Raw genomic sequence first — 144,179 nt, 5'->3', positions numbered from 1 at the left:
TCCTGCGACAGTCCACCAAAGATACTCACCTATCCCAAAAGAAGCAAGTACCATAGCACACCTTGTATCTCTTCCTTCTTCTACTCCCCCACTCCTTTTGTGTGGTGTTGTCATCATTTTCCTTTTGTGGTCCTTGCTTTCTTTATGGAACAGTAGATTATTTAATCATCCTTTACAACCAATATACATTCTTGCATTCTTGAGAGTGCCACTTGTTATTGTTGGATTGCTTCATCAAAGGGTGTTTTCAGCTGGTCTTCCTGTTAGGACCTTCTAAAGCTTTATATACCTAGAGAGATCTTTACTGTGCTTGTTCCTTGAAATGTTCTCATAATGGCTACAAAATTATAGAATTAAATTTGTTTTCCTTAATACCTCAAAAACTTCATTATCTCCTGGTATCCAGTTGAATGTCTGTTTCCAGCTGTCTCCCTTTATCTTTAGTTTTCCCTCTCAGAATCTATTCAATTTTCTTTATTGTCATGGATGTCCTTACATTTTAGCAAAATATTTCTAGATGCTTTCTATTCTCCTTTTTGGCATTTACTCTGGTAATTTATATCACCTTCAGTTGGTTCTTTTTTCTTTTTCTTTTTTTAAAAAGATTTATCGACCCTTGTTGAGAAGGCAAAAGGCAAGGTGAGGGCAAAACTCAACCTGACACCCCACAAACCACCCCCTTAAGGCGGGATATGTGTAACCTTCCTCAGGCACTAGTGACTGCCTAAGAGCAATGGCGGGGGAGAAACAAATGTTCAACTGATAAAGATCACAGTCATGCAGGACATGAAACTCCACTATAGTTTGTAACTGTCTTAATGTTTTACAAGAAAAACACAATCTTAGTAATAATCAGATTTCCAGGAACCTACAGACCCAATTTCCTGGAGCCCTATCATCATCTTCACCTCCATAGGATAGGAACCCCTATATGATCCATCACTGCTCACAATCACAATGCAGCTCTTTCTGGGTCCTATCCCTGTGCTTTCATAAAACTACCTTTTTGCATCAAAATCATCTTAAGAATTCTTTCTCGGCTATTGGCTCCAAACGCAACATCTTTCCTATATCCCTGAGCTAGTCAACCTAAGAGTTGACCACAGGAGAATACATTCTGTCCTTTAATACAAGGCCAATTTATACTACACAGTAACACACATGAAATATGCAGCATTTAATTTCTATGTTGCAGAGAAGATTAATGAGCTTATTCCCAGATTTGCATTTTGTTTCAGTTGATTAACTTCTAATATCAGATAGTTAGATAAAGTATTACTCTAGATAAATACCTGCATCTCAATTGCTTTAAATAGATAAAAATATCTATGACATGAGTAAATTAAACTTAAATAAAAGTCATAATTTGTATTTTAAGGAATAGTCAATTTATTATTTACTAGAACTGCTTAGTATGTCTGATATGTTTTAATCCTTAAATAATTGATGGCAATTGTGTTATCTTTCCAATAATCATTATTGCTGATAGGTGTTAGTGGGTATGGTTCGAAGTACAAAGAGTGTGGTAAAATATATACTCAGTGTAAAACAAAATATAGTATCATTTTCTCTCTAGTTATATTTTGAGTTATGTGATTATGAATATCCAGGGTGGGATGGTACACACGTGAAATATTAAAGCCAAATATCATGAAACTAATATATTTTCGTCCCTGTGATAAATCTGTAGTTTGTACACATAAAAACTGAAATTCTTGATTTATTCTCTATGACAAAGATAACCATTTTCTTTGGAATTGTTGTAAGCATAAACAGAAATGTACTAAAAATGAAGAAAAAATACATCTATGAGGCCCCATGTGCAGACATAGTAACATCTCCAAAATAATGTATTATAATGAAGAAAATACTGGAATAGTAAATTAGTAGCATGAGAACAGCATGAATAATTCAACACATTTTAAATGATAATTCTGGATATTCTGAATGAAAATTAAAAGTAAAGGTTGACACTTCATCCTTAATCCACATTCTTCTCCTTCAGTCATTTTATAAGACTGTATTGTCTTATTTATTTTCTACTGTATGCTAGCACCATGGGTTTACATTTGATAATGAAAACAGTTGAGATTAACATATGTGGTTTTGAAACAAAATTTAGGGAGTAAAATTTAAAATAAAATAATCTTTTCAGGATGGTACAGAGAGGATTCTGTTAGACACACACACACACACACACACACACACACACAATGTTTTTAGGGCAGACTAGGAAAATGCTGCTGCCAGTCTGCACCCTCACTCTGTGAGTTGACATGAGTTTTGAGGTACTCACTGAATCTCAGGATGATAATAGTATTGTCTTCAGAATCTAATGGGCAGTAGCCTTCACTTCTTGGGCTCCCAAAGAAGCTTCTAAAATCGAATAGAAATGGATTTGCAGCTCTACTCACTGGAAAAGTATGTTACTGTACCCATGTATTCAGAAGACTCCTGGATTGAAATGGTGATGTATATGCAGCCTATATTTCCCTATCCCTAGCCCTTTGTATTTTAGGGATCATTTCATTTAAAAAAATATATCTCAGTGACATTCTTTCCTGTATACAACTTTCTCTTTTCTACTCCGTGTTATTACTATGAGAATCAGTCATCCAACACTACTCAAAAACCTCTGGGGATAGAGTTGAAAAAGATCCTTAATTCTTAGAATTTCAATACTGCAAAGACATACTTAGATGTAAAGAAGTTGCATCTGAATTATTATGATTGCAACACCCTCCTGATGAATCTTCTTTCAGCTTTTCAGATTCCTAGAGCTATCTGTGTGATGATTGGTGGGGCCATCTTTTTCATAGATTAATCCCTTTGATGAACCAAAAGATACTCTAGAAAACACCTGGTTTTGCTTTATGTTATCCAAATTTTCCTGGATTGCCAGAAAAAAAAAATCAAACAAATGTAGTTAATCTAAGGCCAGTACTTCCCCAGAGACATCATCATGAATTTGAGCTAAAACTGTCAGTATCAACTTTGGAAGATTTGTGAAAAATAGTCACACATTTAGAGCATATATATGTACATTGAACAACAACAACAAAAAGCAACTTAAAAAGGTAAGGGAGCTTAATGGTGTGTTTATTTGTCCCTGCCCCACACTCTCCTAGGCTTTGCAATGATACTGAAGAATTCAGCCTATATACCCAGGGTGGGACCCAGGTCCCTATTCTGGAAGAGGCAGAACAGACCTTATTCTCAAATAATTGTGTTTGTCTGTTTTAACCTGTCTGTGGGTTACTATTTGCAGGCAACATTCTAAAGAAACCAACAAACATCAGAGCTAAAACTAGTTTAGTAAAGTAGCAGGACAAAAAGATTAATATAGAAAAGCCTGTTGTGTTTCAATGCACTAACAATAAATTATCTGAAAAGAAAACTAAGAAAACAATTCCATTTCCAGTAACATCCAAAAGGTAATACACTTAGGAATAAACTCCACCAAGGAGGTAAAGGATTTTTACATTGAAACCTACAAAACATTGAGGAAAGAGATTTAAAAATATTCAAATAAGTGGAAGGACATCCCATGTTCATGAATTGAAAGACTTAATATTACTAAGATGATGGTCTACCTAGAATGATCCTGCCTCAGTGAAATCCCTATCAAAATTCCTGTGACCATGGGGTGCCTGGGTGGCACAGTCAGTTGAGCATCTGACTCTTGGTTTCTGCTCAGGTCATGATCTCAGGGTTGTGAGACTGAGCCCCACATCGGGCTCTGCTCTCAGCACGGAGTCTGCTTGCAACTCTCTCTTTCCCTCTATCCCTCCCCCAACACTCACTGTCTCTCTCTCTCTCTCTCAAATAAATAAATGAATCCTTTTAAAAAATTCTAGTGACCTTGTGTAGAAAAGAAAAAGTCAATCCCTAATTCATATGATATTTCAAGGAGCCCTAAATAACCAATCTTGAAAAAGAAGAACAAATTTGGGGGACTCACATCTTCTCATTTCAAAACTTGCTACAAAGCTATCATAGTCAAAATAAAATGGTTCTAGCATAAGGATAGACAAATAAACTAATGGAATAGAATTTATAGTCCAGAAATAAACTCATATGTATATGGCCAATTCATTTTCAAAAGGGATCCAAGACTATTCAATGAATAAAAAAATGGTCTCATCATCATATGTACTGAATCAATTGGAGTTTGACCTGCCAATGAATGAAGTTGGACCCATACCTCATACAATAAACAAAAATTACCTCAAAATGGATTAAAAACCTAAATGAAAGAGCTGAAACCATGCAATTCTTAGAAGAAAACATAGGAGTAAATCCTTGTGACCTTAGCTTTAACAATGGAGTTTAGAGATTATTATATATATATATATATATATATATATATATGCCATAAAAGGAAACATAGACAAACTATGCCTTATTAAAAATAATGAAATAAATAAAAGGTTCACATATCAAAGGATATTATTAAGAAAGTGAAAGGACAATCTATAAAATGGGAGAAAATGTTTGCCACATGGATATCTGATAAGGGTCTAGTATCTAGAATATATAAAGAACACATAAAACTCAACATCCAAAAGACAAACAATCCAATTAAAAACTAGGCAAGGGACTTGAGTGGACATTTCTCCAAAGAAAGATATACAAATGATCACACAGCACATGCATTGAAAACAGGTGCTCAAACAAATACTTTGTACGTAAGTGCTCATTATAGCACTACTGACTGTAACCGAAAGGTGGAAAAAACCCAAAGACTTATCCACAGATGAGCAGATAAACACATTGCTATATCCATGCAATGGAATATTATTTAGCCATAAAATGAATTAAATACTGATATATGCTACAACATGGATGGACCTCAAAAGCATTATACTAGGTGAAATAAAGTAGACACAAAATGTCACATATTATATCATTCTATTTATATGAAATATTAAGAACAGGTAAAGCAACAGAGACAGAAAGTAGACAGGTGATTGTCTGGGCTCGGAGAAGCATGAAACATAGAATGACTGCTTAGTGGTTACGAGGATTTTAGGGGTTGATGAAAATGTTTTGAAACCTGATCTAGGTGGCTTGCACAATACAGTGAATGTTCTGTCACTCAAATTTACACTTTGAAATGGTTATTTTAAAGTGTAAGATATTTATTGACATAAATCAGTGTCAGTAAAAAAAAAAATATCAAACTAATATATTTGTCCTTCAAAATTAACTAACCCGTTTGGAACCAACCAGACTCTTCAGACTGGCTATGAGTGATAACAAGCAACATATTTTCCGAGGTGGTCATCGTGCACCCATAGTTTTAAACTGAGTAGGTTTCTAGGTCGGTATACTGACAAAAGCCCATCTTAGCTTGATTTCTCCTGCATGCATTTTTATTCAACCATGCGGCTACCCACAGCTACCTTCCCTATCATAATGTCACTGCTATATACTAGCAGAAATAGAAAAAGAGAGAAATTATTTTCACTGAATTTTCCCCACCAGGGCCCATTTGCCTCATTGAGCCAGAAACGTTAGAAAATAAATCATTTATGTGTAGAGTATATGCATTAGCTAAATTGAATCCATTCTGAGATGTTTTTTGACTTGTGTGTTTTTAAAGCTAAAAGATACTTCTAATGACTTCCCCATCTCTCCTCTCTCTCGAGCACTCTCTCTCTAAATACACACAAACACACACGTATCTTTATTCCATTCTACTGATTAACATTAGTTTGGTGTAGTGAAAACATAATTTATATTCAAAATCAGGAGTTGTTTGCGAAAGAAAAGCATATCCTAAAATGTTTTAGAACATTTGGAATGAAAGTCAAAGGTGATGGAGGCATAGAGAAAAAGGTTTTACTGTTGTCGTATTGCTGCATTCATCTATGAATGAAATACAATGGTTCTCTGAGAAGTGGGAAGGAAGGGTATTCAATGTATGTGAGAATTACAAAGGGTAGGGTAGGTAAGGTTAACTCCCGGCATCCAGTAGGATTAATGTTATAAAGATAATACTGATTATGAAATACATAGCTGGTAACTTAAACCCAAATAAAACTTATACGGATTTTTTAAAAGTATATGTAAAATGAAACATTGATTTAGTATTATCATTCAACACATATTAAATGATATAGACAATGATGTCCGAATGGTGAAATTAAAATTGCTGCCGAATATAATGTCATTTCCTGAGGCTTCCTGTCTTTGCTAAATTTAATGGCAGTGGTCATTGTGCTTACGCCAGACATTTGGCAGCTGATTGGAAATCAACCTTTGCCTTTGCATCACAATTTCAGATCTCTGACAAGAGTTTAAGTGTATCATTGCCTTAAAACATAGAAAGCATCCACCAACGGCCTTCCTGCTGACGTGGAGACAATAGATTCTGCTGTTTTAACCTCGAAGTTACACTACCACCATGCCCTTTTTTAAATGATCTTTTAGGGGGGAAAATGGCACAAAAGCTCAACTTCAGCAAAAAGCTGCTGTCAGAATTTTATTCACACGAAATGGCCTCAGCATGTCACTGCTTTCCTGTGGGAACCGCAATGGCTCCCTGTCAAATACCAAATTGATTTTAAAATTGCTTGATGGCTTCAGAAGCAAAGCAGTTGGGAGCTGTGTATTGTATTTATCCCAGTCAGTGTCGGTGCACGAGCCGGGGTCTCTTCCAGCGGCTGTGAAGCCTGTTTATGCCACGTGCCAAGCACAGAGACGTGAAGCCTCAGGTCCCCCACTTGTAATTCGGACGCAGGCTGATCCCAGCGCTGCCGTCGGATCCGCGCTTGGAACATTCAGCATCCGTGCGGCCAAAGCGAGTGCATTTAGAGTATTTACGTTCTTAGGTAAGGTACACCAACATTCAAACAATCGTATTAAGATATGTGACCTTTTGTACTTCGATTGAGACATAGAAACATGCCATATCCCCAAGATAGGATTGGGGAAAAATAGAAGTTTTCAAATATGGCCAGGCTCTTTTACGTTCTGAACTTAAGAAAGAGCACAAGGATAAATGAACAGGACTCATGAATTCTCCGAAGATTCAGTAAGTTTTAAGATAATTAATCTTTATTTTCATTGTACCTATTAACATTCATTTGTTCAAAACTCGCAGAATGAAAAAAAAAAAAAAAAGCCCTCACAGAATGAAAAATTGCGCCCAGTAAGCCCCAAGAGCACAGATGAGGACAATCTAGTTTGTCATTTAGCTTGTTTGTACTGTGTCTGTTTTTGAAAGAATATAAATGCATTGATTTTGTAAGAAAAAAAAGTTGATGATTCGGAAATTTAAGAAATCAGGAATATAGAAAAAGACAAAAGAAAGTCTTTTAAAAAGCAAGTCAATTTCCACCACACAAAATTACCATCTTTGATAACAGCAAACATCATCCTTCCTGGGAGGGGTAGCAGATGGCACAGACATGTGTGTGTCTGTGCGTGTGTGAGAGAGAGAGAGCAGGGGATACATGGGGTCACCTGGAACAGCACAGAAGAACAAGGAGGACATTTACCCCATGCCCTGCAGTACACGGTGCATAGGATATAACAAAGAGGAAAATAAAAAGGCGTTTTTTAGGGCTATGAGAAAGAAGTAATATTCACAGGGAGTAGCTAATTTTGCAAATGAGAGACTGTGACTGTGAGAGTGAACAGTGGATGATTTTGGAAGGTCAGAGAGGCACTGGGGATGGGGTCCTATTGATGTATTGCCTAACAACATGGGCATACAAATTCGTCCAACGATGGCAGCCCAGAGATGCTTACGCTTCTGCCATGACTGAGTAGGATGATTTGGAAGGCATGCTGGGATCAATGTGATGACGTCTCGGGGAGACTATGTGGGTGGATTCAATTTTAACTTCATGAATTCTCTCCTTCCCCCATTTTATTTTTAGATAGTTAAAATAAAGAGGCAGGTGGTGTGTTAAAAAGAGAGGCAGTTGTGACAGGGACGAGTGCTGCTGTGGTGGGCTTCCCTGAAGGCTCCCTGAAGCAGGGTTCTGGCCAGAGAAAAGACCATCTAGCCAAGTTCGTGAGATCCTAGGCATCTATTTATTTAGTTAGTTAGTTAGTCAAGATTTTATTTATTTATTTATTTATTTGAGAGAGAGAGAGAGAGAGAGAGAAAGCTTGAGTGGGAGAGGTGGGAGGAGGGGCAAGCAAGCAGTCTCCTGCTGAGCAGGAAGCCCGATGTGGGGCTCGATCCCAGGACCCTGAGACCATGACCTGAGCTGAAGGCAGAAGCTTAACCGAGTGAGCCACCCAGGCACTTCCCCCCACCAAGGTATCTTTTATATATTATTACCAGGGCACCCTCCAATACTATAGTGGCTTCAATATTGATCTTAAAAAACACTTCAAAGCAAGATGTTTTGTCGTAACTTATAAAACAACAGGTTATTGAGGGTGAATGTTTGTATGGCTTTGGTAATGGGCAGAGGGGATACTTGACTGTGCTAAAAACAACAACAAACAACAACAACATTAACAATCCTACATCCTAAACAGAGCTGCAAATAGTTAAAATGTCTTTCAAGAGTTATTAACTGGCAGGCCAATTACCTCTCCTACTCCAACCATAACCTCAGCCAGATGCCCATTATGGAGTCCGTCCCCCGGACCCATGCATATGAGCAGTTAGTCTGCAGAGGCGAGTGACTGGACAAATATACAGACAGAATCAGAGATGTACATTTTGGAAAAGTTGAGAATATTGCAACTTTTCCAACCTGTTCACCTGTTGAATGGAAGTGGAATGTTCCAACAAGCCAGGTTAAAATAGAATCATGTGTAGCTAGTGAGGGGCTTTCAAGGGAATGATTGTCTGCTCCTCTCCAGCAAGATGTCTGTTTAGGCATTGGACAGATGTCTCCTGCACGTCCGGGGTAGGAAAAGAGATATTGAGAGGGAAATATTCTATCCACGCCAAGAAATGTCATATATTTTGTTGCGGAAATAATATTTTTTGCTTGTTTCTATCAAAGTCTTGAGTTGGTCATTTATAAGTGAAGACCCTGAGCAACAGACAAACATGCACAACTCTGGACACGATGTAGTGCCTGGTCATTGACGATGTGGAATGCAGTCTCAGCCATGACGCCTTTCCTATGGACCCACTGTGTGAAATGGGAATTGCTAGATAACATTTTTTAAAATCCCTTTAACTTATGACACACCTCACTACATGTTTTATGGTAAACCACATGTTCTGTAGTGCAAATATTGCTATTACATCCTATTTATACTTCAATCCCATCTCTCATACTGCATTTCACTAGAAAAATGTTAACGAGTATTTTGTTTACATTATTATTAAAATACTTTGTTAAATAAAGGGATATTGAATTTTAAAATTATATTATGGGATCCTGAGACCTCTTGAAATGCCCTGAGAAGGAAAGAAACTGTTGTTTAATTGTTGCTTATTCTTAGCTAAGTCATATTTCTTTTTTGAGTCTTAATTTCCTTTTGTGTAAAATGATCGCCCTCGCACTAGATCAGTATGGTTTGTTTAAAACTAGGGGCTCGGGAGTCAAATTTCTTGGTCCTGAATTCTGACTTTGCCTTTTATTAACTGTGTAAAGTTCGGTAAGTTTTTTAAACTTTCTGTCACATTTATGACAGGGACGATTGAGTGTTAAGTGCTAAATGCCTACGAGTGTACCTGGAATGAATGTATATCCTTATTATTATCAATGTTCAAATAATTGAACATGAATAGTTAATAACTAGCCTTAAAATTTTAGAAGAAATTACCTGAAGGGTCACCTACCAGATAAAATATTTATAAAATAGTTCACTTCGGCATATAACATAGGAAATGACATAATCTAGAACATAAAATAAACTTATTTATTCAACTACCTGACTGACAAAGTTTCTTTAGAGTGATATAAAAGCACTGCAGTTAAAAAATTGTTACGAACATCTTCAGCTTTTTGAATTTTTTTTTCCTTAATAAATGGATTGTATCCTGCAAAACTATCCATTTGGTGAAGTCGATTTCCGTGCATTTTTTAGAAGATCAGAATATATTTTTCTATTTAACAACAGGAAATTGAGGAAGCAGATGAAACATGAAATTGAATCTTACAAGAGATAAAGGGAACAATTACAGTAAAATCACTTTAAGGTGGTTCCAGGAGCCAGTCCCTCAAACAGCATTAACAGGAAAATCTTCTTAGAACTATGAAAAAAAAATGTCTTGAAAAGTAGCAGATGAAAAACGTGTTGTAATCAGAAACTCCTTAAGAAAGTTTTTTGTATTTGGATTTCCTAGTGTGAACTTTAATAATATTCATGTGTTACATTTCTTTTCCCACTGAGGACTACGAGGACTGCTATTTTTAGTTTATTTACAAGTGTAATGCTATATATTTTCACTTCGGTTGCCATATCAAATTCTGGCTTTCATTGTTCACTCCAGGCTAAATGGGACTCTCACGTGTTTTAATCCATAGTGTTCTGATAGAATATTTTTGGCACACATCCAAAATCAAAATGTGTGTATATGATCAAGTTTGCATTAAAAAATGTGGTGCTGTGTTGGAGAAACTGTATTCGGTGCATCCTTATGATTAATCAGTTCTTTCATCTAATGCTAACTTCACCCACTGATCTTGGAATCCAGCTATGAAACTACTGTTTGACATATAATCATATCATATAACTTACTATTTGTTTATCCTATACTATGCTGTTTTTCTGTTACATTAGTGTAAGGAGTGCTAACTTACTTTGACATGAGATACTCAAGCAAGTTAGTGGCTTAATAGCAGTTCATTTTTCTTACACATAATGCTTCAGGGTGAATGTTCTATGTCTGTGGGCAATTCCCTTTCATTTGTGGATGAAGACTCAGGACCCATCCATCTGGTTATTCCATACTCTCCTAGGGCTTACTCACTATTTACATGGTGGAGACCTGGTTGCCATGTCTAGGCTGTAGGAGACAAAATGGAAAGGGTTGAGTGAAGGTAGCATGCTGCTGACATAAAAGTCCTCAGTCAGAAACAAACACTTCTGCCCACACTCTATTTCCTTCTCAAATAGTCACACCTGTATGAAAGGTCTGAGGAATGAAGTCCAATTCTGTGCCCATTACGAAGGGGTGGGTGAAGAATTTTGACAGACAGCCAACAGTTTCTGCCACTTCATTAATTTTCTTAATTTTTACTGTGACAAATGTTCTCATTTGGTATTTCACATATTATTAGAAGTTCTTAGAAAGGGAAAATACCATCCCAACAATATCCCATTGCATTAATTACTTAATAACATTCATGTCAAAATGAAGTGATAGAGATGTTATTCATTCATGTATGCATTCTGTTCTCACCTAACAGTGACTCCCCGAGGACAGATTGTGCCTTGTGACCTCAGTATGTAGCATGGGTCTGGAGTAGACTATGAATACATTCAACATCTTGGTTATGGTATGAAGAAATGTGGCTAGCCAAGATCATTGACATGATCTTACTACTTAAAAACATGGAAATATTACTATGAATTAATTGCCTTGATCATGAAACTGGTCACGCATCATAAACTTGTGACATGATAAACTTAAACAAAAAATGTATGCAAACAAGAGTATCTGCAAACTAAAAGCAAGTTAGTAAAGACTGACCCAGATAAAGTGGTAATTCACTACCAGGTCATAGGAAGAATGATAGCTGAACCATGACCAAGTAAGTTACGGGGGGAAAATAAAGGATTATGTGAGAATATGAAAGCTGTTTCAAAGAGACATGTATTGCTGTTTCTGGGCCTCCAAAGAAAATATACACTTTTAAATTAGAAGTTCTTAGTTCAGTGTAGGGGCGCCTGGGTGGCTCAGTCGTTAAGCATCTGCCTTCGGCTCAGGGCGTAATCCCGGTGGTGTGGGATCGAGCCCCACATCAGGCTCCTCTGCTGGGAGCCTGCTTCTTCCTCTCCCACTCCCCCTGCTTATGTTCGCTCTCTCGCTGGCTGTCTCTATCTCTGTCAAATAAATAAATAAAACCTTTAAAAAAAAAAAGAAGTTCTTAGTTCAGTGTAAATAAGTACACTCAGATATAACATGAAGAAACAACCAAGATGGTGACAGAAGACTCTGTGTTTCCTTCCTCCCAGGAACATACCAAACGTATAGCCACATGAAAAGCCACATGAAAAGCAATTTCCTCTGAAAGGGAGCCAATCCTATAAACCCTCATCTGCAAGAGTAGGAAAAGCTGAGACACACACTTTCCATAAACCCCAGTGCTGCCTCAGCACTGTGCCATTAGGAGGGGCCCCCCAGCTCCCAGCTTCTCCCTGAGGAGCAGAGGGTGATCCCCACATGGGTTCAACTTTTCAGAGTCCCACTGAAGGGACAGGCTTCCAAAACACCTAGTTCAACATCACTAATCATCAGGAAAACACAAATCAAAATCTACAGTAAGACATCACTTCATACTGGTTGAGAATGGCTATTATCAAAAAGACAAGAGTTAATAAATGCTGGTGAGGTGGTGGAAAAAGAGAACACTTTTGTACTGTTGGTGGGAATGCAAACTGACACAGCCACGATGAAGAACAGTATGGGCATTCCTCAGGAAATTAAAAATAGAGCTACCAGATGATTCCATAAGCTCACTTCTGGGTTATCAAAGGAAATGAAATCAGTACCTTCAAGAAATTTCAGCATTCCTATATACACTGCAGCACTATTCACAGTAGCCAAGATATGGAAGCAACCTAAGTGCCATCTACGGATAAAGAGATAAAGAATACATGGTATATACATACAATGGAACATTATTCACCCATAAAAAATAAGTAAGTCCTGCCATTTGCAACAATATGGATAGAACTTGAACACATGTTGCTAAATTATGCTAAGTGAAATATGACAGAGAAGAACAAATACCACACACACCACATAGCATCATTTATATGTAGAATCTAAAAATAAAATAAAATAAATTAAAATAAATAAAGTTCAACTTATAGAAAGAGAGAGTAGGCCAGAGTTTGGGAGGTAGGGGGAATAAAGAGAAGTTGGTAAAAGGGTACAAACTTTCAGTTATAAAATGAATTAAGTCTGAGGATCTAAAGTATAACATAACAACTATAGTTGATAACATTGCATGATTGAAATTTGCTAAGAGAGTAGAGCTTCAATGTTCTCACAAAAAATGATCAATCAACAAATCAATCCCCAAACACTTGAAGGTGTCATAGAATAAATTTTGAGTGTCTCATAGACAGCATCTCTGCATTCTATTTGTTGTAGGATAATGACACCTATAGCACAGGTGGAAATCTTAAAATTCCAGATCAAAGGATCAAAGCCAATGTAAATATTTAAATACTTTTACTATAAAGGTGAACCTCAGCCTATAGTCTGTATCAACCCAAATGTTAGCTTCCTAGACAATTTTTCAAAAGAAATGATATTTAAATAATTTCAAAAATATTTCTACTAATTAATAAAAAGAATACATTGCTGTTTAAAAGAAAAAATAAGTTTAACTTAGTATATTAATTTTAGATGAACCAATAGCATTGTTTTTTGTTAAATATACACATATATATTTCTTCCTGAATTTATTCATGTATATTCTGACTCCCGAAAAACATTTCATACTATGGAGACTGTAAGGACAACTCATGATTCCAGAGATCAAGAGATTTATAATCACAAAATTATAGAAAAAGTTGCTACAACTCTGGTTTTACTATGCATAATCATTTTTATAGTTTAATTTCAATTAGTCAAAAACACAATTATATAACATAACACTTGGGGAATAAAAATAACATTGTCAACAAATTTATGTAGGGAATGTGACACATAAAATTGTATTTTAATGTACATGTACACATTGTCAACTACATAATATGGGAATTATTATTATTATTATTATTAATGAAATCTTTATTAAAAGAACTGCATGATGTCTGTCTTCAAGATGCCCGAGAAGAACAGTGGCTGTGTGTCTGTCATAACCAGGCACTGAAGTACACTTGGAATACTCCATGTAATGTCTCTAGTGTTGGAGATAATTTTTCTTTATAAAATCACATTATTCCTCAAAACAAAGATATCTTCAATTTTCTCTCTTTGTCCAGTTTGCAGCTACTTAATTTTTATGACATATTCCTTAATTTTTATGACATGTATTTTTAGCTCAGAGAATTGGATACTAATTGACTTCCCTTAAACATTGTAGTATAGAAAAATATTTCAACATTAAGCCAAAATGAAGGCGTTCTTTCTCAAATTAGGTGGCACTCAACAAATAGTGTTTGTCTGCTTCATGAAAGGCAAAGTAAAATCAAACAAAAATCATACTGCAAATACTCCTGTAATCACCCTCCATCATTAAATTTAATATCACAGTTCAACAGGCAGTTCAACTGACAAGCCATTTTTATCTTATTTACTCTTGCCTTAACTTTCAATTCTCCAACTTAGAACTAAAGACAATACTAAGGAAATCAAAATAAGTGGAGATGCATCACCGTGTTGCACCCTTACTTCGAGAGCATCCATTCTCCAATGCAATGGTGGGAATAATGCCCTTTTCAAGTGCATCAGATGATCTCCACATTTAAAGGCAAGCATCTGTTCACCACACAAATAAAAGGCAAATGAAAGCATGAAATATGTAAGCATATGGGAACAACTATAAAAAGCTTTTCTCTTGATTTTCAATAAATTGTCCATGGCTCAGCTGCAAACAGAAAGAGTCTACACTGACTCTTTCTGGAAATAAACACAGTTCATTACATATCTGAAAAATATTTGGAAATGCACTAAATATAAAAATAGATAAAATATTTCTATCATTATTTTACCTGGTATGAAATATTTCATTTTAGTTATCATTTATGTGTTGATTGATTGTTTGAAGGAGGAGAAATCGGTGATCTCGTATCCATCACTATCATCAATATTTGTCTTGAATTAACTTCATAACCCATAGTGCATTGTGTCACCACTCATCCTTTCCAAATACTTCCTTGTTATTATACAACAACAACCAGCATCTTTGATCTCCAAATAACTAGAAAGATAAGTTCCTTCAAAAGTGACTGAAATAAAAAAATATGACACTATCTTCTCGTAAATAAGTCTGATGCAGTTGCTGACTAAGTTTCTGGCATTTGTCTCTTTTTTAGGGCTGGAGTTGAGAAGACAATGGTTTGCAATCAAAGTCTTACCTGTCCATTTTTCTAGTCCTATTGCCTAGTTCTGCTGGATGTTTCGTGGGATTATATCTTACAATTAATCACTTCAAATTGAAGTTCATGAAAATTTCCCCCAGATTTTGGTCAATGTTTTTGTGTTTTGTCAATTTCCAGTGTTCATTCTAGTATTTTAGGTAGCTTTCTGTATCTTCATGAAAATGTATTAAGAAATTAGGAGAGATGGTTGCAGAAACATCTAGAGAATCATGATATTAACTTTTGTCTTGGTTGGGTTCCCTGGAAAAAAAGATCTGGAGATGGGGTGTATGGAAAACTGGGAAGTTCCTTTGCAATGAAGTTCTGTAGTGAAGTAAAGGAAGTAGGAGGGGAGAAATTGTTGAAAACCCAGGAGATAACAGCAAAGACTTCAGATGATCTACAAAATGGTATAGCTTTTCAGAATTGTCCCACCTAAAGGCAAGGTGGGTGAGACTTTATATGCTCTACATTGACTCATCATTGGATGCAGACTATTCTAAGAAGGAGACATGAGCTTGAACAAGGCTGAGAAAAATTCCCACAAAATGATTTGCCTAAGAGCCTTGATATGCCACTGCTTCTAGCACCTAGAGAAACAAATGCCTTAGTCTTCTTTTCTCAAAGATTTATTTATTTATTTGAGAGAGAGAGAGAGAGACAGAGAGCACAAGCAGGGGGAGAGGCAGAACGAGAGGGAGAAGCAGACTCCCTGCTGAGCTGGGAGCCCAACGTGGGGCTCGATCCCAGGACCTGGAGATCATGACCTGAGCCAAGGGCAGATGCTTAACCATCTGAGCCACCCAGGTGTCCACAAATGTCTTAGTCTTAAAGGAGAAATCTTCACAGTGTAGCATGGCATCCATAATTTCCATAAGTATGAAATCACTATCAATATGAAGGTTATCTGTCCCTGTCAAAACCACTTATATTGTCTCAAGTACAAATTCTTGAGATGGAAAGGTGTAAACAACATACATTTGTTGAGTTATAAAACTGTATACAACATATATGCGTTTATATCTAAATAATTCGGTAACTGTATCTGTTAATATCTGAAATAACAATTGAAGCTATGCTTGAATTACGATGACTATTTTTGTATATCCAATATGTACATGGATGTGTTTATGCATATGTATGTATATTTGTGTGTTATATGTGTATGTGTATATTATCTGTGTATGCGTATATACTACATAGCAGCATATACATTGGATTACTCACTATGCACAAGTATGTCTCTATTAGTTCACGTGGTAACTTAAAAATCCCATATTTATTATTAATATGATATAGATATTTAAATCTAAAATTTAAAATAAGAAGCAAACATAAGTTAGGTGTAATAATGATCACTTTTTACTTAAAGACATAGCATGAGGAATACAGTCAATGATAATGTAATAGCCATGTATTGGGACAGCTGGTAGCTATGCTAGGGTGATCATAGCATAATGTATAAATATGTCAATTCACTATGTTGTTGTACATCTGAAACTAATGTCACAGTATGTGTCAACTATACTAAAAAATAAAATAAAATTATGATTAAGTATGCATAACATTAAAGATACCATAGACCCTTTATAAATGTGCAGTTAGTTTGTGGCATTAAGCACATTCACATTGCTGGGCTATCAGCACCATGATCTACACACAGAAGTCTTGTCATCTTGTAAAACTGAATCTCTGTGCCTATTACAAAACCCTTTCAATTCCCCCCAACACCCAGTCCCTAGCAACTATTATCTACTTTCTGTCTCTATGAATTTGATTACCCTAGGTACTTTAGATGAGTGGATTCATACAGTATTTGTTATTTTGTGACTGGCATATTTCATTCGCCATAATGTCCTCAAAGTTAATCCATGCTGTAGTACATGTCAGAATATTCTCCTCTTTTAACATTGACTACTATTCATTGTATGTATATGGTACATTTTGTTTATCCATTTAATCCGTCAATAGATCCTTGAATTAATTCATTCTAGCAATTGCAAATGATGCTGTAACAACATGGGTTTACGGATATCTCTTTAATAATATTCTGGTTTCAGTTATCTTGAGGATATACCCAGAAGTGAAATCATATGGCTTTTCAATGTTTAATTTTTTTTGAGGAACTGCCATACTATTTTCCGTAACAGCTCCATCGTTTTGTATTCCCATCAACAGTACACAAAGGTTCCAATTTCTCCACATCTTTGCCAATGTTTCTTATTTCCTGTTTTTTGATAATAAGCATACTTACAAATGTGAAATGGTAGCTCATTGTGGTTTTGATTTGCATTTCCCAAATTACTAGCGATGCAAAGCATCTTTTCATGTGTTTCTTGTATATCTTCTTTGACGAAATGGCTATTCATGTCCTTTCTACTTTTTTTTTTTTTTTTTTACATTGGTCTCTTCTTTTGCATGCGCTATTGGGATATAGGAGTTTTTTATATGTTCTTGATATTAATTTTTACACATTCATGATTTGTAAATATTTTCTCCCATTTTGTGGGTTGCCTTTTCCCTCTATAGTGTCCTTTCATGCACAAAATTTTTAATTTCAATATAGTCAAATTTGTTTATTTTTTTTCTTGTGGCCCGTGCTTTTGGTATCATATCCAGAAAGCCATTGCCAAATAGAATGTCATGAAGTTTCCTCACTTAAAAAATAGTGTACATTACTAGTACTCTGGAGAAACGGTCATGCCAATGCAGTTTTCCATCTGTCTTTGACTTCCTTCATGTTCCTGCTACGCAGTTGACCTGCGTACCCCATGTATGCTTTGTTATTATTTATTTATTCCTTATTATTATTATGCATTGTTAAATTCCTTCAGACAATTTCTCATAAACTGCACAATTACAATCACACTTTATCTTAGCAAGTAGTGATCTATACTCTTATAATAATGCAAAGCAATTTCATCAAGTGTGTTTACTTTCTGTATTGGATTTACTCCTCTGTCTTCATTGTAGATTTCATTTTAATACTTGAATGGCAGTAACTCTGTTACGCCTCAGTAGGCAATCAAAACAGGTATAAGCTTTTCAAGCAAGTGAAACATTATGTAGTGGTTCTCAAGACAAAAATTTTTAATTCTTTTCTAAATTCTAAATATTTTCATCTATTTTACCTCTTGGGACATCATGATTTATTAACTTCTGATAGCCATTCCATCTTTATAGTATTTATATCCACTTTGCATCTAAAGTTTAAGTGATACAACTGGACATCCTCTATTTAAGAATTTTATCATCCCCATTGAAAATAGGAAGCCCAGTTTCACAACGGTATTCCCTACTATCAGCTGTGGCTTAACAGAGATGAGCGACAGCAGACCTAAACAACAAAGTCAGCATGCATTTCGCCAGCAACATTCTTATAAGCTCAGTGAACAGAGGGCCATTTGGTTTTCTCTAGGAACAGAGTCATCTTGTGGGTTCTCGTACACAACAGATCCTTTCTTGCATGCCCACATTCTAAGTTATTCGGTCATTTTCTCCACACTCTGCCAAGGGAGCTCTTGTATTTTTATTCTTATTTAAGGTGAGCCGTTACATTTCCACGCTTCTAGGGTCATCTAGTAGTGTATTATGATTGGTTACTGGTGTTATAGAAAGGAAGTAAAATCCCCTACTTGTATCAACGAATTTTACTTTATGCACATTTAAGTCCTCGTTCCCTGTTATTCCATAACCCGTAATGTCCACTCACAAGCATGCTGGACAAGTCATCAACGATTAATATGAGGGACTTACAACAGTCGTTTTGGCGCACATGCCATGCGCATTTGGCTTCTCCAGTTGTGACAGCAGAGACTTGAGGTCATCTTTGGACTGTGGCCAGGAGAGGGTATAAGTGTCCAATCTTGAGAGCAATCTATTGTCTTGCAAACCATGTGTCTCACAATTTTAAAGTATAAGTGATGGGGCAGTGAACAAAACTTAGATAAGAATCAATAGTGTTATGTGTCAAACCATAATTTTCTCTGAGGCCCAAGTCTACCACTCAGTAAGCATGTGAACTTTGATCACATTACAGATCCTCTCCATGCCTCAGCTTCTGGATATGAACTGTGGGAATCATTTTTTAAAATATATATAGAGAGAGTATATACTATATACACTATATCCTAATATATGTATATATAGTAGATATCTATGTGCACATATATTCATATACATATATACAGTTGACCTTTGACTAACACAGGTTTGAATTGCATGAGTCTGCTCATATGCAGATTTTTTTCATTATAGTATAGTACTATAAATGATTTTCTCTTCCTTATTATTTTCTCAATGACACTTTCTTCTCTCTAGATTACTTTATTGTAAGAACATGGTATATAATACATATAGCATACAAAATGTGTATTACTAGACAATGGCTTACAGTCAAAAGTAGACTATTAGTAGTTGAGTTTGCAGGGAGTCAAAATTTTTATGTGGCTCCGCAACTCCACAGGGGGTTGGCAGCCCTAGTTCCTGCATTGCTCAATGGTACAAGAGAGACAGAACAGAATGGAGAATTAGTTCATTCCTGGAATTTTAGGTTGCATCGCGAGTGTTAGTTAGGCTAACATAGAATGTGCCTCAAAAAATATGAACAGGATCATGAGGAAAAGTTTATGTATGAGAAATGAATTTCGCCTGTTGAAGAAAAAAATTAGGGGGCTGGACACAGCAATTGTCTTTAAATAATCAAAAGGGTCCTGTTGTGAGAGTTATTAGATGTGTAGAATAAACCCCAGATGAGAGAGTTAAAATTAATGGATAGAAATTATGGTGCGGAAAATTCTGTATCAAAATAATATTCTAAAAACTATAGAAAAAAATGGACTAAAACTTTTCTAAGCAATTAACTTTTGATTATGAGTTCTTAGTATTTTATCAAATCCCATTATAAGTTATAATTAATTCATGATTATATTTAATGGAATATTCAGGAACAATATTCATATACATAATATGCATTTCTTTATTAAAATGATTTGTACCATAATACATATAACACTTTCATTTAGAAAAAATAAATAATTACTGACAAATTCAAAACAGCCTAGAGGTATGGATTCATTTATAAAAATAAATACAAAATGTTACAGTATTTTCTCACACTCAGTACTGCTGAAAGTCGTGGCTAAGATGTATTGATGTTTTCTTCATTTTGCCTTTTATTTATTAGGGATTTATTTTCCTACCATTAATCAATTTTAAAGTAACTTAAACAAACTAAACTAACATTGCTTGTTTTGTTCTGTTTTTATGAAACTTGGCTTTGCTATGCATAATAGTGATTAAAATTTTACACAAAATACCATTTATAAAATGCCAAGAAAAAAATGAAGACTTTAAATATTTATTTCAAATTTTCTAAATGAATTTGTATCCAGGAAGTTTTCATAAACTTTAATCCCGTTATTTTACTGCCGGTTAGTAAATATGTTAAACTTCTATTGGTGAATATAAATTGCCTTATTTCGCAATATACCTATCTGCAAGCAACGTGCAGTATACAGGCTACACAATTATTAGAATCTTCAAACAATTATCTCTCATCCTAAATATTTATATCTCTATTTTATTTTTAGCAAATTTGCTTTTTAGAATAATGCCTTAAACAATTTCCCAAGAAACCAATAAGATATGACAACATTGAAAATGAAAATGTTATCCTATGTGAATGGTTAATTTTATGTGTCAATTTGGCCAGGCCATGGTACCCAGATATGTGGTCAAACATTATTCTAGAGTGTTCTATTTAGTTATATATATATATGATTAACATTTAAATCAGTAGACGTTGAGTGAAGTAGGTTATCCCCCATACCATGAGTGGACCTCATCAATCAGTTGAAGGCCTTAGTACAATAAAGACTAATGTCCTGAGGAAGAGGGAATTCTGCTAACAGACTGCCTTCAGACTGGAACGCAGCATCAGCTCTTGCCTGGGTCTCCAGCCTGCTGGTCTGTCTGCAGAATTGGAACTGGTAGATATGCACTCACTGCCCTCTATGCAGGGCGGTAACTTCACCCTCAACCATCCTTGGCAGCTTCAATCCAGAGACTGTTTTTTGTGTCCTGTAAGGAAAACCTGCTAGTGCTCACACAGGGTATAAAGTGACTTCAGGGTGCCGAATGGGGCAAGGGATCTGAGGCTCTGAAGTCTTCCTTCATAGATATTTGCCTTATCTTTCTGCACAATTTCAGCTCAAGTTTACAGAAACCTGAGGCCACTCATTCCTAAGCCTTTGTGAGTTTTCTTGTTCAATGAGGTAGCATCTTGACCTTCTTCCCCATGAATTTCGAGTTCTACTTTCTCACATCTGCTAGGTCAGTTGTCACTATTACATTGCCTCCCAACTTTTGATATTTTTTTAAAAGTTTTATTTATTTATTTTTAGAGAGAGAAAGAGAAAGAGTGAGCAGGGGGAGGGGCAGAGGGGAGACAGAATCCCAAGCAGAGCCGTGCTGAGTGTGGAGTCTGATGGGGGCTTAATCCTGTGACCTGAGATCATGACCTGAGCTAAAACCAAGAATCAGATGCTCAACTGACTGAGCCACCCAGGCGCCCCCCAACTTTTGATATTTTATTGTTTTTTTCATTTATATTCTTCATTTTTTGTGGAGTCATCTCTTTAAAATCCCCACTATTGTCATTTTTAAGGAGATTTTATTTTTTTAAGGTTTATTGAAAAGAGGAGAGAGAAGGAACAGGAAGGCAGAGGGAGAGGGAGGAAAAGAATCTCAAGCAGACTCCATGCTGAGTGTGGAAGCCGACCTGGGGCTCGATCTCCACCCGGAGATCATAACCAGGGCTGAAACCAAGAGTGGGACGCTTAACTGACTGCGCCACCCAGGCACCCCATTAAGGGAATCTTCTGAGACAAGGAAGGTAATCCAAATATTCAGTCCACTGATTTATATGAAATGATCATAGGATTTTGAAAATAGCATTTTTATAGAATTGTCTATCATTTGTCTATATCCTTGAGGCATTAAATACCAGAAAAGGAAAAAGAGAAAGGACAATCATGAATGTGGATGGAAAAGCAGAATACTGCTAGAAAGTGACATTTCCAATACAACCTGGATGATATTACAGTGCTTGAAGATGTTTCTTTCAAAAGTATTTGCTCCTGCAGTCATATTCTATTAATCACACATATGAAAATGATAATGTAAGCTTTACCTCAATCGAAGTATACTATCAAAGCCAAAAAAATAAAATAAGAGAACAAACAAATCCAAAATATTTATGGTGCACTAGATCATCTGGTACTTTCAATATTGTCAGTTTTCTCTTCACAGTATATGAACTGTTCAAAGACGCATTGGCACGGACGCTCTAGACGTATACTCGGTAAACAAACCGAAATGTAACGCACTGGTAGGTCTCAAATACATTGAAATTGACTTGCTTTGTTTCAAACTAACATTTTGAAGTTATTTTTCCAAACCTTGTTTTTTGGAGAGGAAGTGTAAAAGTTGAATCTTCAAGAGGCAAAATATGCTCTTTCAGTAATTAATGTTTTCATCTGAGAGAGTTAGGATGTGTAAGTCAATGTAAATTTTATCATTTGGAACTATTTACCCTGCTGAATAACATAAAATTTTGCTTACAAGTTATGAACTCCATGACTAAAAATTATATAATTTTTATTAATATATAAACATTTCTTTTAGTTTTTCACTTATTTACCATACAGGATGCAATCAAATAGGTGTATTCAGGAACTAGTATTAGTACCTATCTGGTAATTTGCTTGCAATTAACAAAAAAGATTATTGTTCCTCTGAAGGAGGGAATATAATATGGGAGAAAAGGGAATATAAATATGAACTAAGGATGAGCAAAATCAGCATCAGAATTCTGGGTAAAAGAAACTAACAAAGTGTACCAAAAAGCATTATTATTTCATCTTCTTATCCCACAAGGTAAAAAATTGAAATATCTGTTCTATGACCTGCAGAGATTGGGAATCCTTTTTGTTTCTACTGAAGGCAAACGACCTCTGTTTATGTCATTAAAAAAAAAGGTCATCTAATTGGAAAGAAAAGTAAAACTCTGTGACTATTTTTCCTTACACTATCAGATTCACACACACACACACACACCCATACACAAATACAGAATGAATTAATTCTGAAGAAGAGAAGAAAGCTCAAATATAAAACTCAGCAGTATGAGAATGAAGCAATATGGCACAGAAAGAGAAGAAATCTCTGGATTTCTTTAATTTACATCATTGCATGTTGTTGGAATTAAAGGGATATCAAAACACATAGAGAAAAATTTGGTCCCTCACACAGATTTTAAAAATTAGAAATACATTTATTGGGGCAAACCCAAATCAAGTGGGATCCACATGTATGCAGTTTCATTTACCCCATTTCACCTAGATAGTGTTTAAAAAGGCTAACATATTGAACCCAAATCCCAAGATATTTTTTTATTTCAAAGAAGATTAATTTCTTAATTTAAAATGAGACATGTCTCTGTTAATTCATGGTACTGTCTCCTGGAAGAAAATCCTTGACAGAGACCAAATTATAGACAAGAATGGTGATAAATGAGGAAAAAAAATGAGACCACCAAAGAATATTTCCATGAAACAATGATATATGTATTACTTCCATACACTCAGGCTTAATGTTGTGTTAAAATACAAACAACCACCACCAACAAACATGAAGAAATTATTTCCGTTACCATTTCCCAGTGATTTCCTTCTTTATACCAATCTCTTTAAATCACTGTTATTTCAACTACATTCCAATTTGAAGCCAATATTATATGAACTTACATGCTCTGTTTCGGTCATCATTTTTTAGCCATGTGCATAAAATGGAATATTGATAACAGTTTCTCCAAATGCTACTCTCATTGCTAAGATGATGATTTCTATTGATAACATTTCAGAGGAAAAGACATTCTATCTGGGGTATGTTACAGCCTATTCAGGGGCATTCAGCACGTAACTCAACTCCTCAGTACTGCTTGATTTTTCTAAAGACCTTAGTAATATGCAGGAACCACAAATAAACACAAACCATATTACTCCTTTGGGGGAAAGAAATGCTATTTTTTTGCATTTTTTTTTTCAAAGTGAGAGAGAAAGTTGGATCCAACAATGAAGGAATGAAAGCAGGAAGAAGAAAAGAGATTACACACACCATGCCAAATTAAAAGTAAATTCTCTTCTTGGACTATATAATACTATGAGAGCAAGCCTTTCAAGGTTTACCAAACCTGATTATACCTAAAAATTCAAAACAATAATAAAAATAAAATGATGATGATAATAATAATACATGTTAAGCAAGAATGGGCAATGGAGGCACAGAACAACATTTGATCAATGAACTTGTCTTCAAAGTCCAAAAATCCAAATTCTGTAATTCAAAATTTTGGTACCCATATATTTTTTCCTCACTAATTGTATCAAAATTAAAAATTATCTTATTAATAAATAATGGCAAGGCAATCTGATCCCCAGATACAAGACTTAAGAAATGACACATATTACCATCTGCCAAGGACGGAGTGTTTGTGTCCTCACAAAATCCCTATGTTGAAATCTTAACTCCCAAGGTGATGGAATTAAGAGGTAGAGTCTTTGGGAGGTGATTAGATCATTGGTGGAGCCCTAATGATTGGAATTAGGGCCCTTATAAAAGAGACCCCTGAGAGCTGGCTTGCCCCTTCTGTCACATGAGGTTATAGTAAAACAGCTATCAATGAAGGAGGCGCTAATCAGACATTAAATCTGCGGACACCTTGATCTCGGACTTCCCCAATCTCGAGAGCTGAGAGAAATAAGATTTTGTCATTTGTAAGTCATGTCATCTGTGACAATTTATCATAGTAGCCTGAATAGACTAAGATACCAACATGTATCTCATTTTAATTGTTATATATTTGATGCCTTAATAGTACTGATCTTTTGATCCATTAATAGGACACATCTCTTTCTATTACATAGATCATCTTTAGTATTTCTCAGCACTTTGTAGTTTTCCATGTACAAGTGTTCATTCACTCTCGTCAGAATTTTTCCTAAGTATTTGATTTTTGATAATACTGTAAATTATTTTGTTTTCGTAGCAATTTCTGTTTCTTCATGGCTATATATATAATATAGCTGATTGTGTGTATTAATCTTGTATTAGTTTCAGTAGCTTTTGTAGATTTCATAGGATTTTCCATCTAAAATATCATGCCATTTGCAAATATAGTTTTAGGATGACTGCCCCATTTTAATTTTCCTGTATCATCTACTCAAAAAGAAGAAACTGAAAATTTCCAGAGGACAAGATGTCTGGAGGGATTTAAAAATATATTGAATAAAATAACAAGAAAGGGATTATGTTTAAGGATATTAAAAATATTAATGAAATGACTCTAACTCCCACCAATTATTACTCTACAACGAAATGTGACATGTGTTTTAGGTGTGCTACCAGGAATAAAAGATAGTGCTTTTACTTTTAATGCCCAACAAAATAATTGACAATAAGCTCTGACTCAAAAAACCTAAAATGGTTTTTGTCTGCATTCATGTTTGTATTAGAATGAATGCTATTGTCATTTTTCCTTCCACACATGAGATTACACCTGTCTTATAGGTTTCATTTTTTACAATACACTGTAGAGAAAGAGGATCATAGTTCATTTACAGAGAGTCAGAGGGATATCAAAACACTCGTATGTGAGAAATGGGTTGGAGAATGGGACCCACTTAATTAGCAGAAAAGAAAACTTGATCTGAAGAAAAAATTGCATATGATAGTTGACAGTGGCATCTGTGTATCTGAAGGGTGACCACGCACACGAAATCTACCCCCATCCCACCTACCTGACTTAATGTTCCTTTAAGCAAATCAAGCGGTATAGGGTTTTATTAACTCAGATGGCCTTAAAAGTTTTAACATGATGACATTTGACCTATTACTGCCTTGCTACTGAAAAGTCCCAAATCCAAACTTCACGTGTTGGTACCGGTGACAGTGTTTTGGCTCTATCTATTCTCCACAATTAGAAGAAAGATAATCACTAATATTGTTTCTTGAATTTGTATTTGGCAGAGGGAGAATTTTTCAAACTTTTCAGCATCTTGGCAAATAAATTCGAGATAAAGGACAATTACTGCAAGTTGGCAGTATTTATACCATGAATTATTTACTAGTTTTTATTAGAAATACTTGAATAACACTACCAAAATTTATCACTTTCCGAGGAAGGGAATGTGTGCTTCTTTAGACAGTATTTTCAGAGCAGAACTCAATTAAATTTTTATATGAAATAAATAATACAACTTTTAAAAGTTATTGTTTGTTGTCTTTATTATAATTTTTCTACAAACCTAGTTAAGAAAGTTTTATATTAAATATTCTATGTAACTGAAAGAAATAGCTGTAAGATCTGAAAAAGAAATACTCGGATCCCATCTGCATGTTTTTCTAGTTCTTCCTTCCCCTATTTCCGTGTACATCTCTCACTTTTAATATTATTTTCACTAGAAAAGTGATTCTGATTAATTTTCATGTGGGCTTATATATTTTGGTAAGTATTACAGATGATTAAAACTGAGTGTTCTTCAAGCTGTTAGTCTCCATGAATATTTAGTTTAAATCAACTTAGTCCAACCATGTTTATGAAATAAGCTCCATTACTGAATAAATGTGGGAGTATAGTTCCTTATGTACAATAATCAATGTACACAAATAAAAAAATAATATAGGTGAATTTAAACGTAACTCATTTTCAAGACTACATCAAATAACCAAGGCTCATAAAACACTGTTTTTTTCCCTAGGAACTCTTTGTTTTACGTATATTAAGTTGCTAAACGATTGTAGATTTATTATTAGTTCCCTCCTACGTAGAGAAAACAGGAACCCAGAGAAGCTCAGACTCGCTCAAGCCAGAAATAGTTGAGCTGGGTTCACACTCAGGCTATGAGGTTTCACAAGTGCCCTAGAAAGTACTTTCAACTTACATCTTGTTGAATGCCTCTTGTTGAAATTAAGAAATATGTTTGTTGACTTTGCGTTTTATGCAATACATTTTATATGATTAAAATAGCGATTCATGTGCATAAATTTTTGAATGTGAGAAATTTATAAAGATCGACTCCAAGTTTCAACTGAAATGTTTTTCCATTTCACTGCAAATATGAACAACTATTCACTAACGTAAATCATTTCAATATCCGTAACATATCATGGTATGAGGAATGCTCTTACCCTGCTAAATAAGTCACAAAATTTTCATTAATTTGCATATCATGGTTTTGATAAACTTCAAACTTCACATTGAAATCCCAATTTAAATATGAATAGTCAACATTACCACTGTACAAACCAGGTACCACTTTTATGTTCTTTTTTTTTTTTTAAGATGTAATTTATTTATTTGACACAGAGAGAGAGAGAGAAAGAGAGAGAGCACAAGCAGGGGGAGCGGCAGGCAGAGGGAGAAGCAGGCTCCCTGCTCTGCCGGGAGCCTGATGTGGGGCTCGATCCCAGGACCCTGAGATCATGACCTGAGCTGAAGGCAGACGCTTAACCAACTGAGCCACCCAGGCACCCGCAGGTACCACATTTAGAAGGTTTCCAAAGTCAGGCCACTTCCAAATGCTTTTAGGTATGTGTACAATGGTAATACTCAATAAAATATAGAGAGAATGTTCAAATATCACTGAGATAACTTCATATAATTTTGAGATGAAAAGGAATAAATCTAAATTATTAAAGGGGATAACCTTGCTGCAGTGTAAGTTTATTGATTTATTCACTTACCCAGCATTTAGTCTGTACCTATTTTAAAGCTCACATCCATGTTATCCATGAAGATGGACCATATGTGTTGTATTTAAATCATCCAGAGAGTCCACAGTCTCCTTTTAATATATGTTTCATAGAAAAATCAACTCTATTATCAAGCTGCTCAGAAATACTTCCTTCTCTCTTCCTGAATGTCTTTGAGATCTGACTTCTGCCTAAGGATAGTGCTTCTGTGGGAGTCCCCTGCAATGTCTGTAATGTTGTCTCTCCCCCTGCCTTTTTTTTCTCACCCTGCTCTTATACCAGCTTCATTTGTAGAGTGGAAATGTGACTTATTTACCTCTCACACCTCTTTTCACTGTTGTCTACCAAATATGGTCATTTCCCCCATTTTTCATTGCATCTCTCTCTCTCTCCCCAAATCTTACCTTCATTATAGATGTCTAAAATCTTAATACAGATGATTCATCCTCTCCACTTTATCCACCCACTCTTGGGATCATACCCTGAAGCCTGTCACAATAAATAATTATTTCCCTTGTAAAAAAAAGAAAATTTAGATAACTAATTTTCTGAACACCACCATAAAGCCTCCCTGTGATGAATACTGTTACCTATTCCCTAAGAGATTCTCAAACTAACTCATCTCTAGGTCTGTCCCCTACAAAAACGCAGCACATACTCTACAGCTGAAATGATAGTTCCGAAAGCTAAATATGATTATAAAATATACATACCATATATATCAAATATTCCACATAACAAATATTTAACAAATGTTTTTATTCCTGGCACTATTTTAGGGAGTTTGATTTTATATTTGAAATGCAAAGGCAGCCATGAAATAGTTTAAGCAGTGGTGGGACACAATGCAATAAGCATTTGAGGACAATGACTCCACCAGCTGAGCAAATGTGAAAAAGACAAAGTCTGTATTAGAAGTATTTAGAGACTAGTTAAGAATAGTTGTGATAGTGCAGGTAAGAACAATGGCTGGTAACAGGATGATAATGATAAATGTGGAGATAAGTGACTACCTTTGAGATCGGTTTAAGAAGTAGAATCGACAGAACTTGATGATGGCCTGTGTGTGGATGAGTAACAATCGGGGACTGTGATGTATTACAACTAACAATAACCCTCATCATCTTCTCGCGCTCCCCAAATTAGGACTGAAATCACTGACAGCACAATTCTGGTTTGAGGTTTTGCCAATGAGAAACTTTGAAAGGCAGAAAAGCAAAGCCAATTTGGAAGGCAAAAGAGAATTAAAATCCGTATTTCTCCCCTAGTGGTCTCAGGCATAAGCCAGGGCTTTGGCAAGCGTAATTCACGAAGCTCTTCAGGTGTTCCCCTAAAACTTCCTCTGCATGCTGCTACAGGCAATTGCTATTAGTGTTACAAGTTTCCTTGCATTTCTGCAAGTTACTGATTTTTCTAAAAAGTAGGACTGAACCTGAGAGACAGGAATGCTTTTCCAGGCCTTGTCCTCTCCAGCACTCTAAAGGAATTTTAGGAATGACATTCCCTATATTAGATACTCATCTGCAGAAAAGAGTGGTTTCTTTCTTTCTTTCTTTCTTTCTTTCTTTCTCTCCTTTTTTTTTTTTTTTTTTTTGGTCTGACTCTGGCTAAACTGTGTTGCATATCAGAAATTGGTTGAACTTCTCCCCAGTCTGCATTATTTGTTTTAACTCTACTGATAAGAAGTAGTTGCATGAGAGCTGGAAAAGAGAAAACAAAAGCCCTTATTCCAGCAGTGGTGGGCAGACTCATGGGCTTCTGAGGAAGTAATGGTCTGCGGCTCCTCCGGCATTTTTTTTTTTCCCTACAAATTTCCCATCCGGTGCTATAGGCATCTACAATCATTAGCTTTTCCTGCTAGCTTGACAGCTTTTTGATTCTCTGAAAACTAAAAGAAAACTAGGGAAGGTTCTCCTAGACTTTAGAGAATCAAATCTTCCAGTAATTATCATCCACTTAATTCCTTCAATTCCATTCTCTCTCTTTGACTTACCTAGAGTGATACAAATGAAGCTTTCATAGACTCATCACCTAGTCCTGTAAATTATATTTAACAATTACAAGATTAGGACATAGAGTCAGAAAATAATCATCTGGATTTTAACAAAAACAATCACAAATTTGCTGGTGTTTCTCATGATATTCTTATGGAGCCTTCTGAATGACGTGGGCTCTGTGCCTTTGTTTCTAGATGTTTACCTGTCAAGGAGAGTATCTAACTGGCGTTCACGAGTTGAGAACTTAAGGTGTGATAGTAATGATTTTTCATAGATTACCATTGAACTCTAAACTTTCAAAATGTTTGTCCAGGACTTTAGTTAAAAAGTAGAAGATATTTTTTTCATATCATCAGATGCCATAAAGCTGAAAGCTTGAAAGAATAAATTGTATACTGTTAAAAAATTATCTTTGCCTTTTGATTTTAGCCAGTTTACTACTTACGTTTATTTCGACACTTGTCAAATCCAAAACTTTAATTTATAAAAAGTCACAGGAGATCCTTCACCTGCTTGGCACTTTTTCTTACGTTTGACATAAGACTATGTAAAAATAATATTGGTGTAAATCCATGTAATACAAATGCATGAGAGCATTTGGGCTGCAGCAGTTCATTTAATTCTTATTAACTTGAAATAGGAGGCATCTCTGACCCAAAAAGAGCAATCATCTCTCTTAACCCAGCTTTAACCATTCTTCTTTTCGAATAAGTGAATTTTGTAAGGATAATTTATACCTATCCTAAGAGCCTAATTTATGATTTCATTGATGACCTATTAAGCACTCAACTCTGTACTCTGCCCTATGATTATTAAAGAGATAACTTTTTGGTGTGATAAATTAGGATCAATTCAGAAAGGAGTAACAGATATGAATAAAAAAATCTAAGTGAACTAGAAATAAAAAGATAAGTAACCACTATATCTTCCTATGTCCTGTGAAGTGTCGCTATGGGACTTGGCAAATGAAGTGACTTGCATTTAATCCCTTTTCTAAATGTACTCTCTATGCATTTACAAGTTTCTCAAAAAGTGAATGTAGATGGAAACAGGGCTTTAAACCATTTCGGAATATGCTCCACTGGTGTTAATTCTGAAATCAAGAAGGCTGATTCACACCGGACTGTTTCAAAATAAAATTGCCCATAAATATACTGTAGTTCTATTCTGACAAACTCATGTTTTAGAAAAGTTTCCATAATTCTTTAGTAAAGCATTAAACTCACTTCACTGTTAAATTATAAAAGAACAAAATGATCTACAGGCTTTTGCTTTAAAGAAATGACAGGGATGGCCACTACTTAAAGAAGATGACTTTCTTATGGGAAGTACCGTATATGATAATCACTCTACCAAAAGTGTCCATTCAAAAGAATGGCTGTATTGGGAGAAATTATCAATGAAATGTGGAGTTATATGTGAAAATGTAGGTTATTTCAAAGTCACACAATCTTCTTTGAACCAAGCCAAGTTAAAGCAAAGCTGAGCAACGAAGCCAGTACTACAGAAGCATCTCCATTAAGGGAAGAAAAACCAGAGAACCAACAATAAAAAGTAATTGCTGATCAATAAATGGATTGAGTAGTGCATCAATCCCCTTCAATATGTCCAATTCCAAGCTTAGATAATATTCACCTGGATATAAAGGACAGACTATGTTTGCTAGTTATAATTATAATAAATCTCCAGTATCTTAACATTTACAGTATATTTTCAGATACATTTTCTTATTTGATCTTAAAGTAAGCAACTATGTAAAGCAGGTGTGTTTAATGAATTCCTACAAAGAACCGTAATAGGCACAGAAAAATTATGGCAATATAATTTGTTTTCCTCCATTCTGTCCTCTCTCGGATAGATATCACTATATTTGATTTTGCACACGAATAAACTGAAGTAGAGAATTTAAATTACCTTTTTGTACATGATAGGACCCATACTAGACCCTTTTCTCCAATCATAATCCAGGCAAATTCCACATACTGTTTAACTCTTAGGACATTGGAAAGAAATCACTATATAAAGTACTATAATATTAATATATAGCTGTAAGCCTGTTGGGTTTCCAAAGACTATCTGAGGACAAAGGTTGGAAAACTTTGGCCTGTGGGCCAGCTGACTGATTTTACAGATAATGTTTTCTTAGAACATAGCAACACCCACTAATTTATGTATTGTCTATAACTGTTCTACACTACAAAGCAAATATTGAAAAGTAGCAATACAGCCCATAGCCACAGCAAGCCTGTTATTTTTACTATCTGGTCCTTTAAGGAAAGATTTGCTGACGAGTGCCTGGGATCCACAAGAGCCACAAACAATTTCAAATTACAACACAACAGTGGTGAAAGCAGAAACTCACAATCTGGAAGGAACTCAAAACCCAGAGCTTCTCCCTGAACAGTGAATGGCTTAAACCCCACATTTAGCACCCCAACGTTTAAGATCTGCACCTGAGAGATAAGCCCTCAAAACATCTAGCTTTGAAAACCACCACAGACCCCCAAAATAGCAGTGAAGTGAGAAACCTCTCTTAAAGGGCCCAAATGCCCCAGGGCCCAGCCAGAAGCAGCCGTTTGAAAAACACCCAGAATTTATATGAAAGAAACTCATTTGCTAACCTTAAAGCGTTGGCTTGAGGGTCAGGCTTGTGGATATGCTCCGAAGAGGGAGGCTGGTGGGCACCACCATTTTTTCCTTCTTCTTCTTCTTTCCAGGTGGTGCCAATTTTATGCTCCCCCTCTGCTTGCTAAAACTTGGGGGGGAAATTCTGGCACAAGCAACAAAGTGTAAAGAGTTTGAAAGGTGTCACCCCTATTCTTACAATAATAGCAACAAAAATGGAACAAATTAAAAATCATTGTCTTCTTTTAAATACAGAGAACTGACAACAGTGCCGGGAATATTGCAGGACAGACTGCCACGCTGAAACCTGTAGACAGGTGAATCCAATCAGTCACAGCTTGCTCTGCTTGTCTGGAGGATTTATTAGTTAAATGGAAGAATTGATGAAGATTGAAAAAGTCCTGGGAGCTGCATTCTTTCGTGGATTTCCTCTCTGAAATTCCAGCAGGTTCTCATGTAAACAGCCAAAGAAGCAGGAGAGGAAAGGAAGAGGGGAGGAAAGACGGGAGAATAGAAGGAAAGAAAGAAAGCTTTCTTATATTTCTGGCAGTGAGAAATATGAACATATGCCCAGAATGTTCTCCACAGGCTCATAGAACAGCCTAGCTCCATGTCTACTCGCCAGGGGAGAAGACCTTACCAGAGACACACCCACCTGGAGACAAGGGCATTCATGTCACTCTAGCTCCCACTAGATTTCTCTCTCACCTGAGGGGAAAGAGGAGTTGAGAAATACTTGCGAAGGTCAAAGAACAGGGACACAGGGTCATGAAAAGAGATTAATCATACACTGGAATTTAATCATAACATTATAGAACGTTTCCCCTCCTTCGCACACAAAGCTCGAGTAAATGAAAGTGGATTATAGATTAAATCATCACAAAGCATGGGCTCTATATAAGGCGACAAAAAGGACAGTAAAGGAATTTGAAGCAATAAACAGAAAACAACAATTAACATGGTAGCTATTATTCATATATATCAATAATCACTTTAAATGTGAGTGCTATAAATATAATCATTAAAACAGATTGTAAGAGTGGATATAAAAATAACTCACTATATGTTTAAATGTGAAGGCTCAAATAAGTTAAAAGTAAAGGCATGGGAAAGATGTACCATGACAATATTAATAATAAAAAACTCTTTCATCAGCATATAAATTTCAGAAGAAGTGGATTTTAGAACAGGGAAAAGCATCAGGTGTAAAGAGGGAGATACAGATAGATATGTCTCTATCTATAGATAGATAGTGATATATATATCTATATATGTATCTACATTTATCTGCATATCTATATATAGGTAATGATAAATCTTTATATCTATATCTATAGATAGATTGATAAAGAAATCAATTCTCCATGAAAACATAGTTTTTAATGTGTGTGCATCTAACAAAAAAGCATAAACATATGAGGGGAAAAAAAAGCTTACAGAACTTAGTGAATAAACAGAGAAGTCCATTATTTAGTTTGAGATTTCAACACCCTCTTTCAGTAATTGACAGTTCAAGCAGGCAGTAAATCAGAAATGATATAGCTGGCCTGACCAGCACTATCATTCAATCAAATTGACATTTATAGAATATTCCATCCAATAACAGAATACATATTCTTCTCCAGCTCCCATGGAGCACTCATTAAGACAGACAACACAGTCCTGGTGATCAAAACGCCTTGACAAGTTTTAAGGAATAGAAATCCATAAAGTATATTTTCTTACCAAAATGGAATTAGAAGAGAAGTTTATATGAAAGATACCTGCAAAATGCCCAAATATTTGTAGGCTATAGAACACACTTCTAAATAATATATGGGACAAAGAATAAATCTCAAAAAATTTTAAAAATTAAAACAAGTGAAATAAAATCCCAATTTTAATTAAATTTAAATTTAAAAAGTGTTATAAAAAACATGATCTAAAATCAATAATCTAAGTTTTCATCTTAGAAAACTAGAGAAAGAACAATTTAAGACAAAAGCAAGCAAAGGAGAACAAATCATAAAATCAGGTAAAAGAATCAATGGAATTGAAAAAGAACCATAAAAGTAATTGACAAAATCAGTAAGACCAAATGTGATTTCTTAAAAGGATCAATAAAATTAATACAAGTCTAGGCAGGACAACCTAGGGGGTAAAAATGGTGGAAACACAAATTATAAATGTTAGAAATAAAAGGGGGATTATCACTATTAATTAGTGAACATTAAAGGAATGATAAGTGAACAGAGTGACATAGGTCAATGTCAGTAGAGAGCCCAGGGGAAAGAAATACACATGTACTCAACTGGTGTTTGAAAAAGGAGCAAAGGGAATTCAATGCTGAAAGGATAGTCTTCTTAGCAAATGGTGTTAGAACAATTGGATGTATGCATGCAAAAAAATAAACCTAGACAAAGACATCATGACTTTCCCAAAATTCACTCCAAAATAGCTCATAGATATAAATCTGGAACATAAACTATAAAAATGTTAGAGGAGAACTTTGCAGAATATCTATGTGACCTTGGATCATTTAATGTTTTTCTGATGCAACATCAAAAGCAGGATCCATGAAAAAAATTGGTAAAATATACTTTATTAAAAAAAATCTTCTACTCTGCAAAAGACACTGTTAAGAAAATAAAAAGACAAGCCACAGACTGAGATAAAATATTTGAAAAACATATCTGGAAAATATATTTTATCCGAAATACAGAAAGAGCTCTTTTCTTCTGTATTTTATCCAAAATATAGAAGAAAGACTTAAAACTTAACAAAACAAACAACCTAATTAAAATGTGGGCAAATGATCTGAGCAGTCACCTCACCAAAGGAGATATACGGTTGGCAAATAAGAATATGAAAAGATGCTCATCATAATTCGTAATTAGGGAAATGCAAATTAAAGTGAGAGACAACTGCAAACCTATTTGAATGGCTAAAATCCACAAATTTCCCGATACCAAATGCTCCTGAAGGTGTGGAGCAGCAGGGACTTTCATTCGCTGTTGATGGGGACTGAAACGGTATAGGTATTTCAGAGCTCAGTTTTGCATCTTTTTCAGTAAGCTAAACATAGTCTTACCATATGATCAAGCAATCATGCTCCTAGGTTTTTACACAAGTGATTTGAACATTTATGCGCATGCAAAAACATGTGTAGGAATGTTTACGTGAGCTTTATTCATGGTTGCCAAAAAGGAGGGCAACCGAGATGTCCTGCTATAGGTGAATGGATAAACCAACGATGGTACGTCCCTACAATGCAATACTACCCAGCAATTAAATAAATGAGTTACCAAACCACAATAAGATCCAACAGTGCCTTAACAGCACATGCTGTGTGAAAGTCTAAAGGGCTACCTGTTGTATGATTCAAATTATAAGATACTCTTGAGAAGGGAAAACGAGAAAGAAAGTAAATGACCAATAACTACAAGATTGGGGGGAGGGGAGGGAAAAGGAGTTAAATAGGAAAAGCACAGGGACATTTTTAGGACAAAAAAGCTATTCTGTATGATAACGCGATTGAGGTTATATAACACTACACTTTTTCAAAACCCGTTGAGCTCATAGCACAGAATGAACTTGAATATATGCAAATAAAAATATTTAGGAGGTTAAGGGAATCTCAGAATGGAATGCAGAATGTGACAAAACAACATAACTGTACTATATAACTACATAAATCCATGAAACGACCTCACTGAAAGATGGGTGGGAATTGCTGACCTAAGTAACTTTGGAAATAACTAGAGTCTGTAAAACTGAAGGTAAAAGAAATTGTACATAAGCCCTGTAATCTAGGGGATAAAGTTTTGTCTCAAAGGGGAAACTGGCTCACAATCTTGACACTGCTGTAGATGGATATAGAATTGAATAATTAACTTAATAAATAGCAGATATGAGAAGCCAGTCTGCTTATTGTTGGAGCACAGTTTCGATATAATGAAGTGTAGAAGGCTAGGATGATCCACGAGCTAGCGGATTAGTGTTGGAAACATAAACTCATATTTTCCTTAATGCAGATGCAGGTGGTAATGTGTGGAAATATTTATGATATGATTAAGATATATGTATATGCAAGTAACAGTAAAAACACACATATATTTCCTTGCTCTGTTAGCTGAAAAGGCCTAATAGGAAAGAAATAATATCCCAGTAACAATAACAACACCTATTGCCCAAACTTGGTGTCTAACCTCATTCTCCGATAACATTTACTGTGGCTCTTTGGAGAAATGGCTGCTTTTGGGAATGGAGCAGGGAATATACAAGATAAGTCTAGAGCATGTCATAGTGCTGAAAAGTAAGGGAGCGCTACACACACACACACACACACACACACACACACAGAAGGTATGTCATAAGGACACAAAAGCCAAGTGTAAGAACTCCCAATGACCAAAGCTGGAACAATTTAAACAAAACAAAATAGTATTGCATTATAACGCAAAATAGAACAAAAATGTCCATAGGTACATACTGATATAAATAAATGAGTGAATAAATAAGTAAAAAAGTCAGGAGAATAGACACATATTCCATAAAAAAATAATCCTAAAAAGTATGCACTTAGTCTGTCCTGAGTGAGGAGAAGCATAATTTTCCATGTACTAAGTGTAGGCACTTCCTTCCAAAACGTATAGTATGGAAGGGGAGAAAAAAGGGTAACTTTAGAGTGGAGAAAACTGGCAAACACTACTTCAAGCAGGTAATCAAGGTCGACATCAGCAGCAATAAACCATGCTGACAGGATGTACCCCAGAGTTACCATACAATGAAAATGGCGATTTACCTCAGCGATAGTCCTCCCCCAAACCCATAACCCAGTCTGATCCTTAGGAAAGCACTAGGCAAAATCCAGCAGAGGGACGTTCTACAAAATATCCAACCAGAGCTACTCGAGACAGTCAAGGTCACCAAGAACAGTAAAAGCCTGAGAAACTGTCACAGCCAAGAGGAGTCTGAGGAGCTTACAAAGTAATGTGGCAGCTACCCTGGATAGGACGCTGCAACGAGAAGGACATCAGGTCCAATCTAAGGAAATTTAAATAAATTATGAGTTTTAGTAACGATGTATCATTATTGGTTCATGAATTATAATAAACGTGTTGCACTAATGGAAAATGTTAATACTAGGGGGAACCGGACATGTGGTTTATGGGAAGACTGTACTGTCGTAACCACTTTTCAGTAAGTCTAACATTGTTCTTAAAAAATAAAGTATATTCAAAATTTTCTTGGGAGGAAAACGTTTGTGGCCAGAGTTGCCCCATAAATCAAACACTGTACAAAACCAACTGAAAAATGAATGGCAGCCCTGGAGTCGTGCAATACAGTGCTGCCTTTCCACAGCAGGATGAAGCTCCCTACCCAGGTGTTTGCCTTTGCAACACGGCTGGTATTCACCACTTGCGTCTTTGGTGCAAGCTTAGCTTTGAGGTAACTCTTGTGTACCTACAAACGGAGCAAGTGCTAGCGTGTGCTAACATCCAAAGAAATTCCACTGTGTGGGAGGTACGTGTGTCAGGGGTATGGTATGGTAGCTGCAAAGAGCATGTGAATGGCCATATCCTTACCGATCTTCTTCAAACCAAGGCTCGAATATCACCTTTTGGTGAAGCAAAGGTATCCTCATGTTTCTCTGCCATACTGCTATTGCCATAATGAGCCAGCGAGGGGTTCCCTCCACCATATTCCAAGCCCACTTTATATTTACCCCAATAGCATCTGGATTGTGATAAATGTACTCCTGTGCTCTTGTTCAGAATATGTTTTTGGTGTTAAGAGACCTTGTGCTATTCTCCCTGATTTTCTTTTTCTTTTTTTTTTTTAAAGATTTTATTTATTATTTATTCGACAGAGATAGAAACAGCCAGCGAGAGAGGGAACACAAGCAGGGGGAGTGGGAGAGGAAGAAGCAGGCTCATAGCGGAAGAGCCTGATGTGGGGCTCGATCCCATAACGCTGGGATCACGCCCTGAGCCGAAGGCAGACGCTTAACCGCTGTGCCACCCAGGCACCCCTCTCCCTGATTTTCTTAGCATCTGCTAAAATGCTTGCCGTGTAGTGGGTACTCAATAAATATTTGCTGTTTGGGGTTAAAAAAGGAAGTTGAGTAAGTGAGATGGCTTCGTGTCATTAGAAAGAGCCTAGGATGAGAATATAGCAGAACAGATTCTCACTATCTTATGGTGTGACTTCTGCAGCCTACGACATGTATGTAACAGTGTTTTACATCGCACAGCCTGGTGTAGTACTTAGGGTGAGTGTGTGTGTGTGTGTGTGTGTGTGTGTGTGTACATACATATCACTTAGTACACTGGAACCAAATCATCCTAAAAATGAAACGATATAGGGATCAATCATATAGAGATCACATTTTAAAGATGTTTGATGGTATTTTTAAAGTGGATCATTTGATGAAAATTATTGCTTAGGAAGTAAAATATCTTCTAAAATTTGCATTTTCAGCTCTTGATATTTTTAGTAGTTGAGGGACACTTTGGGGACATATTGACTTACAAGTAGTTTAACAGTCTGAGATTTAACTTTTGAAAAGATTAACAATGCTAACCATACACTATATTTCCTCAAAGGATATCTACTAAATACTTGAGTATTTCAAACCAATATCCCTCGACTCTTCTATTATTAATGCAAAGCTGTGTAGCTATGTTATTTAAAAATTCATTATTATTCTGATCTTTTCTCATTGGGGGCAATGTCTTAAGGCAAAGGCTAATTATAAAAGCCACATCTCAGATCACTTCTACTTGAATTAAAGAACTGCCTGGAAAAAGAGAAGCATCTTCAATTGCTTTACAAAGGTGATGATGCTGTTGAGACCCCTATGTCTCTCAGTGGGACTGTTGCCATGTTTAACATATTTAATACATTTAAGAAGCCTACCTTTCAGAAAAGCAATTAGAGGTCATAATGGAATACTCTGATTTACTTAATGTTATATACAGTATAAAAATAAATGGAAGTGATTAGGGAAGGGGAAATCGGGGGCTGAAATCTACCTTAGGGAGTAGCAGACATGCCATAGAAAGTAGCATCTGGCTTTTAGAAGAGTTTGGCATGTGACAAAACAAGAGCCAGCTTGGAAATGAATAGCTCTGCCTCCATAATGCTCTTTGAGTTCAAATCCCAAGGTTCCACCAGCTTTGTGCAATCAATTTAATTAGAAAAGAGAACACATTATAAAGTAGCAAATGATTTACAAGGGCAGAAACCCTTCTGCCATCTGGAATGTTAAATACGCTAGGATGAGTCACTCATAAAAGTCTGAGCTATGACTTTCTGTTCTAGTTCTCTCTCTATATTTCAATAAATCTCTTAATGTTTATTAATGTTGCAAACCAATAAGAAAACACAATTAGCAACCATAAGAAATTTAGGATTTTAATGTAATATAAAGTCATACAATTGTGTTGGTTGGTGCCACTTCTTTACACACATTCAATTATATTCCCTACCTCTGAGTTGATAATGGTAATGTTTGCCTTGGCACAAAATACAGAAGGGCAGTCGTCCATCTAAGTCAAAATGCATCTCTTGCTGGAGCAGATCTTGCCTATGACTTGTCAACCCTGCCTTTGCCAGTAAGAGTCAAACCTCAGCTTAGTAGAAGGAACAAGGCATTTTAATTGCCTAGTAAGGAATACACTAGAGATTCCATGTTACAGACTGACCACCATGTTCTAATATTTTCTCTAAAAATATTACAGAGAAAGGATTTCAGAGTACTTGCTTTCCATTGAGAAAAGTAGAAAGTGAGCATGGAAAACAATCACGTAAGCACAGTTGCCCTTTTACAATGAGTCTGGATCCACTGCTCCTGATTTATTTTCTCTCTCTTTTTGTTTTAAAGACTTGCCTGACTTGACCCTAATTTGACCAGAAGACATTCTTAAATATGGAATTTCAAGTTAAAAATGCATATTATGAAATCGACTTGCACTGTTCTAGGTTAGCCACCCCAGAAATCGATACCACATTCGAATATATTTGTCGGAAGGTCAAAAATAAATCAGTTACAGTTCAGATGTGCAAAAAATTGGGTGATTAATGTGCTTCCCAGTGTGTTCATTTGATACCATGAATTCCTGGGAACCAAAGGGAACCTCCGCTTTGTTTTTATCCTGAGTGAAGTGGACGCGTGCTAGAAGAATCAATAGGGTTGACCTGAGGTGCAGTAGTGACGGTGCCTATTATCTTGGTATTTGGGGTCGTCTGTTGGCCAGTGCAGCCTCTTTTAATCAAGGAATACTACATTCCTTGATAGGATAGAGACCATGCAGTCTGATATCAGAAGGGAAAACTTAAAGGAACATGTAGGGCTTATTATCTTGCTTTCGTTCCTAGGGCACGGATCGCTGCTGAAAGATAAATCAGGGAACCAGGTCTGATGTTAACGTAAGCTTACCTTGTGTTACCCCCACATTAGCATCATTCGCCAGCCCTGTGACTCTCAGTGCTCCGTTCTGTCTCTACGAATCTCAAAAATCATTGCTTAAACAGAGCTAATCCCTGTCTTTAGTGGATGATTCGATGATGGAAAAAAAGACAAAAAAATCAAGCACATTTTAGTGTAAGCGGTATGTGATACAGAAAATGCCAAATAGAAGGAAGATCCAAGGAAGAAGTAGGAGGATGTAATAAAAGCGATGCAAACAAACGGCAATTGCTGTGAATTCTCCAAGTGAACTTAGTGGGGTTTTTTAAAAAATATTTTCTTGCCTTAATCTTCTTTCTTTTGCTCATCATTTATTTGCTAATTATGATGATATAAAAATTGCACACAATTATTTATTTGAATACCCTTTATAGGAGGACTGTTACTATGGAGACAGAAAAATAAAAATCATATTAAAAAGCCCCGAGGTTAACAACCTAAGGAGCTGAAGTAAATGGGGAGACTGCCAGGTATAATGATAAAAGCCTGGAATCTAGAACTAGCCTGCCTAGGTATTCATTATTACTGCTTATTACATGCACAACTTCAGGCAAATTACTCAGTGTCAGTTTGTCTCAATTTCCTTGTAAGTATCCTGGGAATAACACCAGTGCCTCCCTCACATAATACTCAATTAAATGAGATAACACATCAGAAAAAGAAAACCACTGAGAATAGGACCTAGAAATATGTGTGCTTAAAACAAAAAGAGTGAAAGAGATTTAGGGGAACAGCTTTGTTTGCTATATTCAGAAACATTTGAGAGAATACAAGTCCACCCATCACTGATATTTTCCTCTTCTTGGCCAATAGCATAACTCAGTGGAACACCGCTAAGAGACAGCTATTCCTTGCAAAGCTTGGAGGGGAGCTGGACTCAGCACCAAGTCTCACATTAGCAGTAACCAGTCATTCTGGTCACATCCACTCCCTTCAATTCCAAGTGTTCCTGGGTGATATTTTTCAGGCTAGGACCTGGCGATTTTCTTTGCTGAGATTCTGTTCAGGGTGTATTACATAGCACTCCACTTAGAGATGCTCCCCAGATACTACCAGTGGAGAAAATCTTCGATGTTTGTTAATTTACTTATTGGGAATGAGTGAACCCGATGGGAGAAATACTTAGAATTTTTACAGTTCACAATTTTTCTTAGCCCGTGCCTTGGTACAGATTTGATTTTTAGGTATTTATATAAAAATAAAGTACCATGACTGTAGACGCTATTTTATAAAGGAGAAGAAATTATTGCTCTTAAAAACTGTGTTATTATTAAACAATGTGTGATAGTGATAAGTTGCTATGGATAAATATTCTATGTGATTTATCCACTTCTAATTGAATTTATACATTTAGTAAAACAAACCGTTTTCAAATAATCAGGTGAAATTCTCTCTATGTAAACTGAATATGTCAAGTCCAGGTATGTGTTAAGTTTTAATGAAAATTAAAATTAGGTAATTCGTGCTGCAGAGGAAGCTTCCAGAACAATGTAGAGGTCATCTGGAATAAGAAAGAAGTAACTGAAAACTGAGGCGTCGGTAGGAGCTGGACAATTGCCTCGAACTTGCCCGAGCCCTAAGACTGGATAAAAAAAGGAAAGATGATAAAAATTTACTCAGCAGAGAACATATGGCAATGTGTTCTTAATTTCTGTTTTTTAAAAAGAGAGAGGATAGGGCAACGTAGGTAAAAGCCAACGGTGCAGATTTTCATTTTGTATTGTCAGAGGTGATGAAAACAATCTGTTTTGTAATTTAATTTTAAATTCCTAATATAAAATTAGAACTTTGGGCATCAGATATTATTAACAACAGATTTGAAAGCTTTCTTTTGGAGCTGTTAGCATGTTTCTTTTATTTCTTCCATGTAAATCTAATCTAACATAGAAATGAATTCTTTTGTGCATTAGTGACCAAGTGAGCAAACCCCTTCCTTTTTTTGATAGTTTTTTTCCCTAAAATATCCATACCTAGAAAAAGTCGTCATGATGTGTAGTTATTATTTAGCAGAGTTTTTCCCCCAAATAAAAGTCATAGGGGAGTGACTTCCAATCACAACATCTCATCTCATACATAATGCATAACTGGAGCAATTAATTTTTTCCTTTGGTAATAATGGAACATTACCCAGGAAGGGTCAAGGTGGGGAAGCAGTAAGTAACAGCAAGCTAATTATTGTCCTGCATTAATTCACTTTCTTCTTGTCCACATTAATTGTAGAGTAATGAGCTTGGTCTATGAGCATTTCTAAAGAAAAACTTAATGATGTCACAATAACTGTTATGTTAACAATAACAGATAAAATGTCATACATTCTCTATGTTAGGCATAATTCATTCTTTATATGTATTATTTTTGTTAATTCCTATGAAAAGTCTGATTATCTATTTTCCATATCCCCACTGTACAAATTAAGGTACCAAAAGAGAACATTTTAAATAATTCATCAAAGTTTACACAACAAAGAAATGTTAGCAACTAGAAAATAATTTAAAATGTACTTCATAGACCACTTATTCTCACTAGCATGTAAATGAGATAATATTATGGAAACATGTGAATACAGACATCAGCTCCACTCTCTTTTCTAGACAAAACATTCTACAGATTTGGACCTCTATGTAATCATGAATATGAGTTATTTTCCATGTCCAGCCTTATTTGTAGCTAAGATAAATCACTTTGCATGGCAGAACTCAATAGAACATATCACATTTTAAATACTAAAATGAATAAACACAGAAGAATGACATGAAATGAAGTTGTGTGAACTATTTTCATTCGCTCACAACTGTTTTAAGGACACTATAAATTATATTTACTTTTTTGTATTTTGCTTCTGATTTAGATAAGAATTGATTTTTGAATTATTTAAAATATATGAAATTCCAAATTGATTTGATATGGTAATGTAACCAGGTTATTGATTAGTTTGAACTTGAAAGAAACATCATGAAAATGTTTTATACTGTTCAGTTTTTACACACATTTGCATTGATCTTTCTGATGCCCACCTTGGCCAAATCCCAGACAGTTTGCACAGCTTCTGGTCAGTGTCAAAAACACTTTTTTAAATTATTTTTCCTTATATCCAAAGTAAAGTTCTCTCTCTCACCCTCTCCCACTTACTCTGCTGCTTCTGGACCTCTGATGTCCGGAAATAGAGGTAAGGGGCACAATAAGCATGGCTGGCGCTTCCACTATCCCACGGCTAGATTCCTCTGCAATGTCAGGCATAGAATGCTGGCACTCTATTGTGAGCCAATGCATGGCGTATTTGGAGACATTTTAAAGACCTGAGGTCCCTATATTTCCTTAGCCTGTGTGACACACGCTTTGGATGACTGGTTTAAGTTCCCTCTCAGCCTTCCCTCTGTGCAAAATCTCTACAGCTGCAACCTCCTTAACCTATGGGAAATTCATGCAGCTTTGCCTTGTCGACAGCTAGGAACTGCATATTGTCCAGCTCCTGCCCTCTCTGTCTGCCATTTCAAACCAGTTGCTCAGCATTCCATCCTCAGAGCTCTCTAGGAAAAGAAGGCAGTGACACATTCTAACGGGTCCTAAGAATCTGCTTTGTGATCGAGGTGCTAGTCTCCCTTCCTCCAGGAAATCACAATTTATCTCAATAGATAGATAGATGAGGGGCGCCAGGTGGCTCAGTCGTTAAGCGTCTGCCTTCGGCTCAGGGTGTGATCCCAGGGTCCTGGGATCAAGCCCCGCATCGGGCTCTCTGCTCCACTGGGAGCCTGCTTCTTCCTCTCCCACTCCCCGTGCCTGTGTTCCCCGTCTCGCTGGCTGTCTCTCACTCTGTCAAATAAATAAATAAAAATCTTAAAAAAAAATAGAGAGATGATAGATCACACAGGGTCACACAGATGATAGGGTCACACAGATAGATACACAGATGATAGACAGACAGGCAGGCCTGATTGTAAATATAAAAAGTCACATATTCCTTTCCTCCATTTATTTTTCTAATTTGTCTCCCAGCCTTTAGTGTATCTGATATCAAATGTCCTTTTATGTCATATAAAAGAACATAAAGCTACCTTGTAGGTTTCCAGTAGCTTCTAAGTCTAACGATACATTTGTTACCAAGTTTTGTATTGTAACCAAGAAGCAGAATTCTCACGCATTGCATACGTTTTCATAGTCATCACACTTCATGGGGACTTATTCATATGAGAATTTCTACAGCATTTATCATATGACCAGTTTTGACCAAACAGTTTAAAGGCATTACCTCTTTTTGCCCCTGGGGATAATACCAATACGTCCAAACAAGTTAAGACGCCAAACTCATATAATGACTACAAACATTTTGAAAAATCTTGGTGTACCCAAGAACTGCCCAGTGGTGACCTATTTTGAAAAAGATATTAATTCCATATTATTATTTAGCAAAACTCAATATGGCTTCTATACATGACAAGGAAAATAGATGGGGATTCATTGTTACATTAAGGGATATTTATTGGTCCACTTACTATGTGCTACAAACAGTTTTAGACAAGAACGAAGGAACAAGACAGATGATTTCTTGCCCATTAGGGTTTACATTCTAATAAGTGATAAAGACATAATAAGTAAAAAAAAAAAAAAGTACGTATATCTTGTAATACCAGGCGGCTAAGTGATTTGAATAAAAGCAAGGCAGAGCAAGAGTCACAGTGGAAGACAATGGCCAGGTAAGCCCTTCTGAGGAAATCACAGTTGATCACAGACCTGAATTTAGTGAGGGAATAAAAAAGAGAAATGTTTGGGGGCAGACCGTTTCAGGCCTAGAACATGAACCCAAGAGTTAAGAATGCAGAAATGCGCAGGGACAGAAGAATACCTGGCCTTCCATGTGGGTCAGAGTTGATTCAGACCACAAACATGCTGTGAAGCCGTGGAGAGCACTCAGTACTAGAAGGAAAAGGGTCTGCGTGTTCCAGCCACATCGCATCGGCCCTCGTAATGATGCCGTGCTTTACTGGGTCAGGTTCTGCTTATTTGTCACAACAGTCATGGGAAGTAGGTGGACTGGGCCTTATTGTACAGATTACAAATTCGGCTCTGCCAGGAGCGGACAGCTCGACAGCGTTCACACGGTGATCTACACAGAGGCGCACTAATTCAGACCCAGCACGGGTAGGCTCGAGCACGGGCGCCGAGTGAACACCGCGATCACTGGCAGTTTCTGATCCCTGCAACGGACTTTCTATATTTCCCTGTTTCGACCACTAGTAATTCCAGACTTACACATAAACCTGTGAGTTAACGAAGGTTAATATTTGTTCACTGCAGGTATTAATGCGAAGCTGTGCTATTTTTATAAATATCTGCATTCATTTAGCCTTTATGAAAATTTACAGAAATGAGATCTTAACGCCATGTCTTTAGCTTAGGATGCAGCTGTGTTCTTGCAACACCCAGGTGACTACAAAAAGGTCAAGTGTGATTGAAATGTGACTGAGTATAATATCTAGGAAACTGCAACTTCCGTAAAAGAATCAGATAGTATTTTTTTAATACAGCTTAAAAGGACACTTTTTAGACTAGCACATAGATAGGCAACCATGTATGTTCTTTTCCTATGTACCTATAATTAACAATCCCACCATCGACTAAACCAGAATTTATTTTAACACATCTTCTAAGTGCCACTGGACTCAAACATGAAACCCAGGTGATGCAGATGTGCATTTTTTAAAGTGTTCATCTAAACTGATAAGTTGTTCATAAGGCTTTCACCCATGACAGAACCTACTAGATGCTCAGAAAACCCTATTCCTGTTTTCTCATCTATTTTCCATGGATTAATTTATTTGTTGTTCATCATACTTTCCAATTCTTCAACCAAGATTATATAGCACTATCTTTTAAGTACAGGGAATAATCCTTTATGGAATAATTTCTGAAAATATCCCCCATTATACTTATTCAATTTTTATGTCAATATGATAGAAATAGAAATGTTCTCTCAACTCATACATTTCTATTTTACTTGCAAGTTTTTCTCTTTTTAACATTTTGTTTTGTTTAACAGTATTCGTACTCCTCCCTAAGTAAATGATGATATGGATGCATCAGGATATTCCACAGCTTATGACTTCTCATCTACTTTTAATATCTGCCTAAATTGTTGTATTTCCTCCAGTCTTGGGGTTTTGTAAAGTGGTGATACCTATGTTGTTGACATAATGGTACCTGAATTGATACTGATGGAAAACCTCGCTTCTATTACATGGTATGGTGTTTATGTTTCCAAGTACAGAGGAAAACAATACTGTAGCTATTCAAATCCACTATCTTCAGCCAAAAATTATTCAAAATATTTTACCTAAACATATATGGTCAATTTGGTTCAGCTCATTTTCACATGCTGCTAATAAGAAATGAACTTACAAAACAATTTTGAGGACACTGTGTTCACCATTTTCTTTCTGTTCAACCTATGAATTTTGAATTCCATCTTGATTTGGATAGAATAAAAAGGATTGTTCTTAAAATGCTGATTAAAATTAAAGGGTTTTATTATCTTATTATCTGATGCTATCATAAAGCTTGTTATCTGAATGCTACCATGGATTTTATCATGTCCAGCAGCTTAGCATACTTCCTTCATAATGTTACAATAAAAGTAACTACTGCACCTAATTTTATATCCCATAATAAAAAAAATGACACTGAAGAATCAGTTCTGGTCTAAGCTCTTAATAAAAAGGAAATGCTGAGAATTTTATCATGTTTTATTCTGTGCGTGGTAGGAATCAGTACGAGTGATCATAATATTTTGGAATATTAATTCAACTTTGAATCAAATAGTTCTTTCATTTATTGCTATCATTTCAGTGGCAATAAAAATTTACTTAAAATTTTTCACGCTTTCCACGATTATCATAAAGTTTAAATTTAACGTTGAGTAAACCCTGACATGTGCTTTGTTATTGCATTGTGACATGAAAAAGATGTATTCTGGTTACATATAAAAATAACATACAAATCTCCCAGACATATTTTCATACTCCCCTTTTAATACACATCTGAAATATCGAAGACAATACAAATCTATACTGTATCTTTGATTAATTAACATATACTAAGAATCTGTCTAAACTTGAAATCAGTTTTCAAGTATGACCTTGACAATGATTTTAAAATATCAAACTACTGTGAATCATAGAATCTCAGTCAGAAACTTGCTTATTCATAAAAAAGAAACAGTTTTTAAAAGTTTTATATAATCACCCAGATTCTACTAGGTGTTTTAAGTTTATCTCTGTATACCATCAGGAACTTAAAACAAACACTTTACTCTCACTTTGTAAGGGAAAAAAAATGGATAAATGAAATAATATTAAGTTGATTTAAATCAGGGCCTTTCTCATATTAAGCTCAAAAATTTTGAGACTTTGTACTGGACGGTAGTGAAAAAAATGCTAGAGGAAGATTTCAGTTCCGCGCCAGAGCTGGCCTGCATTGGCACGCAAGAGCTGATTGTCAGCGTCACTCTACATCTGCATTTGGGGACAACACGTGGGAAGTTTGAAATAACCAAGGGGTATTAACTCCAAGGAAATCAGAAGACGCTATAACTTTTCTCTCCCACCCCGAGAACTGGAGTACACAACTCTTTCCTAAGAGACTACCAGTCTGCCCAAAGCATATTAGCATTTTAAAAATTTTAAAAATAAAAAAGCCCTAATTATTTGACTGCATAGCAGAGCCAAACATGCATGCTAATCTTTTAAAGCGAGGTCCCAATTCATTCAGGTAATCATAATTTTCATCCTGATCAGAGACTGCTGATCCTAAGGAGCTCAGGGATCCAGCTAATGACCCTGTTCCCTCGAAGGCGTAGGTCTGGAGGGAGTCAAAAGGAGGGGCACAAGGATCAGTATTAGCTTCTTCGAGCTTTTCTAGAATGAATTTCCTGAAAATGGCACTGTCTGGGCCAACCTGCAAAGATTGCCTGTACAGGCTCCTGATCTCTGCAGCAGCACTTTTCCGTGTCTTGCGTTCCCGCATGATGGTGCGAGTCCTCAGTGCCACAATATCAAAAGCCTCTGTATCTTCTTCTCCTCCCCCTTCATCGTCATATCGGAATATGTTCTCTCGGAAATCTTCACCTTTCTCCGGGAAGAGGGTCTGCTTTCTTCGCTGTTTCAGACCTAGGATCAAAAAAATAAACCCTGACAAAGAAAGCACATGAGAACATTAATTAACGTAATATAATAAATATAACATGTTAATATAATAAGTTTATATTTATCAATATTACATATTTCTTATAATAAACTTTACAATCCTTGCTTTTGTTAAAAGCTCAAGACATGAGTTTAGATTTTATAATTGTAAGGCAAAAGAAAACATACAGTCGGCCCTTGAACAATGCGGGGGTTGGTGACATCATCCCCTGCACAGTGGAATATCCCCGTATAACTTTTGACTCCCCAAAACTCAACTACAGTATTTGCTTTTGAAATTTTACAAAAGGGTCATGCAGAATGACATAAGGCAGTATTAACAATATTTCTGGCTGATGATTTAGAGCAGAAAAACATATAAAAATAGAGTGAACTGTTTTGTGATGATAATCAATTTAAAATTGTATTTTTTATATATTGAAAAAGAAAAGTAGCATAAGGGAACACTTTCCAATCTACACGCATTTGTCAATTTTAGTAACCAATAATCCATGCTAAGAGGAGTTAAGCATAACAAAGCAGTTTGAAAGTCCCTGCTGAGACAAATTCTGTGGCATAATTATTTTCCAAGTTAGTATTTATCGACTACAAGGTGTATGCCACCAGATACAGGTTTAGAACCTGTGCTCAGTGATACCACATTAATTTCAGAAAGCCCAAACTATTATTTTTTTTAATCATAACACTGGTTTGCTCATCATGTAGAAATAGAACAATTTCAAAGCACCTTTTTTCTATTTTTAGAGAAAATTGTGTGTGTGTGTGTGTGTGTGTGTGTGTGTGTGTGTTTGTATCAAGAATAGCCAACCCTTTCATAGCCTTGGAACTATTCAGAATTTCACCTATAGGAAATGAAACAAACATGAAATGATGTTATTAATATTATCATAAAGGGAAATACATTAGGCAATACTTTATATAAATCTTACCTTTTGTGTTCTTGAAATAAGGTCATTGAGTTTGAATCCAGGTACTGTGAAACTCAGCTCAGATATATGGTTGATACAGAAAGGGAGCTAATAAATAATTTTTTCAATCTATGAACTGGAGAGAGTATTCACGACACTTTCAAAGAAAACTACTGACTACTGGTTGACCCTTCTCACCCTCTAAATCTTACTCATACCCTTGACTGTGAGGCTGTCCTTGGTTTACTCATGGGGCTTTTGGACTTGGTTTAGGTCTGCACCTATGAGTAAAATCAGTACTTGTCATCCTCTAAACACTACATTGCTTTTATTGCACTCGATTCTGATACCCAGCTATGTAGCTCTATACTCAGTTTTATGATCAAAGACCATTAAAAATTATCTTAAAAACTGAGGCTGGGTAGGAAAGAATGGTGATTTGGATGGTAAACAGGAATGCAAGATTTTTTGAGGCTTTGAGAAAGATGAGAAGAGTGAGGGCAAAGCAATCCCTGGACACAGATGCCATTTTGAGCACTGCGTTTGGGATTATGTTGGGGTTAACGCAGAGCATGAAATCAGCAGTAATACCTGGTTTGCTAAAATGTAGCAGGGGGCGCAGGGGGCGATGGAAGGTTTCGGAGAAGGGTGTAGGCCTTTGGAATGCTGAGGCCTGCGTGACCACTCTGCCCTTGGAATGCCGCAAGGAGTTGCCTTCCCTGAAGCTTTCTTAGCCCAAACAGTCACCCTGTGATCTAAGAGATGTTTGCATTGTCCCTTAGGCTGTGTTTAGCAGAACTGCAGAACACGCAGATTAGCATATCTTATCTCTCCTGTAAACAGGTCCTCCTAGTTTTAGAAAGACACTTCCTCACACATCACGTGCTGAAGAAACAGTGATAAGGATTTGTGATTATCCTCAAGGACCAATAAAAGTGGGAGCAAAGAAGTGCAAAGGGGGGGCGCCTGGGTGGCGGAGTCTTTAAGCGTCTGCCTTCGGCTCAGGGCGTGATCCCGGCGTTCCCAGATCAAGTCCCACATCGGGCTCCTCCGCTGGGAGCCTGCTTCTTCCTCTCCCACTCCCCTGCTGTGTTCCCTCTCTCGCTGGCTGTCTCTCATAAATAAATAAAATCTTTAAAAAAAAAAAAAAAAAGAAGAGCAAAGGGTCTTCGTCTCTGAGCGTCGACCCCTTTGCCTTCTCTCTTTCACAGCAAAGTTCGGAGTAATCCTTCATCCATCAAAACAGTGATTGCTGGCCGTTCTGGCAGGACTACAGAACCAGTGGCTGATATCATTGTTCTCAACACTGTGTAATAAAGTGGTGTTGACTTTGACAAGAAGTTACAAAGGAAGCAAGAGACGGTTTAGATTATACATACTGACTGGTACGTTAAAGAAAGAGAAAAGGTGATGCTAAATGAATTATTTGTAGTTGTGGAAGCCTGACTAAAACATTCTGGGGTTCATCTGTCTCATCTGTAAAATGGAAACTGCTTCTGAAAACGACAAACAAAAAAACAGAGCTTGGGGCTCCTGGGTGGCTCAGTCCCTTAAGTGGTTAACTCTGGATTTCGGCTCAGGTCTTGATCTGAGTTGTGAGATCCAGCCCTGCTCCAGTGGTACTCAGCGCTGAGTCTGCATGAGATTTTCTCCTTCTCCCTCTGCCCCTTGCCCCTCTCGCGTGCACTCTCTCTCCCTCTTGCCCGTCTTGTGCGCGCTCTATCCCCCCACCCTCTTGAATAAATAAATAAATAAATAAATAAATAAATAAATAAAATCTATGCGAAAACGGAGCTATTTTTCTGAAATTTCTTTTGTGTTTAGCACTTTGATCAAGTAAAACCCTCCCTCTGCATTCCTCCAACCTGTTTCCTTCCTTTCACAGTGGTCCTAGGGCTCTAAAGTTGCAGTACAGGGTTGAATAGACTTGTGTACATTTACGGAAATTTAGCATATCTGCATGACCCTTTGTAAAGTACTTAACGCTCTGAGTTTCACTTTCTTCATTCATACAACGCAGGTGATAATAGTTACTACCTCATAAGGTTATTGTGAGAATCACATTGTATACTGTGTATAAACACTCAAGACAGTACCCTGGAGTCTAATAAGCACTCAACAGAAGGTCACTATTATTATTACTAACTGTTATATAACTGTATGTGCTGCAATGCACAGTGTCGAAAACATTCCTAAGCAGATGTGCAAACACGCCGACATACTCCGAATTCAGGGATCCTTGATTTTCATCTTGAAATGCATGGCCACTCTATTTTTCATTTACTCCACGGTTTAAGAATTGCAACATACTCAGAAGAGCAATTAACACAGACACACACACACCCATATCATGCTGTGAAAATGGAATTAACTATTTTTTATATTTATCACATTATTTTCAGTAATGAAGATAGGTTCACTTCAGCACTACTTACCAAATATTATCATGATGCTTATCAAAATAGCAAGTATGACTTCTGTTCTGAATCCCATGGCAAGCATTAGGTCCTTATTCCTGCAGGTCTGTGTACTGCCAGAGTCATCACAGTCACAGATGTGTACGGTAAGGGTGTTGGTACTTGTAAGTGATGGGATTCCATTGTCAGCAATTAAGACAGATATGTAGAAGACAGGCTCTTCTTGAAGGCTAAAACCAGTTCTATTAGTCAAAATTACAGCTGTGTTATCTAAAACAAAAACCCATGTGCATAATTTTTCAATAATATAAAAGAAATTCATACCAGTCATATGCACTACAGGCAACAGTATAGAAATATCAAGTAAGTTTAAATAATAAAGAAAAAATTTCTGATAAAAAGTCAAAAAATCCAATCAAAAAGTCATTATTGATTTGGCATTGCTCTAACCCTAATTACATAATTAGATGAATTACATGAATCAGTTCCAAAATGTCTTTGATAAAGACAGAAAACGTAAATGTGCAACAAAGAAAACAGCTCTTTATTCAGATATCAATATTTTATAGAGGCTACTGATATTAAATTAATGATGACAGTATGAGTTTCATTTGGGTGATTTACTCATGACATAGTGCTTTTTCTAATAGGAACTCATTCTTTTCACAAATACTATAAATACACAAGATTTTCAAAGTCATCTGCCAGTATCACAGCAAGTAATCCCAAATCACGTATTTACTAATGAGACAGAAGGATTAGTTTTATATGGTAGGAAAAATCCTATTGGGATGTTTCATTTTACGTTGACATTTTTAACCCATTTTCTATTTAAAATTAAGGTAACAGTTAAACCTCAGTAGCATGCACTGATCACTCTTCTAGACAGAACATTTAAAAAATTGACAAAGATGAACAATATATACTTTGACACTTTTGAAGTTGTTTTCCCCTGAATCCCTAAATATTCTAAGTAACCTTTTTCAGTGCAGTTTCTTGTGTCTGAGTCCTATATTTCCGCCTCTTTTTTTGTATGGCCATCCCCCAAAATATTTTCTGTAGTAATCAAAACTTAGAATACACAACAGTAAAATGCAAATAAATGAGGTGTTTCAAAAATGTGTGTCTGCTTACAACCACTTTTCCCAAATCATCTTTTTAAAACAATTATCCATCATGCTTTGGAACCCATAAAACTTGTGATTTTATTTACTAGGCAGATTGAAAAGGTAAGAGAGTTTACGTTTTTCAATTCATATTTTATCAGATTATTTTTTAATCACAAACATTAAACCAAATTAATTATTTTCTTTATGTTTTAGTATACATATTTTGCCCCAGTGACTTATATTAATACAAACAAATCTAAGCTATAATTTATTTCTTCTTTTGATATTTGCATTTTTTTATCCTAAATTTAGCTGAGTTTCCTTCACTGAGAAGTTTGACAAGGAGAAAAGGAAGAGAACATGCCTGCCATTTATTGTCCCATAAAAGATCTCCCATAGATTGAAGCCTAAAATCAGGTGTATGGAAGGACATCTGCAGGTATTTGGCTATGGATACTTGAGTAATAAATCCTATGGTGTTTCTTATCTTTCAGATATAAAGTTAAATTAAAATAGATTCATATTATGACAAGAAAATCTTTTACTGAAGCAAAAGAAAAAAGAACAGAGGGGCTTTCGGCAAAGTCAATCCACTTCTGTATGGAAGGAGAAGCTATTCTGTCTCTCCACACAAAATCCTTTGGAACACTGTGTCCTTAGATTGATATAATTGTTTCATTTTGAAGGAAGGACAATAATCTTAAACCAATTTTATATATTTATAGCTTCTAATTAATGACTCCAAATATCTGTGAATCGATCAAGCTAATGACTATAAGTATATATCATTTTCTTCCCCCTGGATTGAAGTTTGAATTTTACAAGGACATGAAAGGAACCACTGTGTCTGTACTGCCATTATATTTGCAGGGTCATTCTGTTTTTGCAAGGTCTTGTAGCCACTGATGACTTGAAAAAGTGTTTCTCATTGAAAGAAATGGGGCTAGTATTTTCAGAACTTGACTTCGGGTTTTGTTTACCATTTTCACTGCCACTCTCTGCTCTATTTCCCAACATCATCATATTGCAAGAACCTTATAAAAAGCAAAATTATAAATACCCTTAAAATCAAGCACATTTCTCAAAGAAAGGAACAAAAGCCATTAGGAGTGAATGGCATTACCTTCATTATCTATGATTAGGAAACTTGAGTTCTTTGTGTCTTCCACAGATAGATTAAAGTAAAAATGGTGATCTTCTATGGATTCATCTCTATCCACTGCACTGATGGTCTGAATTATCTAGGAAAAAATAGAAAGTGGTTGCTTGGTTTTTGATTCAGGAATATAATTACTGTTATAAGATTATCATTATTCGTATTAGCTTTTATCAAAATTGCTTTACCAAAATTTTTGTGTATATTGCAGAGGATAACTCTCTTGGGGAGAATGTTAAGATATTTTCTCAGGTTAAAAATAAGTTTACTTGCCCCTTTCAAAAGAGTGTTTTGATACTACATAATAAATTCTTGTTGGAGGCTGAAATGATTTCTATCAGTTAAGTTTGTTAGAAATTCTAAAAATAACTGTTGCTATAAATCAAGATTTCCTCCCATCCTTTGGACCTGATTTTCCCCTTTCTTCCCTTCTTCTCCTTTCCTTATCTGAATAGCAGCCATTATGATTTGTTGAAGTTATACATTCCCTGCTCATTTGAGAGCATAGCTGTTGGTAAACTTATTGTCTTACTCAAGTATTAGCTAAACTAATGAGTTTTCAAATTGATTTGAGGAAATAATGCATTTAGAGCTTAGGGGCAATGTACATGATTTCCTTTGACCCATAAAGATTATAGCAAAAGTGTTCCTCACCAAATAAATTTCTATTTCAGATCATAAAAAAGTGAAGTAATGCAGTTATGAACACATCAGTTCACATTTAATTCTTTTCTTTCAAGACATGAATGTGTCAGTCAAGTGGTTCATTATTGTCAAAAAGGAGATATGCTGTCAAGATCACATAGTGAGATTGTGATTAATTCTGGAAATTAAATTGATTATAGAAGTTATTGTTTTGAATTTTCTAGAATTAAAGTGCTTTTAACAATGTGTCAAACAAAAATATCTTCAGTTGCAAGATGACAGATCCAAATTTTATGATGTTATACTCAAAGATCTCTCCACATGCAGTCTTATAAAACGAATGTAATTTGTACATTATTTCTCTACATCGATTTATTTTTTTCCTTATAACACATTCCTAGTTAAATCATATTCATATATTGTTAATTAAATAATCTAATAAAACGTATTTTCATTCAATCCATGCCTACAGTAATAAATGTGCATTGTATTAGGGTAATGCTTTTATTTTGGATTAACATAATAGCCAGGGTGAAGGGGGGGGGGGCGGGGGGACTTGAAACTGATATTTTGAATGCTGGCTTTTCCACTTACTAGTTTTTTGTTTTTTAAAGATTTTATTTATTTACTTGACAGAGAGAGAGAGAAAGAGTGAGCACAATCAGGGGGAGTGGAGAGGAAAAAGCAGGCTCCCCGCTGAGCAGGGAGCCTGATGCAGGGCTCCATCCCAGGACCTTGGGACCATGACCTGAGCCCAAGGCAGACAGTCAGCTGACTGGGCCACCCAGGCGCCCTGCTACTTATTAGTTTTTTATTCTTAAAAAACGGAGATACTTACATTTTAGGAATGATTTTTAGAATTATATGTCATAGCTTGTCAAAGTGCTTGTCATACTGTCAGTATGTGTTTATAAGGTGTTTTCCTCATGAAAACGTGGTCTTGTTGGGAATTTCACAGATAAGATGGTATCCTGAATACTTGTGTAATCTCATAATATGTGTATTTGTTTAATTAAGATTGATAGCAAGTTGTAAAATCTCATGTTTACCTTGTTGACACATAGTCTTGATTTTTAGACAAGGAATAATTTATCTCATTACCTGACTTTCTGTATTAAATACACGCATCAGACTAAAGGTTGAAAATGTTTTCATTCTGTGTATGGAGGCTTAAGAACACTGGTGAGATTTTGACTTTGTATAAATTTTTAAATAATTTTAATTAACTAAATTACTCTCTCTATAGGTACAGATAAACTGAATATGCATAGGTTTCAATACCCGGGCCTCTTTTTAAAGTACACCCCTCCGCTTACACTTGCTTTATAAATTGAACTTCCACATGCTTTACGGGTTTTGCCACTGTACAAAATAGGAAGCCAATGACATAACAGAATCAGTTACATAGCAGGTACCATTAATTCTTTTGAACTAGCCCTGAACGTGTACACTGTGCTTGAGAACACAAATTTCTAGAAAAGAGCCAACATTAACGAACACAAAAGTTGACTAGGAATGCTCATTTTTTCCTTTTCATGTGACAATGGAAAGGTTTTTGTTTTAATTTTCAAATAAAATTCTAAGAAAAAATTTTGTTGCCTTGATTAGATTTCTGAACTATTTCCTTACATATACTGGCCTGGGGCCTATCACTGTCGGATACGTTGCTGAGAGCAGCAAAGACAAATCAAAAGCGAAGAGGAGACGAAGTAGAAAAACATGGATGGCTATATTATGACAAATTCTGAGAGCTCAAATTTTTAAATTCCCCTTTGTCCTGGGTAGAATTTTGTCCAATTTTTTTTCTGAACCAATACATGTGATTTTCCATTTATAACACTTTAAAATCTATAATGGAAACATATTGTGACAGCCTACAAAATCTAAAAATAACCACTTCTACATATTATCATAGCCAAACTTCATAATTACCCTATGCAATAAATCCTATTATTGTCCCCATTTTCTATTTACTTAGATTAAGCTTCAAGTCACCTAAATATTCTAGGTATGTAAAATGGCTAGGTCAGAATTTGAATGCAAGCTGATGCTACCATGAGTGTGAAATGAGTAGTGCATGTGGCCCCCAGAGCACATTTTCTTCAGATTTACTGAGAAAAATAAAATTGAGAAATGTTTAAAATGTGCATCGTAATGATTTGAAATACATATACACTGTGAAGATTCTCTCCATGTAATTAATTACCAAATCCCAAACCTTGCATATTTATCATTTTTAAAAGTTCTACTTTCTTAGCAAATTTATACAAAGAGTTTTATCAGCTATAGTTGATAACCATGTTATACATCAGATCCTTAGACTTTATTCATCTTATAACTGAAAGTTATACTATTTTACCAGCCTTTCCCCATACACCCCACCCTTAAGCCCCTGGCAATCATTTTCTATTCCTCCATGGCACACTGTTCAAGCCCTAGACCCGTTTTTGTTCATGAAGTTTGCATACAAAAAATACTGAAATGGATGTGCTAGACAAGAGGCCAACAAAACCAAGTCTCATAAAAGACAGAGACATACGGAGAAATAAGTAATGTAATTGCTATAGAAGAGATACAGACCAAAAATAATGGTTGGAAAAAAAAAGAAGAAAATAATCTGAGTATTAATGTAGGAAAAAGAAATGATTTTCCAAAGTGGAATTGAGTAAATGAGGTAATACTTGAGTAAAAAATATGACTTAATGGGGAAAGTGTGATCTAGATACAAAGAATACCATGTGAAAACTGGAAATGCAGAGAGATCATATATTATTAGGTAGAAATACATTAAATTTGCATTTTTTACGTCAAAGATAGTTAAACACTGGCCGTTTTATAAGTTTCAACTTGATCATTTTATGGAACTACAAACAGTATTTGACTTTAAAGATAATCATGGGAAAAAAGATAATCATTTTGTCTACCAGTTACTTCTCACTATGACTTTTTTTTCTTAAAAAAGAGGCACAAATGGGCCAGCTTACTAAAATGTCATTCTTAGATTATTACTATGTTGATTAAAAAATCAGTACAACATTCATTTTCACAAAAAATATAGGTATGACCTTTATTAAACATGCAATTCTTTTGATAGCTAGGCAAAGAAGCAAGTATCATACGTGGATTTGGAGCAAACAGGTAATACATTTAAGTCTGTTTCTTTACCTGAACAGCAGGTATCAATGAAATCTACTTCCAGTATTAGTTGAGAATAAATTTTGAATAAGATTACATTACATGGAAATATGAGCTATAAATCAATATAGAGGTATTAATTGATATAAGTTGTCAATTCCTTGGAATGTGTTTAATAAACTATTTCTTGCAATAGAAACATGTTAAACAAAAAGAGAGAATGGCAATAAAAGACTACATGGAGGGATTTTTAAAATTTCATCTAAATTGCTGCTTGTGTAGTTATTCTAGGTATTTGTACCTTGCATCAAGCTACAGATGCGAATTATTTCTCCCATCGTCAAGAAATATTGTCAACAAATTTGAAGAAGACTGTCACTTTTTGTACCACTCCACTGAAGAAATGATACAAAATTAGACTTGTTCAGATAAAATAAAGGTTTCAAAAAGGCAGTTGAATATCTGCTCAAAAGGTCAAAGTATTAATTAATACAATAATAGAATTAGAGCTAACAAGAAAATCTGGTCTATAGTTTCTGTTTTCTTTCTTTGTTTAGCACGTTATTAGGAGAAAAGTGTTGAGAAGCTCATGGTATTTTAATATTATGGTCTGGACAGAAGCGAGATACTCCAAGTTTCTAAAAAGGACTTTTTTTTTTTTTTTACCAAAATATATGTATTTAAGTGTCATAGATATGTAATGTTTAGCCATTTACTTACAGATATCTACTTATATTCAGTTAAAAATTTTACTTTCTTAAATTTTTATCTCAGTGTATATTTCATTTCTTTTGTTAAATTAATTTTAAAACACACCTTATAAATTTCAAGTAAAATCATCATTTATAAATGAAAAAGATTAAATTATAAAATTATCTGACTAATATCCCAAAGGTATCCAGTTAGCAAATATTTCATTGGTATTTGGAGCACACCAAGCCATCTCAGGTCCAACAGTGACCAGGACCAAGCGTCTCTGTCACCACTGTTGACATTCTAGTGGGGTAGAGGAACATAATACCTAAAGTAAAGAAGAAAAGTGCAGAATAAAACACCCAAAGTACATAATACTTAAATATTTGGGGGTCAGAGGACTTGGCATCTAAACAAAAATTAGATTATATTTCAGAGGTGAGCAGTGGTGACATCATGAATGTTCTAGAAGGGAAGTTACAGAGTTTGCACTTTATACTGAGGTCCACTGACAAGTTCTAAGTTGGAAAAAACATGATTTTATTTTTTATTTAGGATCCCATGATCCAAATGACTGGGGAAATCTGCATTTTATTCTGAGGACATCCTTAGTGTGAATGTGGAGATAGGGAATCTAGTGAACAAGCTGTTGCCATGATCCAGGGGAGCAATCGGTTTGTACTCAAAAGCTCCTGATGTGATCTATAAAGACAACAATCACAGTTATAGAATGTGAGTTCTTTTTAATGAGAAATTATAGGAAAATTGCTGAAGTGTTTACATAAACTGAAGGTGGCAACAACACGCTCTCAGGTGAAGATACGGTTTCCCAGGCTCCAGATTTCCCACCGGGAAAGGTGTTATCGTCAAAGTAACGTTTCACCCTTTCTAAGAGCACACACAATATATTCTTCCGACTATTGTCCCACCACTAAAACTGACTGCCATGGAAATTGTCGCCATGACTTCAGTCCTAGCCGATAAGGATAAGTAACGAGCAACAACTGTGCACACATCCTTGCCTGTGGGCCGTGAGACGGGATAATGAGAAGTTTGATTTTACAGGAGTGTCTTTCAGCAGAACTGTTCATGGTTCACTCCAGAAGATGTGTTATGTCCCTGGTAGGGTCTCAAGAGTGAGGATAGAGTAAAATCGACAGATTACAGGAATACAATGGTATTCCATCCATTAGGGGGTGGAAACAACAAAATTAATGACTGATTAGATATGAAGAATAAGAGAGCAGACTGAATTAAGGATGACGTCCACACATCCTTCCTGCACAACTTGGTGAGTTACGGTAATTTTGCAAGGGATGTTGGAAAAAAAAAAAAAAAAACGGGGCAGGCTTGGAAGACAATTTGGTGTAACCTTAGGGCATATAGATAGAAATCTCTAGTTAGTTGGGCATACAGCTTGAAATACAGAAGAAAAACTGGCATAAAGATCTAGAAGTCATTTGAATATGAACTTTAAGACATAGGGGTTACTGAAAGCAAAGAGAGTGATTTTGAAAAAAAATAAAAGGACAGAACACAACAAAGAAAGGAAGGTCAGAAGAAAACCAGATTATAATGCAGGATCATGGAAATTTAGGCAATAGAAAATTTTTGCATGGAGCAATGTAAATGTCTTTACATTAGAATACTATTATGAAAGAACCTAAAAATCGCTGATATTATACTTTATTTCTGGAAAAGATATTTGGTAGCAGTCAAGATAATGGGAATCATTAATCTGAAAAATTAGAACTATTTCCACCAAACAGGAAAGGCAAATTGCCCTAATGTCAGCTCATTTATTATATTCATTCTTCAAACCACTGAGCACTCTCTCCCTCCTCTCTTCCCCAACCTGGGCATTTACACACTAAGAACAAAAACAATCCTGTTTATCCATCCAGATCATTAAGGAAGTGCCTGATTTTCTCCAGAATGGAGGGCAACTATTCTGGCATTCTGATGTTCTACAATGAATGTATTATCTATCCAAAGCAGATAGACACATTGTAATTTGTCATCCTGTCCAGCAATTAAGCCTGCCGGCGGGGGGGGGGGGGGGGGAATAAGATCAAGAAGGATCTTCACAGTGGGGTGTCTGGGGGGCTCAGTTGGTTAAGTGCCTGACTCTCGGTTTTGGCTGAGGTCATGATCTCAGGGTCATGAGATTGAGCCCTATGTGGAGCCCACCTCGCTTGGGCTCCGAGCTCAGCGGGAGGTCTACTTGAAGAGTCTCTCTGCCCCTCCCCCCACTTGTGTGCTCTCTCTCTCTCAAATAAATAATCTTTTTTTTTTAAAGAATGATCTTCACAGTATTAGAAAACAAAATACTTCCTTACTGATTTTTAATGTATTGCATGTGAAAATAATAGCATTTTGTATATATTGTGCAGATACACATGAAATTGTTTTAAAAATTTTTTAAACTTTAATTTGGTAAGAACATTTAACATGAGATCTACCCTCTTCACAAGCTTTTAAGTGCACAAAACCACACTGTTAACTTCAGGCTCCATGTGGCACAGCAGATCGCCGGCACCTACTCGTCTTGTGTAACTGGAACTTTACACCTGCTGAACACCAACTCTCCATTTTTTATATTTTTAAATGTGACTTCAAGAAAATTTAAAGTCCCATCACATTTATTTGGCAGTATGGCACTAGATCGCATTTTCTCAAATAAATGTCCTTCTATTCAGTAGCTTTTTTACAGGTATTCTGCTATCATTGTATGGGCCCGAGCTTCAGTAAGACTATGAAGGCACCTCATCGTTGTTTTAAAGCGTGCCATCCCACGTGTTTCTGTATTAAGTGAGATTTTGACTATTGATTTGCGGGCCAGTAGTATCATTTTATTCTTCCTATATTTATTAAGGCTGCATTTTGTCTTGGTTTGTTTGTTACCCTGAATTTAAGTTTTAATTTTGCCAAAGGGCTTCTTAGCATCATCAAATAAAACGTTTATGTGTATCTTTTTGCTCCTTTGAGACACTGATAGAATGGAAAATATTAATAGATTTTAAAATATTGCTTCGTTTTTCTCCTTAAAGACACTTTTCTTTCTGTTCTGTGTATCACCATTTAATACGTTCATAAATTGTTTTTAATTATAATTTACATACAATGCTTAGTCATATTCTTAATAATCTTTTTGTGTTTATGTTTGCAGGTGTTTAATTTTGTCACTTTTCTATGAGTAAAGCCACTTAAAGTAATTTGAGGAGCCACCCCTCTTTGTTTCGAATGCTTTGGGAAAGTTTATACAGCACGGGGATTAATAGTCACTAATAATTTTGATTTCTTGGCCTAAAATATTCTCAATAATATTAATGATTTTTTCTTTGAATTTCTATTCTTATTTTTTTTACGTCATTACTTTTGCATTTTATTATGCTTTATTCCAGCAAATGATTTTGAACTTTAATTTTGAAATAACTATAGATTCTCAGCAAATCTCAAGAACAGTGCAATGAGCATTTTAAATACTTCTTTCAGATAACCCAATGGTTACATCTTACATAACCATGGTACAATATCAATTCCTGGAAATTGAAATGGGTAAGATACTGTTAAATGGATAATATAATTTATTCAGTTTTTACTGGTTCTTACATCCACGTGTGTGTGTGTGTGTGTGTGTGTGTGTGTGTGTGTGTTGGCATGTGTGTGTGTAACTCAAACAGTTTGATCTCATATAAAGACTGGTGTCACCACACCCAGTCAGGATACAGAAGACTTTTGTCACATGTGTGAACTCCTTCATACTACTCTTTCTTGTCACACCTAACATCCCCACTCCTTCCCCTGTTCCTTGGCAACCACTAATTCCTTCTCCATCTCTCACAGTTTTGACTTTTGGAGGATGTACTGTAAATGGAATCATAGAGCATGTACGGTTTAGGGGGTTGTTGTTTTCATGAAACACAATGCCTTTGAGATTCACTGTGCTACCCAGGTACAGATAATCTGTTCCTTTTATGGCCAGGTGGTATTCCATTTTACAGATGTATCAACGCTTTGTTTAATCATTCCTCTGGTGACTGACATGCGGTTTATTTTGTTTTTGGCTATTATGAATAAAGCTGCCATGAATATTTTTATATGAATGTAAGCCTTTCTCTTACATGTGTGCGACACTCTGCCCAAACGAGTGACTACTAGATTGTATGGTAAGTATACACTTAGTTTTATAATAAACTGTCAAATCATTATTCATTTTTTATTTCCACCTCCTCTCCTCCCAGCATTTGATGATGTCCATGGGTGGTGTTATTCTAACCATTCTGGTAGGTGTGTCATAATACTTCACTGTAATTTTAAACTGCATTGTCCAAATAACAAATGATGTTCAACATCTTTTCAAGTGCTTTTCTGCTTTCTGTATAACCTCTCAGTGAAATGTCTTGTCATGTCTTTTGCCCACTTTATAATTGGATTATTTATTTTTTTTACTGTTGAGTTTTAAGAGTTCTTTGAATATCCCAGATGCAAATCCTTTGAGTAATCTTTAGTTTTCAATTTTTTTCTTCCAACCTGTAGGTTGTTTCTTTAATCCTTTTAACAGGGATTTACACATTTATAAATTTTTATAAAGTCAAATTAATACTTTCTTTTTGTTCTGGATTGGGCCTTTCACGATATATCCAAGAACTCTGTCCAGTCACAGAGAATAGGTTTTTCTCCTGTGTTTACTTCCAAAGGTTTTATAGTTTTAAGTTTATGTATGAATCTATGATACATTTGGAAATAACTTTTGTGTAAGGTATGAGGTTTAGGTGGAGTTTTCTCTTTCTTCCCTATGAATATCCAATTGCTCCAGCAAAATTTGCTGAAAAGATTAGAGAATTGATATCTATCTTTGCATTTGCTCTGCAGTGTTTTCATGTCATCCAGATTTTCAAGTTTATTAGAACACAGAAATATTTTATTATAAGGCATGGGTTTTTTTTTACTCTTATTGATTTAATTATTATTTCTTTTGTTTTGATTTGCATACTCAAAGTTATCATTTTTCTTGTACTACAAATAACAGTTTTGAAATTAAATAATCTGGTCAACAAAGAAGGAAGTATTTAATTACTTCAGAAAAAAAAGTGGCATATGCAATTTATTGAGTAATGGCTCCAGAAATTTAAGAAGCAACAACTTAATATGTTTCAAACCAATCAAAATAAATCAATTATATGATAAAATAAGAACTCCCAATAAGAAAACAAAACCCAATCTCAATTAATGTTTATACTGAAGTTTGTAACTTTTTAATTTTTATAAGTAATGGATTCCTTTAAGCATGGGATAAAAATATTAATCTGTTCCCACCCTTATCTGCACTGACAGTTTTGTGTCTGTGCAGTGTCAGGTGTACATACACGCCTGGTAGCTCATTTAGAATCCCGTTAGAAGGGAATGAGCCCCATATTAAGAACTTGTAAGACTACTCTTAACGGTTAATTTTAACAAGTAACAAAATTAACTTTTAACAAAGGCCACTTCTACCCATTTTCTCACTTAATAGAATTTTATCTTTACTAAATCCTTATAAGATAGGGCAAAAATATCTTTCTCAAATGAGGAGACTGGTATTCAGGGGGTTAGATTATCATCTAATCTGGGAAATGTGGGTGATAGTAAAATTCTCTTGTAACTGTACCAGGCACTCCTTGTTATTGTTGTTTATTGTTGTTTTTGATGTTTGATTCCTAAACGAGGGGAAACATATTTGAATTAACACCCATGGTTTTCTACATACCTGATTTTTAGACAAAAATGAAGAATACCAATTAACCCATACAACGCCCCCAAATTAATACCAGAAAACACATGTTCGTTGCAATCCTCTCTAAAGGACCCTTTCTGTCTCTGAAAACTGGGACAAAATAAAAATATAAAAAAACGAGGACAACATTTAAAGAATAGTAAAGGGGACAAAAATTATTTTCCTATTCTGTCAATTTTTCTCAAATGGTAAAGAGGTAAATTCATCACATTCACACAGATACACTCTTATCATTGGAAAGCTGTGTGCTTTGTATTGCGTAAGACTCAATTAGAAGTTTAGTAGATTATATCACTGAAAAAAAAGAGAGAGAGAGAGTAGATTGAGTTAATAAATACACAAGCAGGGGGAACGGCAGGCAGAGCGAGAAGGAGGCTCCCCCCGGAGCAAGGGACCAATGTGGGACTTGATCCTATGACCCTGGGATCATGACCTGAGCCAAAGGCATATTATTTACCCAACTGAGCCACCCAAGCATCCTAATAGAAAGCTGCTGGGAGGGCTTTTTGTTGTTGTTGTTTAGATTTTATTTATTTATTTGACAGAGAGAGGGAGGGCATAATCAGGCACAGTGGCAGGCAGAGGAAGAGGGAGAAGCAGGCTCCCCACTGAGCAGAGAGGCTGATGCAGGGCTAGATCCTAGGACCCCGGCATCAGGACCTGAGCCGAAGGCAGACACTTAACCAACTGAGCCACCCTGGCACCCCATAGATTTCTAATTTCTAATGCATTCAAGCAGTGTCCATTATCCCCAAATAAATTTGTCATTAAGAAATTACCATTTTGAAAAAAGAATGAAAATTATCATTTTGGGAAGAAACAAGCAAAATTCTATCTACAATAATAAAAAATACTGTATATAATAGAACATTGTTTTAAGACATACAGATCTTTTTTGAAATGCATTTGGAAAATTTTAGATTGTTTTAAAATGCTACACTTTTGGCCTCCCCACTTATTCATAGATTTATATTATAAAAAGTGAATCAGTATAGCTCACGGACAATCTTATAAAATCTCACACACATAGTCACATCACGGGCTTTAAAAAACAAGTTTCACAATTCGAAGTGTTTTGCCCTAATTATTTGCAAATACAAATTTAAAAAATCTGATAATCTTGATGCCAAAATGAAGGTAATGAAGGAGAATGTTTCTTTTAGAGAGTAACATTGATTGTTCTGAATCTAATTGCCTCAAATTGTGTGACTTCAAGACTCATTAATCTGGTTGTTCTAATAATCTAGAAGCCGATTGCAAAGACTGCTTTTCTTTTTATTGGGTTTACGGTACTTTATTAGGTAATTGGCACACCTAACACCCTTTACTGTGGTTGTTATTTCTAAATTGTGATCACCTACATGCTCACGATTTATTTTATACTCATTTTGACATACTTACTTTGTTAGTAATTCTATACCCATAAATAACTTATTAAAGATGTTTTCTATAAGCCGATTTATTGAAAATGCTCACTCTGTAAGAGTATTAGCGATAAATATTCTATTTTAAAAGACTATTTAATAGAATGCGGTTTCTTGATAAAAAAATAAAAATTATGCTAATTTTTAGGAAAGCATATTATAGAAAATGGTTTGGGTAAACTCAATAGGATCAACATATCCTACAGAACACATTCACGTTAAGAAATAATTAAGGTGTCACCTGTAATGGCTTCAAAGCACTTGAATACTTCTTCATTGACAAGCTCTCTCATGGTATTTCTGAATGATCACTTACTACCAAGGAACCAGCTGTTAAACAAGCTGATTTCTCATCAAACAGCAAGTGCTATTGTATGTTAATAACAGAGTGGCTTTTTCAGGTTTTTGCAGTAGCTATTTCCCCATCTATTTTTTGTCTTTATTTTTAATTAAAATTTACTGATAAAGCCAAAAAGGTATAAAGTATATGAATATAGCTTTGTAATTGAAAAGATTTCTTTGTTTCAAGTTTTTATTTAAAGTCTAGTTAGTTACCATATACTGTAATATTGGTTTCAGGAGTAGAATTTAGTGATTCATCACTTATATTTAACATACAGTACTCATCCCAAGGAGTGCCCTCCTAATACCTGTCACTCTGTTAACTCATCCCCTCCCCACCTCCCTCCTTCCACACTCAGTTTGTTCTCTACAGTTAAGAGTCTCTCACAGTTTGCTTCCCTTCCCCCTTCCCCTATGTTCATCTGTTTTATTTCTTAAATTCCACACGAGTGAAATCATACAGTGCTTGTCTTTCTCTGACGTGTTTTGCTTAGCATAATATTCTAGCTCCATTCATGTCATTGCAAATGGCAAGATGTCATTCTTTTTGATGGCTAATATTCCATTATTTACCACAACTTTCTTTTTTTGAGAGAGAGGGAGGGAGGGGCAGAGGGAGAGAGAATCTCGAGCAGGCTCCATATCCAGCACAGAGCCCAATACAGGATTGGCTCTCATGACTCTGAGATGATGACCTGAGCCAAAATCAAGAGTTGGAAACTTAACTGACTGAGCCACCCAGGTGCCCATCCCACATCTTCTTTATCCATTAATCAGTTGATAACATTTGGGTTATTTCCATAATTTGGCTAGTGTTAACAATGTGGCTGTAAACATCAGGGTGCATGTGCCCCTTTGGATCAATATTTTTATATCCTTTGAGGAAATACCTAGTAGTGCAACTGTTGGGCTGTAGGCTAGCTCTATTTTTAACTTTTTTTTTGAGGAACCTCCATACTATTGTCCACAATGGCTGCAGCAGCTTGCATTCCCATCAATAGTGTAAGAGGGTTCCCCCTTTTCTACATCCTTGCCAACACCTGTTGTTTCCTGTGTTGTTAGTTTTAGCCATTCTGACAGGTGTGAGGTGGTATCTCATTGTAGTTTTGATTTGTATGCAACTGAAAAGATTTACTAAATTTGGCACTGCTTACAAGCATTGTATTTTTTGTACAATTTGCTTTTGCATTCCTTGTCTTCTAGAATAGCTTTTAATGTTTAAGATCTTTTTCTCTTTTTGGTATTGTTACCTTTAAATAGTGTCCATATTAATTCAATCATATTTAAGGTTAGAGAGTTCTCTACTACTCCTAGGATTTATGTCTCTGTTAGAAATTTAAGTATTTGGTTTAAAAAAGCATTATTTGCCATAACTTTGCATAGCTGTACACATATGTAAATGCATTTATGCACACATGCACACACATATGACAGAACTAACCCAACTAGTGAATGATGAGTGGGGTTATCATTTGCAATTTGAGGGAAAATTAGTTACCTCTGAATACTTATATTTCTAATTAAAGAAAACCTTCTGAAAAATTATCATATCTGTGTTTCTCTACTGTACTTTAATTATAAATAACTGAAGAAAATAAACAAGAAGTTAACAAACTGTGTTGGGAGTTTCCCTTAGAGTGGTCTTCCACATTATCGAAAACAAAAGAGAGAACAGGAGATCTATAAAATGAGAGCAAGAGAGAAAGAGAAAGCAGGATTTTTCTTGGTTTTCTAGGATTGGTATCCCAATTTTATTTACTGACCATTCCATCTGTATTTTCTGCAATATTCTACTAAAATATCACAAATTTTAGGAAAATGACTGCTTCCAAACCTGAGGCAGAAAATATAAAAGATGAGCTTATGTATCAGTCTGGGTCCAATTGAGGAACAGGAAGCACACAGTAATTTAAAAGGAGGAATATTAATATAAAGAATTATTAAGCTATAATAGGAGAGTAAATATAAAGATGAAATGAGAACTCCAAAGAGTACTCGGAAGTTCAATGGAATTATCCGAAGACACAAATGTGGAAGGGAGGCCCTCTCCCCAAGACAAGCCTTAGATCTCCTTGGGGAATGTGTGGTTGCTGCACCTTGTTTTCAGGACAAAGGAGTTCACTGGGTTGCCTGGCCAGAGCTAGTCCATATTCTCCAGGCAAGCAGAACAATCCTCCGGGTGCAAGTGTGTGGGTGGACAGAAATGCAGAAGGAGTCGGGAGGCCACTGCAGTTGCAAGGCCTAGAGCTCACAGCGTCCACACTGGGACGGCTGCAAGACCTCACCAGGCCTGGGACGGAGTTGTATAGTTGCTGAGGGAATGTGCCCTTGGGACGTTAGGGGCTTTACTTGTGGCTGGATAAAGCACCACATGCATCTTCACATTGACCAATCCTGAAGGATGAGAAAGGCAAAAACCAACATGCTACACGCAGGACCAGGAAGAGAGGACCTTTTCCTTCTTCAATGTTCATTCCATGCCCTTCTTTGACAAGGCTCAACACTGCATTCACAATAAGAGAAATGCTCTAAAGGGACCAATCCATTATCACAGTATCACAGAAAAGGTACTTTTTAAGGAGGTGCTGAAGGATGAATGTGAAACCAGAAAGCAGTAAATTAATAAGTGGCAAAGCCTAGAACATATTGCTGTATCAGAAATGAAGAAAGAAATCAAAGACTAATAGGTCATATCTAAAGTACATAGAAACTGGTAACGAATGTCTGAAGATCTATTTTTCTTACCATTCTTTGTCCATTTATAATTCTGTTTGTGATGTAGACTGCTTACATTTTTTTCTTTTGTTTCTATTTGTGTATGTGTACATGTGGGTAAGCACATGTATGCATATCTTAAACGATTTGGTGCCAGGTTTTTTGAGCATCAGAGAGGCCTGTTCTTTTGTAAAAACTGTTGTGGGGAAGGAGAGAATATAGGAAAGAAAGAGGGACCTTCGCTTTGGGATGCTTAATATAAACAAATCCACACCAAATTCCATCTTCCTTGGCACAAAGGCTCCCTCAGGTTTTGCTATTATGAAGTTTTATATTCCCTCCCCCAACATCTTCTAAATTATATTTCATTCCTCCTTTCTCTACATTGCATTGACTTCTCATTCTTCAGTCCAGAGAAGAGATTCTTTCCTCTCTGCTTACACACCCAAATTTCCTGTTTGCTATCTGGAGAAGTATATGCTGTTTCTGCATCTTCCCTTGGCTTAGTCAAGAATGCATACTATGGGACATGTATATTTCCCAATTTGTGTTTTGATGGTGTAGCTGGTTTCTTATTTTATTAATAGACTATTTATTCCTTATTTTTAAATAGAGTAAATGCATTTCCTCTGAATGTCTAAACAGAATGCTCTTAATATTTTGCTTATAGGCACCATTAAATTAAAAATTATGTTGTCTGCATAAAAACCATTTCAGTTACACAAGATATGCTTTATTATCTTTTAAAGCAAATATTTTTTGAGAGCTTATTCCATTAAGTTGTAACGTTCACATATTACTATCTAAGTTTTAGGAATGAGTAAGAGATTAAGAGTACTTTTGAAAGTTTTTAATGTCACTCTGGGAGGTACATACTGATATTAGGTACTCAGTTTTGACTGTACTTGAAGGAAGCCTGTCAAGTAAATTTCAAACCAGAAATTTGAGCCCAAGTCAGTCTGATTCCACATATAACATCTGAGGAAACATGGTACAAACAATGACAATCTAGGAGCCATGAAAGACCTAACACCCACCCACTAAATAAGGCATCACCCCCTGTATATCAGGAAGAAAATTATGGTACTGTTGGATATTTTGGCAGCACTCAAATAATCTGTACATTGATTTCAATTCATAAACCACAGCATATGTAGCAATGCAAGTGAGGAATTTTGGATTCCCTTTGGATTGGAGTGGAGGAACATTATAGGTAGCCATGCTGTGTATCATTTTTTTCAGATACTTATAGACCTTGGATAAACTTCTAAATTTGATAGTGACATCTATGAGTCCCCTGATTTATTTGATGATTTGTGGCCTTCCTCCTTAAAGGACACTGATTATGAAATAGCACTAACCAGTGTGATTTATTCTGAGTTTGAGCTATGCATCCCCTGGAAAGGAGGTGAGAGTCAGTCATTCTGGTTTCATTTTTATTTTTGCCCTTAAAATTGTAGGTTTAATTAATTTATTAGTACAAAAATTAAAAAGAAAACTTTTTTTCTATTTGTTTTTGTACTGTGCAAATAATAAGGATGGCTAGTCTTTATAATTATCAGGGCATAGTTAAAATAAGCATCATTCTTGGAGATAGATACAAATTATAATCCTTGCTCACTCATAAGCTATATGATGTTGAAATAAACTTTTTGAGGCATAATATACACATCTGTAAAATTATAAATAGTATAGCATGTCATAGATTTCTCATACAGCTGAGCAAGTCACACAAGAACTCCGCGCACTACATCTAATGGGTATCTTTCTTCCTTAGAAAAGTTCAACTCTTAATCTGCCTTTAAAGTCTGTTGCATCAAAATTAGCATTTGAGTTTCTTTTTGAGCATTTCTACCTATTTTTAAAGATTGCTATTTCACTTTTTTAATTCTTGGTAGTATTCCTGATAATAAGGAAATATTAGCTAATTATTAAATAAGTAAACTAATCATTCCTTCAGTTACTGAATGGGCACACTCTATAAATCTAGGATACATTCTGGGAACTCACTGATAAGATCCTTTCTATGCCTTGAGCATCACGCTATTTCATCATCTTACAAATCATTTCATCATTGCTCATAAATTTCTCTTAATGTGCTTTTAAAAGACTTACATGAACCTTGTAAGATGAATGGCCTAGAAGGATGATATAATAACGAAATAAATCTTCCCCACTGCATCATTCTCTTCTTTCTCTTTTTAAATGTTTTGCTTAAAGTATTACATCATCATTCAAAAAGATATCAAAAAACTGATACACCAGTTTGATTTTATTTTTCCTTTAAAAACAGTTGAAAATTCAAGATTTTTCATTTTACATTCATAATGCTAGAGGAAGAAAAAACTGACAGAGGAAGTAATTTCACAGTAGTGTGTGAATAGAAGATGAAAACCAAAAGCAGAAACCAGCACTATAGACTCAAGATGATGGTGAAACTGATCATGTATAAAAAGGTTTGAGACGGAGTCTTCAGATGAAGATAAAACAGATGAATATTCTCAAAATCAAGAATCAGCAAATGAACAATATGATTTTAAGGATAAAGGAAAAATATAGTAATCATCCTTTTAGTCACTCAACAGGAAGGACTTCATCACACGATATTTTGCGATAAGAATCTGGGCTGTTCTGTTTTGCTAAAAATAAATGTGAGAGTATTTTTTCATCTTTTATAAATGTTTTGCACCAAAATCTACTTGATTTATCTTGCAAATGGAAAACTGCTGAAGGCAGAATGTATCTAAATGTCACCGGAAGTAAGGGAATGCAATAGGATTTTTCTTTTTAACTAGATTGATTATTATATTTGCTGTTTATAAATCTAAAGATTAAATGCTTTGCAATAATGGAGCAAAGAAGATAGCCATTCTTTCTTCAACAAAAATATGAGCTGTAAAGGATATTTTAAACTCCTCGAAGATTTACATACTGACAAATACGTATTTGGCATGTTTACATTTTGTTAACATTTGACCAAGAGGACCATAGAATTCCCCTTCGACTGACTCAATTTTAGACAGGTTTCTACCTGAGTAGAAGCTCCTGACCTTCATTTTCTCTGACCAATTGCAGGAGACAATTTCTCATTGCAAATTCTATGCCCCTTTGTAATGTGAATAAATCTTCCAAACTCTTCCAATTTTGTGATGCCCATGGTCTTTCTCAAAAGCCTGAAAACCATCCTTTTGAAAGGTAAATGTCAATCAGATAGGACTCCTATCTTGCAGTGTCTATGGGAGGGTAGGAGCCTAACTTCTCTAAGAGCGTTACACAGCTGGCCTAATCACACTGGCCAACCCCACACATGTCCTCTAGTACTTTTTCCCTACCTCAGCCCAGCGTTTAAAAACTCTCCTGAACTTTGTTTCAACAGAGTTAAGTTCATTTGTCTCCCCTATGGCAATGGTCTTGATCTTTATTGCAATAATCTGAATAACATCTTCCTTGCCATTCCTAACAAGTGTCCAGTACAATTTCTCTTTGCCACATTCTAGTGAAGTTGTTTTGCACTGTCATTTTATTTATATAGCTGTGAATAACTTAAAAATTACGTATTTCTAAAGAGTAAATTTGACCATATGGTAAACTGCGAGGATAATTTTTTCCCCCTGGAATAGTGGGAATTAAGTCTCTTGACACGTCCTCCTCAAGAACTGTTGCACTCACGCACGTCCTCATCAAAACTCTTGTCTCTTTCTTACGTTACTGATCCCACCTGCTCAGTTTACTTTGCAGCCTTCTCTTTCTTCACTGAATCCTTAAATATTGCTATTCCCAAAGGTTCTGTCCTATGTTCTTTCATATTCTCATTTTTTATTTTCTCCCTGGGTGACATTACATACACTACAAATGTTACCTACAAATACTCTAGTAAGTTTAAAATCTCTATTGTTAAATTCAAGAGGATATTTCTTTTCTGCTTTTATATGACCTGTAAGCGCAAAATAAAACAGGTAATAACCCTCTCCTCCTTGGAATTTTTTTTTTTTTTTTTTTTAGTTTCTATGTTACTTGCAAATTTTATTTTCTAATGTGTCCCGACCCCCCCCCCCCCTGCCCAAACAAATACTGGAGTATCTGGGTCTCAGTCTTTAGACTGATTCTTGTCTCCATCCATACTCTCTCTTTAAGGGATCTCATCACACTGTAAAGTTTTAAATATCACCCACCAGCTAATAATTTCAAATGTATATCTTCAGAAAATTATTGAAAAACTACTCTTCAAGAACTACTGTCTTTATGCTCCACTCATTTATTCAACTAGTTATTATTGGGAACCACAGTGCATGTTGTCAAGAATATAAAAATAAACTCACTCCTTGTTCATAAGTATCCTGGAATCTAGAAAACACGTGAAACTAGAAATGACTCATTTTGCAAACATATAAGATCTATTCACACCACGGATAGAGAGGCAACAAATATAATGCTAACATGCATGGATCTGATGCCAGCACTTGGGATAAATATCTCTCTGTCTTTACTTAGAAAGCAACAACTTCCCTGGGCCTCAGTTTCTTCACCTGGAAAACGAGGCACATGATATGTTTCCCTTAAAATTTTTTTGAGAATTTTTGAGATTTTGTTTTAACGTTTATAATGTTACTAGAATCATGCCTGGGATGTTGTAAATATATATTTGTTTAAAATAGTTCGATTATGGGGCATGTGAGTTCAGTTTTGCAGTATAGTTAAAATTCCAATAGGAATCGACAGGGGCATTTCAGGAAGAAGGGTTGATATGAACAAACCCTAGAAGCTGTAATTTATATTTTGAAAGACAAACAATTCAGAATGTGAACAGGACATATATAGATGTGTGTGTGTATATGTGTGTGTATATACAATGCATATGTATGTATATATATATATATATATATATATATATATATATATATACACATTAAAAAGCATATACAATGTGTATATACATACACATTAAAAAGCAAGATAGATACAACTGTGACCAAATCAAAGAGAGTTATAAATACCAGGCCAGTGAGTTTTGTACTTTTATGTGCCGGTGTTGGAAAATCCACTGAAGTTTTGAGTTTTGAATTTGAGCACTGAAGTCAGAAAACTGCTGTAGGAAAATTCGTCTGCTCTGCCCTTTGCTGTGAATTCATCTCTGCCTAATGTCTGAAGCCTCCTGTGATCACGGTGTCACTGTCAGTGAGCAGGAAGTAGAAAAAAACAAATTCTCATTCTCACAAAAGGGAGTATTTCACAACATTACAAATGTACTGACCTCTGAGTTCTTGCTTATGAGCCAGAATCTGTGAAAAGAATGAATGATCCACTGAGTCAGTAAAGATATGAGTGGCTTTGATGAATCAATAGTGGAGGGAGCTAGTTCCTTCTAGAAATGTAGATTTCTATCTTTTCACATGATGCAAAAGTTGAAAAGGGTTATCATAAACATGATTAATTATAGTTGTTATCAACAACTTGAGGGGTTAGAATAAAAGTCCCAGTGTGATCAACAGAGTTAGGTAGCATCATCCTTAGAAGTGTTTACCACATAGGGCTAGGGCTGTGGTCTCAAGTCTCTTATATAAACTGTGTTGCTTCCCAAATCTTCTGCCCATGTTAGCCCAGATGAGACCATCAAGCATGCAACCTTATTTATAAATTTATACATTTATAAAAATAAGTGTATAGTAAATTAAGCCTATTTTTTGAAGTTTGGAAATAGGTTGTCTAGTCAGGAGGGCACTCTCAATACATCCATGTTTATGTAAAGTGTATAAAATATTTAAATTTGACATATATAATTCTAATAACTATAAAATGTAATTGTGCTTATAATAACTATAAAATACAAGTCATCTTAAATATGTAAATGTAATATGTAGAGATTTAGAAAATTGTGAGATAAATTATTTCCAAAATTATTTTACTTTTAAGCTTATTATATTTGTTGATGTGTCCAGATAGACAAATGTGTTTGGAGAGTTTGAGAACATCAGATATGTTAAATTTCTAAGTATATCATCTATTAATTCCAAGTTCAAAGAAACGTTTAAAGTTAGTTTCTATAGGAGCCGTGGGTAGCAGGTCATTTGCATTCTGTTTTTGTGATTCCTTTATACCATATTGTCTGTCCATAGGTTTCTGAATCAGTTTGGTTTTGGATCTAGGGAGCAGTGCCACATGCTGGAGAGTCTGAAAGTTTTATATTAACCTTTCACTTTATCAAAAACCCTGGGTCCTAACCAACTCAAATTAAGCAGTTTAAGTTTAAATTCATTTGTATATTTATTATTATTTTTATTATTATTTTAAACTTAGGAAATGCTTATAGGCAATATTTCAGAATTATTTCTGGAATACAATGTATTCAAAACTAATCATGGCCAAATAAATTTCACAAGGCATTTTAAGAGCTACTAATCATTCCTGTTATGTTACAGTTGAAAAATCCATAATGATTCAGGTATATTTCATTCTTAAAATATGCCTATTTCTTGCCATATTAAGTATTTGATAATAAAGGATAACGTTGGCTACTATTACTTACTGGTAGAAAATTAAAAGCTCCATTTTTGTAAAATCCAAACTGTCTTCAACTAGATTCATTGATAAATTCAAATCTATTGAGAATAACTGGTTTCATAGTAAATACATATATACATATATTCCTATATATACATACATTTACACACATACATACACACATTCAGTATTCTGAAAACTAGTTTATGTATCTTTAAAAATGTTTTATGACATTTAATAGGCTTCTATCATTGCAAATGATACGTAAGAAAAATTTTAATGTACTGGAACTGAAAACAAAGAACAATCTACCTTAAGCATTACATTTTACAGATGAAAAAAGTGAGCTCCACAAGAGAAAATGTGTGAAATAACTGTGAAGTAAAAATGAAAGGAAGAAAGAAAGAAAGAAAGAAAGAAGAAAAGGAAAAGAGGGAGGGAAGGAAGAAAGGAAGAAAGGTAAAAATTATGAAGTAATGGTGATGTGTTTCAAAATTAGTCTGCTCTCTATTCCTTGCAAATCTAGTAATTCATTTGACATTAGGTTTCTTTTGTGTTGGTATGTCTGATATAGTAGTTATAAGCTACAGAAAAAAAAATTCAGCTCATTCTCTTCATGTTTATGCTTATATATCATGTTTCATGCCATGATGAATGAAAAAATAAAAATTAATTGAAATATGATTACTTGTTCTATAGAATTACAGAAAAAAGAACTTTTCTTTATTGTATTGACAAAGCATAAAAGGTTTACTATGAATCCCCGGTGTTAGCAGATTTTTCAAACATTTGAGGAATTTTAAAGTGGAAAGCTTGAAGCTTACATTTTATTATATACTTTATTATAAATTTAAAAAAGAAATTTAAATTTATATATTTTTAAAAAAGAAATTTATACAGAACTCACAGCATAAAAGCAGTAATTCATATAATTAAAAAAAAGCTTATTTTTATCATTTCAAAATGGGAGGAATGGTAGCAAAAGTTATTATATATAATATATGGCAATGTTTAGACATTAACAATTTATTGCAGGTCCTTACCTGACCAGAGCCTGCATTTTCACAAACATATGTGTCATAATATTCAGAGAACTCAGGAGCATGATCATTAATATTAAGAACTTGCACATACACAGGAACTGCAGAAATTTGTTGCACATTGTCTGCAAATTGAATAAACAGAATGAAAATAAAGAACGTTAATGCTGTCTTTAGGGGGAAAAAGGGTCATGAAAATTGCATTACAAACTGCGTGGCATATTTCTATTTTCCTTGAATAAAAGCTACCTGAACACAGAATCTCTATTATAAACATATATTTATCAAGAACACAGCCTAGGAAAAAATGTTCTCAACACATTCACATCAGCCAATACTTATCAAGTGCCTTTTACTTGCCATGGGCTATAGACAGAGCTGATGAGGAAACGTAATGAAAAAGATGGTCAGGTTTAGGGACATCTTCCTAAAATCCAGCAACTGTCGAATATATGCATATTAATGCATTTAATTCATTAATAATGAATTATTATCCTCCCTAACTTTACTGATAAAAACATTGAGAATTTAGTTCCACAAATTACAGATAAATGGCTGGTCTAAGGTCATAGCTGAAGTAGAAAGGGCAGTTTAAGAAGCCAGCAATAAGTGCTCGTAATGATGGCATTGTTCAGTACAATTTTTAAAAACGAAGACAGAAAATAAGGATCTAAATAAATAAACAAATTTTAAAATGAAATAAAATAAAATCTAGGTAAAGTTTTAAGTATACATTTAGTTGGGAGGATTTTCTTAAGTGAGCCAAGAAATACAGAAACTATGAAGGAATGTGAAGATATGGTTAAATACATTTTAAAATGCTACCCTCCACCTACGCCCCCAAAAGTTTTAAAAAGCCACAACAACAAGACACCAGTGATCTGTGAAAATGTTTGCATCATAAGATAAAATTTTAATAACTCTAATTTATAAATTCTGACAGTTGATATGAAAAAAAAAAAACAATTTGAGGAAATAATCACAAACCAGAAATTCATGGATGAGAAAATTCAAATGATCAATGCCAGTTTTTCACTATTGATATTTTGGACTGGATAATTCTTTGTTTTGGGGGGCTGTCCTGTGCATTGTAGGATGCTTAGCAGAGCATCCCTGACCTCCAGTAACTAAATGCCAATAGCATTCCCCACACAGTTGTGACATCAAAATTGGCTTCAGACATTGTCAAAGGTATTAGGAGGCAAAACTGCCCACAACTGAAACATGCTGCTCTATGATAATATTCACAAACACTCTGGCTCACCAGTAGTGCAGATAATGATGACTTAGTCTATGGGTTAAATATGTTAAATATGAAAGATAGTACTGAGAAATAGTAGGGATGTAAACCTTTTCTGGAACCTAATCTGGCAGTAGATGGTAAGAGAGAAACTAAACGTATCTTTGCAGTAATTCCGTATCTCCTTTGGGGAAACCTATGCTACAGTCCAAGGCATTAGCATATGCAAAGAGTATATGATCCAATTTATTTAGAATTTTTTTTCATCTCAAATAACTGAAAATAACCCAAATGCATATCTAAAGGGAACTGAGAAATAAATTACAACCACACTATGAAACTGTGTGTGCTTATTAAAAATGAATAAGTTAATGTAATAAATGTAACAAACATAGTGAGTTTTAAAAATAGATTTTAATCTTGATCCTCAATTTGACAAAAATGCTTAACCACTGTCTCAGTTGCTTCTTTGCAAAATGGAAAAGATACTAGGAACTAACCTTATAAGAGCTGTTATAAAGATTAAATTAATTAAAACACATAAAGCATTTATAAGATTACTTAGGACATACAGAAGCAATAAATATTAAATATTATTATTTTATTTGTCTACTAATCAGCAGTGATATACATGGCATTTTGCAAAATGATAAAAAAAAGCAGGCTGCCACATAATATATAGTGTATTTGCATATTTTAAAAGTTTTTTTTTTAATTCAAAAAATGCTGTGGGAAGGTACATACAATTAAAGACTGAGGAGAGGAAGATTTCTTTGTTGTTTTAATGCTTTTATTTATAATATCCTGTTCTTATGTTATTGGAAAAGCATTATATTTGCAATTGTAATTTGTAAGGGTAATACATTAAAAAAAAAAAAGGCTTAATTCTCCCTGTTGAAAATAAGGGAAAAGATTTTCCCTCGTTCCTCATCTTAAAGCATTTACTTTAGGAAACTTGTAATTTAAGTTTTTTTTTTTTTAATGTATGTAAACCCCTTAAAATCTGAATACATGTCTTGCCAACTTCACAAACCAGGTTTGTCTTTCTCAAGTACTGGGAGCGAACTCTTTGAAATATAATTATCAAGGAAAATAACACTCCTTCCTCCCAGTTTCTCTTGGAGGGTAGAAGCCTCGTTTCAGCAAAGGCTTTGACGAAGTTCCAAACTACCTCTTGTCATAAAGGTCTGAGAAATTTAGTTTCCCTTTGGATAAAGCCAGTTAGCAAAAACAGATGGTCATGTCTACCTAGTGAACATAGAGTGAACTATGTGTGACACATGATAGTAAGTCTTCCTACTGGAAGGCTAGTATTTGGTTATCTTGAGAACATGATGCTTGATTCTATAATAGGGTGAAATTTCTTTCTGACTTGGAAATCTCAGCAGATCCCTGTAACACACATCAAATTCTGTTTGAATGCTTTTCAATTATAAAATTGTTTTCTCTCTATTCCACTATTATGGAGTTGTTTTCTGGGGTGGGATGAGCCTGTTTGTAATTATTTTCCCAATAAATAATAGTTGCAGTTATGACAGAAATTGTAATTTCCAATTAATTAAAATTATAATTTGCAAGGTTTATTACATACCAAAAAATCTAGCCTTTAGTATTTATCATCTTGAGATTTATTGTAAAAATTATCATCTTGAGACTCTACTGTCTTATGCTTAGGATAAAAATAGATAAACAAAACATTAAGATATGGCTCTTTCTAGAGATTTCAAGATACAATTATTCAAAAATTAAGGCTCATATTTTTTATGGCTTACACACATAATATATACCCATAGAATAACTTTTTGCTTAAGTAAATAAAACGGAAAAAGTATTTCACGTACAAATAATTTAAAAAAAAATAAGAGGAAATTCATTTAAAGTTTTTATATTTTTTCCTGGAAAATCTGTTTAAATTTAAGTTTAAATTAAAAATTGTTATGACTGTACAAAACATACATATGTTTTCACAGCTTCATTTAAAAGTAGTTAGTAGTTTTAGTCACTTAGTTGGCATGCTGATAAATAGCTTGGTACTTAATATGGGAAGGTTTCCAGGAAAGAGCCAGAGTACAATGAACTTCATTTTCTGGGGAAACAAATGTTAAAATGGAACATCTCTTTCCTATAATCAGCATAACTGTTACACTGTTTCAAGTTATTCACCTTGTGCAGCAAGTGTATGTAACAATATTGTGATCCCTAGTTTTCTACCATTCAGGTTTTTGTTCATCTTACTATTGAGACTTATATGGTCAAAAATTATTTTTTTAAAGACTTATTTATTTATTTTAGAGAGAGAGAGAGAGAAAGAGAGAGCATGAGCAGGGAAAGGGGCCGAGGGAGAGAATCTCAAGCCAACTCCCTGCTGAGTGCAGAGCCCAACTTGGGGCACTATCCCAGGACCCTGAGATCATGACCTGAGCTGAAACCAAGAGTCAGACATTTAACCAACTGAGCCACCCAGGCACCCCTCAAACAATTATTTTTTATATTGATACCACATTAATAGGAAATTGGCACATACAAATATTTTCTCCGAAATTGTTCTAAAATGGGTTTAATGGGGGCGCCTGGGTGGCACGGCGGTTAAGCGTCTGCCTTCGGCTCAGGGCGTGATCCCAGCGTTATGGGATCGAGCCCCACGTCAGGCTCCTCCGCTATGAGCCTGCTTCTTCCTCTCCCACTCACCCTGCTTGTGTTCCCTCTCTCGCTGGCTGTCTCTATCTCTGTCAAATAAATAAATAAAATCTTAAAAATAAATAAATAAATAAATAAATAAATAAATAAAAAATAAAATGGGTTTAATGATGTGGAACAAGAAAAAATCCCAGAGAGAGAAAGTATATGAAAATTGGTTACTTGGTGTTACAAAAGTTTCTTCTAACCAATTTTTCTTAAAATGGAACAAAAAATTCAAAAAATCTTTGAAGATGAGTTAAATATACACTAACTTTGTGACTTTCTGAAAATGCTTATCTAATTATATTTTGGAATTTCATTCCCAATGCTGTAACTTTTCAGCTTTATAATAAAAATAACAGTGGGAATATAATCTCTTTTATCTAAAAGTATTATTTTTTATTCTAAGAAAACTGATTTAAAATGCCAGGAGCAGAGCAGCATGAACTGTATAATTCCTGTACTTGGTAACATTTCTAATCACTTATTTCTGAAAGTGATTAACTTCTAACTATTAAATTCTGTGTAAAATAAATATATTCAGTTTATATTCAGTTTGCCTTTCACAGGCATTTACAAATTTGTTTTCCTTGACTGCATTTTTAATCTTCCTTTATTTATAAATTATTACTATTATTTTAAAGATTTATTTATTTATTTGAGAGGCAGTGAGAGCATACACATGTAAGCATGGGGTGGTGGTGGCAGAGGGAATGAGAGAGAGAGATTCTCCAGCAGACTCCCCGCTGAATGAGGAGCCCCATGTGGGGCTGGATACCAGGACCCTGAGATCATAACCTGAGTGAAAATCAAGAGTCAGATGTTTAACCAACTGAGCCACCAGGCATCCTTATAAATTATTTGTTTTAATACAATACTCTATAACCCACAAAATTTTAAGTTTAAAACTTTACTAAATAAATCGATATGTCTTGCATCAAGTGACCAACTTCCATGTTGATCTAATCACATTTTATGAAATTCTGTATCTAAAATTACATATCTATTAAACATCTTGTTTTATTCTATTTTGTCCCTTGAATTCACTTTGAAATCTTATTTACTTGTTTTTCCTCAAAAGACTTAAAATGTTTTCAAGTTCACTAATTTATTGTTTTTATTTTTTAAAGATTTATTATTTATTTTAGAAAGAGAAAGAGAGCGAGCGTGCGAGCTGGGAGAGGGGCAGAGGAAGAGGGAGAGAATCTTCAAGCTAACTTCCCTGCCGAGTGTGGAGCCCATGGGGCTCGATCCCAGGATCCTGAGATCATGACCTGAGCTGAAATCTGGAGCCAGATGCTCAACTGACTGCCACCCAGATGACCCTATTTTATTGTTTTAAATGTTTACATGTGTTTTATTTTGATATCTTTAAATATAAAACAATTATTATAATATAAATATGTTCTGGCTTTAACGTTTCAAGAGAAAATTTATTTTAAAAAACATGTCTTTTTAAAAGACTTTTATTTATTAGAGAGAGAGTATACACGTGCCCATGCATGCACATATGTGGGGGGGGGAGAGGTGGAGGGAGAGAATCTTCAAGCAGACTCTCCAGTGAGTGTGAGTCCCAATCAGGGCTTGAGTCCATGACCCATGAGATCATGACCTGAGCCAAAATCACAAGTCAGATGCTTAACTGACTGAGCCACCCAGGCACCCCTAAAAAAAACATGGTTTTAACATATTTCTGCACAATAGGATGCTGTTCTTCAAAATCTATTAAAAAAAATTAATCATCTCCTAAACTCCCCTTCACTGACTATAACATCACCAGCCACACGTGCTTTCATCAACAAATGAACATGGACAAAGCAACAGCAACAGGTGATGAGCACACCTCAGGGCACAGTCAGAACAAGTATCCAAGGAGAATTTGGCTAACATACTCATAGAGAGTATCAACTGTTTGGCCCCGAGGAGGTCATATAACAAGAACTAATTTAAACCTTACATTTGAGTCAGTAATTGAAATAACTTTGTAATTACACTTTATTTTTTAAGAGTAAAAAAAGAAATATGAAACTTGGTTAAGATTATTGTGCATATCTCTAAATCAGAAAACACTGAAAACAAGTATCATTTCTCACACTCTCAGTAAGAAACATTGTGGCATAGCATGGCATAGGATTAAGACAGGCTTTGGAATCAGATATAATTGTGATCAATCCCTGGTTTCATAATTCAGGAGTTGGGCAAATAAACTGCATAATTTTCAGATTCATCTTCTCTGAAACAGGAATAATGTTTGCTTCAAATTTTTATTAACGGCTATAAAAATGCTATTAACTGTAGAATTTTACACAAAGTATATATGCATATATATACTTTTATAAACATATATTTATTTATATGTAATAAAAGTAATCTATTTAATAAAATGTAATTCCTGAAAACTCACCTTGCAAAAATACATATTTTATAAACAAATATCTAAAAATACAAGAAGTGACAAAGCCAGAATTTTTTTTCCTTGTGAATCACAAATGGCACGCAGTTTTTACTGTTGTTCTTATATTTTTATTTTCCTCAATATATACACCATTATAATACCTATGGTCTTTAGTGCAAACCTATGTAGTAAGTAATATTGTAAACTACGAATTGAAACAGTTCTATTGCCTGAGTACTATATGGTTGCACACCCACTCACATATGTAAGTACATTATAGAGAACATTTGGAGCCACTGTTTTCCTTAAGAAGGTGAAACCTATAGATCAACTGGTACAGAGAAATAGTTTAGTAAGATCTCAGGTCCCATCTGATTATTTCTGTCGTGCTGTTTACTGAATCTTTGGGTATCACCTCTGAACACAGTATGTAGGTGAGATAATTAAACTGATTAGATAACATACTTTGTAATATAAATGCAAACATATATACATATGTCCCATTAATAATTTTTTGGGACAGCAGCTATCTTGCAACCCAGAGATTTGTGTGACTGTTTTTATTTCATTTTGTGATGGTACAATTTACTTCCACTGTCTTAAAAAAGGGCAGGGTCAACACAAAAACACTTTAAACAATGTCTCTCTAGAGAACTTCATGACACCTTTTGATAAAAAGTAATTATGTAATTAATGGGATTCGGGTATAATTGGCTTATCTCACCAACTTTTCATACCAATCACTCATTCATCCTTTTCTCTATTCATTTATAAAATATTAGAATGCTTTTTGTCTCAGAATACACATAACACATTTTGAAGATTCTGCTTTCTCATAACTCATATTGTAGCCTTTCTAATTTAACAAAAAGTGATATATTCTCACAAAAAAAATCTCTCCCTTGTATATAAAATAAGCTTATAGTTTATATACATTTATTAAAACATACTCTTGTAATAGCTAAAAAACCATTTTATAGGGAAACACATTTTTCAAAGATGTCAACCCTTCCCTTGAATTGATTCGAAGTCTTTTTCTGAACAGTTTTGTAAATAGTGATATTATAAATAATTTGTTCTCAGAAAACCCAAAGAATAAAAGCTTCTTGCTTTTAGCAGAAGCATCTTTGTGTTTTCTGACACCAAGAGCCTTGGCATTTCTTCTGTTGCAGCCCACATTTATTCCCTGTAACATTTGTTCCTCAGTCTTTGTTGTTAAGTTAAATGGAAAATTCAAAACCCAGACTGGGTCCTCCTGCAGTGTTTCCATAGAGCTATTCAGTGCATGACAAAAAAATATGCAAGAGATGCTTTCCACTCCACCATATTCCCCAGCCACTGCTCAATAAGTAAGGAATAAGATATATGTTTAACGGTTTCAAAAAAAGCCAGAAAAGTAAACAAGATTATTAAAATTTACACAAAATCAGTTATAAAGGATGCATTCCATAACATTTCACATTCACAAATTTAATTATTTACTGAACTATAATAAACCTAGCAATTAAATAAAGGGGATGATCTTGATAATCTTTTATATTGTGTTATATCTATTCCTTTGGGCTTAAATTAATTAATATGGTTGACTTAATTCCAAATTAATTGATAATTTTGAAGACACTATCCAAGTAGTGAATTAGGATGATTTTTATCTACTTTTTACAACCTGAAAATGCAATCATCTTCCTATCTCTGGAAACAAAAAACGAAAACCAAAAAATAAAAACCAAAAATAAGAACACACAACAACGACAACAACTGGTCCCCACTGATTACTGAATATGTGACTATTAGCACAGCTTCCAATATGAGCTTGATTTGAAAATGTCTGACTATGATTACTGTTTGTGATGTACCAATGAATGTTTGCTGTTTGAATCCTTCATTTTTTCCCCATAATTTCATTGAAATATGATTATTTTTAAATGTCTAAAGTTTTAAAAGGCAGTGTTGGAGTGTTACCCTGTCCCTAATGTCCAAGAGTATATAGCTAACATTTTGTTCCAGAAATAGAAGAAGGCACAGGCATTCTGTGTTTTATTTCTAGAATAGTCCCGTCATGAACTAATACAGTCAGTCTAAACTGATTATGGCTAAATGGTATGACATTACTAGTCAATTTTAAATTACTTTAAATTTAAAATTTTAATTCCCACTCATTAGGTTTACTACTCTTTGGATAGTACTAAAAGAATGTGTAACATTAATTAAACATTTCTTTAAATTAAAAATTTTCTTTAAGGGAAATATTCCTATGAAATAAATATTATAACTTTTTTCTACCTATATGTATTTTTTAAGGGTCAATTTTTTTTGGGGGGGTAATGTACATAAGACTTTCTTGTTACATTAAACTCATAACTTAAAAGAGAACCCATAGAAAATATATATTAAATATATCTCAGTTAAACATCTTGCAAAATTTATATTCAATTTGTCATGATAAAAGGCCTTAAAGTATTTAGTGGTAAGTATATAAATAAGCTATAATAGGAATGAACAGACATTGGTAATCTAAAATAATAAAATACACCTATATGAATTGACATATATATTATTTAACTCCAATTCCAACAAAATGTAAGCTACCTTCTTCCCCTACATTTGGAGATTACTGAATGGTTTAAATATATGCTGAACCAATGTGTGGTCCTAAATGAGTACTTACATTCTTCTGTAGCTATAATACTTAGGTTGTACCAAGCACTAATCTCTCGATCAAGAGGGTTAGTTGTGATGATTGTGCCATTGTCGTCAATACTGAACACTCTGCTTCTGGTCATAGAATACCTGCACCAAAAAAAAAAAAAAAAAAAAAAGGCATTTATAAATTTTATTATTTTGTCCATATAACTGTGATATATAAAACCTTTTTGAGGCAATTAGACAAGTTAAATGCATGCTCCATATAGCAAATGTAATGCTGAACAATTTTTAGAAAGGTGCATGCATATATTTAAGATTCAACTTGGTGAGGATTAAAGAGAAAAAAACTACACTAAAATGGCCTCAGATTTAAATTAAGATATGCTGAATCTAAACACATGTAATTCATTCTCAATCCCAAAAGAAAATTTTAATAAGTGAATGATTTAGCTAAAAAGAAATGGTAAAATGTCATTTGCAAAATTAAGAGAAGTACAAATAAATAGCAGTAAAAAAATATTGCTTGTTAACCCTGTTTTTTCCTTTGAAGCAACGCAAAGCATATCTTCACCCTAAACTGCTGAGTCTCTTTCCTACACCATTTAGATGCTTGCTAAATCTGTGAATTATATTATAATTACCCAATTGCTGACATATGAGAAATGTTCGGTTTTGTTAAAGAAAACGCTTTGATAATATTTAATAAAAAGGAGAGATGTGTGTGTGTGTGTGTGTATGGAAACTATATATATATATATATATATATATATATATATATATATATATACAAGATTATTAAAATTTACACAAAATCAGTTATAAAGGATGCATTCCATAACATTTCACATTCACAAATTTAATTAGTGAATAATAATATATATATATATATATCCCCCAAAAGTAATGATAGTAGACGGAATATGCTGTTAGAACATGCATGGAAAGAAGCCAGATAATAAAATTCCCTCATGCAAAAGCCTGGAAAATGATCTCAAACTCCACAATGAAAGGAGCCTTTGAAGTACTCAGCATGTCTTATCTGCTTGCAAATGATTAATAATAAAAATTAAAGAAGAGTAATAACTGGGGTTCAATGATGACTTCTCATTGCACGTATATTCCTGAAGACTTTGATGAGACATCAATGAGGTTTGCCATAATTATGTGGCAAGAGATGAGAATATTTTAATCTTGAATTGACAGGTCTCTAAAAATATCGCACTGATTTGTAGACTGGTGTTCAGGGGAGAATTAAAATAGAAATTACAGAAAATTAAGCTTTAGAGGAATTTGGTTTTAACTCTACCCCATTTTAAACCTTTATAAGCAATTTACTGACATATCCACAAATGGTCACATTTCCTACTTAAGAGATTTGTTGACAGACAGCAACAGTAGTTTAACAGTTAATATTTTGTATAAAAAACTAGAATATCCTGTTTCTATAATAAACCATTCCAAATAAAACCAATCAAATGTTTGACATAATTTTCAAATAAAAGTTTTTGAAAATTATGGCCTTGAGTCATCAGTAACATTCTAAATAATAGTCAATACACACCACTTAGGAAAGATGTGTGCAATACATTTTAGAAAGAGCTTGAGCTAAAAAGCTTAAAATGTGATGTTTTGATGTCTGGTTCATTTTGGAATTCCTTTTTATGGAACTTTTCATTCCTACAAAATTCTGAATGAATACAATGTGACTGTGCACTGTTTTCCCACTGCCAACAGCTCTTGCCTGAATGATTAACAAATGGTTCTTCCATGCATGCTTCTCCAGATACCTGCCTGTGCCTCTTGTTCTTAATCCTCATATGCCTCTACTAAAGTACATTCCCATTTCACAGACGAAACAACTGAGACACGTGAAAGCCAACCCCATGTACAAAAGCTGGCTTTTTCCAAGTACGCTGCAGATCCACTGGGTGTTTCAAGGATTTTTAAGTGCTTCCGTTAGAGCACAGATGAAAGATGTTCAAAGACAGCTCTTCCACAGGAGAACACCCCCAACACTCCCGAATACCCACAAAGCTCTTCCTGTTTCTCACACACATGACTACTCAGGTTATTTAACTTTTTATGTGAATGTTTGGTAATTTCATTGAAGGAATTTCAAGGAATTGGTCTGAATTCATGGGTTTGGAGTCATTCATAGTATTTCCCTATAATATTGTTTAATGTCTATGGGATCAAAAGTTATGATCCCTCTTTCATTTCAGATAATGTTAGCATTTGTCTATTCTTTTTTCCCCCTTGGTTGTCTTGCTCATGACTGATCAATTTCAGGTCTAATTACTGCATTCTTTATACCTGCACCCCATTTTTCTTAAACATTTACCACAGAGTTTATTAATTCACATCAAGGCATACTCTCTCACGTTTTTCTGCACTTAACAATGACAACAATGGCAAGAACAATTTGTTAAGCCGGTTTACCTCACCCAAGACTTGCTGAAATTGAGCCTAAGAATCTCCATACTTCAGAGAAATCCCAGGTAATTCTTACACGGAAGGAAAAACTAAGTAATATGAGTTACTTGAATTACGTATAATGTAATTTTTTACTATGTCTTAATTTATTTCCCCAAAACAGGGAACACCCCTGAGGGAAAAATAAAATGCCCTTTAATTTCCTTTGGTTTCCATATGTCTTACCATGTAGTAATATTAAGGAAGATATACCACATTAAAACTCAAATTGAAATCATTTATCATTTGATTTGAAACATTTTTTAGATCTTTTGCATAAAAGACATTAAAAAATATTCTTTTGATAGCCACTAACAACAAATTTTAAAGGAGTTAATTTCATTATAAAGGTAAAAATTATTAGCTAAAATATTCTTGGTAGAAAATAAAGTAAGTAGGGGCGCCTGGATGGCTCAGTCGGTTAAGCATCTGCCTTTTGCTCAGGTCATGATCCCAGGGTCCTGGGATCAAGCCCCATGTCCCCTCCGCCCCAGCCCCATGTCCTGCTCTCTGCTCACCAGGGAGCCTGTTTCTCCCACTCCCCCTCCCTCTACCCTTCCCCCTGCCCCAGCTCAAGCTCTCTCTGTCAAATAAATAAAATCTTAAAAAAAAAGAAAGAAAAGAAAGTAAGTAACCACCAATAGTGATAATATAAAACAACCCCAGTTAATATCTGGGTGTGGCTCACTTATCTGACTCAAAGATAGGAAATACTTTTACTTGTCGTAAACATACAACTCTAGAAATTTTGTATTATTTTTAAATCACACCATGCTTTTAGCTATGTTCACAGTCATCACTGTCAAGCATTTATCATCCATTGCCTTAATTATACCACTACAGTTAGATATCTAAATTGTTTCCAACACTTTATTATTATAAATGATAATATAATAAACATCTTAATCCTTAAAGCATTTTTTTAGAATTATGTATTCTTTAGTATTCTCAAAAGAGCAATACATAGGTGAATAGATATACTACTTAAAAAAATCTAAATAATTCATTTACTGGGTTATAATTATATATGTAATACCACATATATTCTTATATTTATTACTAAAAGTAGTACTACTAAATAAGAACTGCATCTACATATTACAAGGCAATGTTTTATGATTAAAATTTACAGTGGTAAAGTGGGAGCATCGTCTGTCTCAAAAATCTAAAGAAGCTTCTTTGTATCGTAGCTCCTACAAAGTGCAAAGCAGTAGTCAGCATCTTAATAACTACATGGAAGTTTGTAAAATTCTCAGAACTGTGAAGTGTGGAGAACAGATGAGTAAGAGAAGGTGGTGGAAGGAAATATAACAGATTTTGTTTTTATGTCTAACCAGGTCTAATGAAAATGAAAATATTGTACCTGAAAATAACAGACTAGATTAATAGATAAGTATTGTTTAATTGCAACACAGAAACATATTTCTAACCGACTGAACTTATTTCATTTTCACTACTTTAAGTGGTATCCTGTGAAAGCTTTCTCGATTTTTGAATACTAATTAAGTAGTATTTAAATGGAGCACATTTTGGTCAGTTTTGCTTCTGACTCGGCATAATCAATGGTTTCTTCTCCCTCACCTACTTATCCCAATTAGTAGAGTTGACTTCACTGAATTTGAAATTTTGATTGCCTATTTATTGTACAACTGCAATTGCTTCTTTCACTACAATTTTATCAATAGTTAGCTCCCTGTTTTAACTGGTTTAAAATGTTGCAAATTTAATAAGTACCATAAAGAGGAATACAGATTTACCTTTCTTACATTTCTATGAAATTTTATTTTCAGGCTAGTTTGTATTCACTCATATATTAATACAAAGCTGGCCTCCCAAACATACCTGATAGGAGAATTCCTCTGATCTGGATCTGTGGCAGAGACCATGCCTACAAATGATCCATGTGGGCTTTCTTCAAAGATTTCAAATAGGTAATATGGGAGGAGGAAAACAGGAGGCTCATCTTCGTCTTCCACCTGGATCCTAATGAAAGTGGTGGAAGCTTCAACATGGTATTCCATGAGCTGCTCATCAACATGGCGGTTTTTAACAATTGCTCTAATACGATATTGGTTCTGGTGCTCAAAATCCACTTCCTACAAAGAAATACAGTGTACAGAAGAAGAAATGGCTTCAGTAACCCAAGACATTGTTTAGAAAAAAAGTTTGGGCTATGAAGTCTCAGTTGCTTTGTAGTTAGATTTTGCTTCTTACGTACTTGGTCGGATCCCTCTGATATGATCGTTAAGCAGCTGCACGGCAAAGCCCTGTAAGTGTTTTGTTATCTTCATCGGTTATGCAATGGTTTGGAATAACAGTTACATTTTTTTAGGATTAAAATTGTACTTGTCTGGGCATAAATATCCTATGGAATTGAGAATTAATTTCTTTTTATTTAAGATCTTTCCAAAACGTTTGTCCTCTAAAAGTCTTTTAAAAAAATAATAAAATAAAAAACTGTTCTACAAATAATTTGAGACTCTGTAATAACTCTGTCTCATCTCTAAGTTCCTCTGCTCCCTAAATCATAAACCACAGGTTCTCATTTCAATTACTTAATGAAGCAATAACTAACTGGCTACACAAAATAATTATATGTATTTCTGATTTGATTTTGTATTCTTCTGCAAAGTCAATATTGAAAATATATCTACCTTTTTTAATATAACTATTCCTTCTTGTGTCTCATTATTAGTAATTACGTCAAATGTTTGTGAATCATCTTCGATGCTATAATCCATTTCTGCATTCTCCCCAATGTCATTATCATATGCCATGATTTTTCCTATTGAAGTTCCAGCAGGTGCAGATTCAGAAACAGTCAAGCGGTATAAACCTTTAAAAACAAAATTCAAGATATTTCACAAAAATAATAAATGTAAGAAACTCCCAATTTTAGTACCCTTTTTTGTGGACTATGGGAAAACCCATACTCTCACTTTCTACCAGTTACTTTTTCTAAATCAATATCTACCCCTTATTTATTTTTGTAATCTGTATTTTGTATTTCCCTAATATCCTACTTTAGGACCTATTAATGTCTCTCAAATCTGGCTTAGGAAGTCTTAATACCAGTACATATAATTTTCAAATTTCTATTCATATAAATACTTTGTTGATATTTTTGGATTTTTTTTTATTGTATCCTTCAACCATCCCAATTAAATTTGATAACAATAGTTTTCAATTTCATTAAGCATTCTCTGATATCTAAAGTTACTAGTGGGACACCTGGGTGTTTCAATCAGTTAAGCACCTGCTTATGTCATGATCCCAGGGTTCTGGGATCCAGGGCCGCATAGGGCTCCTTGCTCAGCAGGGATCCTGCTTCTCCCTCTGCCTGCCACTCCCCTGGTTGTGCGCTCTTGTTCTCTGTTCTCTCTCTCTGACAAATAATTAAATAAAATCTTTTTAAAAAAAGTTACTAGTAAATATAAATGTGGATTAGAGATGGGAGAGAATAAAGCAAGTAAGTGAGCTGTAAGTGTAATAGTTTAATTTTTAGATTCTGAGCCTGAGTGTGTTGGCCATATTGAAAATGAGGGGGGGGGGAGTGGATCCACAGGAGTTAGTGAGTGGATGAAGTAGGAAAACCACGTTGGAGTCAGATGACCCTATTGTTTTGGACACGTGAAAACAATGGCAGTTATATTTGAAATACACAGATGTAAATAAAAATAATTGAGATTTGTTTCCTTTATTTTTCAGAAGTAACCTGCATGAAACTGATAAAGAGTTAGCTATTTGTAAATTATTATTTATGGTTTATGTTAAGATGTGGGAAATAATCATATTTGTCAATATTCTAAAGAATGAAACTTGGGGGCCAAGGTGGCTCATTTGGTTAAGTGCTTTACTTTGGCTCAGGTCCTGATCTCAGGGTCCTGGGATCCAGTCCCGTGTTGGGTTCCCTGCTCAGCGAGGAGCCTGCTTCTCCCTCTGCTCCTCCCCCTGCTCATGTTCTCTCTCTCTCTCAAATAAATAAATTAAATCTTTAGGAAAAAAAGAACGAAACTTTGTAGAATTTAAGAAAGGAACACATAATCATTTTTTCTCTTAAAGAGATTATTGATTTCCTTAAGAATATAGCAAGTCACTTCATGGACTGCCTTGTGAGATTGTCCTCTCTTTTTTAACATGGGAGAAACGTTACTTAAAAGTTGCTGATATTTCTACTATTTTCAGGAAGTAACAGCTTAACTGTACTGCACAAAGTGTTGTGGTTTTTTTTTCCCATTGTGAGAAAATGCATATTTGAGAAAATATAATTTCAGGAAGAGGGAGAGCAAGTCGAAAGACCACAAAACCAGTGGCTGGAGTTTTCCAGTGACAGAGAGTACGTCAACTGCCTGGTGTTGGTTTGTCCATGAAGAAGGGGTAGAATGCTACTACATGAACTCCCACAGGTAATGGAACAGGACTGGATGATGGCAAATTGTTTAGGACAATGGAAGTTATATTAAGGCCTGTGACTTCTTCTCTGAGTGACATGGTAAGACACTTAAGTGATATGATCTGACCTGCATTTCAACAAGATCAATAAAGTTGTGTTGGAAGTAGACCAAAGGAGAACAGAAGTGGAAGCAGAGAGACTAGATGGGAGCCTATGGCAATAATGGAGACAAATTAAGTGGGTAGCATGATCCAAGGTTGCAAATAAAATTGGTGAGAACTGTTCAGATTATGGATATTTTTAAAAGGTAGAGCCAATAAGATCTGCACAGGATTGAATTTTGAATGTGAGAGAAAGAACAGAGGGGAAGGTGACTTCAAAATCTTTAAACAAAGTAAGTTTCTATTATCAGGAGAGACTGTGTGTGTGTGTGTGAGAGAGAGAGAGAGAGAGAGAGTGTGTGTGTGTACATGTGCACGCTCATAGAATATTGAAAATAAGAGACTAGCAGGAATTGTGCAGAACTGATCATCAATTCAGTCTGAGTTAGAAATTAGAATTGACCTAGATTTCACCCAGTGTAATCTAAATTGGATTGTTTGAATTGAATTGAATCTGAATTGAATGGGTGAGATTTTGCACTGAGCAATGAAGGCTGGATTTGACAGTCTTTGAATGGGAAAAGCTGTAAAAAGAGGAGGCTTAAAGGAGGTGGCAGACATGATCAGGAACTCAAACACATGTCAAATTTAAATGTATATACCATATAAATGATGATATTGAGTAGACAGTTGGATATCCACATGTGTGTTTCATTGGAGAGGTTCATACTGGAAGTGACTATCTGGGAATTGTGTCAGCATAGAGGTGGAATTTAAAGTCTTGTATCCAGATGAGAGTATCAAGGAGTGAATGCAGATGGAAGAGAAATGAGGTCCTAAGGCTTGATAGCAGAACTACACCAAAGTTTACAGTATGTAGAGATGAAGATGAAGCAAGGAAGACTATTAAAAAGTGACCAGTGAGATAGAAGATAAAGTACATGAGAACGAAGTAATTCTGAAAAATCACACTATATTAGGACTGAGAATTGATTGGATTTGGTTGCACCAAGATTATTGATAGAATTGACCAGATCAGTTTGGTGGAGTAGCATGGATGAAACCCAACTGGAGTGGGCTCCAGAGAGTTTAAAAGACAGTAAATAGGTTGATGAGTTTGACAACACTTTAAAAATTCTTTTCTCTAAAAGAAAAGAAAATGAAGCATGGTTAGCTAGATATGGAAGTGGAGTCAATAATGTATTTATTTATTTTTTTAAGATGAAAACAACAACAACCACACGTTTGAATGTTAATAGTAATTAACAGGCAGAGTGGATGCCCTTGATTGAGAGGTAAGGGGAGGTTGTGCATATCAGAGGAGATATGTATTAAATATTTAAAAGGAGAGGAGGTTAATGGGGTTACAATAGGGGAAGTAGTTTGAATAGACTAAGGAGGTCAGCATGCTTCTGTTCTGGAAGAACAGTCAATACACATACTTTCACATGATTATGGTGTGGGATAGAAATAGAGAAAAGCATTTAAAAGAGTGAGGTAACTTTATGGTGCTAGAATCATGCTTATACATTCCTCCTATCATAATTGCTCATGATTCCTAAACTTGCTTATAAATTTATTTCTGCAGCTGAGACAGAATCCCCTGGGTGGGGGGGACTCCTAAGAAAAAAATAATTTCTCCTAAGAATTTCAAAAGAAATTCCTTCTGAAGCACGCTGAGTGATTTAACTTGTATTTATAACTTAAATCATCAGAGCAGTTGGGGCCTATTCATGCTAAGGAGTAAAAAATACCCACACATATATGGTCAGTTATTTTATGACAAAGGAGCTAAAAATATGCAATAGCAAAACATCAGTTTCTTTAATAAATGGTGTTGAAAAACTGGACAAACGAATGCAAAAGAATGCAACAGAATTCAAAATGGATTAAAGACTTGAACTGAGACCTGAAACCATAAAACTCTTAGAAGAAATCACAGGCAGTAAAGCACCTTGACCTAGGGCTTGGTGATGATTCTTTTAATCTGACACCAAAAACAAAAGCAACAAAAGAAAAAAAATGAGTGGACTATATCAAACTAAAAAGCTTCTACACAGCAAAGGAAACCATCAAAAGGATGAAAAGGCAACTTATTGAGTGGTAGGAAATATTTGCAAATCATATATCTGATAAGGGACTAATATCCAAAATACATAGGAACTCAGAGAACTCAAAATCAAATAATAACAATAAAAATAATAGCAATATTAAAAATGGGCAGAAGATCTGAATAGATGTTTTTCCAAAGAAGGGATACAGATGGCTACAGATACATGAAACAATGCTCTATATCATTAATCATCAGGGAAAGGCAAATGAAAACGACAATGAAATATTATCTCATACTTGCCAGAATGGCTATTATTCAAAAGACCAGAAATAACAAGTGTTGGTGAGGACATGGAGAAAAGGGAACCCTTGTGAACTGTTTGTGGGAATGTAAATTGGTGCAGCCACTATGGAGAGCAGTATGGTGGCTTTTTGAAAAATTAAATATAGAACTACCTTATGATCCAGCAATTCCACTTCTGGGTATTCATCCAAAGAAAATGAAAACACTAATTAGAAAAGATACCTGCACTCCCATGTTCATTGCATTATTATTCACAATAGCCAAAATATGAAACCACCTAAGTGTCCATCAATGGATGAGTGGATAAAAAAATTAGGATACACACGCACATTACTTAGCCATAAAAAAGAATGAAATCTTGTCATTTGCAACAACATGGATGGAGCTCAACGGCATGATGCTAAGTGAAATAAGAAAAAGACAAAGACCATATGACCTCTTTTATATGTGAAATATTATACAGATATTTTTCATATATATGAATCATAGGTGAATATAGAAATAGGTGAACTGTGTTTCTCTTTTTAGTTTTAATATATTGAATAAAAATAAATATAAAATTAAAAAAATAAAATATCATTTCAAATCATTACTGTCATAGGTAGAAAAGTGAGTCCCCCAAAATATATGTGTTCAAATATCTCAGAATCAATGAACATATTACATAAAGAGGCAAAACGGAATTAAGGTTGCAGGTGGAATTCATATCGGTAATCAGCTATCTTGAGATGCAGAGACTGTCTTGGTTTAACCAAGTGGGCCTGATCCAATCACATCAGTCCTTAAAAGTGAAGAAGAGGCATAAGTGTCGGTCAGAGAGATGACAGTGTGTGTAGGATTTGACACCTTCTGCTGTGTTTGAGGTGCGTGAGTTATATACAAGAATCAGAAAGATGCCTCAAGGAGCTAAAAATGTCCATCAGCTGACATCCATCAAGGAAACAGAGACCTTAATCCTACAGACATAAAGAACTGAATTTTGCCAACAACCAAATTCAAAGAAATGGATTCTCCCCAGGATCCTCGAGAAGGGAACACAGCCCTGCAGACACCTTGAATTTAATCTGGTGACACCTATAACAGATTTCATTAAGATAATGATTTGTTTAAGATGTGAAGTTTGTGGAAATTGTTACAGAAGCAATTGAAAGAAAACACATTACTCCTTCATTTGTATTTGACTTTTCACACTAATAAAAATAGTCACACAGAATAATTAAAGAAATTATTTTATATAATTTTAGTGCTGTTGCAGTGCTTTAGATGTAAACACTAACATCTGCATATATTTAACATATGTATAATTATGTTATAATGAAAATTCAGGATGTTTTCTACTTACTTTCCTTAAAGATAGGTTTATTGTCATTAACATCAGAAAGTTTAATTAATACGCTTGTTGTCCCAGACAGTGCTCCAGGCAGACCAATCATATCTTTGGCTTGAATAATTACCCAGTACTCATCTTGCAGTTCTCTATCCATTTTAGAAGATATTCTTATGACTCCTTTAAAAATGTAATAAAACTTCAATTATTATTTCACTATTAACCATGATATCCTCCTAGTTAATTTCTTAAGAATTCAATCATATAATCATTCTTTCGACACACTCAAACCACTACAATATGCTAGACATTGTCCTGAAGAAATAATAATAATAATAATAATAATAATAATAATAATAATAATAAACACCAACTCTGCCTGGAGTTTAGCACAGTCATCATATACTAAGAACATAAGTAGACCCTTAATAAAATAACTATATTAATATAATCTGCAGGTAGAAAAGAGGAATATCTTATTTTTACCTCAAATTATTTTCTGCTATCTTCTCTAACATATTTGTGTGCTACAGTTAACTTTTCCCTTAAATTTGAAATAAGTGAATTATGAATAAATGTGGAAATTACAACACCAAATTTATGCAAAAAAATATTGTGCACCTGTGATGTTAAAGTCTATTTGAAGTCATGATATGTGAAGAAAGGTTTTTTTTTGACTGACAGTTATTCATAATCTACCAATAGAGATAAATATATACACAGATTTTCAAACTCACGATGGACCATAATAAATGTAATAAATATCAACTTTCCATAAAATTATTCAGTGAAAAAGTAATTATCACTGCAAAAAAGAAAACTAGGAAAAATTTAAGGTGGTGCATAGGACAAGGGGATGCTGACCTAAAGATTTTGGGAACACTAACATGAAGAAAGAGAATGGCCAGTACTCAAATACGTTTGGGGAAAAGTGTTCATTGAAAAATTGTGAGACCCGTAAAAACAAAAAAGGATAAATTGGATCATACTGTGATGGCATTTTAATTGTGGACTAAAGTGTTTTACAAGTATAATCTTTTATATGAATCACTGTAGAAACTGTGACTATATTAGACACTGCTAGTATCCCTATGTTTGACACTGGAGAGAATTGAGTGTGGAGGTGTATCTCATGTGATTTTCGTTTGCATTTCCATGACTAGTGAGGTTCATCATTTTTAATATGCTTACAGGCTTTTTTAATATCAAATTTTAGTCAATTGTTTTACATGTCTTTCAGCATAGTTTTAAATTGTTTTTTTTTCTTTTTCTAACTGATTTGTCTTAATCTTTACATATGTCGTTTACCTTATACACAAATGATTTGTGGTACAGAGTGGGAAAATTCAACTCTGAGAGTTAGAAAAATCAGCTAAAAGCCTAAAAAGAATTGAATGTTTAAAATTACAACCCATTTATTTATTGAAACATCAGATCTACTGTACAGCATGTTTATAAGCAGATGATTTTTGCTCTGACATTTGCCTACTTAGAATCCTGTTGAATTGCACTTTATTTCACTCAGAAATACCTGTTGTTGGTTCAATGGAGAAATATGGTTGGCCTTGTAGTAAACTGTACAGGAGACGAGCATTATTGCCACTTGAAGGGTCATCAGCATCACTTGCTGTCACCTGGATGACGAATGTTCCTGAAGAAAATATAAATAGTAACAAGAATGTAAGACTGTGGTATTATTGAACAATGCATTCAGTTCTATACAGCATTCTCTCTTTAGCAAGATGATGATATACAATGAAAGACAAGCCCTCCTTACTCAGAATTATAAAACTAGTATCATTCTGTATAAACAAGAGAATATAGCCTCATGCAAAACAGCCCTAATTCCTATATGCAATGTAGAATTTTAAACATGTAGTTCTATGCCATAATGAATGTAACTATTAAATGATCCATGACAAGATCCATTCAGGATCTTTCAAAGGTGTATTATTAGTGGAAGAATCAAAAGGGAATTGGAAGCAGTTTACTTTAAAAATCATATTGTGACCTATAACTCAAAAAAGTCACAGAATGTTGATAAAATACTAACAAAAATTATTGATGTGCTTGAATTAGTATCAAGTTGAGGAAGGGCATAATTATCTTCCCTGTTTAATTCCCTTCTATAAAAAACTTACTTTGAAGAATTCTTTTTTTTTAAGTACAAAGCAAAATCTACCAGATATTGATAACGTAAAGTGTTCTCATTAAAATTAAGTAACAATCAATAAAACACAATGTAAGCATTTGTACATTTAAGCTCCATTCTTAAATTATATATATATCTTTAAAATTATTGAGCTTTTTAATCATCTTTATGTAAACATGGAATAGCATTTTGGGTCTTGTTGGAAATCTGCATTTATTGAAACATTATGTTCTGTGTCAACAAGAATGGCAACATGAACATCACAGAATCAAATAGCCTATGTGATTTTCTTTACAACCAGCATCATTAATATTTTCATTACAATCTAATTTTATAAACTAAGACACTCTAAGAGGAAGCCCTTCTAGTCTTCTGTAGTAAAATTGTTGAAACTCTTGCCGTGGCCCTTAAATGTATGTAATATTTGCTCTTTTGTCTTAGTATTTTGCTAGTTGCTTAACACTTGTTGTATACTGTACAACCACACAAAATGTGAACACCTTAGTTTCAAGTGTTTTACAGTACATTCCTTCGATTTGTGACAACATGGACCTTAAGGACGGTACGCTAAGCCAGATAAGGCAAACAGAGAAAGACAAAGATATTACTTATATGTGGAATCTAGAAAAGCTGAGCTCATAAAAACAGAGGGTAAACTGCTGGTTAACAGGGGTTTAGGGTGGGAGAATTAAGTAAATGTTGATCAAAACCTAGAAAACTGCAGTTAGAAAATTAATAAGTTCTGGAGAGCTAATGCACAGCATGGTAATTACAATTTACAATATTATATTGTATATTTCAAAGTCGCTAAGAGACTTGATCTTAAATGGTCTCCCCCCACCCACACACACAAAAGATAATTATATGAGGTGATGAAGATGCCAGCGAATGCCAAGGTGGTAACTATATATTACAATATATAAATGTATCAAATCAAATTATAGTAGACCTTAAACTTACACAATGTTGTATGTTGATTATATCTCAATAAAATAAATCAATAAATAATCAGCAAACAATAAAAGCCATTTATGTAGTAATTATAAGGAGTTATTCCAAGAAAAGGATTCTTAGGGACATCAATTCAGTTTGTACTGGGCAAGACTTGTTTTTTTAACTACCTTCTGTGCACACATACATTTACTTTTTCTACATTTCCTATGTCTCCATTTCATTTCTTTCCCTAGATTCCAGAACTAGACTACCTCTATCTAGCTTCTGGAGCAATAGTCAAAATCACTGTATGGTTAGTTGTTGACCAAAAGAAATTCTTACTATTAGGACTTTAGGCTTCCTTACCTAGTACTATACAAATGAGCACCAGGAAGATCACGAAAATGCACCGAGTCACAGATACCCTGTTCTCCATTTATAGAAAAACAAGTTACAAAGTTAAGGTTTTTTTTTCCATTTTTTTTTTCAAGAACATTTTAAACTGATGCTTCATTTACTTCTAAGCAGAATGTACCTCTTTGGTATTCTAATGTGTCACTCCCTTGCTCTCTACTAAATGGAAAACCTAATATAATATATTAATGAGTTACATAAAATAATTTCTGAGTGTGTGGAAAATCCAAAAAGTCAAACTCTTAGGAAATTAAGTGGATAAAAACAATATTATAAATATTCACAATATCTTTCTAATGTGAATTTATTAGGAAGTCAAATTTCTGGGGAAATATTTATTATTCTCTCTTTTAAGATTTATAGCTATTTTAAATTGAAAGTACCAATCTATAGAACTGAGAAAATTCTACAATGTCTCAATGGCACCCAGTGCTTGATAACAGACATTCATCAACTACTAGTGATTTACTCCTAGTATTTATGTGTGTGTATGTGTGTGAGAGAGCACATATACATGTCTACCCTATTTTAAGTTACCATCAAATATATATAAAATAAATTAAGATGATAAAAATATGCAACAGAATTTCAAAAAAGTCATTACATGTAGTTTTGTTTTTAATTCTTATGATTTGTAAATTATTGGTTGTAAAATTCAGAAAGAACTTAGCAATGTTCAATTTTTATATCACTCAATCTAACTTTCTTTTATTTACTTTAGCGGTTTCCTGCCTTTTTTATTGACATCACAATTCATTAAAAACAGGCTAAGCAACTTTAGGCCCTTAGATATTTTCTAAAAGGTTTTTCTAAAAAAATCAAAAGCCATAAGTAAGCTTATATATTTTCCTAATCAGTAATTTAAATACTGCAGACATCTTTAAGAAAGCATAAACTGTAATAATAAATTAACATTAGAGTAGTCAAGAAATACAAAAAACTTTGATATGTTTTTTTTAATGTTTTCCATTTATGTTTCCCTTGTCATTTGTAAGAGAATCCATCTGTACATTCACTTGCAGCTAGGAATTAGCTATATATTACACACAAAACTGAAACAAAAAATCACTATAAGACCAATAATGTGTCCTTCAATGCAAAAAAATCAGTAACTGTTCCACAGTCCCCTTCCCCCCTTGTTCTATTACCAGTTAAATATAGGTAAAGGGATATTTCATGGTTGAAACAAATAAATGTTGAATTTATACTCATTGTTATACAAACATATGTAACCCTTCCTTTATTTGTCAGTAATCTCAGCTGCATTACTCACATTTGAATCAAATGACTAGCACAGGGATGCTCTTTTCAAGTACAGCAGCCTTTCTAGGCTTACATAATCACTGTTTGTATGACATAATCTTTGTGTACTGTGAGAATCACTGAACAGTTTTATGGGAACTGTGGCTTCAGTCTCCTGGTCATCCCATTCCCTAACAATACCTACCCATCACTATCAATTAAAGCTGATTCTAAAATATTGTGGGTATTATTCTACATAAGAACATAATTTATACAGGCCCATCTCTAGCATACTGTGGAACTACTTTTAAATGTTTATTTTCATAGGAGAAGGCATTTTGAATTTTTGATTACTAAAATTCAAGAATGTTTTAACAGAAAATGAACCAATATAATTTGTGGCATTAATGGCTTAAAAAAGATAAATGTAAAACAAAAATTCTCATTATATATATAAAACATATCTGAAAATATTCCATTTCTATTTTCAATAAAAACCCAGAAAATTAGGAAAAAAGGGCAGCTTTCTAAATCTGATTAAGGGCATTTTTAAACTTTGACAGCAATCATATTTAATTGTGAAGAGTTAGAACTTTTCCTTCTGAAGTAGTTAAAAAGCAAGAGTTTATTATCACTGCTATTTTTTAAAGCATTGTATTGAACCTCTTAGACAATGCAATGAGGCAATGCCATGTATACAGAAATGAATGATTAAAGATGATGACAATGACAGACCAATGATCCATAGATGATGGATGGATGGATAGATGGATGGATGGATGGATGGACGGACAGATAGATAGATAGTGGAAACATTTTTTAAAATTACAATAATTATTCAAAGGCAACAGTATTTTTGATGAAAATCAAGCAGAATATACCTATAAAAAAGTTTACAGGAGAATATTAAATAGTTAAATTAGCAAGGTTACAGGAAGAAAAAAGATACACAAAACTCCATTTTTAGGTATACCAGAAATATATATTTATAAAGTATTTCAATTAAATACATAATATATATGACAAATAAAAATACCCAGGAATATCTAAACAAAAATTATTAAAGATCTCTACAAAGAAACAAAAGAGAAATTAATGATCAAAAATGAACAAAAATACTGGGTTTATGAATTAGATGACTACACAGCATTATCAATAAATAGATCCACAGTGTAAATGCTATCCTAATCAAAATCTTCACAAGTTGTATTACTGGATAAATTAAAATGATGATTATGAAATAAGAATGGAAATGCAAAGGACCAAGCATGGCCAAGATGATTTTGATGAAAAACATCTGGAGGAGTTGCACTAACATACAGCAAGGCTTAGGACACAATCACAGCAATAAAGGCCATATAGCATTAGCCCCAGGAGCAACAAAAGATGATACAACTGATTAGAGATTCAGAACCCAAATCATATATATGTGGAGAACTCATTCATGCAATGGTGGCACAGGTGAGCAATGGGGAATCATTTCAATAAACGTTGCAGGGTCAATTGGATATCTCCATCCATCTACACATCCATCAGTTATTTCTTTTTTGATCTAGAAATTGGCACGTTTAAAAAAATCAGTTTAAAATAAATTGTAGCTATAAATGTGAAAGGTACACAACATGAATATAACAGAATGATGAAACTTCCATAAAAATAGGACATTTTTTGTATAACGTCAGGGAAAAAAGACAAATGCCAACACTTCTTAATCAGGATTGGGTGATTGATAAACCTGGTATTTGTCTCAATGCCAAATCCCTGTTTTTGTTTATTAGACATACTCATTTGTCCCTTTTTCCCAGCCTGGACTGGTTGCTCTTACTCTACTGAAACGGCATTCAGTAGAATGTTATCCTTAATGGTGCATTACTCAATCAGTGTATGAAACATGGTGCATGCCTCACATATGAACCAACCTGTTTAGCCTCTTCACTCATTTCATCAACATTTTATTGTGCTCTCAGTAAAACTGACAAAGTTGATTTAACAACATTGGCGGATCAAAATTAAAGTTTCTTTAAATTATGCTAGTAATAAAGTTATTTCTAAAGGACAAATGATATATATGTGCATTAATGAAAATGGCTTTATATAGATTATTTTAATATTAAATACATCACCAGATAGATATTTTTTACATGTATTTGCATAATTTAATCAGTTTCTTAATTTTGTTTTTATGAAGAGTGCTTGGGTTATCACTAGCTCTCTTTCAGATTTAATCATGTCTTAAAAGGAGACATTTTACTCAATGCCCGTATGTCTCCACTATTACACTATTTCTCACAACCCATGGAGAGCCACAAGTACAAAGAAGATGTCCTCCAAACTCACTCTGGCTTATTATAATGCACCTACTAATAATATTTAAAAATATACAAAATCAGGGCCAAATGCTTTCTGGACAAAATGCTCCCCTAAAAATAGGATTAAGCAGGGCTGTCCTGGGTCAAACTGGAGATCTGATCACTATTAGTTCACAAAATCTTCCTGATCTTCCTGGCTGTAATCTGAAACCGGCCCCTCACAAGGAGGACAGGAGGAAACCAAAGAAAGGGACAGCCCACTCTAGATTGGTAGGTGGTAGTTGTATTGAGCAAGAGAACTTATTCATGAGGCTTGCTTTGGGTGGCTCTAAGACCAGCAGTTTTTTGGATCTGTCCACCAAGTCTTGAAAGTTATAGAGGCCCTACGTAGCTTCAGTCATATATACCATACAGAGAGTCTCAATACCACATCTCTATCTCAAGTCTGGGTGCTTGGGGCAGCTTCTGGGAGAGGAACCAGCCTAGTGGAACCCAGATTCCAAGGACAGGAGAGGGGCTGAGGAGCCTCTAATTTCCCAGGCCCAGCACGCAGGTCAACTGGCAGTCACACTCTCTCAAAGATCTCCCCCAATGTTTCACAACCTCTTGACCTGTTCTTACAATCTTACATGCTCCTCTCTTCCGTAATGTGCCCTAAGCCATCAGCAAGGGGCATCGCTAGCATGGAAGTGGCTCATCTGGCAGATATCTGGCTGCCCTGAAGGCAGTTAATTCTGGCACATAAAAGAAAAAGACAGATTAAGAAAATAATTCCCAAATCAGTGACAACTGTTTCCACCAAGAATCCCATGACCTGAACCACTCATTTACTAAGTCCCCTAAGCTGGGGGTCAGATCACTTCTATCTTCATATGATTTAATAAAGATGACACATTCACAGAGTCACGAGGTATGAACATGTAACATTTGTTTGAATAATGGCACAGGCGCCTCCTTGTGAGGCTGTAAGCGTCCAAGGCTGTTTTACTTTAGAGGGCAGCTTTTATCATCAGAGACATTCCAGTGTTCAACTAAGGGCAGACTTTGCTTGCTATCATTCAAGTTGCTGGGTGAATTTAGTAAGGGCTTCTATGTGTCATAACTTCCTGCTTAAACTAGCAGGAAACAATATGCCCACCTGGCCTTGAGGAGGGGGAGGCCGGTAGCTTTAGGAAGTTGACCTGGCTGTGCATATCACATGTTAGCTGGTCCAGGCAGCACTACCAGGTATAAGGAGATGAACTGGGGGTGGGATATGCCAGACCAGGACCCAAACACCTTCTTTCTTTTAATGGTATGTGTTCTATTCCAGGGATATTCTGTTTCAACAGGTCCAGCTGCACCAGGACAATGGGATCCCAGTGAGGAGCAAAGAGTTTCCATTCACCCAGAGGTGCGAAGTAAATAACCCATCCTGGTGGGACATCTCATTGCAAATTCTGGTAAATAACTCTCTTCCCAGGCATGATGGGGCTTGGTGTTCTCAGAGGCATAGCTTGTTAATTTGAAGTGCAGATTTGGGGCAATGGTGGTTTCTCCTGACTTCCATACCTTTAGGGTACTGTTGCCTCAGCAGGGTTCCCCAGTCTGGCAATATGGGGCAACAAACTCTACTGCTTGATCATTCAAATCTATAAAAGCCTGGGACAGTACTTTAGTCCACTTGGCCAAGGTGGTTTTACTTGTTAGTAATTTAATCTCCTGCTTTATGTTTCATTTTTTTCTTTTTACCAACCCTGCCTCTTGTACATTACCCAGGAGATGGAGAAGCCATTCAAAATCATGTTCTTGTGTCCGGTCTTGCATATTATCACCTTTGAAGTGAAACCCTTGATCATAATCTATCCATTCACAGCACTCAGGTTCTCTAATTCCCTCATAGTGGCAGCCTGGTTCACACAATGACAAGGGAAAGCATTGTTTCCACACAAAACCAGGCATGTTTAAAATTCTCACTCAGAGAGAGGGGGCCAATATAATCAATTTGCCAACCTGTCAACAACTGGAAACTCCATTGGGTGGCTCCAGACACCTTTGGCAGTTGCCTTGGGCAGTGTTTAGAACACACATGACATGCTGGTACTGTACTGACCAAGTCAGTGTCTTTCTTTTCTTTTTTTTTTTTTTTTTTAAGATTTTATTTATTTATTTGACAGAGATAGAGACAGCCAGCGAGAGAGGGAACACAAGCAGGGGGAGTGGGAGAGGAAGAGCAGGCTCCCAGCAGAGGAGCCTGATGTGGGGCTCGATCCCAGAACGCCGGGATCACGCCCTGAGCCGAAGGCAGGCACTTAACCGCTGTGCTACCCAGGCGCCTCCAAGTCAGTGTCTTTCAACGGCAATCTCACATCCTTGGCAATAAGCCATCCTACTTGAACTGGCCACTCTTTATCTGCTGTATCTATTAAAAAGTCAGTTGCTAGGGCACGTACCCAAAATAGGGCATCATCTTCTAGACTGCCTTTTGGTGTCAGCATGCATCTCTGAGTTGAGTCATTATAGCTTGACCAGAGATGGCTATATTGTGTGGAAATGAAGAGAGATCAGACTCTTGCAGTCTAAAGATCCTCTTAAATCAATTTGTATCTATTCTATTAATGAACAAAAGTTCACAAAATATTACTCTCTTAGAATCATGGGTTTTTTTAAAAGATTTTATTTTTAAGTAATGTCTACACCCAACATGGGGGCTCAAACTCACAACCTGGAGATAAGAGTTGCATGCTCTACCGACTGAGTCAGTCAGGAGCCCTTTAGAATCATGTTTTAATAAGAGGAATTCCTCAGTTTACTTGTTCCAATAATAAACATACAAATGTAACATTTAATATAATAACTCTGGGTTCTATTATTACATTGATGGTTGATATTACTTGCCTATATTACTGCTACATAAATGGAAATTTAAAATCAGTTTTGTCTTTTTAGGTAGATTCTAAATTTTCAAAGCTATTTTTTGGAAAAGGACTTTATGAAAAGTTTAAGACAATATTTGACTTCACCCATTTTGTCAGCAATACTATATGACAAAAACTTATTATTATGTAAGTAACACAGGATGTAAACTTGTACCAAATTCTTGAGAGGAAAATCATAGTTTAGAAGTCTAAACCATGGGAACTGGGAACTGCAGTTTGCCGATATACTTCATTTGTTATGACACAAGCTACGAAATTATAGTAAGATAATGGTATATTAGTGTAAGATAAAATATTTATTGCATATGAGAAACCACATGTAAACTATACTGTGGCACTGTTAAATTTTTGAAGCTCAAAAGCATTATTGACAGCATGAATAATGTGATTTCCCAACACATTAGACATATTCTCACATCAAGAGTAAAACCTAATGTAAGAATAGTGTAATTCCATCAATACTGATTTATATGGATTTTAGTACTAACCAGAAGTATTACAGAGGACTGAATGATTCTCACTTAAATGTTAAGTTTAATATTAGTAACAAAACTTTATTAAATGATATCTCATATTTCACACCAAATGCTTTATCTTCTTTCTAGTGATTATGGGAGGCATCCATAAAAATGTAAAAGAGTGATAAATTTTGATATGCAGACTAATTTAGATATCCTGCAGGCAATAGAGAAGTCAGCAACCTGTGACAAGGACATTTTGTATGTAAAGCTTCCATTCATATAGAATACTAAATAAACAGTGTGTCCTGGTTTAATACATGTTTGAATGCCAAGATCTGAACTGTAGGTTTCAAAATGACTCATTTATTTTAGTATGTAATTTTTTGTGTGTTAAGGTCAGTGGTAAAATATTAAACAGGCTTTTCTTAGAATGAAGTTATAAATTGTGGAATAGACTGGCTATTTTTACATGCAGTTTTAGTACAAGTACACTTTGATGATGCTGCAACAAATTTATTGAGAGGATGTTGAATTGTGTTATGGTCAAGCTTAAAGAAGCCCAAATTAAATAATATTATTTTGACTTACACTCTGTGTCTGATTTTTGTGACACTAAAACGGATACAAAATTTTAGATAATTTAGTAAAATTATAATTTTCTGAAATCAAATTCATGACAGAAATAAGGTTTTAATCTGTGGATCTGCTCATTCTTTCACACTGGGCACTTATTTTATTAGTTTGAGGATCATTATTTATTTACAGAGACTAATTGGCCCATATCTCCTGCGTTTATATTTGAGAAGCAATTATTTTACAACCTAGAACCTCCAAGCAAAACTCAAGAAACAGATGACATTTTCCCACTTGTCACCTTAAACGTACAAAATATTCTTCAAATTTTTTTTTCTATCATCATCTGAAAATTAGGTCATTCTTATTATTCTTGTGTTGTATTTTTGACATCTCTATTTTTCATAATGTGAGAGAATTTAAGTCAAATAAATAGACTGTGTTTAAGAAAGCAAACAATATGTTCAGAGAAAATACAAAGAGTAATCCATCCCAAACTCAGTCACCTTCAAGTCACATGTCCAAAGACATATTATAGACTATAATTTTCAAATTTGATGCATTTTAAGAAATAAGGATTTTTATTTTTCAGAGAAATCGCTGCTAAGTGTTGATGCTTATTAAATTTATGAATTCAAAAAGTGACATCTCAATTTGCACGTGTTTTACATAAACTGAATTCAATCTCTTTTTTTATAATGGGTGACTTGTTATTTTGATGGTAAATACTATTAAAGTGAGTTTTTTTTCCTCCAAGCTTTATTGAGATACAACTGATACACAGCGTCGTGTAAGTTTAAGGTGTACAATGTGATAGCTGATATACACAAATATATTGAGAAATGATTATCACAATAAGGTTTGTTAACACCTCCATCACCTCATATAATTATAATTTTACCTTCTTGTGGTAAGAACAGTTAAAATCTACTGTCTTAGTAACTTTCCAATATGTAATACAGTAATGTTAAGAATACCATACCAAATATTTTATCCCCAGACCTGAATCATCTTATAACTAAAATTTTGTTCCCTTTGACCAACATTTCATCATTTTCCCACCTCCCAGTCCCAGGCTACCACCACTTTACTCTGTTTCTACGAGTTAAACTTTTTTAGAGTCCAATTATATAACTGAAATTTTACAGTATTTGTTTTTCTCTGTCTTAATTATTTCATTTAGCTTAATGCCCTCAAGGTCCATCCATGTGTCATCAATGGCAGTATTTCATGCTTTTTTATGTTGAATAATATGCCATTGTGTGTGTGTATACTAAATTTTCTTTATCTATTTATCCATGATGAACATTTAAGTTGTTTCCATGTCTTATCTATTGCAAATAATGCTCCAATGCACACAGAAGTGCAGCTATCTCTTCAAGATAGTGATTTCATTTCCTTTCATATATACCCAGATGTGGGATTGCTGACTTGTTGAGAGCTTTCATTCTGAAAGATACTGAATTTTGTCAAATATTTTCTTCTGTATCTATTGAGATTATATATCTTTATACCTTATTTGATTAAAGTCGTATATCATGTTTTATTTGCTCTTGTTGAACCACCCTTGCATCCTGGAGCTAAATCCCACCTGATCATGGTATATGATCTTTTTAATGTGCTGCTGAATTGGGCTTGCTAAAATTTTGTTGACAATTTTTGCATCTGTGTTCACTAGAGTTATTGACCTGTAGTTTTCTTGTGGTGTCCTTCTCTGGTTTTGGTATCAGGGTAATGCCAACCTTGTAAAATTAAGTTTGGGAGTGTTCCATCCTCTTCAAATTTTTGGAAGAGTTTGAGAAGGATTGGTATTAATCCTTCTTTTAAATGTTTGGTAGAACTTACCAGTGAAGCCAACTGGTCCTGGACTTTTTTTGTTTGGATGTTTTTAGTTAGTGATTCAATCTTACTAGTAATCTGTCTGCTCTGATTTTCTGTTTCTTCATGATTCAGTCTCAGTAGGTTATATGTTTCTAGAAATTTAAATATTTCTAGAAGTTCTGCACTGGGAAATTTTATAATTGAGGAATCACTATTCCGAGACAGCCTGAAGCACTTTAGGTCACTATGTGCCTCAACTCACACCCACAGAGCCTCCCTGAATTTTATATCCACCAGTATCCTCCGTTCATCTCCAAAACCTCATCTAATTACTTACATAGCTTTTCACCCATCCAGGCACTCATTCTTTGACTCAATCATCACAAACTTCAGGTACTGTGTGATTCCTAGCCTAACAGACCTTATATTTTTGTGTGGAAGAGAGATAATAATTTTGTAATTCCAGACCAACAAGTGGAAAAACAATGTTTTATCTCAATTCTATTTGGTATTTCTAGTTTTGGAAGTAATTGCATTTTAAATATAAATGCAATCAGTAAAAGCCCACTGTTACTTGTAAATAAATATGTGTTTAATAAGCAACAAGTAGTTCATAGTTTTCTTGGTTTTCTCTTCTGATGACATCCTCAAATGGAGATTCTTTTCAGTACTCTACAAAATTCTACATGCAAAGTACAGATTCAAATATAATAATTGATAGCTGACTACAATACAATGCATAATATTTAAGATAGCAGAGAATAAAATGTTTGCATTTGTTGCTTTGTAAAGGATAAGATAGGTGGGTATGGTATTTGCAAGCAAGATTAACACCCATGAACCTACAAAAGGGCAATGATATGGAAAGAACATGAGCACTAAGTAAATATTCAGGTAAAATAATTCATATTATTCATTACTTAAATATTGAGATGGGGAAAACAGAAAAATCACATATAATTGATTTTTTCAAAGCAAAGTCAATTAAAGGAATGCTTCAGATGGAAACCATCTATACCTAGTTGACAGAACAATGGGGATATTCTTCTATCTCCATATAAGATAACACTTCTGGTAACAGCTGACTATTGTTCTGTTGGCCACTTCCTCCCACGGAAAGGAATAAAAAATCCTATTGATTTTAGTACGATTCCATACAAGGCCTGAACTCGGACTGGCACTCCCACACAATGTACTGAATTACACAGATTAACTAGGTTAATATATAACTGCAAAGCAAAGAGATCTGTGCTAGTCAAATACCATACAGAACAAAACAATATTTTGTGATCTCTGTTGAATCAACAACAGTCTTGTGGCTACACTTGATGCCATGATGCAAAGACTGTATTGCACATACTGCAATACGCTTGTGGGTCAACTCTCCAACTCTACATGATAGAGTACCTCCTCTTCTAAATCTAAAAATCCACCCCTTTGCTCTCAGTTATTGCCTTTGTCTCATACCTAATGGACAGAAATAATCACTTATTAACTGGTTTATTATCAACCAAAGTGTTAACCTATCTGAATCTGTCTCCTCTACTATTGATCTAGATTCCATGGGTCTTTCCTTTCTCAAGAACAGTTTTCCAGCAGTTATAGATAGCCCCCTAATTTTCTTCAAAAATAGTCTTTTGGATCATTGCCTATTGTATATGACTGTGCTTTTAACTTTCCCATCTTAATAAATGATTAAATAATGATAACAGCAAAAAAATCCTCTTTACCTTTATCTCTAATGCCCCACATCTCTATTTTCTCCCTATATTATAATATCTTTTAAAGTTGGCTAAATTCACTATAACCCCCTCTTTTCCATCCATTCATGCAACAGAATAATCTCTAAAATATCACAGTCACATAAATTCAACTGAATTCCTCTTACCAAAATCACTAGGAGCCTTCAACTTCCCAAATCAAAAGTCACTACACTTTCTTGATTTTATTCAACCTCACAGCAGCATTTCACACAGTTGGAGGACCTCTTCCTTTTCAAAATCCCTTCTCATGTCTTTCTCTTTTCCTATGTCACTGGCCAATCTCAATCATTATAAATTAGCAGTCAACCCCCTTTTGCTTAACAGTCAACTCACCCTGTATGCTTTTCTCTTTTCTGCCTACATTCTCTGCCAAGGGATCTCATCCATAGCCATGCCTACATGCTTGCTATATGACAATAACTCCCACATTAATAATTAATATATGCAATCCTCACCATACTGTATGGGAATATTTTCCTAGAACATGACATGATTGGACTCTTCGTAGTCAACTTCAAATATCATCTCCTAAAATGTCCCCACTTCCTCCAGTCAATCATCATCATACCTCACCCATAATTAACACTTTCATACATACAGTATCAAACATCACCTTATTTAAAAATAGTTACTGTTTGTGTGATATAACTAAAACATAAGTTTCATATTAGCAATTACCTCCAAAATTACATTTCAAAAAATTTTCTTTAAATGTTAGGTCCATAACGTAAGCTGTTTAAGAAAGAAGAGGAGTAGGAGGAGAAAGTGAATGAGGAGCAGGATGGAGTGGGAAGAATTCTGCCCAACTACCAAATAGAACAATAAAAATGTGTCATTTACATCTAATGATAACTGGTCCTGATATACATTCACAGCTAAGTTTGTTTATGCTATAAAGACCTATGTTCTCAAAACATGTAGAAAGAAGTCTTTAAATTGCTTCCTAGAATGTTAAAAAACAAGAATCAGGAAAATACACAATAGAATATATAATTTTAGATTTGGTGGCTAATAAATCAAATGTTTAGGTAAAGCAATTTTAAAGTATGTTAGCATAATTTAAAATGACCATTATGGAATAGAATTTATCACACTTAAGTAAATTTTATGCACTTAATTTTACTATATATTGTGCTATCAAAATTTTCTGACTCAATGAATGAACAAATTTTGCATAGCCACACCATAATTTCCTCCTTTTAGAAAGACATTTCTGATTTTCAATGCATTCAGTTCTTATATCTTATGGAAAGCACTTGCTTCTGCATGCATTATATTTAAAATATTTATAAAAATAACATTGGAATTGAAAGGAACTTTGAAAATAAATACAGTTGCACACAGCTGTTCAACCACTTTGGTTTTTGTCTTTATGTTCCATGATTTTGATGCATATAGTATTTGTGTCTTATAAATTGCCCTCTACTACTTAAACATGCATATTTTTCAGGATGACCTTATGTGCCTTTGTAAGATACAAAATTATATCTTGTTTTGGAAAATGCATTTTTATAATGGAGAAACTAGTAAGCGAATAAGCTAAAGAATTTTAAAAATCAGTAAAAAATACATTTTTTTGTTTTTGTTTTTTAGATTTATTTATTTATTTATTTGTCAGAGAGAGAGAGAAAGAGGGAGAGAGAGAGCATGAGCAAGGGAAGTGGCAGGCAGAGGGAGAGGGAGAAGCAGGCTCCCCGCTGAGCAGGGAGCCCAATGAGGGACTGGACCCCAGGACCCTGGGACCATGACCTGAGCCAAAGGCAGATGCTTAACCAACTGAGCCACCCAGGCATCCCTAAAAAATACATGTTTAACCTTTTTTTTTTATTGCCTTGAAGACTGAGATATTTTAACAAGACAAATAACGTATTAATATATAGTACCACTGTTTACAAAATTTAAGTGATCCTCTATTTTTTAAAATATTTTACTCAACATGTTTGTAGAAGGAAGTACAAGTGTTGAACTTTAAATAATTCACTTCCAAAACATAAGTTCAAAGTTTTAAATCTTTTGTCATTGTTAATATATCTTTGATGTAAATTAATATGCAATACCTTCTGGAGACATCTCTGGTACAATGGCCTCATAAGGTTCATCTAGGAATTTTGGTTCATTGTCATTGATATCCGAAACTCTGATGACAAACTCAGACTCAGGTTCCACAGCCCTTCCAGTAGTGCTGTCTATTACCTGGGCTCTTAGAGTGTAGAGGGATCGTTCCTCTCTATCAAGCTTCTGGATGGCATATATGTCACCTGTTCTCTCATCAATGACAAAAATACTTCCAGCTCCAGCTCCCAAAAGCTTGTACTGGAAAGAGTTGTTTCCATTGTCTAAATCAGATCTTAGCTGCAAGTACAAAGAGGAATAATTTAGTTTCTAGACATCTTTAAATGGACAAATCAATTTTAACGATTTTATTTTCATGTCTGTTAATTTTTCCCCAAGTTAATAACTGCATGTAATTCCCATAGTATTTTAAATCAGGTGAAATATTAATTTTAAGATTAAATTCTATCATCAAGCAGAGGAGTCTGAAATTTCAGCATAAATCACTATATAAATTTTATTACTCTAAATAGATTATTCTAATTAGAAACTACAATAATTGAAAAACAAAGTACCTTTCATAAATTATGCACAACAAAGTTGGTTCATGTTTACTCTATGATTACATTCTTGGTCACTAAAACCATACTCTCAAATATTTGTATTAGATTGGGACCTAGAAACAGATAGGAAGATAATAAACAGTAATGTTCTATCTCTAGGCTAAAAACACAAAGGAAATATGAAAATATTAACAGGGAAATAAGGGAGCATGTTGAGAAGATAATGAGAGCCTCAGCCATCCTTGTTGGCATTTATAACATGCCATAAAATCTACAAGTTGCTTTATATATGATTTCTCAATTAATCCTCATAACATTGTGATATATATATTATTGATATAATCATTTATACAGAGAAAGAGAGACTGAAAATTTTTAAAACTTTCACAGAGTCATGGTTTTTGTATAGGTTTATGATTTAGACAACAGGTAAGAGCTTCTCTGAAAATTTACAAAGCTAACCAAAGAAATACAATCTTAAACAAATTCATAACATTTTTGATAGCTCAAGGTACAATGGACTAATTAATACATTTCTCTGTGATTGGGTGGAATATCTGAAGATATCTAAAACAACTAATTTTAATAATGTGTTGAATAACACTGCTATTCATTGAAAGAAAAAGATTGGGAATAATAATAAAGAGATGGGGCGCCTGGGTCGTGCAGTCGTTAAGCATCTGCCTTCGGCTCAGGGCGTGATCCCGGCGTTGTGGGATCGAGCCCCACATCGGGCTCCTCCGCTGGGAGGCTGCTTCTTCCTCTCCCACTCCCCCTGCTTGTGTTCCCTCTCGCTGGCTGTCTCTCCATCACATAAATAAATAAAATCTTTAATAATAAAGAGATAATAAAAGAGTTATAGCTCTTTTAATTTGATAGCTCTTCATTACACATAAGATAAAAATGAAGTTTCCATGACTTACTAATAAGAAATCTAGGGAAACAAATGTCCTTTCCAATAAGTATATCAAATGAAAGTAAGGTATGGTTATGTTTTTCAAATATCATTTCAATACAGTTTGAAAATTTGATTCAATATTAGAATGATGATAAATCAAATTTAATAATAAATAAATGTATTCCAAGTACATATGTACAGTATAATTTTCATGGATCAGTGAGCTTGATCTTTTTAAGGACCCAGATTTAAGTAAAAAAAATATATATACATATATACATATATTTACTTATTTTTGAAAACATCAGTCTCAATGTCACAAAATGCATAAGTTAAACACATTTTAATTTCATGAATTCTGTATTATGATATTTTCTGTATTTCTATTCAAAAATATTATTTTCAATTAGGCAGTTACTATTGATTTGGCAAATCAATATGCCTTTAATTTTTTACTTAATTGTACTTTCCAAACTTAATCTCTGTTAACAAACATTCAAAAAGAAAGTCATCTGGTCACATCAGCTACATTTTATTTTTACCAGCTATTTAACTACAACACCTAAATATTCATTATTACTCTCTTTTAAACCGGTTATCTATACGTTATTTAAGACTAATGACATTGTTTCAGGGGAAAACATCTGTTAGAATATTTTTGTAAGTATTTTTACAGAATGAAAAAAAAATAGGCAAAACCAATCATGATGTGATAGGAGGCAACAGGAGGTGTGCCCGGAGCACAAAAACAAAAACTAGAAAATGTGACAGTCAGCCGGGGAGGTAGTCTCTGCTCTGATTGTACTGATGCACTTCCCTGTAGAGCCTTATTCACTAGAAGTCACCAGCCTCTGTTAGTCCGTCACCCCGCTCATTGATGGGAGAGCATATGGTGCTCTGTGGAGTTCACTGCAAATGTGGCTACAGAGACTCAGTTTAACTAGCAGACACTTAACTATGGACTTCATTTGTGCCATCCTGCCTCTGATTTACCTGCAGTCATCTTAGAGAATAAAGAGATGTGAAACGTGACTCAAAGCAGGCAAGTGAACATACACAAATGTTTGAAATCTGTTTGCCTAAGATCCTAACCTGAGCCTTTGGTTGAATATATACATATACATTTGCTGGATGGGATAGATGAACTGCTTCGGAATCTGGACATCATGTTAATACTGCAGCTCTCCTGGAAGGGCTAGGAAAAGGGAGTTAATGAATTTTGAGTGCTTCACCCTTTGGGCCCAATTAAATTTTAGTGCCAGTTAATTAGCGGTTAAACTTTTTCGGTTCATTCATCTAGAGAAAGATCCTTACAGAAAAGGACATGGTATTGTAAATACCTCTGTTTAAAGAAAATTGAGTAATAATAAAAACCAAAAACATAAATAAGGAATGTTCTATCTCATTAAGGAAATTTAAAATATATATATATATATATTCTTATGAGAAAATAAAAATAGTTGTTCTTTATACTTCATAATCAAATGAAGTGTGTAGGCTCTTGAAGCTACTTAGCTGTAAAAGGGTTTGGTATTAATCTGCTTCATGAAAAATTAATGATGGGTAAATCAACACCTACTGAGCATAATAGAAAATCAGGCTAAATACTGTTGGTAAACGTTATTATTCTCAGTGTGGTTGCTTTGATCCATTACCAAAAATAACACCATCAGATTTCCAGATGTTGATAAATGAGGGCAATATTTTCATATGGGAGACAAAAGTGATATTTGAAAATCAGAGCGTTTCTTCTTCAAGTTTTGCAAATATTTTACGTGCTTGAAAATCTGAAACAATTAATTAGGCTGATGTCTGAAGCTTTCTAGGGGGTTCCACTGAGAAAATGTGTATTTCATTAAATGCCTTAAAACTTCTTTAACCCATCCATTTAGATTTATATAATGTTACTTCCTGTAACACTTTCATAAAATCAGTACCTGGCCAATGTGATAATTAGTCTTATTCATTTCCTCTGGTACAAAAAACTGGTTCCACATCCAACCACGCTTCACTCTGAGATGAGAACCCGCTGGGTGCTTAACTTTCTCTGTTGTAGAGATTTCTATTGCTGTAAAGCAAGGCCATAGCAGAGGAATCCCCAACATAAAAGGTAGAAATAAGCAACAATTCATTCTGCTCTTTTGATTCCAACTGGTATTCTTCAGAGGAACGAGTAGTTGCAAACAAAAACTGTATGTTCCTTTATAATCTTTTTAAGTCTTAGGTATCTTTCATATTCCTAAAGAACAAGAAACAAAACAAAATTTTGCATTTAAAAATAACACTTTCTCACATAATTGCTGAAGTAAGGGTACAACTTTTGCATTCATAAAAATGGAACAACAATATACATTTAATTTATCTTCCAGTTAAGCTAGTTATATTTTGTAGCTCGGCAATAATGTGAATGCTATAATTAGAAACTTCTACTCAAGAACTGTCCATTATAAGCTGTAGCCATAAATCTGCCCGAAGGTTGAAAAGTCGGTCTTGCAATCTCCTTGAGTGACAGCTGACACTGAGATGGATTTTTTTTTCCTTTAATTTAACCTGCTTACATCTTCCATTCTATCTCGGTAAAACTCAACAGTCAAGCCAGGGGGGAAAATGTGATATTTCTGATTTTTTCTAAATAGCCGTAAGTTTCCTAATCCAATTTCCCAAGTTACAGTATTTGATCTGGTATTAAATAGACAAAATGACAATTCAGTTTGAAACCTGGGGGATTTAATAAACAGTTATACTGATGTTATAAAATACTCTGTGAATAGAAAGTCCATGCAAGATATTTACCATTTAATATTATGAAAGATATGAAAAGAAATGTTTTTCATCTTAACAAAGAGATGATGCTATTTTTAGAAAATAAATACAAAAATATAGTCCCTAGGTAAAAATGGCTGTTTATAATATATAAGATGGATATAAAAGATATCTTCTATTTTCAAAATATTAAAAGAGAAGCTTCAACTACTGAATTTTACATGTAAAACTTTCCACTTAACTGATACTGATCATACGAACTCTCTTTGAAATGACTGGTAATTCTCAACCTCATAGGAAATTGAATAGCTTTGCATTTACTACACTGTCCCAGCACCTCCAAATAACCGAACTGGATGTTTGTTTGGGACTCTTGAAGAAAAATAATTTTGTTAGGTCTACAATGTAGTTTAATACTACATAATCAACAAAAAGCCAGACTCCCTGTTTTTGTTAGGAATTTTTAATATGATCTCACTTTGAAATTTTCTCCACATGTTTTTGAACAACCACTGAGAGATATTTTAGGTCTTTGACTCTTCTTAGAAAGAGTCATTAAAAAACACCTAATTATGAAAGAACACATTATCATAAATGGGGATACTCTAGTGCCTCTGTGTTCCTTCAAGCAGATGTTTTCTTTGTTATATAATTACTTAATGAAAGCCATGAAGAACTTCAAATGAGGTGAAAATTACAGAAGAACTTCATTCTTATGTTGAATATCTGAACTTAAATAATGTCTGTTGTCTAGAAATTGCTAAAATATACCTTTTGATAGCAAGTATATAATGAAAACACTCAGAACAAGTTCAGTGTCTTAATGAGGAAGCTATTTTGTATAAATATGGGAAACTATCACTAATAGTGGTGTGACGTGTAATTATAATGTTGGGTAAACGCATTTGTGTCAACTTTATATTATGATATTTTCATTCATCTCGGAAAAAAAGTGAGGGGCTTTAGCGAAGATGCTGTTCTAGATTAGAAGATATTTAAAACACACAAGAACAAGTGTAAAATAAGAACATTGTCTAGAATTTAATTTATACAAAGCCATTTTTATATTTACATTTTTTATGAATTTATGAAGATCCAATATGATAATTCAGTATCTTGAGATGATAGAAAACATCGTGGATTTTGTTAGTTATAGAAGTTTCTTTGTGGTTATATAAAAACATACCCTACTTTTGGTCACGTATTCGGAAGCATGTTGGTGTTGGAAATAACATGATGTCTAGAATTTTTTTAAAAACATTTCAGAAACAGTAGGAGCTCAGGTAACCACTGAGGCAAAGGCTTGATAATTAATACTTGAAATTGGGTCATGAGCATTGGCATAGCTATTATTTTATTCTTCGCTTGTGTTTAAATTTATAAATTAAAACAAGAAAAAAATAACAATATATTCTGTATTTTAAAAAATCAATATGGTGGACAAAAATCATTAAATAGTTTAATATCAGCTATTGATGAGAATTCAAAACAAAACAAAACAGAACCCCTATACAATGCTGATGAAATTGAAAATTTGGACAATCATCTTGAGGAATAGTTTGGCCAAATGTACTATATTTAAAAATAAGTTGAATCTATAAACTGACAGCTATTTTTTTTTTAACTGCTTTATATCTAGAGAAACTTTCAAATTTGTCCACTGTGAGGCAAATACAAATTGGGTTAATTTGAAAAATATATATAGAAAAATAAAGTTCCAATCAGGGTACCATATAATACCAATTTTAAAGTGTTTCAAAATTATAAGATGATGCGACATGAGACTGCTGTCATACATAAATTCTGTAAAGTAAGTCTAGGAAAAGAAAAATGATACACAAAATTTATTATGTTAATTACCATGTTAGTAGGAAGAAAAACTGGTTTAAATATTGAGGTTTAGAAATATTGGGGTGCCTGGGTGGCACAGCGGTTAACGTCTGCCTTCGGCTCAGGGCGTGATCCTGGCATTATGGGATCGAGCCCCACATCAGGCTCCTCTGCTGGGAGCCTTCTTCTTCCTCTCCCACTCCCCCTGCTTGTGTTCCCTCTCTCGCTGGCTGTCTCTATCTCTGTCGAATAAATAAATCTTTAAAAAAAAAAAAAGAAATATGTCTCATTTTTCTCCCTCTAAACAATCTCAAGTAAATATGTCAAATAATAGCACTCATTAAATCTGGGTGATTCTTCTACCATATGTTAGATTTTTTTTTCAGATAAAGCATATGATTGAATTATTTTACAATTAAATTTAAAATTAGAAGTTAAACTATCATTATTTTACAATCCTAAATCATAACAAAACAGAAAGGAGTACCCTTTCATTTGAACCTCAATATAAAAATACCAGAGTGAAATGGTAGCAGTAGGTATGTCTGAATTATGAAATATTATGGCTTTGTTTACTCTTCTAGATGCCAAATTGTCTATAATGGTCATACATTTCAGGGGAAGGCAAAATGTTTCAAATAATGGTCTACTTCTGATTGAAGAGTGTTGACAGCTGTCAGCAGTTCCAGCCTGAGAAATATTCAGGCACAGTCTGGGCTAATAAGGAAAAATGCTATCAATTAGTCTGTCTGAAATGGGCCCTAGAGAAACAAGCAGTGGCATTTCTGCCCTATATCTCCAGTCCTGGTTATATTTTCCAGTCAGGTGAATGTACAGATGAAAACCTGCATAATATTACAATATGGAAAAACACTAATACTGTGTCTCATGTTAGATTTAATCTCATTGCCCGTACTAGGCATATTTATAAATATTAAACAAAATGTAGAGTGAACTATATTTCACTACATATCTTGAAAATATATTATTTCAAAGTATATAATGTATAAAATTAAGTGGCATTGCTATTAAGACAAGATTACAAAATAATATTAATATTTGAATAACACTTATAAAATGTACCAACACATTATGTTCAAATAGGATCATATAGGGGCGCCTGGGTGGCACAGCGGTTAAAGCGCCTGCCTTCGGCTCAGGGCGTGATCCCGACGTTATGGGATCGAGCCCCACATCAGGCTCTTCAGCTATGAGCCTGCTTCTTCCTCTCCCACTCCCCTGCTTGTGTTCCCTCTCTCGCTGGCTGTCTACATCTCTGTCAAATAAATAAATAAAATCTTTAAAAAAAAATAGGATCATATAATTTTAGTATTAAAATGAATTTTCTCTAATGTATTACGTTCACATATGAAGAAATTTATATTAAGACGTTGTAAGTGACCTGTCCAGTAACAAATAGTTATTTACCAGTGGAAGTAAGACTGGAAATCTAATCTTAAGGGCATGGAGCTTTACTGAAGAACGAAAACGTGTAGATATCTAACAAAGTGCATGGCATCTGCCACTGATAGTTCACCTTATTTAAATTAACTAAATATACAGAAATTGCATTTGAACTTCTGGACCAGTCTTGAAACGAGACATAATCAAATGTTTTCTATTATCTCCTTTTAGAACACCTTTTCCCCCTTGTTCTAAAGATCCTTGAGGTAAAAAAAAAAGGGGGGGGGGAGGGGAAGAGTAAGTCAGAATGATGGATGTGGTGTCTGTGCAGAGGAAGATAAAAGTTGAAGCTAGGAAAATGTGGATGGGATAAATATAGAAACTTAATCCTATTTGTGATCTTTTTAAAAATCAAGTGAAACTTGGCAGCCTCAGAGTGACACCATACACGAAGGCTTTTAAATGGCTTTCTCAGAACCGCTAATAGGAAATATAGAAAGAAATGTGCGTGCATAGAGCTTGCATACATAAGTGAGAAGAAGCGATATTTCTGAACCAAAATTTATAATAAACCATGCGCCCACTCTTTCTCTGTAGACGTAGAATGTAAAACATCTTTGTCCCATTTATAAACTCTCGTTAAACATATATGTTACATATTTACTGGCACAAATAAAAGCATTGTGCTACAGCTAATATAAGGTCCGAGCGTCCGCGTAAGAGCTTCTCAAGCCCTTTGGCATTACAGCCTTCCCTGTTCACTATTTGTGTGATGCCCTACGATGGGGAGCGACAAGTGCCATTTCATCCCTGGGCTGGTGGAGAGGACTTTGTGGATTAAGGAGCACTGTGTTCAGTGCTAAGCGCCTTGACAAAATTGAGCCCGAATGTGAAAATATTCCCAACGAGAAAAGACAGATCCCAGTTGATGAAATACCCATTGGCAAAATATCACTTTAAAAAATCTGGTATCCCACTTTTTTCCGCCTTCCACAACTTAGCAAAACGTGATTTCTCATTATTTCTAAGCTAAATCACTATATGCCTCTGTACTGAAGATTTAGCTAAAACACTTTTGGACTGTATCCTTCATTAATTGGCGATGCAATTAATCTGTATAAGACTTCATTATATCTTTGCCAGGTTAGTAATGATTTTAATTTGGCCCTTGCATGTCCACACACTATTTCTTACATTTATTTTTCTTGTGTGATTGCAGTCAAACCTGTAAAATATTTTTCTTTAGCGAAATTTTTCTTTTAATGTTCTTGTGAAAATACATAACATAGAAAAAAATAAAGCAAAAAGAAAAACACCAAAAAGAAAGCAATACTTTATTTCCAGTATCTACAGAAGTATTCTAATATCACTTCATTATTCTAGGAGGTAAACCCACCTATATTTATCCATGCTTTTTGTTTTACTGCATAATTTAAAAACACTGGGAATTCTCTGAATACTTTAAATCTATTCATTTGGAGAGATACAGAAAATTGGTCTCACAGTTAACAAGGAAACAAGTAAATAAAAACGAATTACAAAATTCATATTAACATAATGTTATTCGACCATTAAATGTGGTGCTCTAAAGTTACTTAATGATATGGAAATACGGTTGTAACACTTTGTTAGGTGAAAGAAATAAATACAAAGAAAATTATTCCATTAATTTAGGAAAAAATATGTTGACATGTGCAGAAAAGAAGGCCTGAAAGACTATACCCTCAAATGCAGATAGCAATTGTGTCTGCATCGAGAAATTATAAATGAATTAAAATCTTCCTCATGTGTGTTACATGTGTTAATATTTAATACATGTCTACACATGATTATATAATAAATTATTAAACTATTTTACGAAAGAAAAGTTTGTTTAGTACCATAGTGAAGATCAAGAGATCACCACTGACTGCCTCTGGGGTTTTCTCCCAAATTTTTTGAGATGAAATGTTGCACAGGCAACTTGCTGGTGTGAGCGGTGAATGACTACACCAGCCTTGCCGCCCACTGCTATATGACTTGACAAAGGTTTAACCTCTGGGAACCTACTCATCTCATTTGAAAAATGAGTTTAACACTAGTGCCTATCCCATGGAGTTATCTTGATTAAATGAGTTAATATGCTTAGATACTGTCCGACAAACATTAATGTTATGTAAGTGCTTTTAACTACACAAAAATAGCTATCTATAAGTGCATGGGAAAGATCTAATGATTTATTTCTAAACTTTGAAATATTCAGCTACTATTATTTCTCCAAACAACACACACATATTAAAAAAGACTTTATAAATGACTACTGCAAAAAGTGTAGGATATATGGCTCCTAATGCATGTGTTCTACATGTATTTTCAAATGATTTGAATGTCATTTTTTCCCCTAAGCATGGCTATGTGACTCTGACAAATAAATATTGTCATGCTTGAAATAATACGTGATATTGCATGGACATATATAGGCTGAAAATGATCCCAGTATGACTCAGAACAATTGTTTTCAAAGAAGACTAATTATGACTTAAGGGATGAAAAATATTATAATCTATGCACTTATACAGTTTGTAACTGAATCTAATTATGAATTGTCTTTTCTATGACCTCTTCGTGGTTACATAAAGATAATTATTCCATCTGTGAAAACTTATAAAAATATAATGTATTCTGTAAGGCTTGTGGAAAGCTAAAACTAAGCTCAACTAAGCCAGCTTCTCATAGAGAAAAACAGATGGCAATTAATATAATGTCTCCATCTTTAGAAAACCATGAGTGGCTTGGTCAAAATGATATATCAAAAGACTAATAATTTGCAATGGTCAGGAAGTTCTAAAGCTAAGTGGAAAAGGAAAACTCTCAAAATCATGGTTTCTAAAATGCTACTTAAAAATAAGATAAAACATTTCTCTTCGTCAATTTATCTTTTTAAGTTTTTGTTTAAATTCTAGTTAGTTAACATATAGTGTAGTATTGGTTTCAGGAGTCGAATTTAGAGATTCATCACTTATAATAACACCCAGTGCAAATTACAAGTGCCCTCCTTAATACCCATCCCCCATCTAGTCCATGCCCTACCCACCTCCCCTCCAGCAACCCTCAGTTTGTTCTCCATTTAAATAAGCACGTCTAACTTCTGATATCAAGATCCAAATGTGTGAAGCAAGCAAATTTTATAAAACTTTAGTGTGAAACAAACAGTAAAATGCAACCCTTGGGGCTGTGAGTGGTTAAATTATTACAGGGAAGTATTTAGAGATTCTTTTCTCTCTAAATTCAAGGAGTTATATACCTACAAAAGGGGAAAAAAATGGGGGCTTTGAAATGTGTATTAACACTCCTCTTTTATCCCTTTATAATGACTGTTACAGCAGTAGCCTTGGTAGTTGGTAACAAGTTACAGACTATACCTCCAAGTCTAATTTTTTTAGTATTACACACACTGCCTCAATATTCATTCCAAAAAAAAAGGTACTGTATATTTGTGTAAACCTATTTAAAACCTTGTCTACTTACTTAAACACAAAAGCAAGTATGTTAATGCTGGGAAATTTTGGGTTGTTGAACTGTTTCAGCTGAAATATCTTGGGAAATCTGTATTGTCTATTATGTTAATTCCCACCTTCATGTCTGCCTTTATATTTAATTATATATATATATTTACTTTAATCAGTTTTATTTTAATAATTTAATATTATGTTAGCTTTTAATCAAATATTTTGAATCTTATAATCAGTGCTTAAAAACATCTGCAATTCCAGACATTGAAATTTTTTTCTCTGGATCTACTGCCTTGGGCCCATGAATGTTTATCACTCAATGCAAGGTGCTGATGTATCCCAGCACTCAGACTAATGTGAGGTAGTACAAGTAAGAGAATCAATAAATAACACAGAAACAGCACTGACAAAACATGATGGCCAACTGGACTTCAACAGAGATTGTGTAGGGAATGTCAAAGGTAAGTTTAGAAATACTGAGGTGGCTACTTGCAGAACTTACAGACAAAGATTCTAAGTGAGTACTTGGTGATTCCATATTCAGAACTGCCATTGTTACCATGATCTTCCTTTTCACCCCACTGCTCTAAGAAAAGCTTACCTTTAATTCCTTAGGATTTCATAATCCATCCCTAACCTCTGGATGATTAGTAAACTGAAATGGCAAGGAGGAGATATCAGAGAGTAATAAAAATAACTAACATCTTTTAATCACTGTGGGAGACATACTACTGTTTATCAATATCATTCCTACAATTTCTCAGGGTCATGTGATTAGTTTCCTAACCATTTATAAGGAATTGATGGCTTTCACTTCAGAAATGGAGCAGTAAAATGCCTTGTCTTTATCACTCCCTTCTTTTGGCAATCAGATATTTTAGCGATGAGACAGTAGAGCCTCAACCAAGCTTAGGGCACTGGCAACTGTACGGAACTCAGTATTGTACCCTCATGACTTTCATTAAATATTTGTGGTTTGAGGTTACTGAGAAGTGGGTAGTTACTTGGCTACATAGCCTAGCACTCTAATAAAACCCCAAATTATATTCCTGAACATAAAATGTACTTCATGTTTTCTCTTGTTAGTTTTCTTTGTAATTGTGTAAGATACTAATTATTAACCTCCATTTAAAAAGAGAAGAAAGAAGATCAAAGTGAGCTTATATAAAATAATGAGAAAAAAGGAGTCACAAAGGCCAGCTATAGATAATAACTGGAATAAAGTCTTGTCAGAGTAATAAAAGAGATAAAAGTACCTAACCTGAAAGAATTCAAGAAGTTGAATAGGGGCAGAGTGGGGAGAAATATGATGTGCCCAGGGACAAGTACATTTGCATATTAATTTCAAAAACACTATTCCAGACAACAGTCCAAGTTAAGCCATTTCCAAGCTAAGATATTAAGGGTAGTTAAATAGGGGACAAATCTCCATAGCCTGTATAATTCAGCTATTCCTTCCTGTGTATATGTCAAGCCTTAGTTTCTCTAGTTCAACCCGGTCTTGATTTTTCTAGGATATTTGCTGCACAATTTTAGGTACTGAATTAATTATCTGGCCACCTGCTCACTATTATTTATTTTTATTTTTTTAAAGATTTTATTTATTTATTTGAGAGAGGGAGAAGAAAGAGAGAACATGAGGGGGGGGGGCAGAGGGAGAAGGAGGGACAGAGAGAGGGAGACTCCCCATTGAGCACAAAGCTCACTCACACAGGGCTTGATCTCACAACCCTGAGATCATGACCTGAGCTGAAATCAAGAGTTGGACACTTACCTGACTGGGCCACTGAGGCACCTCCTTCATGAATTTTAAAGTAAATACTTAAAATCTTTCATACTGAGTTTAAATTTTCCTTGTGATTTCAAATACTAACCTTTTGTTATATTTTAATGTTGATATTCTAAAGATTAAAACATAGATATACCTAATCTCCAACTGTACTGACTTCTTCCTTCTCCTGCCCACTAACCCAACTGTTATCCTAACCTCCTAATAATTACCTGACTGATGGATTCAATTCAACTTATTTAGTTCAGGAAAAAAATTAGTTGAATTATTATCGGAGGACACTTGTATGTTCAGTCCTGTAGATTTCTACCCCCAATTTCAAATCCAGAGCCTTTAACCACATGTTTGAGTTGAGTGCCACAGAGGAAACTTTGAAAAGTCAAGTGCACACAGGATGCAGTGGGCAATAGCCAAGGGCTCTCTTACTCACAACACCAAGTAACAAGTAATTTAAAAGTTCATTACATGTATGCATACATACATATGCATATACACACATATACACACATAAAATACATATACACACACATAAAATTCCAAAATTCTCACTTTTCCCCCCATTTTCACATGGAGAGGCTTTTAGTGAACATTTCCAATTTTAATGAGTTTTTCTTATGGTGTCTGGGTGGCTCAGTTGGTTAAAGCTTCTGACCCTTGATTTCAGCTCAGGTCATTATCTCAGGGTCTTGGGATCCAGGCCCACATCGCTGGGCTCCACGCTCAGCAGGGGAGTATGCTTGAGGAGTCTCTGCCCGTTCTCCCACTCACATGCTCTCTCTCTCTCCCAAATAAATAAATACATACATATATGAATCTTTAAAAATTTAAAAACAATAAAGTTTTTGTTATAAATATGTGTTTATTTAAAATTAAGACTATGAATTGAAATTACCATATGATTTCATTCTTTTCATTTGGTCTGATAAGGTACAGAATAGAGTGAATAGATTCAATAAGATTGAGACATGCTTGCATTCCTAATGCATACACATCACTTTGGATGTATATAATACATAATAAAAACTTAATACATTATATATAAAGTATAATCTATATATTTTATATATTATATACATTATATATTATCCATGGTATATGTTGTAAATAGTATAAATATTAAATAGAATATAAACTATAAGATATATAATATAGACTATATAGCATATGATGATTTCCAGCTAATATCATATGCAAAATTATTCTACTATTTCTTTCCTACACTATCTTTTTGGCATTAGGATATTATATCTATATAAACTGAGTTGAGGAATTGTCATGATTTGGATAACTGTATTATGTTTTATGAGAGTAGATTTACTTTTAATTGATCCCAAGTATATTTTATTTTTATAATTAGTTGAATCTGAAACATTTTTAACTTTTACAACTAGAAGTAATCAAAGCTTCATTACACACATGAACAAAAATTGTGTCTAAACAAATAGAAAGGGGCACCTGGGTGGCTCAGTCTGTTGGGCGTCTGCCTTCGGCTCAGGTCGTGATTGAGCACCATGTTGGCTCCCTATTCAGCAGGGAGCCTCCTTCTCCCTCTACCCCACTGCTCGTGCTCTCTCTCTCTCTCAAATAAATAAATAAAATTAAAAAAAAATAAACAAGTAGAAAGAAAACTTCATTTATTTCAAGGCTCAGGCTCTGTGTGTGTGTGTGTGTGTGTGAATTCTATACAGCTTGAAGACTAAATTATAATTCATGTAGATATACCACTGATTCACCAATTAGAAAATATAATATATATCACAAATTTCCTTTATTATCAGTTTAATCCTAATGAATTCACAGCTTTCAGAGAGTATAGAACCAATAGGTAATGACTTTCAATGGTAAAAAATAACTAAAAAACAAATTTAGGAAAGTAAAAACTTTAAAGAATGATGAATAAGGTACACTTTTGGATATTTCTTTTTTTTCTTTTAAAAGGATTTATTTATTTACCTTAGAGAGAGTGTGGTGGGGGAGGGGCAAAGGAAGAGGGAGAGGGAGAGAGAATCTCAAGCAGACTCCCCACTAAGCATGGAGCCTGACGTGGAGCTCAATCCCATGACTCTGAGATCATGAGCTCAGCCAAAATCAAGAATCGGATACTTAACTGACTGAGCCACCTAGGCACCCCACTTTTAGAGATTTCTTGATCCAGGAAATAATCATGGCAGTTTGACAAAATCACCAGTTACCATGTATGTAAGGAGTGAGAATTTCCACAATCATAGCAAAGTGAAGCATCTTACCCAAAAACATTGTTTGGATAAATATGAAACCCTATCAGTTCATTATTCTCATCACATAAGTGATATCTGACAAACTGAATTTACGTATCACCATAGAAACAAGAAGAGGAAAGATATTTTTCTACTTAGCAACAATGCATTCTACTTCCCAAGAACTTATCACAAAATTATTTATTTGGTCTTCAATTTTCCATTATGCATATATTATTTTGTTTTTCACTTGTTGAAAATCTTTTTAGCTACTGCTTACTACAGTAAATAAAGACACAGTTGCACTCTATTTGACATTTTTTTTGCTGATGTTGTATTAGTAGCTGCATAATACCTAGTCAAATATATCATCTAAATGCTCCTTTCTCCAATTATCAATTGCTTTCAGTACATATTCTTTATAACTATAATAGCTATAAATGTATTCTACCATCAAAAGCAATACTTAGTAAGCACCACTGCCAAATGGGGTGGAAAATATAATTTTGTATTGAAAAAGGCATAATGTAAACATGACTTTTTAAAAACCTAAATCTTAGTGAGTGGAAAAAAAGTTAAAGTCATACACTCTATTTTGTGTGTGTGTGTGTGTGTGTGTGTGTAGACTCAATGCAAAATTTAAAACATTTATAACATAGTATCATAGAATCACATAGTACCCGATTCACATGAACTGGTTAAAATATTAAAGCATTTTAGATGCCATGCAAAGCACATTATTTGACAACTGTAGCAATAATTATTATTTTAAAACACAAACAAACATGACAAAACTATTATTTTATGCTGGAGGTGGTTACATTCTTCTACTTTAAAATTTTTATTATGCATGAAGAGAATTCCTTGTTCTTTACATAAGTGTAAATAAACAATAACTTGGTTGACTCAGTCCCTCAATTTCTAGGAAATGACTTACCTTATTCACATTAGAATTAACTGAAAAGGTAAGTAAAATGTAGATTCCATATTCCACAGATTCTGATTCACTACTTAGGTGATTTTAACAAGTTCCAAGGTGATTCTAAGACAAATAGTCCAAGGATAACACCACCACCACAACCATCATGTCTAACATGTATTGGGAGCTTACTTCATGATTATTACTATACAGAGTATGCCATTCTTTAACTGATTTATTTTACAACAGTTCTATGGTATATGCTCCATTATTACTGATATTTCATAATTGCAGACAGTAAGCACACAGAAGTTAACTAAATTTGCTTAGCTATGTAGTAATTTGTCAGGCTGGAGTTAAATCCAAGCAGATTACTTTCCCCAGAGCTGGTACCCTTAACACTGCAGGAACCATTTTCCAGAATACAGATGTCATTTTGGAAAAGAAATATAGGGGTAGATACTGGCCAGGGCTTATTTCTATAGCAGTGGTTTCCAAATTTTCACATTTATTCTCCTATGAAAAAAATGCTTAGGGTAAACTCCAATATTGTAATGCATATTTATATACTAATCATTTACTTCTACAACTTTTACCACTACAAATATATTTCATAAAAACATAATCAAGATGGAAATATAGGAGTATGAGGTAAACCATCAATATAAATAGAATTTTTCATATTTTGCCACAGCTCAGCTGATGGTCTTGGGTACACTCTGTGTTACCTACAGGAGACTACAAGGGAGTCACTTATCTGGAGACTGCTCTGCAAGGTGGAGGAGGACAACATGGCCATTTTGAATATTTCAAGTCCATATCTCCCACCTTATCCTGCTTTTCTCTCTCTTCAAGTGAATAACTTGCATGGGTTCTTAGATAGACTTTTACTTTATGTCCTGATCATGCAATAGTAACTTTCTGGTTGCCAAATTATATCTACAATAGATGGTTCTTATAAGTAATACAGATTGAGAATAGGAATTAACTCAAATGAACTGTATAATTTCTATCTGGTTCTTTTTCCTAATTATATTACTTAGTTAAATCTTCATTTAATATTAATATTAAATTAATGCTGACCATTAAGGAGAATCTGTATAAAATGTAAAGATTTGTGGCTCTATTATATTATAGCTTCATGACACTACTCAGAGTACTTAAACACTCTCAGATTGAGTTTCTCCAACGGCAAAATGAGATAACATACCTAACTTCTAGGTATTGCTGTGATAAGTCACATAAAAATAACAAGCTGCACCTGAAGCATATCAAATGTTCAATAAAGGTAGTTATTATTATATCATAAAAACATGACATTTATTTAAATATTTCTAATCCCAGATTTCTTTGGAAAATTCTAATTAATCTCTTCCTAAAGTGCAGAACAGAATCACTAGTAAGTTCCCATTGCTACAAGAATAAAAATAAAAGGAGTAACTGCCAACATGAATACTGTTTAAATCATTCAGGAAAGAGCTCTTTCCAACTCACGGCAACTGGGAATGGGAAATATTTCCTAAAGATTACAAATGATTTAAGGTTAACACACCCAAGGCTGATGTGTACAGTTTCTATCATATGAAATGTCAGGATCTGGTAGGAGACAAGAGTAGAAATGTGTATAAGTCGTCATAGGACCTAAGCTACTTCAGAGATATCAGAAGGATAAAGCCATTACTGTATAGGTCCATTGTCACATCTAAATATTGAAAAATTGATTTCTATCAACTTGTAAGTTGAAGTCTCTCTCTCTCTTTCTCTACCTACCTGTCTACCTATCAACTTTCTTTAGTAGAGAAATATATATCCGCAAGAGAAAAACTATAATATTTGGGGATCTCTAAATCAATCACCTTGGTCATTGCCAGAAAAATATCTAATGAATTCTGACAGTATTCAGTCTCCATTCCGACTCATACAAAAAGACTTCCTAAACAATTTTTATGTTCCTTATTCTTATATATACGTGAGGTTCCTTTTGGGGAAAGATGCCAGTTGAAAGGAAAAGTCCAAAACAAATACAAAGCATAAAAATATAACCGAAAAGAAGCAAAAACAAATGCCAGGAGTGGTAGAAAACAAAAATAACAACAACAACAACAACAGAAGAAGAAGAAGAAAGGAAGAAAACCAAAAGCTCCTTAGATAAATAAAAGAAGATACTTACCCAATGAAAGAAGTATAGCTTGCTTTTAACAAGAGTATTTAGAGAACAGGAATTGTAATTCCTGGCTATTTTTTAAAAGGTGTGTGTAGGAGGAAATTTTGAAAGATAAATTTGAAGAAAAATCTTTAAGAAAGTAGAAAAACAAGGCATGGGTATAGAAAATAGGATAAAAAGGATTATTAGGGGATTAATTCAAAAGGTACAACATAAAAAAAGTAACTCTCAGAGAAATGGAATAAATATACATTCATTCTCTCCAAATTTTTCTCATCCAATCTACAGAAAAATGCAATCTGCAAAATGCAGTCTCCTCCCCCCCCCCCCGATATACAATGCAACCAATCCATTGAGGTCAAAAGGCATCCCCTTTATTTCTTTAACAAAATTCGATAAATTCTTTTCTTTCTTTTTTGAAATTAACTTTATAGTGGTATAACACATTGTTGTCTTCATTATAATTGCAATTCCCTTTTTAAAAGTTATGTCTTTTTTTGGCTTGCAAAGTTCTACACACTTTCAACTTCCTCTTTCAACTCAAAATCTCTATTTCATTTTATTGTCCTCTTCCTTAAATACTAGAGTTCCATTCTTCAGAAATGCTTTGCTCACTCTATATGTACGATAATATCTGCAGATTTTATGGCTTCACTTAATGTCTATATACCAAAGCATCACAAAGGATTCTTAGCAGTCCATATTCTTCTCTTTCTTTATCTATAGACCTACTTTCCAAAAGGCATTTCAAAGTCCCTGTCCCACATAGAAACCATTCTCTTTTATTGCTCATTCCTCTTCATCATTGTTCTTTCTCTCACTGAATGAAACCACTACCTACTCAAAAACTGACACTTGAATAAGGAATCCCCCTTCAATGTTTACCTTACATACATATTCAAGCTTCATTTATAGTCAAGTCTACCTCTTAAGTCTCTCAAATATATGCACTTAACGTGCTATAACCTCCAAGTTCTTAATCCATGACTTCTTGTCATGAACTGTTTCTCATACCAGCAAAATAATTGAAATGATATTTTAGAAAATTTAGAAATTAGAAAATATATCTCAGGAGCATTACAGATCTCACACCATTTTATCTACTGAACTCATGTCTGAAAGTCTATCCTAAAGAAACAAATTGGAATTTGGAAAATTTGGTGTAAAACATTGTTTACCAATGTATTATTTATTGCATTAAAATATAAAACTAATTGTTGAAGCTAGTTAATTTTTCAAGTGTTTAAAGAGATTAGACAGGATTATGACAATCAGAGTCGTAGAAAGATTTAGTAGTTAACAACACTCATGGTACAAGGAAAGTAGAGTTCCATAGTGAGTTGTATTTAATTAGAAAAATCAATGTTAACAAATGAACATGAAAATAGATATCTTTCTTAACTTGTCACCAAAAGAGGCCACACCAATATCATCAGTAATTTACTATCACCAAAACTAACATCCACCCTTAGTGCCCAGATTTGGTTTCTCGTACCATTTGTCAATTAAAAGGAAAACAAACAAAAAATGGTACATCTTGCTGAATAGCTAAAGAGAAGCTTCAGGAGTGATTGAAGCAGAAAAGAGTGGATTGAAGAGTGATTACAGTCTAGAACTGATGAATTCCAAGAGTAGATGAGTCATTCAAAGTAGACGCTAATAGAAAAGCAGAAAACTCTTCACTGGGGAGTTTGGATTTAAGGAAGAATGTTTTAAGATAGAAAATGTAGTTTTTGAGACTGTTTGTAGGACAATTACATGGATGATAACAAGCAAAGATGTTGCAAAGAAAAAAAATAAACCAAGCACCAAAGTAACCACTCTGTAAATTCTGTTTATTATGAATAATATATATGTAAATAACAATAATATAATTACAATCATTTCCTTACACTTTCCTATGACTTGAGAGTTAAAAAATAAATTCAGGAAATTCAAAGTTTTTAATCTCTCAGATTATTCTGTATGTTAAAATGATACTTAAATCAATTTCAAAACTGAAAAAGTGAATTGATAAGGAGTTTAATTTAGTATTTCAACAGTCATCCACAAAAAATTTGAGTAAAATTAAAATAAATTTTGGATACTAACATGGAATGTATGTCTCAAAGGATAGGTTTTAAAAAATAAATGAGAATATATAATTATTTTGGTGCAAAATATTTTTGCACAAACACCTCTGTGAATAAAAGAATTATTTTAGTTTCAAATTGTATAATAAAACACTCAATGCTTTCTCAGTTTCTTTATGTAAAACATATAAATAAAAAATTCTATATCATTTATTTTTTGTTTTTGTTTTCTGAATATAAGTTAAAAATAATTTAGTGACTAGCCCATATTTTTTTTGACTAGTCCACATTTTTAAAGTTCACCTTGTTGAATTATTTTAGAGTAGGTGATCATGAGAATATATTTTGAAAACAAAATTTGAAACCAGATGGACTAATTCAGGAGCGTTTAATACAACTATTTTACATTTTGGGGATATCATTTTATGACTCTATGCTATTAGGTATGTAGAAAGAATGACCAAGTAATGTACTTTAGTAAATATAATATAGGAAACATCTCACAAGGGAGATTTTTTAAATCCCTTTAACATGAATGGCATGCTTACAGAGTAAATAAACTCCTACTCTAAAATTCTCAAAATGAGAAATTTGGGTACATCACTTTAATTCTAAATTAAATTTATATAGGGAAAATTTGAAGAGATACATTTGTAAATCTAGAAAACAGTAAAAGTGCACCTCCAAGAGATGGGATGTGTTAAAAATACATATAAATTTCAGGAAGGAAAACCATCATGAATATAATTAATTTAAGGTACAGACGGATTTAAAAAGCAAGATGAGATAGATTCCTTATGATTGATTCCTTTGTAATGGATGCCAGTGAAGATAAACATGTTTCCTTTAGTGCTTAAATGTAAAAGCATTCAGTATAATCTGATGAATGAATGAATGGATTATTGACTGAAAAGATGTCTTTTTTTCCCTTAGAATTTACATTATGTGGACTATGAGCCACTCCATTTCTCAACGTGTAGAAAGAGTTAATATGTTCTGTGAAGAGATGATGTTCTTATATGAAATAATCCCTCATGTTATTTTTTTTAATCTGGCAAGCCTAACATCATTTTGTTTCTTAATATGTAGAAAGCAGCTAATTTGGACACTTACATATATACAGTGTTAAAACTGTATTGCTTGTTTCTGTTTTCCTTACAATCCAAGTGTTCAATTATAATACAATGTCACATAATCTCATAAAAATTATACTTATGATTTAAGAACTGTGTGTTTTAAACATTGGTTTAATACACACACACACACAATGACAACATTGCTTCATATCTTTAAAATAGTTTAAATTTAAATTTCATAAAAATAACTTTATATATGTCATCTACTATATAAAATGGCATACAACACAAGAAATAACAGGTTTTGGCAAGGATGTGGAGTAAGGGGAACCCTCTCACACTGTTGTGGGAATGCAAACTGGTGCAGCCACTCTGGAGAATTGTATGGAGTTTCCTCAAAAAATGAAAAATAGAACTACGCTATAATCCATCAATTATCCAAATAGAACTACCCTATAATCCGTCAATTACCCTACTAGATATTTACTCAAAGAAAACAAAAAAACTAATTCAAAGGTATATATGCATCCCAATGTTTATAGCAGGTTATCTACAATAACCAAACTATGGAAATAGCTCATGTCCATTTACTGGATGGATAAAGATGATGTGATACACAGACACACACACAGACAGACACACACACACACACCCAAATATTACTGAGCTTTAAAAAGGAATGAAATCTTGACATTTACAATGATGTGGAAGGAGCGAGAGAACATTATGCTAAGCAAAATAAGTCAGAAAAAGACAAATAACATTTGATTTTACTCATATGTGGTTTTGCTAAGAAACAAAACAAACCAGCAAAGGGAAAAAAAGAGAAGCAAACCAAGAAGCAGATTCTTAACTAGAGAGAACAAACTGATGATTACCAAAGGGGAGGTGGGTGTGGAGATGGGTTAAGTAGGTGATGGGGATTAAGGACCACACTTGTGATAAGCACAGGATGGTGTACGGAAGTGTTAAATTACTATATTATACACCTGAAACTAATATAACACTGTATGTTAACTAAGTGGAATTAAAATAAAAAGTTTTAAAAAATTTAAAAAAATATGAGGGATAGAAAATAATAAAATGGCATAGAATTTTAACAAATAATTTATGTGGTCTTGAAATTATCAAATGAATATATATATATCATAGTACTATCTCTTTATCAAAAAAATGTCATAGAATCTTCACTAGAGATTTAAAAAGTCTCCACCAGAAATTAAAAAAATAAAATAGGTGGCAAACTCCTGGAAACAATTTAGTTATAAACCAATTTAAAGACAGGAAAAAATGGTGGCATTTTCCTTTTCTATGATTTATGTATAATTTGCTCATTTCCACAGAAATGACATTTCTAAATTTTGCACTTAGAGAAAATTACCTAATTATTTTAAGCCATAATTGATGTGCTAAAATTATTCCCACTTTAATATACTATCCTACAAATTTACAAGTTCATTTATCATGTAAGTTATTATAAAATGTAGATATACTGATCCTGTATGTTGATAAGTCATTGTCCAATACTTACCTTTCAAACTTGACTTGGTATGTCAAAGCAAAATCTCAGACAATTATATGCTTTGCTTTAATTTTAAAACATTCTTTGATGATTCTGAGTGTCCTTTATTGAGTAATTAGTGCAATGAATTTCTGACAAAAACATTTCTGTTTTACTAATTCTAAAGTGGTTTTTAAAGTGAGATACGAATGCTCTTGCTGGATCATTTCAGAATTTTCAACAGGGCGTGCATCATTTCAAAAAGAAATTGATTTGTTGTAAGTTGTAAAAGGCAGGTTTTAGAGCATTTTAGGTGGATTCCTTCTAGTGAGTGGTGATGAAAGTTGAAAACTCTAACAGTATGGGTTTTTAAAAAGTGTCAAACATCTTTCTGGTCACTTTGGCAAAAGTAACTCATTTCTCAAATATGGCAGATGTCAAAAGCAATGCTAGAAAGGATTCATGTCGGGTTATTAAGTTTCCTGTTTGTTTATTTTTCATCCCCAATCTGTTATTCCAAAGCAAAGATACAGGTATTGGAAGATCATAAATATTAGAGGGAATTGTCATGACAACAAAATATAAAAGTTCCATTTTCTCATATTTATTATCATGGTTCTTGAACTTAGGTCAGTAGCAATAAATCCCAGTCTAAAGAAAGGTATATGAAAAGACCAATATATCCTTTTAAATCATGTAATACATTTATTTCTATTCATTACTACTCAGTAACATGTTATTCAGTGCTCTGTAAAACTTTGAATGTAACAGTATTTAAAGGGTACGTGTTAAGAGCATGAGTGTCAAAAAAACTCAATATCAGTTTATATTTAGTTATAGATTATCATTTATCAAATTGTATGTATCTCTACTATGACAAATTCCTGAAAGATGGGTCAGATTTCTTAAGAATGCTTGGGAAACATTTATGCAAATCATGTTAAAGCGTCTCAACTTATGATAATTTAATTGAATTAATTTATTTTTAAGATTTTATTTATGTATTTGACAGAGAGAGAGAAAGAGCACAAGCAGGGGGAAACAGCAGGCAGAGGGAGAGGGAGAAGCAGGCTCCCCGCCGAGCAGGGAGCCCAATGCAGGACTTGATCCCAGGATCCTGAGCTCATGACCAGAGCCAAAGGCAGACGTTTAACAGACTGAGTCACCCAGGTGCCCCTAATTGAATTAATTTTTTAAAAAGTTACCAGAGATAAGTATATTGGAAAGATTCCAAAGGGGAAAACAAAACAAAACAAAATATATGAATAGATAAAATATTCTTTAAGACTTCTACAGTGTGTGTGTGTGTGTGTATGAGAGAGAGAGAGAGAGAGGGAGAGAGAGGGGTAGAGAGAGAGTGGGTTTAAGCATAAAAGTATAAATATTTCAATATTTTATTAGAGCACAAGTAAAAAATTACTAAAATTGAGAATGGAAAATGAGGATATAATTTACATAACGATCTGAGACATTTCAGTCATTGTTAAAAAGCCTTGGTAAAGCAGAAAACACATATAAAAATAAGAGAATAAGTCATCTAGAGATGACTTCTAGATTTTATAAACTGGTTATTTGTAAAAATTGAGTAATTTTAGACTTTTAATTTTATAATGTTTGTTCCTTTTTGGGAATACATTTATTGGTTACAAAATTTGGTAAATAGAAATGTCCACATTATATAAAAATTTAAATATTTTCAAACTAAAAATTATATGTGATACTTAAACATCTAAAGTATTTAGAATTTGGATTAAATGATATTATATGAATGTACATTATTTTATTACATTACTTGATATTGCAAATGTATCCAAAATATAAATATATATAGCTAATTTGTGACTATTATACATAAATAATATCTTCTCCATAGATATATTGGTTCAAAAAATGCATTCCTTGAGCTAAAATATAAATTTATACAAAGAAAACATTTGTCATTCTATTTAGATATTTTTGTTGCTACCTCTTCGTGTGTTTTTTATATGCTAGTTACAGATTTAGTAAATCTCTTTGGCAAACTTACATTGAAATATTTTATTAAAATTAGTAACCCTATTAAAATTACTTGTAATGAATTAAAACTGAAACAATATTAAATATCTTTCACAATTGGCATTTTTGTAATTTACATTTTTATGTCTTTCATATTTTTGTGTGTCTTTCATATTTGATGAATTAGCTTTTTATTATGTGATGGATATAATTTATTGGAAATTAATATGTGCACATGTTTGAATATGTAGGTATCTGTATTGATAATTTGCCCAATTGTTTGCTTTTCATTATTATTATTATATTCTTACTTTAGATTTTTTGCTTTAAGACTTTTCTAAAGTCAATAAAAAGTTTGATAGCCAAAACAACTGGCAAAGAGGAAGAAAATAAAATAATTATAGGTCAACTTTGAGAATCAATTGCCCTTCAAAGAAATGTTTAATTTTATTCAGATATGCAGAAAGCTCCACATTGACTATCATTTCCTAAGAAGTAAATAATTAATTGTATTAAAATATTTAGTCTATTTTTTTCTTATATCTTTAAGGTGATTTTATTGTTCATAGGATCCGATAGTACAGAGATAAATACATGCTAAATTAAAAAATAAAATCCTAGAGGAAGAAAAAGAAACAGTAGTGATACATTCCTCCCAAGAAATGTAACATTTTAAATGTTCTGGAATGAGCAACTTTTATTTTCCTCAATCCGAATTGTAGAGATGGCCAATTGTTCTCACAAATATTTGTTTTAGAGAAAGTTCAATATACACATTGTGATTTTAAATTTTTTAGAAAACTTTTTTCCCCGATGAAGCACAAACTAGCAAAGCATTTTTCAAGTCCTTTCTGGCTCTGTATTCATTAAGAGACAATTTATGTAACTCAAATATGCTTAATTATCACATCCTTACCTGTGTATCTTCAAGTTCTAGGAATTCTGCAAAAATTGAAATTCAAAATTCATGATAAACACATGAGGAAGAGGAGGAGAGATGGTTCTTATTCTGCTTCCCAGGCTTCTCCTCAAACCTGACATGTGCCACAGTGCTCTGAGCTACAGATGCTTGTGCGCTTAGTACCACACCACCAGTGTGTCACTGCTTACAGAATGCTATTTTGGGTTCTCTGAGTACAGCCGTGAACACTGAGCCTTTTGTGCAAAATATCATAAGGGCACTCTGATGTCCGTTCATAAGCCTGGATTAAAATGCAGAGAGCTCCAGCAAGTGGTATGAGCCATTTTTTTCCTTTTTCCTAACAACAAGCGAAAGGAAAATAAAGTACTTATTGGCTTGAGGTGATAAGGAGGGAATTCAACTTCTGTAAGAGACTCCTACAAGTGGAAAGGACATGCCCTCTACTTGGGGATTAGCTGAGGAAACAAATGATCAATTTAAAACAGGCACAAAAGTTACTAAAAAGAGAAGAGCTTTTCCACTCTGCTTCTATGCCTTCTGGCTGCTTCTTAATTCAGTCTTTCTGCTCAGGAATCAAGTAAAATACAGAAAGAGAGGGCAATGTCTAAATTAAAATCCTTTTCTTCTCCTTGGTTTATCTATTACCTAAATATACTTATTTTATTAAATTTATAATTAGAGTCTGTTATTGTTATTTATTATGAGATATATAATATTAAGCTATATGCTGATTACTAAAGCTGTTTTTAGTTAAAATTATTTTTGTACCAAATTAGAGAAGTTCAGAAATATGAACAGTGCCTAAAGTAAAACAGTGCTAAAATAATGACTGATGTCTAAAAAACTTAGTATTTTTAAGGTTTACATATGCAATTATTGTGAGGAGACAACCACAAATTTCAGAAAGATACCTGCATTCTGTTCCAAAGTATTGGGACCATATGCATGTTTGCTGCTTTTTATCATAGCAAGGGAAGGATAGTAGGAAAGATTACATGTAATGCCAGTGGTAACTAAATCGATTATATGATGTCCAGTTTATGCTTACTTCATATTTAAATTCATAAAGAACAAACTTTATTCGTTACCAGTTGCTAAATAAATGTTAGATGCCTCTAACATGAGTCAAAACCAAAAATAAGTTTTTTTTCTTTAAGCATTTTTTAAAAATTGTGTTAAGAACACTTAACATGAGATCTACCCTCTTCAATTTTAAAGTACATAACATAGTACTGTAAATGATAGGCAGGATGTTGTACAGCCAATCTCTAGAATTATTTAGTTTGCACAGCTGAGACTTTATACCCATTGAGCAGCTCCCTATATCTCCCGGCCCAGGCCCTGTCAACCACCATTCTACTCTCTGCTTCTATGAGTTTGATGACTTCAGATACTTCATGTAAGTGGGATCATGCAGTGTTTATCCTTCTGTGAATGACTTATGTCATTTGCATAATGTCCTCTAGTTTCATCCGTGTTCTAGAGTGTATGTAAGAATCTAACTTTTTATGGGATATTGTCTCCTGTCTTGATACCACATGGAGCTCCACTTTGGGCTGCAACTGCGCCTTTTCGACCTGCATGTATATGTTCAACCCAATGTTCCAGGGCTTGTGTTATGGCAATAAGGGCGCAGGTGCAGGTCAGCATTTGCTATGCTGATTATTGTATCAGTAAAAGGATAATCACAACTTCAGAAGTTACACTGAGACAGGAATAAATTTTCAAAAGAATGTAGAATTTTTTAGAATTCTACAAGTAGTAGAATACCATTAACAGAAATTAGCGATTTCATTAAGCAGAAGATGTGTTATAAAACACCTATGCAAAGTGACCAACTAGATTTGATTTTAATATAGACACAAAGTACTTTATTTTCTTTATTTTTTATTTTTTTAGAGAGAGCGAGTGAGCATGAGCTAGGGGGAGGGGCAGAGGGAGTGGGAGAGAGAGAATAAGACACAAAATTCATTAAATTACTTAAGAAATGTTTGTCATCCCTGGAGGATAAGAGAGATTAACATCAGATTGGCTGGGATTGAGCTGTCTTTATACCTTTGCCACAACCAAAAATGTAGACTGGCCCGGACTGATGGGACTAGTCATCATATAAACTCAGGTATTACTAAAACTGAATTTCCTCACATCAGAAAGAAAAGTACGTGAAATCTTTCCCATATGTGGAAAGAGCAAGAAACTGTGACTAGTGAATAGAACATGACTCTATTAGAATGGAGAGTCTCAGAATTAAGTACACGGCTACCCATGTGAGTGTCCAAGCCATCACACTAGGATTTCTGGAGGTCTCCACACCACAGAATAAGCATGAGGGAGGGTGGATAATTCCTGAGACATTTATGTTGTTTTATATACAGAGAAACATTCTGAAAAATATACAGAAACATTCTTGTAAACAACTCGTCAGCTGTCCCATGCAATCTGGGTAGATTCTACAAATGTCTTCTGCCAGCAGACTAAGGAACAGAGCCTGGTGTTCCAGATGCTGTTAGCCAGGATTGTACTGAGTCAACCTAAATAAAGATTTGAACTAAAATATTATAATTCATCAATGCTCGAAAGAGCTACTGATTTTTTTCTTTTCTCCTTCCTCCCTCCCTTCATTCTTTCCCTTCTATTTATTTTTTTCTGATTTCTTTTTTTTTAAACCAAATAATTAAGGAATGTAAACCTCCTGACTAACTGAAGACAGGGTCAGCTAATGAAGTTCAGACCTAACAGTGGACAGAAGATGAAAACCACATGTTATTCAGGTTCTGACCTGCCCCTAGATCAACCTCTAAACAGAAATTCTATAATGTAACCTATTCAGGCACCTCCAATTAGACATGTAGGCCTAGTCCAATCTGCTGTGGCCAGGATGATAGCAGATAGGGCCTGCATCTACATCACCACTGTTTCTCAAATTAAATTTTATTCATGAATGCTTTTGGCAAAAAAACTCATGATATGTGAAGATACAAAAATTTGAAAATGTCCAAAAAGGCTTGAACAGTAAAGAAATGTGACACATACGTAGAAAGATAAAGTAGACTAAGGGTTAGTTGATCTGGTGGCTCCACACGATTAGTTATTCAGGTTCATTTACTCTTTTCTTGGGCTTAAGAATAAACAATCTTTTCCCAAGAGCCCCTATGACACTCTGCTTTTGTCTTATTGACTTAAGATAATTATTTGTCCCCATATCTGAACAAAGTATGCCAAAGAGAAATGCTGAGAACCATTAAGCCGTTCCAGCACGTGGGAGGAAGAATTACCTGGTAGAGAAACAGATTAACTTCCCCAAATCAGGGTGCGGTAGTTGGCAACCAATGGTATTCACTATAGACATGTTTGTAAAGAGTTGAAAATAAAAGTAATAATTTCTGCTATGTATGATTTATAGATGTTGTTCCTTACTAATAGTCTAATTTGCTGTATTGTCTTTCTTGTTTGAAGAGTGCGCATGTATCACAATGATAAATAGGAGAAACTAAAATAATGATTAAAACAACAATAAGAAAAAACACTAGCTAATCCATATACTTCAAACGATAACAAATTCTTTTCTGTCAAGCTCAGTAAAACTTGGCTCCTGGTAAAGAAACATTTTATTGAATATGGTAACATGTTGTAGTGTCTTAAAAGATTTATCCTTTAAATTATAGTTTCAGCAGCCCTTAGTTTGATATAATTAAAATTTTTCTCTTCATATATATCCATATTTTTTTCTTTTATTTTCTGTTTTGTTTTGTTACTGCTTTCTCCTGGGAGCGGACCTTGCTTTGGAGCTCTGCATCCAAGGAATAATTCTGTTTGATTAAACTATAACATAAACCGCATCAAAGAGGAAATATGCAAATTAATATGTAAAAAATGAAAGTTCCCATTCTATAAAAAACATACTTAATTAGCAATACATAAACAATTTAAGATACTGGAAATCAGAAATATAACCTCAGAAATGCAGAATCCTCACCCTTGACCCGTAGCTCTAGATCTATTAGTCAATCATCTACCCTCTTTACTTTTGCAAGACACTGTGTTAAGGTTATAGCTATACAAAGACAAGTACGACTCTGACCAAACTATTTCTTGAAAATGAAAAGCACAAATAATTTTTAAAGCATCCAACAGGCATAAACCAAAAATGAAAACCTGACAGAATCACATGGGAAAATAAGAATGTCAACCTTCACTGAATATGTGATGAAATGTGAAATATGTGTTATTTTGTCAAGAGCTGATAATGGAGAATTTTAGAACATAACAGCTTGTTTGCAGACTGAGTTTTATTGTACAACTAGATGTCCTTGTATTGCTTAAGTTCTCTGAAATATAATAGTATTGCTAAGACATTTCTACATTTTATGAAAGATTTTGCATATATCTACGAAAATAAAAATCCTGCTTAAATGATTCATATATATAAATGAGAGATGCACGGGTGGCTCAGTTGGATAAAGAGTCAACTCTTGATTTTGGCTCAGGTCATGATCTCAGGGTCCTGGGATCCAGTGAAGGCTCAGCAGGGAGTCTGCTTGAGGATTCTCTCCCCCTCTCCCCCTGCCTGTGCGTGCACAAGCACCCCTGCTCTCTTAAGTAAATAAATCTTTATAAAATGAATAAATGTCATGTATTCATTGGAAATTAATAATGTCTTAATACTAATTAAACAACAAACTTTCTTCACATCAGAATCTGCAAACTAAGAAACCCATGTGCCAAATCTACCCAGCCTTCTGTTTTCATTAAAAACAAACACAACATTTTATTGGAATAGAGCCATTCCCATTTGTTTACAAATTATTCAAACTGTCCGTGGCTGCTTTCATGCTATAATGGCAGAGTTGAGTGTTTGCAACAGAGACTCCTGACCCACAAAACCTAAAATATTTACTATATAGTCATTTACAGGAAAAGTTTACCAACTCCTGCTTTATATTCATGTGATACAGTGACTTCAAATGTTTATATTGTAGTTTACTTGAGAATTAAATTACGTATACTTGATCAATGAATAAATATATGTTTAAACACACATAAATATATAAAAATCTATACACCAGAAATCATCTTATTCTATATTATCTTGTCTGTCACTGAGTTAATGCATTAATTTGGTGGAAAAAAACATTAGTTTTTTTTTAAATAGCTTAAATATATTCTATGCAGTTAAAAAAATACATATATATTGCAGTGT

At 34.3% G+C, this 144,179-nt stretch overlaps 1 protein-coding gene across 2 annotated transcripts; it reads right to left on the bottom strand.

The window, feature by feature from the left end:
- Nucleotides 1-43,639: 43,639 nt before the first annotated feature.
- Nucleotides 43,640-139,121, bottom strand: CDH19 (cadherin 19). Of its 2 annotated transcripts, XM_026496453.4 has the most exons (12): nt 138,974-139,121; nt 116,775-117,076; nt 113,382-113,676; nt 98,270-98,389; nt 96,754-96,918; nt 91,216-91,397; nt 90,404-90,657; nt 86,112-86,233; nt 77,133-77,254; nt 54,829-54,946; nt 52,615-52,866; nt 43,640-49,256 (listed from the first exon to the last, which is right to left on the bottom strand). In XM_026496453.4, the coding sequence occupies exons 2-12, from the start codon at nt 116,967-116,969 to the stop codon at nt 48,766-48,768; spliced, it is 2,316 nt and encodes a 771-aa protein (XP_026352238.2). In that variant the 5' UTR covers nt 116,970-117,076; nt 138,974-139,121; the 3' UTR covers nt 43,640-48,765. The 2 variants fall into 2 exon arrangements, with proteins under 2 accessions (XP_026352238.2, XP_057169331.1); XM_057313348.1 differs by lacking the exon at nt 43,640-49,256 and having other exon boundaries at nt 52,694-52,838.
- Between the last annotated feature and the right edge of the window lie 5,058 nt (nt 139,122-144,179).

Source organism: Ursus arctos, unplaced genomic scaffold (genome assembly GCF_023065955.2).
Source record: "Ursus arctos isolate Adak ecotype North America unplaced genomic scaffold, UrsArc2.0 scaffold_17, whole genome shotgun sequence".
NCBI lineage: Eukaryota > Metazoa > Chordata > Mammalia > Carnivora > Ursidae > Ursus > Ursus arctos.
This window is presented reverse-complemented; position numbering and strand designations above follow the sequence as displayed.

Bases quoted from the DNA above. Each gene is read 5' to 3' on its own strand.
- CDH19 (XM_026496453.4), bottom strand. From the start codon at position 116,969: ATGAATTGTTGCTTATTTCTACCTTTTATGTTGGGGATTCCTCTGCTA. The intron at 90,658-91,215 runs GTAGATATATTT...ATTTCTTTGTAG, and splicing joins GAATAGTTATATTAAAAAAG to GAAGTGGATTTTGAGCACCA. The intron at 77,255-86,111 runs GTAAGTACTCAT...TTCAATTTGCAG, and splicing joins TATTATAGCTACAGAAGAAT to ACAATGTGCAACAAATTTCT.